Source organism: Myotis myotis, unplaced genomic scaffold (genome assembly GCF_014108235.1).
Source record: "Myotis myotis isolate mMyoMyo1 unplaced genomic scaffold, mMyoMyo1.p scaffold_m19_p_7, whole genome shotgun sequence".
Taxonomy (NCBI): domain Eukaryota; kingdom Metazoa; phylum Chordata; class Mammalia; order Chiroptera; family Vespertilionidae; genus Myotis; species Myotis myotis.
Window position 1 is genome coordinate 15,175,965 of NW_023416379.1, and position 144,179 is coordinate 15,320,143.

At 36.0% G+C, this 144,179-nt stretch overlaps 1 protein-coding gene and 1 long non-coding RNA gene across 2 annotated transcripts; both read right to left on the minus strand.

Moving 5' to 3' along the window:
• Window positions 1–9,713: 9,713 nt before the first annotated feature.
• LOC118660155 (triadin-like) lies at window positions 9,714–99,868 on the minus strand. Its single transcript, XM_036317275.1, has 22 exons — window positions 99,839–99,868; window positions 98,157–98,184; window positions 98,008–98,034; window positions 95,736–95,762; window positions 93,034–93,081; window positions 86,653–86,697; window positions 73,731–73,781; window positions 66,895–66,945; window positions 56,750–56,788; window positions 39,606–39,632; window positions 38,999–39,028; window positions 35,912–35,941; window positions 33,964–34,002; window positions 32,154–32,201; window positions 30,923–30,940; window positions 28,883–28,927; window positions 26,982–27,002; window positions 25,047–25,073; window positions 22,657–22,680; window positions 17,209–17,247; window positions 15,163–15,201; window positions 9,714–12,114 (listed from the first exon to the last, which is right to left on the minus strand). Exons 1-22 carry the CDS (start codon window positions 99,866–99,868, stop codon window positions 11,975–11,977), a joined length of 873 nt encoding a protein of 290 aa, XP_036173168.1. The 3' UTR covers window positions 9,714–11,974.
• A 134-nt stretch (window positions 99,869–100,002) lies between these two features.
• On the minus strand, window positions 100,003–111,462 carry LOC118660041. The gene is made up of 4 exons (XR_004968796.1): window positions 111,399–111,462; window positions 109,390–109,419; window positions 100,748–100,777; window positions 100,003–100,020 (listed from the first exon to the last, which is right to left on the minus strand). It is a non-coding gene; the product is annotated as an uncharacterized LOC118660041 (long non-coding RNA).
• Window positions 111,463–144,179: the final 32,717 nt, after the last annotated feature.

Here is a 144,179-nt window from a genome sequence, read left to right on the forward strand (position 1 = left end):
AATATTCTTTATTTCAGTCAGTGTATGCTTAATTTCTAGTTGGTTCTTTATCACAACATCGAGGGTCTCATTAGATTTCTTGAGGATCTCACTACATTTATCGGCAGTCTCACCAGTCTTTTCGAGGGCCTTACTAAGTTTATCGGCAGCTTCTAGACAGTTCTTGAGAGACCTTAAAAGTGTGGTTTTGAGCTCTATATCTTCCATTTCTGACATTTGCGTCCTGTTTCTTTGTCTCCGCATTTTTATATCTTTTCTTGGTGCACCCCCTAGTGGTCTTTGTGCGCAGTCTTGTAGTTAAGCCTTGATTGTTGTCGGTAATACCAGGGGTGATTTGACCTCCAGGCTAACTGGCTATGAGAGTCAGCTGTGTCTGCAGTGGGAGAGCTTCTGTGCTGGATATCTAGGGCGGTGCTAATCTAGCCTTTGCCTGAGGCTATCCGGCAAATGGCTCTGCGCAGGGCTTGGGCGGGGCAGGTCCCCGGGGATCTACAGGGCCAGCTGGAGCAATCAGTTCGTCCCTAGGGGCTCTGCCTCTCAGAGTCCTGGCAACCGCTGCAAACCTTGGAGAGAAAGCTGCCTTCGAGTTCCGACCGAAGCCAGACAGTCCCGCTTCTCCCGTTTGAGTCTGGGTCCCCAGAGACTCACCCAGATCTGGAGCTCAGAGTCTGAAACTCCCTCCCGATTGAAAACAACAACCTCGCCCTCCGCCGCCAGCCCGCTACGCGCGCGCGCACTCCGCACCTGAGTATTTCACTTCAGCACTGCGCCTCCTCTGAGTCTGGGTATGATATTCTCTTTCCTCCTAGTAGTAGAATTTCCACTCAGCCAGCCTTCCTGTGGTTCTGGATGATGTCCGTTCTGTCCTTTAGTTATATCTCTGAAGTGGTTGTTCGAGGCAGCAATCTCGGGCATTAACCTATGCCGCCATCTTGGTTTCTCTCTGCACTGATTTTTTAAATAGATTACCTCGTTTGCCAGTTAGATAATCTGCAAATATTGATAGTAGTGGTGGTAATAAGTATCTTGCCTTGTGAGAATTACTCTAGTGTTTCCCCACTTTGCAGAATGCTAGCTGTAGTATTATATACATATAGAATCATGTTAAATATAGACTGAGTCCTATTTTAAAGTGTTATTATCAGAAATGTGTGCTAAATTTAAAAAATATATTTTTCAAAGCCTTTTTGAGCATCTGCAGAAGTAATGATATTGTTTTTCTTATTGGATCCATTAATGTAAATTATACAGGGTGGGGCAAAACTCACAACTGTAAACCTACTTTTGCCCCACCCTGTTTTAGTAATATTCCAATATTTAATCATCAAGAATTTCTTGGTATCAGTGATGTTATTTTCAATAGATTCTGTTTCAATGTTATGCTTGAATAATTAAAAATATTAGCTATTCCATTTTTTTCTATGATCTGAAACATTAAAACAATTTCTGCAGCATTGGAATTTCCTGATCTTTAAAGATATGCTTGAATCCCTCCATAATACATCTGACCGTTATGTTCTCACATGGGATAATCTTTGACATATTTCTGTTTCTCTTTTGGACATTGCTCTGGTTAAGTTTTTTTTATTCTATGTATGTATATAGAACTTCAATAGATTTTATTTTATCATTTGCCCTTGGGTATCTTACAATTTAGTCTTTATTTCTAAAATAATTTTTCTTTGTCCTTCAATTTATTTTATGAGTTTAGTACTGTTATTATGTTTTACTTTAAAAATGTATTCTGATATTTGAATTTTCACTTTGAACTCCCCCACCATATTTTTCAATGCCTAGTTAATGGTATTTAATTCAAATTGGAGTGTGCTAATATAGTTTTCATCTACTTTATGATTGTTTTGTGGAAGGAAATTTTCCCCAACAGAAAAATATTTTGACTTTTAGATTATTTTCTTATAGAAACTATGATTGGACTTTCTATGTCATTTTCTGGTCAGTTTGAAATTTCTTATGTTTTCCTGTACTATCTCTAACAGATGGTATACATAGGAGAGACGTGTTTGGTTGGCTTACTGTGTGCCCTAGTTCATGAGTCTACATTTGGTGTGTATACAGAAGTACATGTCTTTAAATGACAGGCTTGTTTGTTTTGTTCTGTTTGGTTTGTTTGCAGAGTGAAGGCTTGGTGTGCTTTCTGATACTGTGATTCTGGTGTTGTGTCTTAAAGTCCACTCTGTTTCCTTTCACTATCACACTGCTGAGGGATGCCTTCGCTTTCTAACTCACATTCGCTTTCTAACACACACCTCTTTCCCCCAAGGCTCTGATTTCTTAAGCAGTGCCTTGTCTTGCCCCATAGACTTTTATTCACTTCCTTTCAATTCTCCAGGAGGCTGGTACTCTGGTCCACCAAGTACCAGATATGTTCTCAATAGATAAGCTGTTAAGGTAGGAGTGTCTCTTTCTGGCTGATTGATCTGTGTTCCATCACCTCTATGGCCTTTTCCTCTGTTTTGTTTTCTCCACAATATTATCCTGACTCCTCGCTCTGATGTGATTATGAAACTGCCTCTGCTACTTTCTGATATTTACTGCTAAACATCCACATAATTTGACTTTGTGCCATTTTCTGTCTCCTAGTCATATCAGTGTGTAAATTAAGCTTGGTTTTATTTCATCTCCTTGTTTGTTTTCTTTTTTAGAGGATGTGTCAAGAACCCACTTAGGCTGTTACCCTTATATTATAAGGTGCTGTTTATGAAATGATATTTCTAACATCTTTATGACTCATGATAACTTTCCCTCACATAAACGAGTCTTAAAACTATAAATCTGGAGAAAGAAAATAAAGCATACAAATGAGATATTTGCATTTTACTCACCTCTTCATTTCTTTAAGTTTCTTGGAGAAAATATTTTTCATTGGGGATATTAAGTTTTTGTGATATGAGAACATCACTACTGTACTGAGGCCATGACCTTCCCCCCCCACCCCCGAGATATCAAAAGCTCCCTGTGTCTTCTTTATTAAACCTCAAATCCTTTTGATACCCTTAGAGTTAAAGGGATTGCAATACAGATGACGAATGGGAAGAGGACAATGTTAATAGAAAACAATTTCTCTACAGCTAATGAAAAGAAGAGGAACAAACAGCAATACTTATTTAGAACTATTGTGGATGGAATTCCATAATTAACCAAGAAGAGGCAAAATGAAATATCTGTCCTGCACTTTGAAAACTTCCCCCACAATTCCATTCATTTTCACTATATTTGTGAGTATAGATACTAAGTATCTGCATACAGCTTGCTGGATGGTGCAAAAACAACATATTTCCATAACTTCTAAGTAACTTAAGAAGGTAGGTGATAGTTGAAATAAAATATGCAAGACAAAAATAACTCTAGATTACAGAGCAAAAATGATAAACAAGAGGTATAGGCTGGACCAAATCAATAAAATCTAAGGTTAAATTTCACATGTTCACTTAAAGAAGCTAAATGGCAATTTAAATGGGTAATAGGTGGTGATAGAACAGGAGAAAAGCTTGGTTGTTAGAATATTAACATCCTCAGTATGCCCAGTGAAAGCAGAAGATAGTGCTAATAGTTTCAAATTATCATAAATAACCTCCTACTCAGCAATTCCTCTCAGACCATTCAAAGATAAATTTTATAAACAAAGATATTATCTATAAACAAGTATGTTGTAGGCGGCGGGAACAACATCAGATGCTAGAGCAGTGGGGTTGGACCAGACCTAGGTTCAGCAACCTCTGTACTTGAGTTCTGGCTAGGAAAGAATTCAGAGCCAAGACCCAAACTATAAGAGAACATTCTGTATATATAAAAGCCTAATATGCAAATTGTCCCCTCAGGAGTTCCACCAGGAGATGGGGAGTCGATCACTCACTATAACATGTGCTGAACACCAGGGGGTGGCACAGAATGAAGGAAGGCCCTGGCCAGCAGCCGGAAGGCCCCGATCAGCCCTGATCACCGGCCAGGCCTAGGAACCCTACCTGTGCAGGAATTTCATGCACTGGGCCTTTAGTTTTTTTTTAATAAAATCACAGAGGTACAATTAATTCCTAGAACAGTGGTTCTCAACCTTCCTAATGCCACGACCCTTTAATACAGTTCCTCATGTTGTGGTGACCCCCAAGCATAAAATTATTTTCGTTGCTACTTCATAACTGTAATTTTGCTACTGTTGTGAATCGTAATGTAAATATCTGATATGCAGGATGTATTTTCAGTTACAAATTGAACATAATTAAAGCATAGTGATTAATCACAAAAACAATATGTAATTATATATGTGTTTTCCGATGGTCTTAGGCGACCCCTGTGAAAGGGTCATTTGACCCATTATGTATCAAACTTAGCCCTTCTTAACTAAAGTAAAAACTAATTCCTGACTTCAGGTTTCTGCCCTAAGATTGTTTTTGGAAATTTTTGCATCAGGAGCTCCTCAAAGCCGTCAACATTTCTTCATTGATCTAGAAAAGCAGCATTACCACTTCAAGATAGAGTTATCCTACGCCACATGTGTCCTATAATATTGACAGAGAGATATTCAGTTATCAAGACTAATCTACTTGACATGATTACAGAAGCAAAGAGGAAACTGCATACAATATCACTAACTGTGCTAAATCCGTATTGGATTTTTAATGGTGGCTGCTTGGGAGTTGGGGTGGAAAGAGGCAGAAGGAAATTCTGCGAGGTTCAGGTTATTGCACTATCTGGACCGTGAGGATTTCACAGATATATATGTTTGTCAACATTTATCAAATTGTGTATTTTATATTGTGAAGTTTATTGTATGTCAATGATACCGCAATGAAGCTGTTAAAATGGTTTTATTTCATTTTAAAAAACGCTTTGGTGATAGGGTTTTTTTAAAAAGAGCAAATTTGAATGGCTAAGGTAGCACTTTTATCTTATGGCAGTCACTCATTTCTTCCAATAAAGGATGAAGAGTTTAATAGCAAATATCGGGTTCCTGGGAGTGATACTAAATAGTCTTTTTCTGAAATTTAGATGGCAATCAATATTTCCTCTATCATGAATTTCTTATCAATCTCCCAAGCAGACACCTTGGCAGCATCTCTGATTGACTAGTCATGCTTTCCATTTCCTCACCACTCACCCTCAACTTCCACACAGTGCTCCTTACTGTTCCTTAAAAATGTCATCGGGAGAACTGAGGTGGCGGCCTAGGTAAACGCCTGTGCTCACCGCCTCCCACAACCACATCAAAATTACAACTACGATGCAGAACAACCATCATTCAGAACTGCCTGAAAGGAAGCCCTGCAGCTGGAGAAGTAAAGAAGACAGCACATTGAGACAGTAGGAGAGCCGGAGGCGAGGAATGGGCTGGGCCAACACCCGCGTTCAGCGTTTTTTTAATCCAGAGGGAGATCCTCTCTGCGGAGGCTGCGTGAGGAGCAAGGGGTCTCAGCCCCACACCCAATCCCCCAGCCCAGGCTTCCAGAGCTGGGAAGAGAAGTCCCTATAAGTTCAGGCCGTAAAAGCCAGCAGGGATTTGTCTGAGTGACAGGGCGCTGCTGGAACCCTAGGTGTTCCTCTCAAAGGGCCGGCGCACAAACTTACCCGGTCCTGTTTCTTCGGATCTCCAACGCCGAGGGACTCAGACACATATGGGGAGGAACTGGATTGTCTGGCATCACAGCAGGAGCTCAGGGGCAGCTTTCTCTCAGACTGGGGTGCTTGCAGGGGTCATTATTCCTGTGCTGGGACCTCCTCTGTCCCAGGGCTGACTGGAAGCCATATCAGTATGGCCCACACTGTTTGCTCTGCCCTGGGGATTCCCTGAGACCTCACCCCATCCAATTTGCAGCCCCACCTAAGCTGTTTGAAGCAGCTTTTCCAAATGAATGGCCTGTCCTGGCTCAGGCTTCAAGTTTCCTAAAATTTCTCAAACAAGCTTCAGCTGGTGACAGCGTTCCCCAAACCTACCAATAAAAGGCCCAAGACCTGGCTCTAGCACCAGGACTTGCTTCACAGCTGGGCCTCATCTACTACACAGCAACTCTCCCACTGTAGTTGCAGCTCGTCCTCACAGCCAATTGGCCTAGAGGTCAACTCTTCCCTGAGACACCAACAGTTATCAAGACTCAACTACAAGACTGTGCACACAGCCGACATTAGGGATGCACCTGGAGTGCCCAGCTCAGGAGACTGGGGAGGCTGAGCCCCTGGGCCCTACAGGACACCTACTACACAAGGCCACTCTACCAATTCCAGGAGACACAGAAGCTCTATGTAATACATAGAAACAAACAGGGAAGCAGCCTAAATGTGGAGATAAAGAAACATGTCACAAATGAGAGAAATGGATGCAAGCAAATTACTGGATACAGAGTTCAAAACCATGGTTATAAGGTTACTCAAGGATTTTCATGAGACTTTCAAGGATCTTAGTGAGAATATCAAAGACATGCAAAAGGACCAGTCAGAAATTAAGCATACACTAACTGGAATAAAGAACAATTTACAGGGATTCCACAATAGAGGATTCTGAGATTCAAATCAGTGATTTGAAATAAGAGGGAGCAAAAAACACCCAAGCAAAAGAGCAAGAAGAAAAAAATATGAAGAAAGTGTAAGGAACCTCTGGGACAACTTCAAGTGTACCAATTATGATGGTGCCAGGAGGGAAAGAGAGAGACCAAGACATCAAAAACCTATTTGAAGAAATAATAACAGAAAACTTCCCCTACCTGGTGAAAGAAATAGACTGACAAGTCCAGAAAGTGCAGAGAGTCCCAAACAAGAGGAACCCAAAGAGGCCCACACCAAGACACATCACAATTAAAACGCCAAGTGCAAAAGACAAAGAGAGAATCTTAAAAGCAGCAAGAGAAAAACAGTTAGTTACCTATAAGGGAGTGCCTGTAGGACTGTCAGCTGATTTCTCAACAGAAACTTTGCAGGCCAGAAGGGAGTGGCAAGAAATATTCAAAGTGATGAATAGCAAGGACCTACAACCAAGATTACTCTACCCAGCAAAGCTCTTATTTAGAATTGAGGGTCAGATAAAGAAACAAGAAAAAGCTAAAGGAGTTCATCACCACCAAACCAGTATTAGATGAAATGTTGAAGGGTATTATTGAAGAAGAAGGAGGAGAAGAAGAGACAAAAAATATGAATAATAAAATGGCAACAAATACATATTTATCAATAATCAAATCTAAAAATAAAAATAAATGAACAAGATATCTAATGAACAAAATAACCTCGTGAATAAAACAGAATCAGAGTAGGTAAGTGCAATAAGGCATCTATTTTGAGACATAATTCTCATAGTTAAAGCCAACAGCCAGGGCTATAACTTTAGAGCCCTCTCATTGAGAACAGGCTGAATCATAAACTCTTTTATTATATTAGCTTTCAATTTAGGAAGGTTGACGTTAACCAGTCAACCATTAATGCCTTTGACAAAGAAAGGTTAAAAAACTCCCACCAATAATAACATACAAAACAAAACAAAAAATAAAACCAAAACACCCTGGCCTTATCTCTTCTGTGCTGGTAATGAATTTTCTGGTTAAGTTCAGAATGCTTGCAAGTAATTGGATGTGTTTGCTAATTTAATTTACGTAAACCACTTATCTGTCTCGTCATTAGCATAATGGAGTTTCCCCGGTAGGTCTGTAGAAATTGAACTAAATGGGGGGGACGTGTTTTTAGGAGGTAGCAGAGGCAATAAATTGCAGGGGAGCTGAAAATTACACATGCTGATTAAGTTACATTTTCTTTAAAAAACATGGGTAGGAAAATGCTTTTCCTTGGCACCTGTTTCTTAGAAAGGGCAGCACAGACAAGAGAATGTAGCATCTGCAAAAGTTAAAAGAAAAAGAAAGTTAAGTTGCAAAACAGAGATGGATGGGAATGGATTGATTCTTTCAGGGAATTCTTGAGCTGACTGGGTTACTGTCTCTAACCTAAACCTAAAAGCGGTTACTCTACACTGGTATAAAAGTTAATGGAAAGAATTAAAGGAATATATCTGGGACTACTTAATCTTTTGAGAAACAATCTTTAAGGCCTAATAAGAATGTGTTTTTGTTGCTCTGTCTCCACACCCCTTTGGTTTTTCACATCAGGAGGCTCTACCTGGCTGCCAAAGCTTAAGCTCTCTTGAGCACTGTTTTGGAAAGGGCTACTAGACTCTGTGACCTGCTTCCTTGCAACAAGGAACACTTTCAAAAGGAACAAGGCCTCTTCAGGAGGAAGCTGAATAAGGACTGCTTGGTTACATTATTACTGGGACGTAGGTAAGTTGCCTTCATTCAAATAATGTATTCTTCCTGGGTTTGATTCTTGGCTGAGTTCTTAATTCCTTAGCTCTGGGGGAAAATACCAATAATCTCTGAGAGAAAATGTCCTTTGCATTTTCTTCACTTAAGTCACACAATGTCAAAGCAGTAATTGTGGAGGCTAGAGCCAAGAAAGAAAGGTGGGCTTTAGGGCATAAAGATGATGCTGTGAGAGCAGAGAAATGCGCAGGCATTGCACTAGCTAGGCCCCAAGCAAACCTGAAAGGTGATACTGGATGGTGGGTGTCTCAGGACCAGTTTAAAGTCAGAGTGCTCATAAGAATCATCTGGCTAAAGACTATCAAAGGGTCAAATAGCAATTGATGGACTTAGACACTGAAAGGACCAATAAGAGGAAATAAAGGATGGGGATGAGGGAAACCAGCCTTTTCTGAATACATATAATGTGCCATACATGCTTTTCTCATTTAATCATCCCCATAACTCAGTGGGGTGTAAATATTATTGACATACTGGTTTTATATACAGAAACTATTTTTCAAAAAGATTAAGTACATTTCCCAAAGTCAAAGGCTAATACGATTCAGAACCATCATTCAAATCTTGAGAAGTGTCTGACTTCAAAGCCAAGTGATTTCTGTTATAAGCTTTTCTGAATAATTGGATATATATTTCCAAGTGGGAAAAACAGCCCATGATGGGACATAGCCCATCTCAGGCCTACAGGTACAAATGGTAACATCTCACTAATGGAGAAGAATGGAGAAAAGGTAGAATTCAACAATACACCTTCCGTGTGAATAAATGATACATCAGATCATCAGATCAAATGCTGGCAGGGGATAGAAAAGCATGAAGACATTGATCAAGTGAGATGGAGGAGACATGAAACACACACACATACACACACACATATGGGGAGCTATGCATTATATAATGTGTTCTGTGACTTCTGGAAGAGTAATTTTATAAAGAAGAAGTTTGTTCAGTGTTGATCAATAGACAGTTGAAGCCAAAACAGTGATAGACCCTGGGAGGGTCCAGCTGGAGGGACCCTCAGTTGCTCTCTCATTGGCTAAGAACCACCACTCTATGTTTATCCCCAGGAAGCCCAGTCTTATGTTGCAGCATAAGTCAGTGTGATGTTAGCTGTTTTCTTCACTACCTGTATCCTGGAAGGGTCAGTATACTTTCATTCACAGCCTTCTTCAGCCTGGAGATGCTGGCCTATCATCATGTTTGGATTCTGGTCCAACAAACACTTGTGAATAGTTGATCAAATCGTCCCCCTCCCCTCCTCCCTGGCACCTTCTGTCTTGATAACTGAATATAACTAATACAATTATTAAATGCTTACATATTAATGAGCAATATGACATAAATTATGAGAGTTTTGACCAACCATATACCTTTTTCTTTTAAAAAATGTAAACCACGAACTTGAAAGAACCAATAATAAGTTTATTGGGTAGAACCATACAAACAGATGAGAATTTAGCGAATATTTTTCAAGTGCTATCATCATTGTAACTCTAAGCAGATAAGCCTGAACAATTATTATTAACAATTAATCCTAATTGGTTTGTCTAAATTCTAGTTATAATAAGTCATCATATTTTGCTTTTATCAAATAGTTCTCATAATGAAAGTGAAAGAAACAATAATATAATGTAGAAAAGCTCATTTCACTCAAAGGGAAAACATCCAAAAGTATTATTTTAGAAATTAATTTTGATGTCATATTCATTATAAGATATTTTGTCAGTGTCCACAGTACATCTGTGTATCAGGTTGGTTGTCTTGAAATCCTTACTTTACATATTGGAAAACAAGAATAGTGTGTTTCACAGATTTTCCAAGGCCACACATTGTGTCAGGATAATACTGGTAATAGAATTTATCTCTGATATTTTTCTTATACAGCCCAGTGCTCGAGAGACTAAGTACTCAATAAAAAAATAGTCATTGAATATAAGAACTAATGAACAAATCATTATGTTCTATAAAATAAAATAAACTATCATGTTTGCTATTTCTTTTACTCGCTAAATCAGAGAAGCTGGAGGAGCAGTTGAGCAGTAAACTCTATGCATTGTCCTACCACAAGTGTTTATTGCTACATGCAGGGGCTTTGTGAGCTGGTACCATCTGGTCAGTCCTGACAGTACACCTTTCCAGGCCCCCATAAGGAGTGTCATTAATCTTGGTTCATGGTAATTAACTTCTGTGGTGTGAGTTAGGTCCACCAGCATGTGGCCAAGACCAACTTCTTTCACAAAAGTCACTGAAAATCCATTATTAATAATGAAGATGTCTTTGATGTCCTAGCCTAATGATATTATAGTAAGACGGTGTTCTAAATCTTGGGATTAAAGAACTTAGTTAGTTGCAGTCCTTGAAAAGAAATCATTTGGCTAGTATCGGCTCTGGCTCCCTCACCATAAGGTAAGTAGAATGCTAGAAAAAAAATAACTCAATTTATTTCCTGAGTTCATTTGCCATAAGTTGAGTTGCAACTGTAAACATGAAAAGATCACAGTAGCATGACTTCTATAATTATTAGAAAAATGTGAGAAAGAACACAACTGTGTATACCACTGGGAGACAAAAGATGGCAAAGCCACAACAGTCATGCCCAATGATGTGTCGTCAAGCAAGTTAAAGATTGTCATTCATTTCATTGGCACGGATAACCAATTCCCTAAAAAACAAGTAAGACATCTCATGAGGCACTTATGTTTAAAATGTATTCCTTCAACTTTGATGACATTCATAGTTTTCCTTTTGGAGAAAGAAAAGCTACTTAACTCCATAGAAGGATCCTTTCAAAGTGCAATGAAAAGACTTTTGCATCTGTCACCCAAATGTAGTGATTGATGTAAAATTTCACCCAGGTGATATTTTCATTAGGGCACAGTCTGGAGAAATCTGAAAATTCTACGTCTCATTTGCTTGTATTTTACACAAATGATTCACCAGACCTGCCTGTATTTCCACTAGAGTGAATGTCCTAAATACAATTCAAGATAAAGAATGTCCTGATTACAATCTTAGAGAAAAAGATTATCAAACATTTCTATTCCTTCTTGTCATGTCTAAACTTCAGAGAGATTTTGAGCTCAAAAATAGCATCACAAGAAACTGATAGTACTCTTTGGTGGAACTGTAACCTGGTCTTGGAGCACAGTTACAACTAAAATAGAAATAGACATAAATACAACGAAACTATTAAACATCAACCTATTGGTAAATTGAGTTTAGATACCCATGATGAAAAGAGTAGCTTTTATATAAGTTCCTGTACTCATTAAACTTAAAGCATAGTCTGTGCTTTCATTTAAAAATACCTATCTAACTGACGTCAGGAATTTCATTTTTAATGGTGTCAATTACATTTAAAAGACCATTGTTAAGTAAACCTTAAATGAATTTGTGAACAACCCTGCGGTGATGGAAGTAGAAACATATAAGCACCCAGGCCAACAAAAAACACGAATGGCCGATGCTTGAGTGCCAGATTTCAACACGTGTGCTGATTATTCAATCCTTTTACCCATTTATTTTTCTACACCAGGCAGAACAGTAGAATAGTTTCAAAGAAATTCCCTGAATTCCTTTATGTCAATCGCCTGTGCCAGTGTGGACAAATGGAAGATGCTATTCTCAAAGTCTTAAAGCACTGATACTGGCAGCGCATGGGCCTACTGTCCTTGTGGCTTCTGTGCTGGAGAACCGGGTGGCGCGGAGCTCTCCGCTGGGCGCTGGGCAGGAGTGACCGGAAACTGAAACCCATAGCCGTTGTAACCATTCAGGTACACACATTGGAAGAAGCTGATGGGGCCTGAGGAAGGGAGCATGATAATTAGTTAAAAGAAGCAGAACGAAGGGGAGCACAGCAAGGCCCTGTACCACAATGTATGTGGACATGGGCTGGATAGCCAGGTAGCCTCGACCATGACTGGCAAGTTACCAAAACTTGGTGTCTTGGATTCCTCATGTGTAGAATTGAGACAGCAACAAAAACCTCAAAAAAATGTGGAAATGAATAGGTAATATACATAGCACTTGAAATACTTCCTGGCACATAATAAGCCCTCACTGAATGGATAATAAACAGTGGTCGGCAAACTGCGGCTCTTTGGCCCCTTGAGTCTGGCTCTTCCACAAAATACCGGCTCTTCCGCCAAATACCAACTTCTGCGCACGGGCCACGAAGTTTCAATCGCACTGTACATGCGCGCCCGCACGTGGTATTTTGTGGAAGAGCCACACTGAAGGGGCCAAAGAGCCGCGGTTTGCCGACCACAGGTCTAGCATAAACGTCCAAGGGCTTACTTCATAGACCTCTACTGATGTGCACAGCATTCAGAAAAATTGTTATGTAGGTTTCAAAACACAAGCTTATCAATATGCAAAGTAACTGACTCTTTAAAAGTGTTTTAATAATGCCACAGAGCCTTGCGGTTCCTATTGTTAGATATTCCACTTGCCTTTACTCATTAGGCAATGCCACCAGGTAGCAGCTCTGTGGTCAGAGCAGAAAGCAACCCAGGAAAGGAGTTAAAGCCGAGTGAGGCGCTGCACACAGCAGACACAAGCCTGAGCTCTGGCCCAGGAGGCGGCGGCTCCCAGGTGGCAGCTTGTTCAGAGATGGCCAGGCTCAGTGTTTTCCATCCTGTCCATTTGCAGGCTGTCACCCAACGACGGGCTTTTTTGCAGATGGCCAGGAAAGAGAATGACAGTGCAAGCTAGTAGTATGGGGAATACCAGGAAGCTGGCCAAATAAAGCAAGTAAAGAATAAAGAAAAGCCTGGGTTGAAAAAAAAGCGGAGGGAAGCAGCAAGAGATTATTCAAGAGATTGCTATTCGGGGATTGGTGTCAACTGGCTTCAATCCTGGGTTTTCAATAATGAAAAGAGTTTGGAGAATTCTTGGAAGGAAAAATAAAATCTGTTCCTTTCCACTTCATCTCATGCAGAATTATTTCCCATTTTGTTCTAGTACCGAACAGGTGCAGTATCAGACCTCCTCCCTCCCCCAAGGTTGTTGCAGCTTGGGAGAGAGACAGGCTTCTGAGAGGGATGGCATGACAGCCAGGCCTGTGTTAAGGAGGAATGGGAATACCATCGCTAAAAGTAGAAGAGTCCATCAAAGACAGTCTACTTTACAGATGAACCTTATCAGAGGTAGGTTCTATTCTAACACATTTTTTTAATCAGTGTTGAATAGGCCATTAATGAAAACATCACTATAGCCCGGCCAGTGTGGCTCAGTGGTTGAGCATCAACCTATGACCAGGAGGTCATGGTTAGATTCCTGGTCAGGGCACATGCCCAGGTTGCGGGCTCAATTCCCAGTGTGGGACTTGTGGGAGGCAGCCAATTGATGATTCTCTCTCACTATTGATGTTTCTGGCTCTCTCTCCCTCTCCCTTCCTCTCTAAAATCAATAAAAATATATTTAAAAAAACACATCACTATAGCTGCAAATTTTAGAGCTTATGTAAGTTGCATGAATATCAGACTACAGGACTACTTCATCATAAGTTGGAAATAGAAAATATTGTTTTGCTATAGTAAGTCTGCCAATTGAATTAAAATATGTAATATCATTTTACTAAAATATTGAATTGTTTATTTTTCATTAAACTTTTTATTTTTAAATAAAAAATAAAAATAAAACAGAGGGATCCCATGTACCCTTCACCCAGTTTCCCCCAATGGTAACATCTTTGAAAAATTATAGTGTAAAATCCCAACCAGGAAATTGACATTGACACCATCCACCTATCCTATTGAATTATGTTTTGAAAATTTATTTATGAAATAAGAGATTTTAAGTGTTTATGTGATATAGCCACAAATTGTTACCAGTAGATAAACAATTAGGAAAGTGTTGCTGTATAAATCAGAAACATGTCCAGATTGACTTTATGGATTTTGCAACAATATCTAAACATATTATTAAGATTGCTTGTTTTCTTGTATTCCTCATGTCCTCATAATTTGAGGGGTTGTAATGAGCATCTCTAATAGCTAAACAGAGTTTGGGACACAGTAGGCACTTAATATTTGTTCAATGAATCACATACTAATACAGAGTAGGAGGCATTTGCTAATGCAGAGGGCATTTTCATAATTTCCTGCAGAAATACATTTAAGAAGCATTGTAGAACCCAGAGAACATTAACATCATTTCCTCAGGTAAATGTCTACTCTTTACTTTAAAAGCATTATGTAGAACAAACTCCAGTTATACCAATTTTAAAAATTGCTTCTTTTATTCTGCTCAGCAACAATTTTATTGCATATATGAATCCAAAATTGCTATTCAGATGGTATTGCTTTAACAACTGAAGAAAAATGTCTAATTTGGAAGTAGAGGAATAATGAGAATCATGGGCATTGAATTTTGTAACTGCATATGAATACTGATTGCATTCTAAAATCAATGATCTCCAAAATTGAATATTAAAAGATTACCATCTAGCTAGAAAAATAAAAAAACTTTCCATCAATGACATACCTACATTTTTTTTTGATATAAAAATGTTCAGCTTATCACTTCAGCTGTCTTTTTTTATAAAGCAGACAGTAACATATCTAAGCATAGATTCAGCTGAAGTGCTCAGATCAGAGCGGCGGAGAATGGTTGGCGACAAATGCCGCTTTAGTCATTATTTTGTAATTCCTCCAAATACGTGCATCTTGCCTGACACAAAAAGTAATGAGCTACTCTTTGAAGTATAAATGATCCACTCTAAAGTTATTCTTCATGTACTAAAAACCTTTTTATTCTCATACTGGTCTTCAGAGAATTTGGTTTTAATGTATATGTACCACCTTTACTACAGATCCACAAAACAGTTTTAATCTAATTATAAACTTACTTTTTTGCTTCTTTGTGGAAGACACATCTTCAGCTTCTTCTAGTGGATAAAAAATAAGAACATAAATCACTTTTTCGTTCACAGCTGTTATACAACAAATAGGTAGGGGTCTGAGAATGTCTAACCAGGTACACGGCATGAAAGGAATGGGAATTACTTGTCCTCCTCACAATACACTCTAGGGCAATGATGGCGAACCTTTTGAGCTCGGCGTGTCAGCATTTTGAAAAACCCTAACTTAACTCTGGTGCCGTGTCACATATAGAAATTTTTTGATATTTGCAACCATAGTGAAACAAAGATTTATATTTTTGATATTTATTTTATATATTTAAATGCCATTTAACAAAGAAAAATCAACCAAAAAAATGAGTTCGCGTGTCACCTCTGACACGCGTGTCACAGGTTCGCCATCACTGCTCTAGGTTCTGATTCAGATTCTGTTCAGTCTTTCACTATAAAACTGAATAGGTAAGAGCCAGCGATAGAAGAGGAGCTGATGAAAGAAAAGAATGTAGCATGCCACAGGCAACTGTTCAAGTAGGACACTTCTTGCCCTAGCCAGTTTGGCTCAGTGGATAGAGCGTTGGCCTGCAGACTGCAGGCTCGCAGGTTCCATTCCAGTCAAGGGCACGTACCTCCTTTGCAGGCTTACTCCCCTGCCCCTGCTCCTGGTCCATCGGTGGGTGGGAGGAGGGAGTGGAGGGAGGACAGATAGGAGGCAACCAATTGATGTGTGTCTCTCACATCAATGTTTCTCTCTCTGTGTATCTTTCCCCCTGCCTTCCACTCTCTCTAAAAATCAATGAAAAAAAAATGTCCTTGGGTGAGGATTAACAACAACAAAAAGACAAATAGGAAACCTCCTGATGTGTTGGATTTTGGTGGGCAAGGGCTAGCAGACATACATTACGTTCTTAAGAGAAAACATTGATGCTCAGTGTTATAATAATATGGTCAAGGTAGAATCTGGCTATAAGATGACAATTTTAGTGAACATAATTCTAAATTTCTTTCTCAAAGTGTTATGTTCTACACTGTTAATTCTGGGCACTGCCTCAGAACTTACATTTTCATGGCAAGAACAACTCTTAGGCAAACTCTTATTGTCCACAGGCAGGTTTAAATAAGTAGAAGAGAAAATAACTGCTCTATAACAAGCCAAATTAAGAAGCCAGGAAACCCTTCAGGGAAAAATAATCCATCAAATTACTTGAAACCCTTGCAATAAAGATGAAATTTAGTCCTGAGAAGACTCGCTCAGGATCATGCATCTCATTGTACCAGATTTTTCTGAGGTTTGAGACCCTTCCTTCTTTCCTTCCTTCCTTCCTCCCTTCCTTCCTTCCTTCCTTCCTTCCTTCCTTCCTTCCTTCCTTCCTTCCTTCCTTCCTTCCTTCTTTTTTCCTTTATGCTATTGCAGCTAGTATAGGCAAGTTATCTTAATTTTTTAAAAAAATATATTTTATTGATTTTTTTACAGAGAGGAAGGGAGAGGGACAGAGAGTTAGAAACATCGATGAGAGAGAAACATTGATCAGCTGCCTCCTGCACATCTCCCCACTGGGTATGTGCCTGCAACCAAGGTACATGCCCTTGACCAGAATTGAACCTGGGACCCTTGAGTCTGCAGGCTGACGCTCTATCCACTGAGCCAAACCAGTCAGGGCGCATCTTAATTTTTCTTAATAAAAATATGTTAAGCTAAGATTTCAACATTTATGTGCTTTTCCTTGCTAACATTCCCTTAATCCTTGGTTATATGATAATTTTGAAATATTGCTCTTGCATCTAATAATTACTTATAAATAAATCAGTGTCCATTAGTAACTTCAATACATAAAGACACACACACACACACACACACACACACACACACTCATACAAATAATAGAAAAAAATGTTTTTTGAAAAAACACATCCACCATATAAACATTGCTTAGGAAAAGTTAAGGGCTAGGACGACAGCAGTTAAATAAAATAGGCAGCTGAAATATTATGGTCTTGAGAAAAAAATCGTAAGTGACCTTAAGATAATAAACTCACCTTCAGCTTTCTTCGGAGCTGGAACATCTTCAGAGTCTTCTAGGGAGTAAACAAAAAGATAGTTTATTTTCCAGATTTCCCAAAGAGAAAGTATTGTATTTAACAGGTTTTAAGAGTCACAGGATCTCTTAACTTATAAACTAAGCATCTAGTGTCTCTGCAAACAAGATCCTCTGAAATAAGGCAACTTCTCCGACTTACAGACATGGGGAGAAATGAATGCCATGATGCCTGGACCATGGGCAGCACAGCGAAGGCTGGCCAAAGCAAGGAGGGCCTGCGGTGACCCTCCCAAATGGGCCCCTCCTCCCCTGACTCCTAAATTGTCTTTCAAAATCACAATCACTTTTAGAATCTAGAGAATTTGAGGTAAATGGATTCTCATACACAATGTAGATCAAGAGGAAAATATCCACCCATATATTTTACTAACAAACTGATGTTTGATACTTGTAAAGGCAATTAAAAGACATTAGATGTTGAACTAAAGCCTAAATATATAAAGAATGCATCTTAAGATGCATTATTTATATTGCTCGGTTTTTGTGTAGTCTACTTAAAAGTACATAGTACAATAACATGGAAATAATTTTGGCAGAGATAATTCTAACACAATATAATTAAATGATCTTTAAATTCTCATAACTTTTAGCACTTGTAATGATCTGAAAGAAGGTCAGTTTTGAATTATTTACTCATGTTTTGCATACCAGCAGTTCACAAATAAATAAAAAAGAGGAAAAATAGGTCATTATGCAAAGTTTCTCAAATGGGAAAGAAAGGCGACCTTTTGGAAGAAATGTTAATATGTAAAAGAAAAAATGGGCAGTAGAAAAATAATTACTAGCCTTTTTCTTCATAGCAAATTAGTAGAGTTTTAACCTGATTAGTTTTCTAAAAGATTTAAATGCAGGCTAAACTCACCTAAACACTGGATTAAATGCCAGTGGTCTTAAACTGTTCAATCAGCAGATTTAAATAAAGGTACAGTATAAATGGCTATAGGGCATTTTGATGTAACTGGTACCCGTATTTAAAGAATGATGTGAGAGTTGTTAGGTAAGTCCAATAATATTTTAATTGTGAATTAAAAATCTGGTAATGTTTATGGAAGATGTTTACAAAATTAAAATGATGCAAGGTCCTTGTACATAAGAAATATACACTCTATTTTGTATATTACAGCACACTTAAAACTAAGACACCTATCCTCTGGATCTATTTGTTACCCCTGGGGAAATAAATGTGGAGAATAAACACCCTAGCTTCTTCTCTATCCCAAATGCTAGTTTTACAGTCAAAGTGAAATTTACCCTGAAGTTTTCCTGTAATTTGTTCATATAAGAAACAGTTACTTTTCAGCTATAATAATTACAATGAGCTTTCTTTCTGGGCCATCTACTCTTTTGAGTATTTTACATATGTTTCCACTTAAGCTTCACCATAGACCTACAAAGCAGGTAGAATAATCTCCATTTTGTGAGAAAACATTGAGGTTAAAATAATTTTCTTTCAAGCAACACATTTTAAAAAGTGGGCTAGAAGATAGGAAGTGAATTTTCCTCAATTTCTAGACTTTTGTGACTTTAACTAGACTATTCTATCTCTACATGCAAAGCACTTTGCTATGTGCCCTGAAAGAACCAAAAAGAAACATAATGCTACCTGGAAGTAACTGGCAGCCAAGTGGAGAAAATGGACATGTACTCAAACAGATATAAGATTCTATGGACTTCGAGGTAGTATGTGACAATTGCCAAAATGCTAGTAAATGAGAGATGTTTTCAAGGGTGGAATGGTCACTTCCTCTCAAGGAGATCAAATAAGTGTTTCTGGAATTTATACCATTGGAGATGAACTTTGAAAGTTCATTTAGTCAGGGGTAGGAAGAATATTCCAGTAAAACAGAATGACAGGACCAAAGTTTCGGATGCAGGAATGTTGAGAACATGGAAATTTATACTGGGTTTAAAGCTGTGATAGTATAGAAAATGATTATAGAAAAAATATTTAAAATCTAGTTTAAGCCTGGATCATAGAGACTCTAGACCAGTGGTTCTCAACCTGTGGGTTGCAACCCCTTTGGTGGTCGAAGGACCCTTTCACAGGGGTCGCCTAAGACCATCCTGCATATCAGATATTTACATTATGATTCATAACAATAGAAACATTACAGTTATGAAGTAGCAACGAAAATAATTTTATGGTTGGTCACAATATGAGTAACTGTATTTAAAGGGCCAGAAGGTTGAGAACCACTGCTCTAAACCCTCAGGTAAGAAATGTAAAATGTATTCTAAATTCACCAAGAATAAATATTGAACATTTATTACATAAATGGTGTAATCAGTTTGAAATATTGGAAAATTTTATCAATAGAAATGAAAAGGAAGGATGAAAGCTATTATTGAGAAGATAGGCTTCAGAACAATTTGAGGTCTTATCCACAAAGGGGTAGATAGCAAGTTTGGATGAGCCCACCGACGAAGTGCAGAAGGGTAGGAAAGAGAGCTGAGAATGGGAGAACTCAGCCTCGGGGAAAAAGTAGCAGAATTCTAATACTGAAAACAACAACAAAAAATGTCCTACATTATGGGAATCAAGAGAAAAAAACAATTCAAAAAGTGTGGGAGACCAGCAATGTTTAGCGCATCTTAGTGATTTCAAATGGAGGAGAAGTGAGAAAAGGTAATGAAATTTTGTGCTTCGGAGGTCTGAGTTGAGTTGGAAGTGCCCTATTGGAGGAAAGTGTCCACATAATGTTCAGGTTGCATAAAATTGAAGCCTGAAGAGGTGGTGAAGGCTGGCGGGAGACTTGTTTCAGAGTTGTGATTACAGGTGAAAGCAGAGCAAAGGCACAATAGCTTCAGGAAGCAAAAAGGGTCAGAGAAATTTTACATGTGAAAGTGATCTGAAGATATTTGTAGGCAAGAAAAGGAGGAGGATTTCTTAGAGTAAGAGCTTAAGGTACGTGATTGAGGAGCAAGGATTAGGGGAGGCAAGAAGGACTGGAGTCAAGATAAACATGATTTTCGAAGCAGCAATGCTTTTTAACATGGGAGGATAATGTTAGGTAAAATAATGGGAAAAATAAAAAGAAATTGTAATGTGGAGAGAAGGAACATTTTAAAGAATCCACACTGAGGGCATAGACTGTTAATTTTATTATTATTTTATTTTTAGGATAAAATGTTCTGTGTAATGCCCAGTCTGCTCTGAATATTCTTAGCAAACATGAGAAATAAATAAAAACTTCTTAAATAATGCATGTGTGTGTACCAGAAGTTGCTCTATATTTACTTCCATTAGCAGCCTATTTGAATTTGTGCAGAGTTTTAAGAAATACTCATAGGTAAATGCAGACAAAAGGGTAACAGCATGAAGTTTGTATTCTCCATCACTCCTCTTTCTTTAATTTTCTGCATCACTTTGTCTTTGCAGAAATACCAACAACTCCAAATTATTTTCTCAACTAATTTGCTGGATTATGTGTAAACAGTATGAGATTTTACATTCTAAGAGTTTACGTGTTTTCTCTTTTCCAAGAAATCCTAAGGATCCACAGTAGTTCAAAGTAGCAGTTGACAGCCAGATTATTTTAGCTATTAGTTATGAAAGTCATCTGGGCATGCTAGCATTTAAAATGATCTTGAGTGTTAAAGAAAATTAACTGGTACACTGAGCAATATCCACCGAATTCTTGAAATGGGCCCCAGGGAATAATAAAGCATGCAGAGACCGTCCACCTTGGGGATGTTGCTCAAAGTGAAGCAATGGTATTCAATAAACGTGTGCAGTCCTTTCTGAGTGTCTGTCCTGTCACTCTGAGGATAAGGCACAGCTGTCTCGAGGGCAATGTCAGAGCAACTGAACATCACCAGGAAATGAATGAGGACACACTGCTGGTGTCCAAAGACTAATAACTACACCAGTCATTTCCACACATCAATACGCCCCCTTCCTGACCCAAATGACCAATTGTTGGTAGAGGACCTAGTCCTTCAAAACAAACAGACAAAACAAAACAAAATAAAACAAAAACCCACAAGAAATGTAGGCACTAGAGTGTCGCTAGAGAATGTGAGTAGAAGGGATCGATGGCTTCAAAGCAGGAGCTATTTCGTAAACTTCCTTTACTAAGAGACAAATAAATGACCAACAAATAAATAAGAAGTCTAATCCCCCAAATTATACATGTATATAATGTTGAAAAGAGGGTTCAGAAAAATAACAATGAGGTCTGGACTTAATTTATCTTTTTCCAGTTAACAACCCTAACCATAGTTCAAGGTACAAATGCTAGAATTACTTCCTTCATAAAGTCTGAACTGACTAATTTGGCTGTAGGGGAAAGGTGTGGTGGAGGGTAGTTTCAGAGGGCTTTACTGAGGATCAACTCTAAGTTTTGCTCTTGCATTAGTGAGGCAAGTTTGTATCCTTTTAATTATTATCCGTTTTAAAATTTCTAAAGCAAGTTCATGTGGATTTTTATTTTTTGCAGAAAAAGAATTTTTAGTGATATACGTAGCTTTGGGGAATTGAAATGTGACCAGTAGAAACTGAAATGTTCTGTAAATATAAAATACACACACGATTTCAAAAAGCTCAATATAAATAATAATGTAAACTGGTCTGTAAATGTAAAATACACACACAATTTAATACATTTCTATATTTATACAAGTGGACTTGGTATTTGTATGTTTAGAGTTAAATAACATTATTAAACTTATTTTTTTTTTTTACTCTTAATGTGTCAACTCGAAAATTTTAGTTGGCTTGCATGATATTTCATTAAATAACACTGATTTAAAATGATTTGTTTTTCTTAATCTGGATACATGGAAATAAAAATGATTATTTACTGAAGTTTTGGGAACTTACAGAAAAATATGCAGTTGTAACCTAAACATTAAGAGCCCCATCTGTATCTAGGTCTTGATATTTTAGAGAGTGTTTTCTGAGAGCTTTGTCTGTTTATGCTATACAAGATTAGATCCATTCCTATGTTATTTGCAGATATGCAATTACACTTAAGTTAATGAAGATTAGGAAACAACAAAACTAAACCATAATTACTTGACCTTCTATGCTGTATAGAAAATTTTTAGTGATTAAAGGTTTAAAACAGAAACAAGATTATTTTGTTTCATTCTACTTCAACCACTGAAAACATTTATATATTTGAATGCAGGTCATTAATCTTCAGACTCAAGAACATGATAAAGTATTTCTGTTACAAGCTATCGTTTCAAATGATGTAGTTTTGTGTGTATTTTTAAGTTTCAGCATAAGTAAGATTAAAAGTTAACAAATTCTTGTCAGAGTTTTCAATATAAAATGACTCAAATTTGAAATACATTAAGCGTATAAATATGTTATGAATTTCAGTTTGAAATTCATACTGTGTACCAAAGAGAATTTTTCATCAATAGAAGCAGTACTTACTTGATACTCTTGCAGGTTTTTCTGCTAAAAAAACAAAATGGAAACAAGTTCTGTTTAATTCAGATAAAATGCAAAGAAATTATATATATCAATGAACTATATGAAAGTTTCTAATATCTTTTTACTTTCTCCTTATTGTTAATGAAGAAATATAACTCTATTGCCTGAGAACATGGATCTGTGAATCTCTTAATTGCTTTTATGTGAGATATTAAAAAAAGCTATTAATCATTGTAGGTGTCACAACATGTTTATGCTTTTTAAACACGCCTCTAAAATCAGCAGGATCTTTTTTAAATTAAGTGTTTTGGCTCGACTATAATTATACCTGATTTGGGAAAATTACTTTGGATGATATAATTAATCTAAATATTTGCTTTTAAGTTTCCAAATTTCATAAAAATATATCATTGAAAATTATTTTCCTTTCAAAGGTGAATAAAGACAAATAACTACCAATTGAACTATAAAATCAAATCTTAAAAACAATATACAAAATCAGTTTAATTTTTCATAGCTATTTACTTATTAGTTTCAATGAGAGATCATAATTCTTCAAAGTAACATGGTTTTCCATTAAACTGTATGTATGTAGGACAAAGATATAAAGTGAGATGATTATCTCAAATACTATAGCAGACATTCCAACTTCTTGAAAAAGAAGAGGACTGGTAACACCTGCATCCTACCAACATTAGTCTAATTTAGAAGAGTAGGCTTAGAAATACTAATTTTTAAAGGAATCTGCATTATAGAATTTACTTTGAGACTTGTAGAGTTTCTTTTTTAAAAAAAATATTTTTATTGATTTCAGAGAGGAAGGGAGAGGGCATGAAAGGTAGAAACATCAATGATGAGAGAGAATCATTGATCAGCTGCCTCCTGCATGCCCCCAAATGGGGATCCAGCTGCAATCTGGGCATGTGCCCTGACTAAGAATTTAATCTTGACGTCCTGGCTCACCCACTGAACCACCCTGGCTGGGCAAGTCTTGTAGAGTTTCTAATATAGACTTAATTCTGAAGTTTCTAAGAATTACAAATTTACAAAAATTAAGTTAATGCCAAGAGAAAATGTTTTTAAAAACATTTCACCTGGGATCCGATGTTTTAAGTGCTATTACAGCAACACACCTCATATATAAATAGGAAAATAAATAAAATAATGCAGGAAAATACTTCTCTAAGGCTAACATGTTATTATATTTTTCTTTAAAAATACTAGGTTTGGCTAGAAAGAAGGTAACTTAGAAAGGAATCAAACATTTTTGAGATATAAAAACTGTTGAATGAAGGAATGAATAGAAAAGTGGCAATACTCTCAACTAGCTGGGCTTGTGCTTTCTTATGTAACAATTCTTTTCTACCGTGTGTATTCATAATATAAAGATCTTAAAATGACGCAGTCAAAGAATGAAATCAGAAAGGAGTATCCACCCAATGTCTGAACCCCTTGCTCAGCCCTCGAATCATAGCTTTAACAGACCACCTCCTTGGGAACAGTGTGAGATCCATTTATCTTTAGGCTGCTCTGGTTGGTACAAAGCTTTCCCTTTTATTGTCACCATGTAATAGGAGAATAAAATATGATTGAGTAGGCTTAACTGTTAAATCTCTGGCATCATACTGACTTAGAACCAATTCCTGAATCTGCCATGTAAACACCCTGAGATATCAGACTTCTTTTCGTCACACTTACATCACCTTTAACCTGGGCATGATAATTGGTCCTGGACTAAGGTTTAAATGAACTGATAATAGAAAAGGATATGGCTATGGTTGTTTTTTTTTTTTAAGTAATTGGTTTCTTCTCATTCTTCTAGTTGATTATCTTAAAAGATATTCACATTTTGGGAAAAATTCCAATATGCAAATTGTGCTCCTATATCTTTCTACAAATGTGTTTTGCTCTCTTGCTCTAAATTTTACCCCTTAATATTACTGATAACTATATGTCTAAATTATTAATAATTTTATATCTAAGTTATATGTCTAGAAATGTGCTGCCATTTCAGGTACACATTCTACAACACCAGCAACAGAGAACCGGTGAAAAATAAGACCCTACCTGCCACCCCATCCCAACACACACACTGGAGATCCATGTTTTACTATGAATGAGAATACTTGTTCAATCAGACAGGCATGAGATGGAAACCGATACTTAAAGAGTGGCAACCAAGTATGTAATGGAAATGTTACATAAGTTATTTCATTTAATACTTACAACAAGCCTTTGGGGAAGGCCTTATGCCTATTCTATAGATGAGGAAACTGGGAATCTGAGCAGCTAAGGAATTTTTCCAAATGTTACACAGTTAGATAGAGACTCAAATTTGCATACTGTTTCCACAGATCTGTGTTACTTCCCATGGATTAGTAAATATTTACCTGCTTTTCTGACTTCTGATGTTTGCTCTTTAGAAAAGAAAAATACAACAGGGAAAAAGGGAAGAAAAAGAAAGGAAAGAATAGTTTTTTTTTTTTTTTAATTTAAGTACCTATTGAGCATCAACTGCAGATATTGCTGATTGAATTCTAATAATAATGGCAATAGAGGCATATACTCAAAATGGCAAAGAAACACACTGATAACTAATATTTCTAGAAACAGTAACTAGAAATCTATTTTGGAAATAGAACCATTTTATGAACAATCTTAAAGAGTCTCTTCACATATGTCAACCGTTAATTATTACAATATTCTTCACATTAGTAGCAATAATACAAACTAAGTAGACTAGAGATTTTATCCAACTCAAAGGCAACATTTAATATTTTACATTGGCATAGAATATATTCAGAAGAAAATTGTAGCTGTATTTGTAAGAATATTTCATAACATTTAAGTTATTATTAGTCCTTGTCATTTAAAAACTTTAGATACAACTTCGAGATACACTCTTATTGAAATGCACATATTTTTACTCCAGGGTAAAGCCTGGGTCACAATTTCATAGTATTAAATAAACATTTCATTTTTATAAGATTGCATGACATTCATACATTTTAAAGATTTCATAAATTGTTGCGTTTTTATTACTGTTTGAAACCAAAATAAAAACAGTAATTCTGAAATATTAAAAACAACTCACCTTTCAGTTTTGAAAAAAATAAGAAAATAAAAGCTAATGTGTTAAAATTAAATAACTGAGGACAGATCATGAGTTCTGAATTTTTCTTAAGCCAGTGGTGACTAGTAGAGGGAACTCCAAACTGTGTTTCCTCAATACATCCTAACAAGCAACTGATGTAACCACGTTTTTGTTTTTTTTTCTGCACAGGTCCTAGTTATCACGGTAAATGTCTTAATTTCACAGGTATTGTTATAGGCACCTCTCACCGACACCAGCCCCCTAAGCCAATGGGAGAGGGCTGTTCCCAACCTCAATCCTCGTTTAATCATATAAATGAATGTATACGAGACACCTTGCTTGCGTTGTGAAAAGCCAATTTATTAAAGCAATGAAAGCATGTATCTTTATTGAAAAAAAGCAAAAACGAAGCAGGCAAACCTCTGCATCTGGCTTATGAAGCACAGACGGGCTCCCAGCTCATCTGAAGAGCAGGTTGGGTGGGGGTCTGAGGCGTTACACACCCTCCTGTTTAAAGGCTTCAAAATTCCTCTGCTGACTATTTGGGCACAGATTCATTCTCAAGGTCCCTTTTTATTTACTTTGTTGTGTCCTTCCCAGAATTCATGAGAGGCACTTGACAACTTCATCTCGCCAAGCCCTGAGACTACGGCTTCTCTGCTTAGGGAGTAAGACGGCCCTATTTTCCTTTTCCCTCCCCCCCTTCCCTTCCTGCATTCTCTCATTAGGGAGGTTTTTAGCTCTTTGCTCAGGTGTCGGTGCCTGGGGAAGATAATGGCCTGTTAGTTACAAGCTGGCTGCAGAGTGCCCACACTGTTTGGCCTTGTTTTAACTGTCCTGTCTCAGTGTCCCTGTTTCTCGGGCCTGGAATCCTGTAACAGTTTTAGCTGGCTCCAACTGTCATGTCCATATTTCCTCCTTCCTCTCACCCCTGACCCTACATGCCTAGCCCTGTTTCTAACTCCTCTCAGTATGAAAACAAACAAAAAAATCTTTTTAGGCATTCTTTATATATCCTGGTATGGTATAATACATCTAATAAGTGCTCAATAAATACATGTTCAAGGGTTAATAAATACAATACATACAATATTATTTCTCAAAATCATTTCTATTGTTAACGTCATAATGGCTATAGCCATTATGTACTTTTTGACTGCATGTACAAGTCAAATAAATTACACATTCAAAATAATAGCAAGTTCTTAAAATTCTAAAATGGTACACTTACTTAAAGTTGGTTTTGGTTTGTCTAAAAAGTAAAAAGAAAAGAAAATTAGTGATAATTTTCTACCTGTAGAAAAAATATCAGCCATTTTTGTTTCCTATTTCTATTTGCTCAAGTTAAAATAGGCAAAGGCTAAACTTATAATTAAAATGAGCAATAAGTAATGCATTTTGAATAATTTGTAAGTCATATTCGCAATGCATTCCCAAACAAGCAGTTGTAAAGCTTCAAAATATAGATTCTTCATGGTATCTTCTTTTTTTCCTTTTAAGTATATTTTTATTGATTTCAGAGAGGAAGAGAGAGGGAGAGGGAGAGATAGAAACATCAATGATGAGAGAGAATCACTGATCCGCTGCCTCCTGCATGCCCCCCACTGGGGATCCAGCCCGCAACCTGGGACTGGAATCGAACCCAGGACCCTTCAGTCTGCAGGCCAATGCTCTAGGGTCATGTTCTCTTCTTTATTCTTGTAAAACCTCATCTTTGGTTTGAGACAAGAGGAATGTTCATGGTAATCTGAATTCCTGATTCTGAATGGCATAAAGTGCATCTTTTATCACTGCCTTTACAGAATACATATTAATTAATGTAAACTATTTAAACTTTCCCAATCTAGTTTTTAAATGAAGGTGCTGACTTTTAAAATCGTAGGAAGAATAAATAAGAGGTAGGTGAAAAATGCAAGGCTTGACCTCTTCCTCCAAGATCGCTTGTCTTCTGAAGTTATTAATCAAAAGCTTTAATTATTCAGTCTTATATCTCAAGATCTATTTATTCATTAAAAAGTAGCTAACATTTGTTCATGATTGTGAAGAATGGGAAGCATTTAAAATTAGGTCAACCAATTAATAGTAGGCAACACAAACTGATACAACTTTTTTAGAGAACAATGAAAAAATCTATATAAATTACATTGAATACACCACTTTACTTAAAAAATGTTACTTTGTGAAATTTTACCCCAAAGATAAATTCACAAGATTAGATACGTAGATGTATTTATTACTGTAAATCATTAAAGAAAGCTTGTTAGACTACTCAATGATATGTCAATCAGAGACTAGTTAAGTAAAGTGTGTACAGCTATACATATAAGATAATAATATTAATGAGATGAATTTTTATCTACTGATATAAAAATATCTTCAAAATACACCCATGAATAGAAAAATCTCAGAAAAAGATAATTTATACTATGCTGTGATTTTTATAAAAAGTGGGAATATGTATTACTTGTAAATATGTATGTGTATGTATATATTGCTAGACAGATACATTAAGAAAAAACAGTGATTACCTATTGGACATCACTAGATATTTTGGGAATGGGAACTGATATATTAGGGGAAAAAAGAAGAGGGAGGGATATTTTCTCAGTCTCCTATTTGCCTCAGTGTTTGAAACATGCCAAATATTATATATATTAAAAATTGATGACTATTCTTAAAATAAGCTATTAAAGAATGGTATAACTTATATTTAAAGAAAATATGTCTTGTTGAAATTCATTACTAGTTTTCAGTGAAGTATGTACAATTTTATAGGATATTTTATAATACTATAGTGAATCAATGTCATCAATACGATAAACTATATTAATATTGACAACAGTCAAGTAATATTGAAAGGATCTTGTGAATACGAAAGAAAATACTATTTCGTTAGTAGTGCTGTATTATAATAGCATGTTTTCCAATCCATATATATTAGTTATAATATTCAGCAAAATGTTTGTCAACAATACCACAGCCCCATGTCAGATAAACTAGGTTTTACCACAAAACTAGAAGACTAAGCACTCTCAGAAAATAAAAATAAAAAAGCATTTTATGCTTTGCGTTCATTTTCAAATTTAATAAAAGTAATGAATTAATACAATGTAAACCAAAAGACAAAATCACCCGTTTTTATATGTGGAGATTCTTTTTCTTGATGTTCAGCTTTTTCTAGAGAGACAGAAATCAAAATTGGTGATCAGTGGATTGTTTGTGTAGCAAGCTTTTCTTTATTTATATATTTGCAGGCTATCGTTGACATGGGAAGCATGCCCCCAAAGTCATTTGCATGTAACTTGGAACACAGAAAGCATATTGCCATAGAAACACATTAAAAACAAGGTCAGGTTCATTCTCAGGGCATCCTGTAAGACAGTTGCAAAGATACTAGCCTTCTTGGGGTCAGGTGGTATAAAAGAAGAAGATAGAATATGACAAAGAGGGGAACAAGAAGAGGATTTTTCTTTCTTTGCTGAAGGTTGAGTCATTCCTTGGGGATATTTTAAAGTCGATGACATTTGCTCTAGGCATATACAAGCTCCCTTTTTACCTCTCTGACTCCTTCTAGTTCCCTTCTCACTGGGTCAGAAGCAATTTGGTGCTGGACATATGTTTCTTGTAGAAAGTTAACCTAGACCTGCCCTATTCCAGAAAGTACCACATTTGTATTTGCATTTTCCTGGACTACGCACACTCTCTTTACAGGTCCAGTTAGAATTCTCACAGATAAATGTGAGCTAAGTCTAGGACATGACAAACTGAATCAAAACGTGTAACTGATATCCCTCTTCGTCTCTGAAAAATATTCGAATAAAAGAAAAAAAGAGGTTTCTCTCTTACATCAAAAGTAGAATTCCAAATGAAGCCATGTAGGGTAGGATATTTAAAATAAAATTGAGAATATTCAAAAATAGAGACCATTGCCAAACATTAATTCTTTTTAATTCTTTCTTTCTAATCACCTCCAGGGCTAGTCTTCATGAGATATTATTGATATTTACCCATTCTTTGATTATCTCACTCCTGAGTTTGGAGACTCCCTAAAAGTACTGCTATTTATCCATGGTTTCACCAACAGTGAAGGAGGTGGGGAGATGTGGGATCCACACTGACATAAGACTAAATTGGATATATGTAAATTAGGGATTGACAGAATTCAAAAATGAACTTCAATGAACTTAGTTTGCATAAATATTAATATTAAATAAGCATGCAAAATAAAAAGGAAATTAAGAAGTTAATATTCAAGACTGTCATACTAATAACAACACAATAGCATAATAGTTATAGTAATAATACTATAAAATGTTCTTTCAAAATGTGAGCGGTTCTAGGATGGGGATAGTTAGCCTCTATGTTTGTAGCGTATCTCCTAAACAATTTATACAGCCTCCTAATGGCCTCACCAAATTCATCTTTGGACCTGGTTGATCCATTTTCATACAGGAGCTAGAGAATATTTGACCAGCTTATGCCTTCATCTAAGCTTCTGTTTCACAAATATATATAATTCAAGAACCATCATCACAATTTGATACAATCTTGGACTTATTTATGATTTTTGTAACAATGGGCAAATGTTCCCACCTTCCTGAGTCAAAGAGTCAGCTTTTAAACTCCCGCAACTTTATTAAGCTCTGTATAACTCCTGAACAATAACATTACTGATCATTGAAGTTCACACTCATGAGAAAATTCCATGATTTTAATAAATCACAAAATGTTTATAATCTTATGAATTTCTAAATACCAATGAATATCTATGATATAATTAATGCTTCTTAAAACATACAAATTAAAACTGTATGTGGTTCATAATGCTAACAATTATATAGCATATCCTATTTTTTGTTATGTATTATGTATGTTTGAAAGGTGCTCATCTATCCTAACTTCTTAGTGTTATTTTATAGCTGATATGGACTCACTATGTTAATATTAATATCAATACAATTTCCAGATATGGCTTCTGAATAATATAGTTAACTATTAATTAGTAGTGAAAGGGAAGGATGTTAAATCAAAGCCATAACAATAACATTAATTTGTCACCTATATGGGTGTTTTAGTCAGAGGCAACACTAAAAATATTTTTTAGAAAAGCACATGGTTAAACTTGAAATGATCAAGCAATACTTTTCAGCTTTTATTCTTTTCATCTCTTACTTGCTGATTTAGGCTTGACTGTGGAGAATGGAAAAAAAATAAATGCCATATTGATGAGTATAAACCATGGAAAATAATTCCTTAGCATTATACTTTCTTAGTTTTTAGATTTTCTTCTTAAACTTAATCTATTCTCTCTGCTAATAAAAAAACAAAGACACACAAAATGTATGTAAAATTTAAAACAATCCATGCATTTGGAACAAATACATTGGGCTACTTTCTTTTTAATCCCCAAATACCATATAACTAAATAAGATACTCAGGAGGCAACAGTAACACCTTAGGGTGAATATTAGGGGCACATTAACTGAAATTATGAGCTTAGGCAATGATTTGAATAGAGTACATTGTCATAAGAGGAATGTGAAGTGGCCTTATGCATTTTTTTCTCATGTGATATTAGCTTGTAATTTCTCTTAATAGTTCTTTCTCGAGTTCTATTATATTTTCTCTGAGAGACTGTATTTAAAACTTTATTATCATAATTATCTCAGTTAAAAGAAATTACTTCACAGATTTTTTCCTTTGGAATTATTTTTAAAAAGAGATGGGACTCTTGATGACCAAGGTGTGGGGGATTTCTGTTTTGGAATCAAATGGAGGAGATTCTGTGTGTCAAGTTGTCAGTAGGACTGAAGACACAGTTTTGTTCATCCTTACAGAAAAGACTTCTAGAACTGCAAGAGTGTGTGCACTTTATTTTTCTCACATGAAACATAAAAGGATGGACTGTCTGTCCTTTAATATTACATATTCTGCTTATCATTGTTTAGGACAGATTTTAAAAGTTATACAACCATGTAGCTCTCTGTGGAGTTCTCATGAGAGGAAATTATTCTATATAGTGCATAAATAACAGAGAATTTAAGTTTTTTGCCTCTTTATATTTTGAGAAAATGTGGTTTCAAGATAAAACACTTACTAATACATGATAATCAATGCATGACATGGATTTCTTCAAGTATTATATGTAAACTTAGGTCAATCACATTTAACAAAATAAAATTATGTTACTCCAGTTTTCCAGTGTTAAGTTTTATTGAGTATAACTTTAGTTATTTACAAGAATTCAGAATCTTAGAATTTATGGCACCAAAAACATACAAACTTCAGTGAAGGTGTGTGTGTGTGTGTGTGTGTGTGTGTGTGTGTGTGTGTGTGCGCGCGTGTGTATACTCATATAACAAAAAAGACTGATATAGAAGAAAAATATAAAATATCTATTTACCTGTTTTTTCTATTGTGGTGGCTTTTACCTGCTTGACACCTTTTTCTTCTGTGATGGGAAAAATTTGAAATGTGTCAGTACAAATAATGACGTACTTCAACCATGATATTGTGTATTCTTTTTGAAATAACACCAATACTGAGAAAAACATAGCTTTTCCTTAACAAAATAGAAAGTGATGTCTTTTATTTAAGTTGGATGAAAGCACAAAGAAAACGTGTCCACCTGCAGACGTCCTTTGCATTTATTTGGCCATAAGAGTTTTCCTACTTAAATCATCCCTCAGCCTGCCCACACACTCCTTATTCCTTGTCTTTACTGTACTTCACCGTGTTTGTCTACAGAAAAGTGTTGTTTTATAAAACATGTATCCCCTTTTCATTATTGAATTGGAATACGAAGAAGCAATCTTTTATCTTGTCAGGCAAGAGGCCTCCCTGGGAATCCAGGATTAGCTTGGAAACTCAAGGTTTTTTATGGTATAAAGCTGGGACCGGACAAAAGTGGTATATTTATAGGATGTCTTCTGTTCTCTCTGTTTTTATCAATTTAGTTAAATATTTGGGTCAAAGTAGAGTGATTATTACAATGATCTTATAAAATTAAACTTTTCAAGTATTTAACATGGGGGTCAATCAGCTGGTTAAATATCCAAAGAGGGAAGCTTTATAGGGAAACAGAATTGAAAGAGTCTCGTTGTTGTTACTGAAATAAAAGAGGGTTGAGTTAGGGGATAATGCATTTGCTCATTCAAAGCCTAAAATCTCCCATTCTCTCCGTAATAACTGACTGTAATAACTCAAAATGACTGACATCAGAAACAGCGAAGAAAATAACAGATTTTCATTATTCTTTAACAATTGTTTCTCTTGTTTTGCTGATGTTGATATACACAGCTATTCTCTCCTTCACACACTCCAGTCTTGCTTTCTTTATTCCCATGGGTTCTGTTGTTGATGTCTCATATTTTCAAAAAACATAAGCAAATAAAAGCATTCTAACTCATACCCATTGTAAATAGATTCTTTAAAGTAAAATTTGAAAAATGTAAGTAAAAGGTTCCCCAAGATATGTTTAGAGAAAGTATGCTTTTAACTTTTAAAAGTTTCTGGACAAACCATATTCATAACATTTGGTAAATATTTTAGCATGGAATGAAGTAAAAAAAAAATTCTACAGAATAACAAGCTTAGGGCTGCCTCAAGATAAAAATTATTACTTAATTAGCTTAAATTAAAACAAAGTTTCTCTTCTTAAGCAAGAACTAATTAATAAACTCATCTTGGTAACTTCTATATTTATCTTTCTGAGCAGAACACTTTCACTCTACTTTGTCCAAAATGTGAGACCAGGAATAAAAAGAAAGAAATGGAGACGAAGATGGAGTAAGGAAGAAAGGAGGGAAGGAAGTAGGGAGAAATGTCAATTTCCTTTTCTTATTTTGGAGTCTGAGATGATCACGTTTGAAAAAGCCAATCTGAATTGCAAACATTTCCTAAGGATGCCTTGCCCCAAACAGAAGAAGATAATGTAATACCTAAAGCCCATTCACCTGAGTGCTGGCTATGGTGTCTTGGTGCTTAGCTAATTCTCTAATGAGAAGGAAGATTAGCTGTGTCATTACTTGGGACTGGTCAAGTCTTCAGTACAAAACACATTGTGATGATGACTAAAATGGAATGTTCCAGAATCTGGATGGCCCAAAACTTGGATCCTATCTAATCACTTTAGATTGACTCTAAGCTCTTCATTCTGCTAGAACGAAAAAAATCCGATACTGCAAATACCACCTGCAAAATACCTGGTTTACCATGAGAAACAGTCTTTTCTGGTTTCACTATGTCTTGTTCTAAAAATAATTAAAAGAAAATATTTTTAGGTGTTGAGCTTTATAAACCAACATACAGTGATTTTTTTCTGTGACTTCAACAACTGTGCCCATGGAGAAAAACCCTTCCTAAATGTTCATGTCATTCTAGTTTACATGAAAACCTTAAAGGTTTTAGCTTTAAAAAACCATATACCAAGAATTATTATTTATACTTAAGCATCTGTAATACCCAAAGATCAGGCCATAATAAAGCATCAGTACTAAAACAGAGAGCTTAGGCAATGTTTGGAATAGAGTACAATGGTCAAGTGAAATAATGTGAAAATATATATTATTAAAAATGTTTTAAAAATATCTTATAAAAGATTCTATAGGAGTATTATAGGTAAAATTCATATGTACACTGTGCATTTAAGCTTTTTCAGATGAAGCTAAAAACCTTTGATTTACAAAAATAAATAATATTAAATAAAATCACTGCAAAACTATATTATTTAACAATAATAAATAAAAATTTTAAATGATATTAGGCATACCTAGAAGTTTCAAATGGCTTTAGGCTTCTGGTTTTAAAAAAGGGAGGGAGGGAGAATATGCAAAGTGTTTCTATCTGGTAATACATATTCATCTGCATAATAAATATAGTCAGAAAAATAAATCAGAAAACAACAGCTAGGCATCTATGAGCCTTGTTACATTGAATATATGTTGTTTATAAGAGCAACTAGATTCAAGCTTATAATCAGTTGCTAAGTAAGAGCTGGTAAGAATTAAATGGGCGGCCGAAACCGGTTTGGCTCAGTGGATAGAGCGTCGGCCTGCGGACTGAAGGGTCCCAGGTTTGATTCCGGTCAAGGGCATGTACCTGGGTTGCGGGCATATCCCCAGTAGGAGATGTGCAGGAGGCAGCTGATCGATGTTTCTCTCTCATCGATGTTTCTAACTCTCTATCTCTCTCCCTTCCTCTCTGTAAAAAATCAATAAAATATATTTTTTTTAAAAAAAGAATTAAATGGGTAATAATAGTATTGTGTGTGTGTGTGTGTGTGTGTGTGTGTGTGTGTGTGTGTGTGTGACAGAGAGAGAGAGAGGGAGAGACTTGGATTCTTGAATTTATTGATAGTAAAGAATCCTGCTGTGTAATTTTTTTTATAATGAAGAAATCACTTCCATAGAGCCTGAGGGTTTATGTAACTTGCCTCAGGTAAATAGCTAGTTGGTATCAGAGTTGGGACATAACACTAAATAGCAATGTAAACTTGGAAAGGTCAATGTTACTTCTAATAAAATGATTGTGAGTCTGAGACAATCTCTTACTGAGAGCACCCAGGATTTTGAGTAAATCAGGCATGGGCAGAATCCTAACTCCAACATTTATTAACTTGAAAATCTGGGAAGAATAACAATTTCTGAACTTGGTCTATTGAATTGTTTCTACAGATAATATGAGCAGTAATTGTCATGTTTCATGTCTCTCACAGTTATATGATGAATGTAAAAATTCTATGCTATTCCTTGACTCGTAGGAGGTATTTAATAATAATAATATATGTAATAATAATATATAATAATAATTCTTGTGCTCTTTCCCTTTAAATCTCAGTAGTCTATAATTTTGCAATTTTATACTGGTGTGTTGTCAGAAAAAGCCCACAAATTATCATACTTAATTTTGAAGAACCCAAAAAAATACTTCGTAAATACTGGAGTCTCTGCTGAAACCCATTTAAAGCCATATTTTTTATATTTTTGCCAATGGGATATCCCCATTCTCAACTAATCCAGTGTTATAAAACCATATTGATCAATGGAGCAGAAATGAGGATCAGGGAGACTGTGAAAATCTCCACTAGTGGGTGATAAGCCTCTTTTAGTTCTAAAATGAAGCCATAGCAACTCTATCAATTAAACAATAAAAAAATGTTACCTGGTTTTGTTTCCTTTTTCACTTGTGGCTCTGAAGGAAAAACAAAATGCAGAAATTAAAAAATTGGAAAAAACAAACTAGAGACCAAATTCATTTTTGGAAAATCATTTTGTTTACCATAATTGAAAAAGCAAAACTGCTCTAAAATTATTCCAGTTTCATGATAGTTTCTCAGTGCTGGACTAGGAAACACACAGAAGTTAGAACCTTGCCCTATACTAAGTTGTTGCTACTGCTAATTGATTTTAACGTGAATTTTGTTTTCTCAAGATGATTGTTGTAAAGAATAGTTCCAATGTCAGCATAAGATAAATAATTAGAGAGTTGGAAGAGTCTTTTTGAAATAGATATAATTGGGTGCTTATGTGATTCAGAAGTTTACACAAATAGTGTTATGGCTTGAATTGTGTCCTATCAAAAGATACGTTGAGGTTCTAACCCTAGCACCCCAGAACATGACCTTATGTGGAAGTAGGATTGTTGCAGATGTGATTGATTTAGGTAAGACAGAGTCATGCTGGTGAAGGATGGACCCTTAACCCAATCTGGCTGATGTCCTTAAGAAGAAAAAAGAAAAGAGCAACAGGATAGAAACACACGGAAAGGAGATGTCTAAGTGCTGAGGGAGGCAGAGCTTGCATGATGCTTCTACAAGCCAGGGAACAGCAAGGATTTCTGGCAAAGATTCTTCTCTATAAGCCTCAAAAGAACTGTGGCTCTGCTGACATTTTAATTTTGGACTTGTGGCCTCTAGAACTATGAGAGAATAAATTTTCAGTGTTTTAGCCTACGCAGTTTGTGGTGCTTTATTCCAGCCTTCCAAAGAAACATCATTTTAGTACCGAGAAGTGAGGTCACAAATACCTATAAATACAGAAGTAGCTTTGGAGTTGGGTAATGGGTTGAGGCTGAAAAATTTTTGAGGCACTTGATATAAAAAGCCAGATGTATTGACATTAAAGTCTATTCTGCTGAGGACTCAGAAGGAGTTGGGGGAAGGGGGCTATAGAGCAAGCTTCTGTTGCTTTGAGAATACATATGTCATCATGAACGGAACATTGTTAGAAATAAGAATGTTGAATGTACTTCTGCTGAGATCTCAGAAGGAAATGAGGAACATGTTAGTGAATACTGGAGGAAGGGTGATGTTGGTTACAAAAAACCTGTCTGAATTGTGTTCTTCTGTTGGCTGGAAGGTAGAATTTGTAAATGAAGAATACGGATATTTAGTTGAGGAAGGTTCCAAGCAAAGTGTGAAACAGTAAGCCTGATTTCTCCTTGCTGCTCAGAATAAAATGTGAAAGGGAAGATAAGTTGAGGAAGGAACTGTTAAGCAAAAAGAACTAGCATTTGAAGATCTGGAATATTTCCAGCCTAGCTAAATAGCTTGCATGGGGGATAGGGCCACGGGTGTGGATGGACAACATTTTGCTGAAATGGGTAAAGAATAATGTGTGACTCATGGATCCAATCCACCATCTCAGCAGAAGGCAGCGATAGCGACGTGGTGATCCAGGAAAGATCTATGGAGGGCCTTCCTGTCCAATGGCTTAGACCCCCCATTACCTGAAAGCAGGACTGGTCATGTTTGCGAGAATATTACACAAGCAGAGAGGCAACATAGCATGGATACAAAGGGACAGAAATGGGGTGGAATAAAGGGTTAACAACTTGAAGGGCAGAGCAATGGATCCAAACTTGGGCGGATGGGACCCCCTCATGTAGAGAGGGCAGGCCTGCCACTTAGATGGTGCAAGAGGGCAGAGCAACACCCTACCTGGCCCAAAGGATACAGCAGTGAGCCAGAGAGGATTTTCTCAGGCTTTGAAATCTAATGGAATTTTTCCTGCTATGTTTTGAATTTACTTGGAACCCGTGACTCCTTTTTTTTCCTTTCCAATTTCTCCCTTTAGAAATGGAAATGTCTATCCTATTCCTGTCCCACTGTTTTATTTTGGAGGCAGTAATTTGTTTTCTGGTTTTATAGGTTCACATACGGAGAGGAATTGTCTGCAGGAAGAATCATACCCCGAGTTTCACGCATAACTGATTTACATAATGAGATTTGGGACTTAGAGTTGATGAAATTTTGGACTTAGAGTTGATGCTAAAATGGATGAGACTTAAGGACTGTGGAATGGGATGCATGCATTTTGCATGTGAAGGGCATACATTTGGGGGAGGGCAATGAGCAGACCTCCCTGCATTGAATTGTGTCTTCCAAAAAACATGCTGGAATCCTAACACCCACTACCTCAGAATGTGACCTTATTTGAAAGTAGGGTCATTGTAAATATAATGAATTAAGAGTTTGTCATATGGGAGTGGGACGTGACTGGTGCCATCAGAAGAGGAGAAAAGGTACAAAGATAGAGACACAAAGAGAGATGATATCCAAGTGGTGACAGAAGCTGAGATAGGAGTGATGCTTCTACAAGCCAAGGAACACCAAGGATTGCTGGCAAACACCAGAAGCCAGAAGATGCAAGGATTGATTCTTCCCTACAGGTTTCAAGAAAAACATGGCCCTGTTGACACCTTGATTTCAGACTTCTAGCTTCTAGAACTATGAGAAAATAAGTTTCCGTTGTTTTAAGCCACCTGGTTTGTGTATTTTATTATAGCAGCCATACAACCCTAATCCAGTTATAAACATGAACCAGAATTTTAACTGTTATGAGGATCTGAATTCCCTTTGTTCATTTAAAATGGTTTCTGCTGCCTGCTACAGCCCTCAGAAATGTTTATCTCACTCAGGAGCCCCCAGGAAGAGGAGAGTGAGAGCAGCTGTGTTTCTGATGAAATATTTATGATGCCTATGTCAGCACATAAAATCAGCAAAAATAGTGGTTGTGTAGGATTGAACCCAATTAGTCAATTGTTTTTTTCTGAACCATGTACATTTCTCAGGAGTTTTTCTTTTTCCCTCTAGGAACAAGTACTATGTTTGTTTTATTTTAAAAAGTTGGTCAAAGATAAAATTTTGATGTAATATTTACACTAGGACACAGCATTTGCAAAAACAAGTTATGCTATTCATTATAAACATAGAATGCAAGTATGAATTTATACATAAAATATACATACCTGGCTTCCCTTCTTTTTTTAGTTGTGGTTCTGAAAATATAGATGTACAGTTGTAATGATGATTATATAAAATATTTATTTCCTGTACTCATGCATACAGGGGCGGGCAAAAGTGGGTTTGTAGTTGTTAGTATGGAAAATAATACAAGAATGAATTAAAAATAATGAATAATACAAGAATAAATTTTTGTGTACTCACAACTGTAAACCTACTTTTGTCCACCCTATTTCATTTACATATTATTCAGTTTTTTAGTATGCCATGTTAATTTTCTTTTTCTTATATAGTAGCAAATTAATACAAACACAAATAAAGGCTCTTCATTAGCTATCACAAGAGGCTTTTTTTGAGACAAAATAAATATAAACTAAAAATTTTAATGAGGTTAATTAGGGTACTGGTTTGTAACTCCAGTGAATAAATGATGAAGGAAAATTTTAGCATAGCATATTCTCAGAAGAACACTTAGGATAATAGGCACATTTTCTTCACAAAATAATTAAGTTTTGGATTTAAGCAAAATATTCAACAATGGAATCAGAAGATGATTAAAAGCATGCATTTAAGATTTATTTATTTATTTATTTAGGCATGCACATAACATACGTGGAGGCTTAGGCTTGACTTCTTTGCCTAGACAAAGTTAAAAAAATATTAAAGACTGAGTCACTCAATTCTTACTGAATCATCACTGAATATGATGGAACACTATAAATTTGAAAATTAAAATTAAAAAAATCAAAATTTAGTTGCCTTTCAAGACCCCAGCTTTTCTTCTTTATTGAAATTTTATAGGCTATGCAATTTAATGTTCATGCCAAGTTACTATTTTAAAAAATCATTCTAAATAATAAAACTCTTAGCTTAATTTCATTTTACCATTAAAATATAATTTGTTCACAAACTCTTATGTGCAATGTTAAATTTTAATTTTATATTAAGGTAAGACAATTTTTGAGACATTATTTTTAACACTTAGTTATGCAAGATGAAAAAAACTAAGACAATTTTTAAAAAATCATATTAATATTATCTATATATTATCTATCCCAGTATAATACATTAAAAAAATTGCTACTGAATTTGAAATTCTTATGACTAGAAATATCATTTGCTGTTATGGCATGAGGAACCCTAGTGCAGGGGTTGGTAAACTTACTGTGAAAAGTCAGACAGTATATATTTTTGGATTTGGGGCCTTATGCTCTCTGTTGCAACTATTCAACTCTGCTGTTGTAGCACGGAAGCAGTCATAGCAATATGTTAATGAATAGGAATGGCTGTGTTACAATAAAACTTTATTTACAGAAACTGGTGGCCATTGCATAGGCCATTGTTTGCCAACCTTTGCACTATCCATAGTCAGTTTTAATTTCCTTTTTAAAAAAAACTCAACAAAGGTTGTGACAGTAAAACACACACACACACACACACACACACACACACACACACACTCCTCCTTTGATTTTGTATTGTTTTATACTTGTTCTCCCATCACTGCTCAATTCAGCTTCTTAAGATTGCCATCTTTACTTGCTTTTTGTTCATCTCTTGACCTCCATTTCATTATCAATTCACTATACTCTAGCTTCTATTCCCACCATTCTATTTATCAGGTCTCTCTGATCACCAATTCTCCCCAACTACCAACATCATATGTAAGCAGAGGGATTAAGATGTTCAAGATATTCAGTTGTCAGTTATAAAAACAGCCATGGTCAATAAGAGTCAATAATATTGTAATAACCATGTATGGTGCCAAGTGGGTACTGCACTTATTGGGGTGATCACTTTATAAGATATATATATACAGTGATCACATCACATATATGTGTATGTGATGAAAGAAAAGAAATGGAGTAAGTTAGATTAAATGATTTCTAAAATCTCATCCAGGTCTAAAATTATATATTTACTAGAGGCCCGATGCATGAAATTCGTGCAAGGGGCTTGGCCCTCGCAGCTGCAGTAGTTTGCCTTGGCCCTTGCAGCCCTGGCTTCGTTTGTAAGGTCATCTGGAAGGACGTCCAGATGGTCGTTCGGCTGTCAGGTCTAATTAGCATTACACTTTTATTATTATAGATGTCAAATATTAATTTAAATCTAAATAGTAAATAATTTATTAGGGAGACGACATTTAAATAGGAATCAACCTGAAATGTTTCAGCATTCTTTTTGGCTTTATTGCTCTTTAGTAATGCTCTTTACCAAACTCTAGATAAATATTCTGCTTTGGGGGCATGTTTAAGTCTAAGGACAGATTAACAAAACCTTGTTTTTATGACCAGTGAGTATGTCCAAATATAATATATCTATTTAGTACAGAGCAGATGTTGGCTGTGCTGTAGCTATACACCTTAGCCAGAAAAAACCAACAGGCACTTTACCTTTTAAATTGACTTGAAGATTAATGTCTAAACTTTGTACTATGTATACTGAATAAGCAAACCATTTGGAGGAGGCAAAAAATATCATAAAGATTTTTATAGGATGCTTGAATCAGTTCCAAAATCTTATTGCATTTTTTTAGATGCCATCATTATTCAGCTACATATTTTATGAGTTTTTCTAATCTTAATTAAAATTAAAATGGAAGAAATAGAAATATATAGAATACATTATAACACTTTAAAAGAAATGCTTTTTGATCTGTATGTGAATTTATGTAAACAAATGTTTCTTTTTCTCCTTTTTTTCTACAGGGGTATTCTTATTTAGGGACAGTCTCATTTATCAAATGTACAGCATAAACTTACTTGTTTAAAACAATAATGTAGTGTTATCTAATGTTCAGAAATATATTTGTAGAGATTTAATAAAAATGATGTGAAGTTTAGCATTATCTATGTAGAGCTGAAAATCAGGGAAAGAAATTACAATTAATGCTTGCAAATTGCCCCTTAGTATTCTGAAAGCCATTTAGTAAGCAAAAAGTGCCTCTGACAATTGGAATTAAATTTCTGGAAACTATGTATTTTGTGTTAAGAGAGAAATGCTGTCCAGTAGATAAGAAGTAAAAGCATTGTTCATGTTTGTCTTTAATTTTAAAAGCAATCGTACTCGGCAGAATGATAAGATCATTTTGGGGATGTTCTTTAAGGTCTATTTGTATTGAGGTCTGTGGCTAATGTGGCCTCCTACAAAGATAAGCCCAGTGAAACTTCTATAGAGAAAGGGATTTTTCATCCTCATTTGGCTTTGTATTGTGCTAAGTTTTCTAGTCACCAAATATTTTGTTACATTTCTTGAAGCGGTACTCTAATAAATTACAATGGAATCATTTTAGTTGTTATTCAAGCATCCTTTGACCATTCTGTTCTGACAATCCCTCTGAGACAATTATTTTATCCACTGTCTCAAATGAATGGTGAGGGGTCTTTTGGGTCCTGTCCTTTGATATTCAAATGGATTACAAGTTATGTAGATGAAACTGTTTAAAGGTAATTGTTTGTTTTCACCATAATCAGGTATGAGATACTGGAAGATTTTATAGATATACTAGAGGCCTGATGCACGAAATTTGTGCAAGGGGCTCGGCTGTCACAGCCCTGGCTTTGTCCAGAAGGTCATCTGGAAGGTCGTTTGGCTGTCTGGTCTAATTAGCATATTACGCTTTTATTATTATAGATATAGATTTCAGAGAGGAAGGGAAAGGGAGAGAGAGATAGAAACATCATGATGAGAGGGAATCATTGACTGGCTGCCTCCTGCACACTCCACACTGGGGATCGAGCCTGAAACCGGGCACGTGGCCTGACCACGTATCAAACTGTGACCTCCTGGTTCATAGGCTGACGCTCAACCACCGAGCCACACCGGCTTGGTGAGACCGGAAGATTTTAATCGTAAACCAACAGAAAAATAGAGGAGGTTAATCTGAACCATTACTTTAAAGCCTTTTTTTATATAGAACTTGATATAGCATTGACATCACACCGTGATTATCAAACTATTCAATTATTTATTCGACAAGCATTTACTCAGCACTTAGTTATGCTAAGCACTTCAGTCCCTCAAAGGTATTTAGCCTATAAGGTTGACCTACTAATTGAAACAATTGCTGTGGACGAGTTTAATTCTGGTAACAGCCATAGAAATGAGTTTTGGTTGAAATGCTGTGCTAGGTGCATCTCCTTCAAAGAGCACCGGAAAGGACCTGAGTTCCAGATATCACACATATCCTTTGAAAAGTTGGGGAAGAATGGAATATGAAGAGATATATGGGTTTACTTCACTATTGACCCACATATCTAACTTCCTATAGAATAATAAATATACCACAGGAAACTTAAACTTCATAAATTCCAACTTCGAACCATGACCTACTACTCTCTCCTCCAAACACGTTCCCTGTGTTGGTAAATGATACCTCAGTCCACCTACGGTTCCAACAAGGAGGCTGGCGTCATCCCACAGTGTTCTCCATGCTCTGCTGTCCCTGGGCAGCTGTTCCAGAGGCCTGCTGATGACAGGGCCCCAATGTGTCTGGAGTACTTCCGCTTTTCCACTTGGACTTCGTTCCCTCCTCAGTGTCTAGCTCCATTATAGCCTCCAATACATAATTTTCATTCCGTTTCCTTTTTAAGCTGATGTCTTTCCCCCCGTCTTGCAAGTTTTCACCATGCCATGCTCATTTATCAAGACTCAGCTCAGCTATTGTCTCCCTCTGGAAGCCATTCCTGAGCTCCTTCCAAGACGGGTTCGATGCCCCTAATCTGTACTCTAGCATCCTAGGTCAGCCCTCATCCCTGCACATTGTAATTATTTGCAATACTTTGTAATTATTTACTCATTTGTCTTCTCCAAATACATTGTGAAATTCATTAGGCAGGGACTGTGACTATTGTCTTAGCATTTGTAGCAGGATGCATTGTCTCAAAGATAGTCAACAATAGTTGTCTTTAATGAACAAGTGGAAACTCTACATAAATGGAGCATTCCTTTGCGGAGAAATGCAAAAACTAAACACACTCCCACTGACAACTCATCAAAGACGCTACACATATACAGTGGGGCCTTGACTTACGAGTTTAATTTGTTCTGTGATGGAGCTCATAACTCAGATTACTCGTATGTCAAATCAAATGTGAATGAGTGAGACACGTGATGCTGGGCTGATGTTGTGGCATTCACTGTGACGTTCGCTGAGCCATCTAGCAGTGGGGTATCTGAAGCTGGCTCATAACCCGAATTTTAGCTCGCAACTCAAAGCAAAAAATTGGCTGAGAGACAGCTCATATCTCAAAAAACTCATTAGTCGGGACACTCGTAAGTCAAGGCCCACTGTACTTGAGAAAGGGTTGCAAAAAAGAGTCATTATTCTGTGGCTCTTTACTGAAATATATCAACATAAATCTTCCTCCCTCCCCCCCACTTAGTAGGTTTTTCAAAATTGTGTATGATCACCTTGCTTTGAGATATGTGAAAGTAAAACGTGCAAATTTGTGCATGGGATTTCTCATTAATGTAGATTATGGTTATTTCATTGAAGAAAAGGAGAAAATTATACCATGTTTAAGTGTGACTACTGAGTAGTTTTGTCTGGAATATAAAATTTTTTGAAGAGCATTTTTAATGGACTAGCACCACCTGGTACAGCATGTTTTAATTATTAACATTTACTGAACTATATTACCCTAAATACTCTTCATTACATCCTGATCCTCTAAGGGGTCTTAGAAAAAAAACGACATGAGAAATGAGCCCTCACTATGATGTAAGTGAAATGAGACTTAACCCTTTTTCCAAGGTCAGAGCAGGGAGCAAGAATGGAGAGTTTGTGAGGAGGAGAGCAAAGAAAACTATCTGAACCTTGATGGGTTTGTCTGAGTGGCCAGCATGGCCCCAAAATTATTTCCTATTTTTCTGCATGTTTCTTTTTTACTTTAATATTCTTTTATTGATATCAGAGAGGAAGGGAGAGGGAGAGAGAGACAGAAATATCAATTATGAGAGAGGATTATTGGTCAGCTGCCTCCTAGATGCCCCACACTGGGGATCAAGCCTGCAACTCGGGCATGTGCCCTGACCAGGAGTTGAACCATGACCTCCAGGTTCATAGGTCGATGCTCAACCACTGAGCCATGCCAGCCAGGCTCTTCTGTTTCTTATTGGTCACATCAATCTCAGTACCTGAGTCTGAGAGTATTTTGTTTTAAAACCAGGGATGTGAGATTAGAAGACATGATAGTTAATGTTTTAATATTGTTTTTCTTTTCTACTGCACTCAAACAGTCCCATTTTCCTTTCTAAAGATGTTTTGTCTTTAGAGCTAAATTTGAACAGCATATGAAAGAAAAAGGAAGATTCCTCGTGTTTGTCCAAAAGAGGTATTTAAAATATTTTCTCTGGAATATGATTCAATTACTACATATAAATCTTGCCCTAAGCATCGCAAGTATGAAACACTTCATCACAGTCTTGCAAAATATTTCCATACATAAATATAATTGAGTTGATCCACTAAATTGAAAAAAAAACACAAAAAACACCCCACAAACTGGAGCTAAGAGCATTGTTTTAAAAACTGGATGATATATTGAGTGTTATAACTAATACAAAAGCATAGTTAGTCACCCAGCCGGAGTGGCTCAGTGGTTGAGCATCGACCTATGAACCAGGAAGTCAGGGTTCAATTCCAGGTCAGGGCACATGCCCAGATTGTAGGCTCAATTCCCAGTGGGGGTGCGGGGGTGCAGGAGGCAGCTGATGGATGATTTTTTTCTCATCATTGATGTTTCTATCTCTCTCTCCCTCTCCCTTCCTCTCTGAAATCAATAAAAAATATTTTTAAAAAGCATATCTAATCTAATAAAAGAGAAACATGCAAATTGACCGCACCTCCGCTATGCCCCAAGCCATGCCCACCAGCCAATCAGAGTGACTATATGCAAATTAACCCAACCAAGATAGCAGCTGGAAGCCACGGAGCTGGAACAAGCAGGAGGCTTGGTTGCCCTGGAGATGGAGGAAGCCAAGCTTCCCGCCTGCTCTGGCCAGCTGTGGCCTCCACTCAAGGCAACAAAGTTTCAATTATAGAAGCTAAATAAATCCCAGATACCTGCTTCCAGCTAGCCTCCACTGGGAGCTTGGGTGGCTGGGGTCGTGGCCAGCCTGCAAACAGCCATCAGCCACTCACCCAGGATGGCCACACCGTCATGGGGTGAGGGTCCCTGCTGGGGGGTTTGGCCAGCCTGCAAACAGCCATCAGCCCTTCACCCAGGCTGGCCAGGCACCCCAGCAGGACCCCCGCCCTGATCCGGGACACCCTTCAGGGCAAACCAGCCAGCCCCCACTCATGCACCAGGCCTCTATCTTATATAATAAAAGGGTAATATGCAAATTGACCCTAACAACAGAATGACTGGGAATGACTGGTCATTATGACACACACTGACCACCAGGGGGCAGACACTCAATGCAGGATCTGTCCTCTGGTGGTCAGTGCTCTCCCACAGGGGGAGCTCTGCTCAGCCACAAGCCAGGCTGATGGCTGCCAGCACAGTGGTAGTGGTGGGAGCCTCTCCCACCTCCTCAGCAGCACTAAGGATGTCCAACTGCAGCTTAGGCCTGCTCCCTGCTGGCAAGTGGACATCCCCTGAGGGCTCCTGGGCTGCCAGAGGGATGTCTGACTGACAGCTTAGACCCAATCCCCCAGGGAGCGGGCCTAAGCCAGCAGGTGGTCATCCCCCAAGGGGTCCCAGACTGTGAGAGGGCACAGGCAGGGCTGAGGGACCCCCCCGAGTGCACAAATTTTTGTGCACTGGGCCTCTAGTTTAGTCATAAGAGAAAGAGAAAATGGAGATTGAAAATAAGTTCAAATAATTAATGAAACTAGTTCATTTTAGAATGGCAAAGAAGATATAAAGTAAGAAATATGTTAACATGGGGAAAACTGGAGTTTTGTAAGTTTTGTGATATTCTATCAGATTAACTAACAAAGTAGCCTAGAAATAGAAACCTCTGCATTGACTTCATTACCTCCAGTGGCTACAAAGCTTCCTCCCTTTTCTCTGACTGAGGAGAACTTCCCTAGGACCCCAGAGCATGTGTCTCTCCTTTCAACCAGCTGAGAAAATCTGTACCTGTTATTGATTGATTCCGCAGCTACTAATGGGACTGCACTCGATTGATTGATTGAATTGGCTAAGAAATATTTCATCTCCCAAATCTCTAGAAGATACATTTTTTTTCACAAAACTTTCAAGGCTACAGTACTGAAGTCACCATTAGAAATAAAAAAGGGGCTTTTAGTACAGAAGTGTTTAACATTCAGAGATTAAGCATAAAAAGGGTGTTTTTTTCTCATAAAATAGAAATTACTTTTATTTCCAAAAGCCAAGTAGCCAATGGAGGTCTCTTTCAGATTATAAAAGACTGTACCACATTTTAATTCTGGAAAGTTATCTCCTATACTTATTAGTATACATTACATCTAACATATTAAATATTAATTTTGTGCCCCAAACCATAATAAGCGTTTTAAATTAAATATTTTAACACTTCTAGTTATCCTCATGAGACCAATTTCCCCATTTAACAGATTAGAAAATAGGCTTCCATGTCCATTTGACTATTTAACTAAATTCTTAATTTGTTTATTCAGAAACATTGACTGAGCTCTTACTATGTAGCAGGAACTGTTTCAGGCACAGAAAATACATGAAATAAACCAACAAAGCCAGGCCAGTGTGGCTCAGTGGTTGAGCATCGACCTATAAACCAGAAGGTCATGGTTCGATTCCTGGTCAGGGCACATGCCCAGGTTGTGGGCTTGATCCCCAGTCTGGGGCATACAGGAGGCAGCCGATTAGTGATTCTCATCATTGATGTTTCTATTTCTCATGCCCTCTCCCTTCTTCTCTGAAATAAATAAAATTATATTTTTAAAAAAGAAATAAACCAATAAAAATCCCTGCCCTAAGGAACATAAAGTCTACAACCCTGCTGTGTTATTCATAGCATCTAGATTTATGATCTAAGGATCACATTAGGTTCCCAATTGCAAATAGGTGTAACATATTTTTCTGTTCTCTGCCAGCACTCCATCTCTATTTTTATTATTCTGAGAATAGAATGGCAATAGCATATTTGAGGTTCTATCTTTTGTAGTAAACTATATCCAGAATATGTTGCAAGAGAAAGGTACACTTTATTTAAGGTTACTTTGAAGTCAGAGAGGAAAATTTGTGACATTGTTAAATTTTCACTCACTGTCTTAGGAATCGAATAGAGTCTGTGAGTGATGTCATTGTTATGTTGGAAGAAGTCAGGTCATCCTATCTATGAACTTTGTAACCTGGGGATCCATTTGATCTTTATTTCAGCTTCCTTGCCTGTAACATGGGTAAAATATTGGAACCTAAATACAAGATCATTATGAGCATATAAATTATGTATATATATATATATGTGAGGAAATCCTCTTGGTTCACAGATAAATTGCTCCACCAATGTTATTTTTTATTTTCCAGGATTTGGATTAATAGGTATTCGACAAATGTCCTTGAACTAACATAGTAAAGATCATTGTTATTTTCTCAATTTATTATAAGTGTCTTTGTGGAAACACACCCTCTTAGCATATTACAATGGCACATTCCTGGTAGTTACTCAGTAAACATTAGTCTGTGATAGAAATGGTGATTGACCTGTGCCTCATAGTTATGCATGGCTGTTTGTAGGGATACTTATGAAGTCTTTACCACCATTGCCACTTGCTAGCAATTAATCAATTTTCCATGTCAGCGTAATTTTAATACTTTCTTTAATCCTGAAAAATAATGAACACCTTCTCCCCTAAGAATTTATAGTAGAATTTTCTAGGGATCTTTTTGTTGTTTCTATGGGGGGAAAAATAAAATGAAATTTTGAGATAGCAATGCCTGCATATAAATTTATGTTAGCATAACTTCATTGTTCTAATTGCAACACAATTGAACATTGTTTCCTGTCATTCTCATTTAGATTTTTTAAATATATGTCACTAGTTTTTTAAAAACTCTATTATCTTTGCTCTACTGCTTCCCAAGATCTTTTAAGTAAATGTAAGGTAATTTCTCTGTGTGTTCAGCTGAACACTGCTATTATATTACAAAAGAAAGAATATATCATGGTTGAATAACTTCAAGAAATATCGAGTAAAAAAATGTTTAGCCGTTTTTTTTTACTATCAAACTTCCCAAATGTGTGCACATATGTGATGAACTTCAAGAGCTTTCCCCAAACTTATATAACCTTAAAATCTTTCATGTAGCGATTATATAACTAGTCTTCTATGCAAAACACTTTGCAAAATACAAGTGTAAGAAATACACTTATACATAGGACATTCCTCCCTTTTATAGTAAGAAATAAAAGCTATATTAATAATGCTGCTATTGATTTATACTCATAGTTGAACTATATAAGATTATATAGTTTTTAAAGGAAGGATTTAGTTCAAGATTGATATTATATGAACCACTGGAGAAATATTACTCAAGTCACTAAAGTAACAAATAAGGAGATCTTTTTTAGAAAGGAAATGGTTTGCTCTCGGTGCTAATTAAACAAACTGAAATAATTTAGGTGTTATCATCATAAATCTCTTATCTCTCATGTCTTTAAAATTGAATTAGTGTATGCCTAAGTTTTTAGCACTTTCCCATGTATTTTTGCCCGTTAGAGATACTGTAACACTGTTAACTTGTAAAGACAATTGCTGTTATGTTTCTGTTTGACAGACTAGAAATCATTTTGAAGCATAGTAACCTCCATCTTGTATAAAAACTGCTGTTTGAAATTCTCTGCTATTGTTAGATAGTCCCTTGTTCTGCAAACTCTGTCATTTTTAGACAGCCTCTTATTCTGTAGAATAACTGTTTTAGTTTGAATAATAGAAAAAGATAAAAACTGTCTGACCTTGCAAGCTAGCCATCTAACATAATGGACTAATACTGATAATTCCCATATTCTTATGCCAAATATTTGTTCTTTATGTATCCAAGATTACAAACTGTCTGTAACAATAACTCACAAGAGCCTTTTGTAAAATCTGCAGACAAAGAAGCTCAAAAGGTATAAATACGAAAAACTTCCTGTATGTGTTTGCTCAGAGATTTGGAAGAGACACCTCCCTCTGGGCCGCGAGCAATAAACGATTCCTAATTAATTGGCTCACTAAGGCGTCTTGTATCTCACTCACTGATTTATGACACAATTTGACCTACAGTTTCATGAGGAGGCCAAGAACTGAGGAATGACACATCTCCCTCTCTTTTTACTCTGCCAAGCTGTTTTCCTAACTAAATGCATTTTCTTTTCCCTTTCAGACAAGATTTAAAATAGTCTTCAGTGTTTATGATGTATATAAGGTTTATTTTCTGGCCCCAATTCCTGAGCTCCAATCAAATACCTCAAACTATAGTAAACATAAAAGTAAATGGGTCTTCCAACCATGAGGCTTCATTAAACTGCTCATAAGATCATCGATGACTCCATATTATACATCCCAATGAATACTTTTCAGTCTTAATCTTTCTGTAAATTTATGCTCAATTTGACACTTTAAACAGCGTCCTCCTCCTTGATATTCTTTTCTTCCTAGTTTCTCTAACTCTAAAAGAACCCCGCCCCCCTTTTTTAGTTTCTGTTTTTGTTTGTTCTTTTTCTGCTTGCTTCTTAATTCCTTCAGGGTCTTCTCCTCTACTCACTCCTTCAACATTAGTGTTCTTGGTTTGCTTCCTCAGTTCTTGGCTTTCTCCTTCATCACACTCCCCTTGGCAGATGTCAATGACTCTCATGTTTAAGCCAGCACACCTTTGCTGGGAACTTCCAAATCTGCTACTGTTTTTTCTCTGGGTGCCTGATAAACATACCTAAATGCATAACCTACAGGTACTTCTAATCCCAAATATCTTTCCCCCATCCCACCCTAACTAGATTATAAACTCTAAGTGGGCTGGAACTTGACTGTGTTCACCAACGTGTTTTGTACTCAGCATATAATAACTGCTCAACAAAAATATGTATTCAATATATAAAAATTTACATAATAGATATACATTTCTTTTTCTAAATGCCACCTTTTTTGAAATTCCAATCCTAATCTATGACACTACTATCCACATACTTACTATTCCAAGACAGAAACCTGGGAGTTATCTGAATTTTTATCATCCTCCCCCAAAATTATGGCAATTTTGCTCCTTAAATACTTCTTTAACAGCTCTCTTCCTTTTCTTCCTACTAATGTTCTATAAAGATCTACTAACTAGAGTTTCAGTGCAATAGTCTCATCCTCCAGAAAACTGATTTCCTGAAGCTATTAGCATCCTTTTCATTTTCAATATCGGTGATTAGCCAAAATGAACAACGTATAATTCTAATGGAAGCTGTTATTTCATTTTGCTTAACGACTTTCAGTTGTTCCCAATTTCCTTTAGGAAAAGGACACAACCCTTACTCAGGAAGCCATGGGTCTCTGTTGCTGTTGCCCTCCAGCCTCACCTACTCCAATCCTCCGCTCATGCTCACACCTTATGCTGCAGTGGCGGTGAAATCCTTGTAGCCTACCAGTGCTCCCCCTGATTTCCCCCTCCAGCTGGGGCTAGTTCTCTCTCTCTCTCTCCAGATGCCCCACCTGGACTTTCTTCATCTGGCTAACCTTTACCCATTCTCTAAGACTACTCCTGTAACTTCCTTGGCATTTTTTTCTCTGAACCAAAAAGCCTGTAGAAATATAACTTTCCTCTGTGTTTGCAAACCACATTCTGTACAACTTTTCTTTTTTGTTGACTAATTCCTTAGCTATTTACTTAATGATATCCACCTTGATACAACGTATTTCTTGAGAGTTTAAGTTCATTATCCTTATACCCCTAAAATCCAATAGAAAGCAATCATTCAAAAACATGTGTCCACTTAATTAACCAAGTTTGTGGTAAGAGAGTAGCTTGATATTTTTCTTTCCTGAAGATAAGGGCTATAGTAGATGTCTGTGAGTTCTATAGTAGTAGTTCTCAAGTTTTAGTGAGCATATTAATAACTGTGATGTTGCCCAGCCGGTCTGGCTCAGGGGTTGAGAGTTCCTATGAACCAGGAGGTCATAGTTCGATTCCCTGTGAGGGCACATATCTGAGTTGTGCTCGATCACCAGTAGGGGGCGTGCAGGAGATATAATATAATATAGGAGTTTAGGCACAAATACAGACACCATATGATACGCTAGAGGAAAAGATCTGCAAAGAGACCACGGCAGGAGAACTCATGGTGTGTGTTTATAATTAAAGAAGAGTAGTTGAAAAAGTAAGTTGCCAAGATTGGAGGCAAGGTAAATAGCTAAGATGTTTTTGTTGTGTACCTACAGTAAAAGGAAAATACTATTAGAAAGACACTGAATAGACAATAAATGCATAGAACTGATGATCTTATTAAAATGTTTATAAAGGGAAGGAGTAATGGTAGAAGATTAGACAATGGGAACCATCTGAAGAAATATGTCAGGGACAGTGAACCTACCACTGTTCCTTATAGACACACATTTAGAAAAAATTACTTTGCAAGAAGCAAGGTAGGTGATTAGGTCATGAGTTCGTATATTTATTCAGGCAAGAGATAATGAGAACTAGAACTGGGATCTTACCAGGAGAGAACAAATTTGGGAAACACATACTAGGCACCTACTTGGCTCCTGGGTTGTGAAAGAGAAGGAAAAGCTGTGAATGACTCAGAAGTTTAAGTCAATGTAACTGAATGGTGAGTCATGAATTCTATTTTTTGAGATGAGGAACAAAAGAAAAAGACAAGGGAAGAGATGTTGAGTTCAATTTTAAACAAAGTGAGGTGTTGGCATTTAACCTTGTGAAGATGTTGAGTAGGCAGTTAGAAAGGCAGGTATAGAACTCTGAAGAGTTTATTTATAATTATTAATTTTTTATAAATAAAAAATTATTGCTTATTACTTACTATGCCTATTTTTGTTTGTAATTATGGTACTGTTTATAATTAAAGTCATTTGCTTCCCAAAAAGAGCACTTAGCTATTCTCCAATTACTTAATGAAATGTATATCCTACTTGTCATCATTTTCTTTGGGGGTTGGGGGTGTAAAAACACACACAAAGGAATTTAGTGGCTAATATGCTATGTCAAAAATAAATAATTATTGTTATGTTGCTCCAGTATTTAAAAACATAGTCATCTTTAGTTGTTTTATTTTTAGCAGTGTGGATTTACATGATTTAGTTTTTACCAAAAAAAAAAAAAAAAAGAATTTTAATTTTGAGAAATACGAGATGGTGAATGTGGTCAAATATGGACTAAAGGTCAGCATAATATGAGCCAAAAAAAAGCATCCCCGGAATCTGGCAACAAACATACTAGTGGTCACCTTTGCAGAAAAGAATTTAGGGGAAAAGACCACTCAGCAGGAGCCTCCTATTACACCACTCAGCTTTAATTTAATCTACCCTCTCATTATGCCTTTAAAGCTCAGGGGAAATTTTTTCTTCATCATAATTAAGCTAATTCCCTCCATCTATAATGTGTATCCCAACACTCATATTTGGGGCAGCTCTCTCCTAATTAATATCTCCCTCTGGATTCCTTGCTCCCCCTCTCCCTGGACAACTCTGCCCTATCACAACCAGGAAAGCAGCAAACATCTCTCATTGGTTCTACTTGCTGGGATATAATATGTTGCCTTCCTTTAACAACAAGCTCCTGAAAAAATTAGTTTCTGCTGATTATGAGTAAACTCTCTTGTTAATTTCTATAAACTGGTTTCTACTTCCTCCACTCTACTGGAAATGCTCCCCTAAAGGGCACAGAAAAACAGATTTTTGTCAAATATAATGGGTTTTTCTCGGTCACCATGTCTCTTGGCCTTTCTGAGACATTGCTACTGCTGACTTTTCCACTTTTTCTCCAAAGCGTTCTGCTTTGGGATGCTGATACACTGTACTTCCTGATCTTCCAGGTGACACACTTTCCTTCTCCTCACCGGTTCTTTAACTTTCCCAAGAAGCTGCCCTTCATTTCCTTCTCTTCCCTTCCATGTTTCTTTTTCTTTAAAAAACAAAACAAAAAACAAACCTGCTTTTTTTGTTTTGTCCTTGGTTTCTATCCCAAACCTCTAAACTCATAGATATAAAACCTCGTCTGAGTATTCCAAGGGAGTGTTCTTCATTTCCAAGGTGTCTCTAGAATAGCTCTATGTGGATGCCCCATTAGCATCCACGCCACCGGTGCTCCCTTTGCAAGTTCTACATTTGATCCCCCGCTCCATTCTCTCATGCTTGAGACCTTGGAGTTGTGTCAATTTAATGCGATCAATGTCTATTCTTTTCCTGTGAAACAGGGTGACAATTACTAGAGCAGTAATAGCACAGTACAGAGAGGATGATGGTGCTTTTAAAACATACATTTATATTACTGAAAGAAGATATAACAAATTGATAATAGCATTTTTTATGACTTGCTAGGCTTTGTCATTGTTAAACACTCAATTCCTAATAATCCCACATTGAATATTAGTTATGACTATGAATAATCTTGAAAGTAAACAGAATTCACTTCCTCATTGTTTCCGCATTTACTGAATTGAACCAAATGGCAGGTATCAACTCTATTTCTTGTAACAACCCCACCTGATGAATATGATGATCTTCATTCAATAAATAAGAAACCTGAAGTTCAGAAATGTTAGTAATTTAAGGAAAGTCACATTCCTACATATAGCAAGGGGAGTCAAATGAATGTCTTTCTAGTCTAAAGCTAGCACTGCTTCCATCACTCTTTATAATGATCTCCCTGACTGAGTTGCTCTTATATATTCCTTAAATCCTTCATCTCCTTGAAGTTTTCACTGATTGCCACAGACTATAGAAATGGCTCCTCTCTAGAGTTCTAATATAATGGATTATCTTGCAGACATCTTTTAGTAGTTTATGTCTATGTCCTTGATTATACTCTCTTGGTTGGAAACAATCCCTTATAACTTGTTTGTAAATTTTGTAATACTAAGCACAATTCTAGACATATAGCAGTGATATTAGCATAATATATGTTTTCAATAAATTGTTGATTGATTATATCTTGTAATAAAATATTTTATTAATGCTGACTTTTCGCTGAGGAAGTTAAAGATAATTATAATCTCAAAATATACATAAATATTTAATGTAAACTAATAGTAGGAAATTTACAGCACATGTATCACTTTTTCCATTGTATACCAGCAGTAAAATAAAGCATACACAATGATATGCTTGCTGTAAGGAGCAACATAACACACTTTTTATCTGATCAGCAAACTTTTACTGAGCTCAGTAAGACTGCCAAGGATGGAGCAAGTTTTTCTGTAGTTTTCCCATTTCTGCAGATATATCTAAAGCTCAATTATAACTTTTGATGTAAAGCCTCAATATGTCATTTTATCTCTATCATGCATTATTTTACAGTTTAAAATTGCTGATTTTCCCATTTAGTTTTCATAAAATGCATGCTTTCAGATGATGTAAAGTCATTTAAAATGATTATTTACTAAAATAAAAAACACACAAACAATTTCCTTTGGTAAGTTGGCAGTACCTTGAAGAGAAGTGATGGTAATAATCTGGGTTAATATTTAACATATATATGGAAAGGTGAAATAAGAATCACTTAAATATAGGTTAAAATTTGCGGAAATGAGTATATGCAAATATTTTAAGACCAATATTAAGAATATCTACATGTATGTAATATCACTTTTACTGTATAGGAAGATAGAGATATAACTTTCTCTTACATATATAGATATAGACACATAAGTATCTTTATCCTATATAATAAAAGACCAATGACCATAATGATGTAACGACTGGAATGACTGATCGACCAGTCACCATGAGGTGCATTGACCACCTCTCGGTCCCTCCCCCCAGTCCACAGGCTCCGATTGCTGGATGGCCAACCAGGAACCACAGGGGGACCTGGGGTGGGTGGCGGCGGGGCAGAACTGGGGACTGGCGAGCGGGTGGATGATGGCCCTGATCGCAGGCTGGGCCTAGGGACCCTACCCGTGCATGATTTCATGTGCTGGGCCTCTAGTAAAGATATAAAATATTTGGAATAGGGTTAACCCTAGAAAGATTTCAATTAATTAAACATTTTCATAATATTTTTAGTCTTCTTTTTCTGCATTTTCCTATTTTTATGATGTTTCTTCTTCTAACTTTTAACACCTGTCTTCAGAGTACCCAGCTAATCTCTTTGACTTCCTCACAAAGCCTGTTTTTAGAAAATTGTTTAAAAAGTATTCCAATTATCAAAGGAATGAACAATAGGCAAGTTATTACCTTTCCAAAAAATCTGCATACTTAATTAATGGAAAAGAAATGGTTGAATCTTTTAGGTTAAACAATGGGAAACTACTGTTTTTGTGGTAAAAAACAGTTGAATACAGGGGTTTGATCAATTCTAAGTTTTAGGCATTTGCCATGATCTGGCTAGAGCCTCTGAAATTTACATTATCCCCAGTAGATAAATAAAGAACAGCATATGCTAAAAGTACCAGCACATTGATAAACTTACCCACAATCTATCAGCAGAAAACAGCATATATTTTAATTTTAGCCTACATGGCAGCTTATTGCTGATTAAATTTAAAATATATACAAGGGTACACCAGTATTTTTTCAATGTTTAAGGCTTATCAAAGCTTTACCCAGCCCTGATTATAAAACCAGCCTTGTTCCTAACCTTGTAAAGCTTACAAAGTGTCCTTACCTGCTTTTGATGGCTTTTCATCTTTTTTAGTTTCAGGTTCTAGGATAAAATATAACATACATACACACATACAAATAAACAAGGAAAAAATAAGCATTCTATAAAAATAGTACTAAGTAGTTTAATAAGTAGATTTCACAGATTTTTCTCATCTGTCCTAAATTTCAATTACATAGTTCCATCAATATAGAATGGAACATGAATTATTAGTAAATTATAAAGTAACTTAAGCAAAAGAGCTTTGATTTTAAAGTAGAGTTTCCCAAAAGTTTCAGACTAATCAAGTAATTTGGCATCTTGTCTTTAATAAGAGTCTGTTCCTTATGATGCATAAGTTATCTAAGTATTTCAATTAAGAAAACTAATAGGAACTACGCAGGAAAAAAGCGTAACTTTTCTTAATTTGATCATTTTTCTATTTTCAGCTGCACGCACTCAATTCATGGAGCTCCACCTGGCGGTTTATTTTATAATTTTAAACTGATATAATTGTTTCTATTAATATTTCTGTTATTATTAATTTTATAAAATAAATTAAATTGGCTTACATTGAATATGATGATATAAATATCAATAAAATGAAGTACTTTTATTGTTCTAAGAATGATTTTTATCTAGAAATTCTGCATTTTAACTTAATTTCAGTATAGGTTAAGTGCATACTTTTATAATATATCCAGATAATGCTCATGACTCCATCCCAACCACTGTGATAGCTGACTACATTTCCATGTTTTCTAATCCTTCCTCTTATTTCACAACTTGCCTGTGCCTTATAATTCTATTTTGACAAAAAAATGTTTTGATTAATGGAAGGGTTCTGGCACGTTATAATAGTTCTCCCCTTCAAATAGCAGAAAAACTGACCTCATGGTTGGGATATTTATTGAGTATAACCGTGTGTCAGGGATTTGGGTTTTAGCCGAATAGAGTCTCATTTTCTGGAGTTACAAAAAAAACCCCCACAACTCTGTAATTAGTTTAACTGCAGAATTTTATGTAATAGAGAATTACATAGCCATTCATACCCTACTTCCTTTAATACTTCAATGTGCACCCTGCAGAAGTGGCATTAGTGCTATTATTGCACTTCAATACTCCCTGGCACATATACCTCTTTTGTTTATATTGTATTATTTTATTTATCTTTTAAAATATATTTTCATTGATTTCAGAGAGGAAGGGAGAGGGAAAGAGAGTAGAAACATCAATGATGAGAGAGAATCATTGATCGGGTGCCTCCTGCACGCCCCACACTGGGGATCGAGCCCGCAGCCTGTGCATGTGCCCTGACATTTCATATGCAGAACTGACTTTTCTGCGCTGTTGACTTTTATCTGAAAAGTAAATTGCTGATGAGCCTCGGGAGGGTGCTTCATTAATGATAGTTCAATGTCATCAACACTCTGTTATCAAATACAACAGGCCGGCCCAAACTTCAGCATGCTTGTGCTTGAGTCAGAGAGGACTATTTAATATCCCTTCCCTTTTTAAACCGTGCCCATGTGTTTTTAAAACTTCATGCATTCTCTATGCTCCCCTTTTTCCTACTTGAGTTTCTAAATCAGTCTCATCTTTATTTATAAATTGAGGGATCCTTCCATGCATACTAAAGGAACAGGCTGATGGTGTTTTTATGTAATTAAGCAACCTCATCCAAATTAAAGAGGTGTGTTGTTTGTTTCTTTGTTTTTGCACTGCAGTTGGAGAAAAGCAGACACAAACCAACCCAACAAAATAGCCCTCAGTTCAAATTTTATTTCCTTTATTTTTTAAGCTAGATGTTCTAATGTGAGCCATTTGAAACTCTAAATTTCAATTTTCCACTTTATGACATGGGAAAAATGATGACTATCTAGTGTAGCTGTGGTTAATATTAGATTAAATAATTTCACAAGTAATTTCTGAACATTCATGTACTGATATATAAATAATCGATAGCCACTTATTGCATAAAAACCCGGCATGCCTGGTCGAAGGCAGTGTGGGGGGCTGCATCGCATTCCTCTTTCCCAGCTCTTTTTCCAAGTCCTGGGAGATTTGGGAAAATAGGGTTTTGTCTTGTTTACCTTTGGAGTCTTAGTACCTAAAATATCCACAGAATATCATGCCAACACTTAAACTCGTTATTGACACAAAACAATTTAAATTGTGGTTTCAAAATGCCAGGAAAATTAAATTTATAAGCTTTATGTTTAGGTGGTTTAGACCAAAACACCAGGTGAAATCCCTGTTCCATTAAGAGTAAAAGCTTACGCAGATGGAAAAGTGCATTAGAACTTACCCACCAGACATTCGACATTGCTGTACATCATCTTCAGATTTTTATATTTATTGGTGGGGCTATCAATATAACTTCAGATACAAATATCCAGAGTAGCTAGGTGAATTAACTAGTTTGTAGCCGGTTATTTTAAAGCGGAACCTAGAGTCTCTAGCTTCTGAGCTCAGTGCTTTTTCCATAACACATGTGCACATGAGCAAACACTCCCCACACGTGTGTTCTGTGTCTGCGTCTGTCTCTTTCTCTTCCCCTCTGATTCCCATTAGATCAACAAGGAAAAATAATTATGCTCTAGGTCTAGAAGCTTCTATAGCTGTAGTTCTAAAATGCCTTTGGTTTGTAATGCAAGAGCTTCATTTGTGACTTGGTGCTTTATGCCTACGTCCTGATTCTGCTTGGCGAGATTCCCGAAGGAGTTTGAGGCTCCCAAAGAAAGTCTGCTGAGTGGACAATAAAAACACCCAATGAGCCAGAGGGCATTCTCTCTTTGCAGCACAGAATAAATGCAGACATACATTTTCCCTGCCCCGTTCTGCCAACATTTTATTTTCGTGATCCTTTGTCTTTTGCATATGCTAAACACAAGGTACCATGGATCTGATAGTGTCACTCGCTTCTACCTACTCTTTCTTTTATCAATCGCTATGTGTGTCTCATTATCCTCCCCTTCCCTGAAGCACCCAACGCGAAGAGCACCCATTGAAATAAGTAAGAAATAATTGGAGGAGGCTGAACATATTCTAGGTCGCACAAAGAATTGTCAGTCAGAACAAGGTCCTGTGATGTTGTTGGAAGACGGCAAGAGAGCTGGTTGGACATATTTCAGGTAATGAGCCAGTTGCCTTTAAACCATTCAACGGGTTCAGAAAGCTGTGCGAAAATCATTTGCCAAGGTTAGTAAGCACACTTTCTTTGTTTTTTCTCCTTATCAAGGGAGAGGCACTCTTTAACCAGATTCTTACTCCTTTCCCTGCATTCATTCATTTTCTTTAACTTGAAGTGAAAATAATCAATTAAATTAATAAAGGATCATAGGTTTAAGTAAAGATAATCCTACATCTGGTTCAAAGATGTAAAAATAATAGATGACTTTATATGACAAATAATACATTTACATTTTTTAAATGAATAGGAACAATAGAAAGGCTTTTTTTTTTTTTAAACAACATTTTTAAAAAAAATTCCCTGCAAGAAGGGAAGCACATGAGAACAGCTGCACAAGGTAGCTTGGAGTGACAAGGAAAGTGAACATCCAGGGAGCCCGTGACTCATTTTCTCACTCTATTCTGTCTTTTTTAAATGAGAGCTTAAATGGAAAGGATACCAAGGAAGGAAGATTGGGGCTTTGTATTTATCACCCTCCATATATTTCAAATACATGTAGTTGTGCATATATTATCATTGTACATTTTTTTTTGAGAAAGGAAATAAAAATCCTCAATGCTTAGGTACATTATTTTTGTAAAGCTAGTAATTATAGAAAAAATTCTGGCAAGCTTAACTACTTTTCTTACCAACACACAACCCCTTTTTATACTGTCAACTTTGCATTTTGGCATGATGGACACACAAAAAAAGTTTTAGGCTATAAGTTGCTGCTTAGAATGAAAGTGCTGCTGTTACTGATATAATTTTCACTTAAACAATTCTTTCAGGAAATAAGTAACCATGGATTTGTAAAGGCACGTACAAACATTGTATGCTTTTGAATACTAATCTTTCTCATCGACAAATTATCTGTAACTTTCCTTCATTCCTACCCAATATAATAAAATTATTATGAAAAAAAATCATTTGATGTTAGGGTAAGTTTTGTTAATATATTCCAGTCCTAAAGAAAAAAGGAAAATAAGATTACTTTTGGGTACTTTTAAATCTGATACTAAGTATCTAATCAAGCATAGAAACCTTGGATAATCATTTCATCTTTGTGCATCAATTTCTTCATTGTTAACATGATAGTCACAATATTTTCTCCTTAAAACACCTCAAAGCAGAATTAAATCATGTCAAATAATTAGAAACAGGGCACACACAAAAAAACTCCAGAAAAATTATACAAAATTAAAAAAAAAACTAATGTTGATTCTTAAATCAAGTATTCTAGATAAAGTATTATATTTTAAAAACAATGTTGTGGCAAATCTGAATATTTCTTAGAGGATGGCAATGTCATAAGCAAAGATGGTATATGTGATTTTCCTTGTTATTAGGAAAATGTAAAATATTCAGAATGGTGAATAAATATATATAAATTAATTGGATTTGATTATGAGAATTCTCAGTTACAAAAGACAAAATAAATCTCTGTAATATTAGTTTAGAAAATTAGAACACCACAGAACATTAAAACTGAAATGTTTTAGAAACCAAAACCTGATGGTGTTCATGTCAACCATTGGACACCAGAATATTTGCAATCAGTAGTTATAGCAGCATAGGAACATTGGTTAAGTTCAGACATCAATTTTTCTCATACGATTTAGAATTTGGGGTTATATTTTAACCTGTGGGTTGTATTACCATGGCTGTTGCTTTTTCTTTTCATGCTTTCTTTTCTTCGAATTATGATTGTGTTGTTCCTTTACTTGATTGACCCCCTTCTCCCTCTTGACCTCTAGTCCAGTTTTTACTTTGGTCACTCAACATGTCTCCCCAGTGTAAGGGGGGCTCTTCCTGAACAAGTCACCCACCCAGCAGGGACTTCTCTCAGGTCCCCGATGAGCAGTTGAGCCTATTTGCTCCAATTCTCCTTGTGTATGCAGTTTCCCAGTTCTCTGTAGCCCAGAGAATTGCCGGCAGTTACTCTTTTTTAGTGTCTTTTCTTGAATGGGAGCTCCACTTCAGTGCGTGATTGATTGCATTGAGACTTGCTTACAATCTCTGCTTATTGGAATGTGCGTTATTGTCTTAACTAAACTCCTCATAAGCTCTGCTGCTTAAATACTTAAAGCCCAGCATCCATGCAGCTTTATTCCGGCTAATTGCTTCCTGTTTTTCATACACACACACACACACACATATGTATGTTCTCTTTGTTTGCACAGCCTATGTCTTTTTAACGTACCCATCTATATTTTTTCTTTCATTCTAAGGATTTGGAGAAAAGATGAGGCATCAAAGCATGAATATATAGTTCTATTTTTCCTGCAAAATGAGACTGTGGAAAGCCATTTCTTTCCCTACCACATCATTACTGAATGAGACTTTTTGGTCATGGGACCTGACTAAAATTTTTTATTTTAACTCCATATGAGATTTTAGTGTATAACCAGATTTAAGAACATAAATTGGAATATGTGTCTACTTTTATTCAATGCACTATAGATATTTGAACCCACAATTTCATACAAAATGGATAAATTTAAGGGTTTTTTTTTTTTAATTGAAAAGACTGATTAAGCAGATCATTTTTTAATGTGGTGAAAAAATACAAGATCCACTCTCATAAAAATGTTTAGATGTATATTATTTGTATCTGTAAGCACAATCATATACAACAAATCTCTATAACTTCATCTTGAATAATAGGACCTTTCTATCAATTGAACAGCTCCATTTACCCCTCTCCTGGCACTTGGCAAGCACCACTACTTTCTTTTTTAATTTATCTTTGCTCAACTGGTGTGGCCCTGTGGTTGAACATTGACCTATAAACCAGAAGGTCACAGTTCGATTCCCAGTCAGGACATATGCCTGGGGTTGCAGGCTCAATCCTCATAGGGGGGCATGCCGAAGAGGAAGGGGGGGAGAAAGAGATAGAAACATCAATGAGGAGAGAGCATCATTGATCGGCCGCCTCCTGCATAGGTTGCTCTGTTGATTGTTTGCTGTGCAGAGGCTTTTCAGGTTCATGTTGCCTCATAAGTCTAGTTTTCTTTTTGTTACCTACACTTTTGGCATTACATTCAAGACATCATTGCTGATATCAGTGTCATGAAGATGTTCTCCTATGTTTTCTCTGGGAATTTTACAGTTTCAGGTCTTATGTTTAAGCTACTGAGTTATGTTTTGTGTGCAGTGCACAATAGGGATCCAATTTTATTCTTTTGCATGTAGACATCCAGTTCTCCCTATCTCATTTGTTAAAGAAACTAGGCCTTATCCATTATGTATTGGTATCCATGTAAATAGTCAGTCAGCCGTATATGTGTGGGCTTATTTCTGGGCTCTCTCTTCTGTTCCATTTGTCTAGCGTCTGTCTTCATGCCAGTACCATACTGTTTTAATTACTACTGTAGCATATACTATGCTTTGAAATCAGCAAGTATGACTCTTCTTTTTTCCTCTTTTTTCCTCGTTTTTTCTTCTTTTTTTCCAGTATTGTTTTGGCTTTTTGGGGTTCTTTGTAGTATATTATGAATTTTATTATTGTCTTATCTCTTTCTGCAAAAACCGCCATTGGAATTTTTATAGGGAATATATTGAAAATGTAAATCACTTAGAGTGGTATGGACATTTTAACAATATTAAGTTTTCCGATCCATTAACATAGGATGTCTTTCTATGTATTTGTGTCTTCTTTAATTTACTTCATCAATGTTTTGTAATTTTCAATTTACTAGTATTTTGTATCCTTAGTTAAGTTTATCCCTAAGTATTTCATTATTTATGATGCTATTGTAAATAAAATTGTTTTAATTTTCTTTCCAGATTGTTCATTGTTAGTGTTTAGAAATTCAACTGATTTTTGTATGTTGATTTTGTATCAATAAACTTTACTGAATTCATGTATTAATTCTAACAATTTTTTTTGTGTGTGGAGTCATTAGGGTTTTTTACATGTGCGGTAATGTCATTTACAAACAGGGATAATTTTACTTCCTGCTTTTTTATTTGGATGTCTTTTATATCCTTTTGTTTTCTAATATGATCTGTTTGTATTGTGACTGTTCTAATGTATATTATGACATTGACCCCCTTAAAGTAAAGGAAGCTTAATGGGACAATATCTCTGATAGGTGAAAGTGAAAGTCATATTATGATTACACTTTTTTGTCAGAATAACCAAGTACTATAATTCTTATTTAGTATCACAGACCTGAATTTGGCTTGCTTGTTTGGGGGAAAAATGATGAGATTCAATTAATAAAATTTTAAGGCACATTACTAAAAGAGGTCACTGTCACTTTAAATTGTAAAAATAAAAAGACTAATTACATATTTTTATTCAATCATTTGAAGCCTCAATTTCTAAGAAAATAATAGGACAAAATTAAAAATAATAGTTCTGGTTGTTGCAATTAATTGAAATTTTATACAAACTCTTGTCCACATATAATTTTCATTAAAAATTAGGGAGAGAATGGTACAATAATGTAAAAATTATGTAATAGTGAAATAAAACATAACTGTTAAAAATATATCTTTCAAAAGTGCTCTCTTCCCCACCACCATTATCTGTGACCATGAACTGACTGATACTAGACTTACCATCTGTTGTGCAATAACAGAAAGATAAAAGAAGAGAGAGGAAAATCTTAGTTTGATATTTTAATGATCAAAGATTAAAATGAACACCAAGTGTTTTTAATGGAAACTTGAATTATTTTTCATTTATATATGTAGTTCATATGCATTTCTGCTGGGGAATTTTTTTTTTTAACTAAACTTCTTTAATGAAAAATGTGGATGTTTATAATATTCCTATCTGTTCCTTATATTTTATACTTCTGTCTTAGATTGGCAAAGGAATTATAACATCACAGTGTGATTAAATTAGTTAATGGCATCAAATGATTTCAATTTAGATTGTTATGTAAACATCCATTCCAATCAACAATTAGATCCTATTAAAGTAATTTAGAGTTTCTTCAAAATAAATTAATGTGTAGTTTTCACCATTAATTAATTCTTTGAATAATACAGCAACATTTCTCTATGTATTGGACATTTAATATAACATGTAATAATCCCTTTGTAAGGCAAAACATCCTAATTCACATAACAGGATAATATAAAATTGCCCATAGCACCAAAAAAAAAAACAACAAACAAAAAAAAACTATCATTGGTGATTATAAAAGTAAAGTTTTAAATATAAAACATTTCTAAAATAAAATATAAGTGCAAATGGGAGATGTAAACAGGAGACATCTGTAATACTATCAATAATAATGTTGATAGTATAAAAATTAAAAAAATGTTTTAATATGTTTGGAGTGCATGTTGCTTTTTAAAAATTCAAGCACATATGTGGGCTGAGAAAAAAATTCATGTTGTGCTCTGTGCTTCATTAAGTGGCACTTTTGTTTAACTCAAAATTAACTGCAAAGTTAGGAAAATATGACTTCAGGGTAGGGCTTTTATACATTGCTACATGAACTAAAGGGGACTCTCCATACATCCTTCATTTCTCTGGCTGATTCCCTGTCAGCTTTCTCATTTCCTTCATATCTCTTGAAACTCCAACATGTTTATACAGGTGTACCAGAAGTCTAATAAAACAATGCCAATAAGTTGCAATTTTTACCACTAAGTCCCTGTACATTAGTGTAGGGAAACGTCATCAAGATGTTACCACTGGTTTGACCCTTGAGCTCCCCCAGGACAACTGGAAGCTCCCCATTCTCTCTCCAGTGCTTAGGAATGTGCTCCCCACTCGCCTCCCCACAGCTAGAAGCTGTCCAAGGACACAGCCTTAGAATAATGATGTAGTGAGGGCACATTCTGAACTGGGTTTCTGATGAAAGCTTACGAAGGCCTGCTATACATGTGACTGAACCCAGTTAAGGCTTCTTGTATACATGACTAAACCTAGTTAAGGCCTCTATATGGACTTTTAATATTCTGGCAGGCTGGTGGGGAAATCTACTCATTCTGTGGCCAGCCAAGACAAGCCTTTTTAGTGAGTTCTCTTCCTTACTAAACCTGCCACCTACTGATCTGGAGTGGTCTGCCTCTCTTCAGCCTCCCAGGCCCCCCAGTGACAGAGGGCCAATTTCATATCTGGTCCAGGAAGCTCCCAGCCAGGCTTGTGAAGCAACAGTAACTCATGCAGATTTCTCTTTAGAGTAAATGTAGAAACAGGCTCTATTTCTGACATTCAATGTGGTGCATTTTATGGTTTCATTGGTTCACGAATATGTTCTCTTTGACAAGGAAAATTAGACAGTTCTGAGTATGATACTATGCCCACAGGATGCACTGGGATTAATTTGAAACCAACTGTATGGCATTGAACTTAGCATATTTACTTATGTTTTAGGGGACATAACTTGATGTATGGCATATCAGATCCACATTACTCAGAGACTAGTATAATGGGGAGACAAGGGATGCAATAAGATTCAAGAGCGCAGTGCTTGATTTAGGAGATCAGAATTCTAATGTTGCCGCTGCTGGAAATTACAATAACTTTAAAAGCTTCTTTACTATTCATTTTATGTATTTATAAGATGAGAATATTGGACTACAGTTTATCCCTAAGTTTTTCCTAGCCATAAAATTTATGATTTTTCTCTATTTGAACTTAAAGAATGGCAAGATATCACTGAGAAATTTTAAGTATTACTTTTTATATTAAACCCTTGGTTTCCATGGCTATTCCTAATAAGAGTCACCTTGGGATTATAAAATGTTGATTTCCCACCAGAGATTGATAAAATCAGATGAGCATATGCATTTTTAAAAGTTTTTCAATATTTCTGACATTGTTACTCTTTCCTTTGTTATTTCGTAGTACAGTTTAGAATTTTATGATAGGAAGTAAGTCTGTTGTTCTTCACTCAGAAACATACACAGGCATATGAATGTTATAGTTTGAGAACATTAAAAATAAATGATATATTACTTTGTTGTAAGTAACTGAATATTCAGTGGGCAGATCAATGTGTTTTCACATTTCATTATACAATATTACCTTTTTCCTTTGGGGAAGCTGCCAACTTCACTTCTTTCCCCTTAATAGGCTCTGGAAAGAAACATTGAGCATTTATTTTCAGCCAAGATAAAAGTAATTGAAGACACATATATGATGAATTCTGTGAGCTATCATTAAAGTGAATTGTATGGCAATAATATAATGTTTTCTTTAAAAAATGATTTTAATCATACAGACACAAAGATACAACAGTATAGAGTACAGCAAGCCACTCCTTGATTATTTTTATTTAAAATAAATGTAAAATTTTGAATGAGTTACAATCTATGTGTTCATTAAGAGTGTAGGCATTTGGATGGATTAGAAGTTATTTCATCTATAATTTTTAAAAGCACATAACTTCAGCATCCAAAATCTCCTCTATCTGTTATAATTAGCACTCAATTAGTATACTTTTATCAGGCTATGTTTGTTTGTGTTTTTTGTTAAAATAAACAATCAAATGAAAAACCCTGCATATATCATGTAAATGTGGTGTTTTAGTCATCAGACTCAAGTCAAATAAATTTCAAGAATAAGACTAAAATAAAATATGAAATAATTTATTCTATAAACTTTCAACATCTTAAAAATGTGGTCCTTGATTAAAGTGAATAAAGCTTCATTTATTCTACCATGTTAAAAAAACAATGTAATTCTGATCATATTATGGGTTCCAGACATATATGTGGGCAATATCTTAAAGAACATTATCCATCCTCAACAACCTATAGAAAAAACATTAGCCCAGTTTTTGCCTCTTCTCAGTATCCATTTTATTAACAAAAGTAGCTTTTAATACAGTGGGAAAGAAAGGAAGAAAAAATCAATATCTTCAGCCCTTTCTTCCATTCTCACCTATGGTTTTGGGTGGGAATTCTGGAATAGGGTGGTGGCACTTGAATGGATATGCCACTCAATCACTTCGAATTAATTGAGTCCAGGTGACCTTGGATGGTGTCAAGAATGAATTTGGGGGTTGTATTGAAAGGGCTGTGTCCCTCAAAGCAAGATTTTCTTGGCAGATAAACTACAGCCTTAAGTATCCTTGTTTGTAGAATTTTTAAAAATGGCTTTGATGGAAAATAAATGTTTGTGTTGCTATTTATTATGCAAAGTATAAATAAGGCTGTTTTCCCCCTATATTTTAGCATACAAAGATGAAATCAAGAGCTATGGATTGGATTAACACAAAAAGAAGCTTCATTAACTTCTAAACCAAAAGAATTAATGTATTGAGAAATGAGAAGTGGTGGTTGGGACAGATTCCCAGTGGGGTGAGAGAGGGCAATCCCTGAAACTTCAGGATTCAATATTAAGCATCTCTATATATAAAAGCCTAGGTTGACTGTTTGATCATTTGACCGGTAGCTATGATGTGCACTGACCACCAGGGGGCAGATTCTCAATGCACAGGCATGGAAACATGGAACAGACTGAATCTCAGAGGGAAGTGGCGGGGGGGGGGGGGGGTGGGAAGAGATTAACCAAAGATCTTATATGCATACTAGAGGTTCAGTGCACGGATTCGTGCACTGGTGGGGTCCCTCGGCCTGGCCTGCGGGGATTGGGTGAAAGCGGCAGTCTGACATCCCCAGAGGGGTCCCAAATTGTGAGAGAGCACAGGCCAGGCCAAGGGACCCTCCCAGTGCACGAATCCGTGCACCAGGCCTCTAGTGTTTATATAAATGAGTGAGTGTTTGTGTTGTGAGATGAACACAGTTATAAAATACAAGACTTATGAAGAGGAAACCCCAAGAAGATTTGATTTTCTGGAGAAAGAAGGAAGGGGTAAAATAACAGCTGTACTTTTACAGGTATTTGAAGGTCATAAACCCATCACCTTAAGCTTGGCAAAAGTTCTCAGAAAATAGAACTGCCGAAACCGGTTTGGCTCAGTGGATAGAGCGTCGGCCTGCGGACTGAAAGGTCCCAGGTTCGATTCCGGTCAAGGGCATGTACCTGGGTTGCAGGTATATCCCCAGTGGGAGATGTGCAGGAGGCAGCTGATCGATGTTTCTCTCTCATCGGTGTTTCTAACTCTCTATCTCTCTCCCTTCCTCTCTGTAAAAAATCAATAAAATATATATATAAAAAAAAAAAAAAAGAAAATAGAAGTGACTTTTATTTCCACATTTGCTAATAGGAAGATGGCATCTGCTCCCAGGCTGGGCCATCTCCTGCATTCACCTTCCTGTAGCTCCTTCTCTCTCAGTCTCCTTTTTGACTTCAAGGGTTTTGACCTGATTTAGCATGTCCACAGGCAGATCTGAGCAGTCTCTAATTAGCCAAGCAAGTGAGTGGATATCAAATCTGACAAAAACTGTGGAGAGAATGTTACATAAAAATTCTGCACTTCTGTATTAGAAAATCTAATGGACACATCATTGGTTTGAGTCATTTTAAAGCACTTTTAAAAATTCATCTGTCTTGTTTGTTAGGAAATAAGTTTTGGAGAACATATTTTTGCATGTGTTGCTTTTACAAATATGATAATTTCTTTGCATTTGTCTAAGAGCCTACAGGAAGTCTTATGAATCTTGATTATCAGGATTTGGAACATATTTATTATTTTTTTAAAAAAATTTTATTGATAGAGAGAGAGAGAGAGAGAGAGAGAGAGAGAGAGACATCGATGAGAGAGAGACATGGATCGGCTGCCTCCTGCATGCCTTCCACTGGGGATCCAGCCTGAAACCCAGGCATGTGCCCTGATGGGGAGTCAAACCTGGGACCTTTTGGTCCATAGGGTGACACTCAATCCACTGAGCCACATCAGCTGGGCTGGAACATATTTAAATGTGCTGTGATAAAAAGAGCAACTCTCAAATAATCTGGGCAAGGAGGTTGTGATGGAGAAATGTTCACAAAGAAATAAAAAGATGGTTTCAGATTTTCCATTTCCCTACACTGCCCCCAGAGACTCAGGGAATAATGAACTAGGGTGAGGTATAGATTGTTGGGGATCAGTTTCAAAGTCCTCAGACAACTTAGCCCATCCTAGTTTTTGTTTGATTAGTAGAAATGGCCAAGAAAAGGCATCTGATTGATGACAATTAGAGGTTGGGGATCATCAGGTGCATGTCTTGAGCATCAGAATGTCACAGGAGATAAGCATTGCTGAGCATCCACTGGTATCAGATCCAGACAGACACAGGCCTGTGTCACAAGACTAGACAATAGTTCCAGTGTCTGTCATATGAATCCAACACCAGAGGAACCTAAGTGTTGTTACTATTGTATTATTAATAAAGAAGGAATTTAATTCATCTCTTTGATGCCTTTTTTGGGTTCGTGTTGCAGTTCCTGGGACAATGGATGATTCTAGGATCCTCTGATAAGTCAGACCAGCTGCAAGAAGCAAGTGGTGATATAGCATAGGGGTGGATACCAGAAGGAACATAACCAATATCAGGGGTGACTAGCAGGATTGTCTGTTTTCTGAGTGGTCACAGCCACATAAACAGGGCTCTGCCCTTGTAGATGTGTTGAGAGGACTTACATGCGTCCCCTCACCCAGGAAAGTCAGTAGCTGAACCAGCAGCAAAAGCCAGCAAGACATCTTTCTCTTGCTTTTTCTCTCTCAAACAATCATTCCTAGACCTTCTCTGCATCACATTAAATAGACACAAACCTAATGATGTTTCTTTAAATGCCTAATTTACTCATGGTTATCACATCCCAGGTACTGGTAAATTCGGTCCCAAATGATTTTTGTGTAATAATCCTGGTTTTATGTAAAACTGGAGCATTGCTTCAACGTGGGCACAAAGTGGAATCTCTGAGAGACCGGCAAACGTAGGCAACAACTCAGCTGCGTAATATAAATAACTCCCAATATATAATGACTCCAATGCAGTAAGTGGCTTTTTAGTGAATGGAATTGCTGATTCTGCCACAGCTCAGCAGCAGACTTCAAAGACTGCTTCAGAAACAAACACTGCAGAGGTTTTTAAAGTCCCTGAAATCTGATAGGTGATTCTGCAATAAAAAATTTTAATTATAAATGATGTTCAGAAAATATAGGAAACAGGAAGTAAATTTATTCTAAAATAACATCCAGCTTAGTTTGAATAAAACAAAGGTGCTCTAAATCAATAATCACACGCAGTAAACATTTATATACATGATTTTCTAGTGACTGTGGAGAAAACTTGCAAATAGTAGAGGATTCAACATTGAGAGGGAAAAAGTGTTCACTAAGAAGTTACCTACATTTACCCATGTTCACTAACAACATAACAACAAGAATAGAAATTATGAAAGCCTACTTAGTGAAGTGGTCAGTGGGGATTTAAATTCCTCAAATAATGTTTTCCAGGACAGAGTTTTACAACTACCATTTCCAACTAGCTTAGGCTTCGGCACAAGTGGAGACTTTAAGTAGCAATTTAGATTTTTGATAATCATTGTTGCCTGAAAGGTAGTTTTGAATTTATGCCCCAACTTCTTTTTAGATGCTTTTATATTGAATAGTAATATGTGATCCAAATATTCTTGTTACGTAAGTGCAGATGAAAGAAAATATATTTTATACTATAGTGGAAAGAGGGGAAGTTTATATTTGAAAACAATAGATAGATAGATAGATAGATAGATAGATAGATAGATAGATGATAGACAGACATGGATTTTTCTGGTAGTATGTTTCAATGACACCTTTAGTTCTCACACAATCAAGGACAATGTTTTTGTTAATTAAACATTGATCTGTTGCCTCCGGTATGCACTTTGACCAGGAATTGAACCCACGACTTAGGTATGTGCCCTGACAGGGAATTGGACCTGTAACCTTTTGGGTGTATGGGATGATATTCAACCAACTGAGCCACCAGCTGGAGAATACATTGGGTTTTTATGCAATGTAAAGCTTATTTCAGGCTTAGTTGAGTCTTAGGAGAGTTGTTAAATCTGAGGAGAGCTAATGCAAAAAACTGCTGGAGGACTTGAGGAGGAGGTTGCTCAATGTGATGAGGCCATCTGACTGCTAAATCTTGCTTATGAAGGTAGGCCCCCTCCTTTCAGAGGAGGAGATTACCTTCAAAAAGGATGGCCTCCCAGGTTCTTGAGAGAGACACTCTTAGGTTGTAAAACTGGCAAGAAACTGAGAGAAGAGGTTATGTTTTCAGGAGGACGGAGAAGAATTCATTAAGTTTCCTAAGAAAATGGGGTTCAAAGGTCTGTATTCAGGAAAAATAAGGTTTGGTTAAGGTGGGAGGGGAAACTTTAAGGCTACAGTATTGGTTAAAAAAGACCAAAACTGTAAATGCAGGGGACTTGCAAATCTAACTATTATATAAAAAAAATATATGATGAAGAGTCTCTTACAAAGTACAGGTAACCACTGCAGAAAAATAAACCAAACTTCTCTGTGGCGATTAACGGGGGTCACCCCAATAGCAAAAGGACTAAGGCTATTTTTTCATACTGCGTAGCCAATGTGTCTATATCAAATAGATTTTCAAAGTTACGTAATGAGTTCTACATTCAAAGCAAAGGTTCTTTGAAGAATAAAAGTACAAGAACCCTGTTCTAGAGAGCAAGCAGTATCTGTGTGAAAATTAAAAGATGGACTTTAAAATCCAACAGACTTGACTTTCATTCTTGCCTTTGCCTCTCACTTCACAGTGTCACTGAGTAACTTACTTGATCTATGCCCCAGCTTCCACATTTATAAAATTTGAAATATCCAGCACAACTTGCTGAAACAAAATGTATAAAGTAGATTTACCATGCCTGGCAAAAAGCAGAGGGCCTGGCTTCTGTACTTTTCCCAAAGAATTCCCATTTTTTTGCCTGGCTAACTCCTCAGCCTCCTCAGTTGACTTTAATATAACTCCTTCAGGAAAGCCTTTTCCGAGTCCCCAGGCCTAATTAGAATCTTGATTAAACTCTTTTATAGCACATTGCATCTCTCCTCTATGATCCTTATAATTTTAATGAATTATGTCATTATAAATATCAAAAGGACACAGACTATGTTTTTCTTATAATTCCAGTATCTAGGGAATATGTATTCTGATTTTTGTGTATTAGATTTACAAAAAATAATTATTGAATGTGGTACTGATTAGTTCACATAAAAAATAAGATGACTAACATAGGTCTTGATGCTTAAATAAGTGGGATTTCAATGAACTAAATAGATAAATAGGTAAGATTTTACATCAGTGTATGAATTCAGAACTTGATGGTTTTTATGGACATTATTCTTAGAAAGTGACCCGAGATTTAGATGGACAGAGAGGAACGTCAGTCCATTCAGAAGAGAAAATCTCAAAATTTAAATGAGAACGTCATGCCTTTTTGTAGCAATAAGGAGCCTGACAAGACTAAAGCAGACAGAACATGACTAAGAGAGACTTTGAAAATAGCACAACTTACAACTCCAATTCCCCAATTCTCCTGCCAATTGCTAGCTTTGTAAACTTCTTTTCTCCAATGGTTAGCAAGTGCTTGAAAGGACTGTGCACTAAATATATATTTTATGAGTGGACAGAAAGGAGAGAACCAGAGAGCGTAAAGGTAAGTCCTTTCTTCTGCAATCTTTACTTCCCTTCTAACCTTTTTGTTAAACCTTTTTATTCTTTAAGAAAAATCCTTTCTCTGTCTTTTTTTCTTAGTTTTTGAAATTATAATCAGAGCACTTTAAGTCATGGTGAACTACAGGAAAGTATTTGCGGGACAGATAAATAAATACAACATTTCAAATATAGAGGGGTGACCTATGGAATTTTGGCCCCCACATCTGCAAAGATGATGACTAATGCACTATGGGCCCATTCAAATATTTTTGCTAATAAATTTCTAGTGTTATGTTACATTGACTCTATTACCTTTATCTTTCAGAACTGAAGAAGTCTTCTCAGATTTTTCTTTTCTAATTTCTGCAAGAAGAATCATGAAAAGAAAATGTTACAAGGAATAATAGAAATAAAATGGTAAGTTTCTTGATGTGTTTTGCTTATTGAGGCCTAAGAAATCAAAGGGGCTCTGAGTTGATATTCAAAATACAGATATATCCTGGGATAGGTTGCCCCTAGAAAATAAGCCCATGACTTATTATCACAAGGGTCAAATTATGATAGACACAAACAAGGTACAAATAAAATGCTATGGGCTTTGGGGAAAGAAGGTAGGGTAACAAGAATAGCTAACATTGTCTATTTCCTATTTGTTATAGGAAATGTTCTCTACTGTTTTGTCATTCAACATTTACAACAACCCTGTAAGGTAGGCAGGTCCGGACATTGCTCTTGCTTTTCACATAAAGGAATTAATAACTTTCCCAAGGTTGGGAAGCTCTTAAATAGGAGACCTGGGATTTAAACTGATGTCTTTCTCATCTCAACCACTTTGATCCTGGTAGCTGACTGATGGGATCTGAAAGGCCTTGGCCGGTGGTACTGAGGCAGACCTTGAAAGATAGAAAGGAATTAGACCAACAGAGATGGAGGGGAAAGGAAGACACATTTTAGAAGGACAGAAGAGAGAATAAGGAGGCCTAGGCTGGGCAGTCTGTGCATTCGGCTTTGTGAGTCACTTGTAGGCAACAGACTGCAAGGGAAGTGATGCTGTGTGACTTCCTAGGCCAACAAGGCAGGAAAGGCCATGCAGCTCCCACCTGCTCCTCTAGGAACACTAGCTCCGGGGAAGCTGGTGCCCTGTAAGTACTCTAACTGACACCATCATGCGGCAAAGGATACATACAGGCAGACCAGTCAACAGCCCAAGCTGAACTCCCAGCTAAGAGCTAGCATCAACTGCCAGCCATTGAGGTGAGCCAACCTGGCCATCCAGAAGTTGGTTGCCTTAGATGACTACAGCTCAAGCCAACATTTGACTGCAATCATGTGAGATTGTGTCTTTGGTGTTGTATCTAAAAAGTCATTGCCAAACCCAAGACCACCTAGATTTTCTGTTATCTTCTAGAACTTTTATAGCTTTAAGTTTAAATTATGTCTATGATCCACTTTGAGTTAATTTTTTGAGAAGAATGCAGGGTCTGAGTCTAGATTCTCTTTTTAAAATTATTATTTTTGCTTGTTGGTGTCCACTTGATTTGGTACCACTTGTTGATAAGACTATTCTTTCTCCATTCGATTGCTTTTGCTCTTCTGTCAAAGATACATTGACTATATTTTGTGGGCCTATTTCTGGGCTATTTGTTCTGTCCCATCAATCTATTTATTTGTCTGTTCTTTTACCAATATACACTGTGCTGATTGTGTTGATTGCCATAGTTTTTTAGTCTTGAAGTCCAGCAGTGTCTGTTTTCGGACTTTATTTTTCTCCTTTAATATTGTCTTGGCTATTTTGAGTCTTTTATTTTTTCATAAAAACTTAAAGTCAGTTTGTTGATATGTTTGTCGATATTTACAATATCAGTTTTCCAATATTCACTGGGATTTTTATTGTGGCTTCATTGAATCTACAAATCAATTTGGGAAGAAATGACATCTTAACAATTTTGAGTCTACCTACCCATGAACATGGAATATTTCTCAATTACTCAATTCTTTTATTTCTTTCACCAGAGTTTTATAGTTTTCCTCATGTAGATTGTATACATATTTTGTTAGGTTTATATATAAATAATTCCTTCTTTTGGTGTTAATGTAAATTGTATTAAAATTTTAATTTTGTTCATTCCAATATTTCATTGCTGGCATAAAGCAAAGCAATTGCTTTTGCATATTAACCTTGTATCTTACAACCTTGCTATAAACACAGATTATTTCTAGGCTTTTCTTGATTCCTTAAGATTTTCTACATAGACAATCACATCATTTGTGAACAAAGACAAAGTTTTATTTCTTCCTTCACAGTTGATATAACTTTTATTTTCTTGTGTTAACTTGTACTTCCAGTACAATGATAAGTAAATGGGATTAGAGGGGATACTCTTGCCTTATTCTTTATCTTAGTAGAGAAGCTTCTAGTTTCTCTTCATTAAGTATGATGTTAGTTGTAGGTTTTATTGTAGATGTTCTTTGTCAAGTTGAGAAAGTTCCTCTCTATTCCTAGTTTGCTAAAAGATTTTATCATGAATGGATGTCGGATTTTGTCAAATGATATTCTGTATGTACTGACATAACTTCCATAGTTTTTCTGTGTTTCTTCTTTAGCTTGTTGATGTGATAGATTACATTAAGTTTTTTTTTTTCAAATGTTGAACTAACCTTGCATAATTTTAATTAACCCCACTTGGTCATGATGTATAATTTTTATACATTGTTTGAGTTGCAAATATTTTAGGTTTCTGTGAACTTTTTTAGCAATCTCTATAACAGTACGTTCAACTTTCTGATGGAAAAGTACATGTAAAAGAAATTTGAAATCTGAGACTCTCAGAAAGGTTTTGACTGGAGTAAAACAAAAGCTAATGCCCTTTCAACAAAATAGACGTAGTTATTGATGCCAAGGAGGCATCAGCTGCACACAGGGCCCGCTACTTCCGGGCGAACCTCCCGGTATGAACAGGCCGTCGGCATCCCCTGTGAACGGTAAGCGGGAGTGTCGGTAGCATGGCAGAACAGCCACGTTCAGCAAAGTGAGGACCATTGCCACGAGGTCGAACTCCATGAAGGAGGGCAAAGACCAGCATTCCCCCGTCTTCATAAATGAGAAAGAAGACATCTTACGTTGCATTGAAACAGAAAGGGTGTTCGACTTCCCTGTCCACTATACCAACGTCTCCAACATGAGCCACCTGGTGAGGCAGAGACTCTGGGCCGGGCAGGTCACCCACCACCTCTTGGCTCTGCTGAAGGAATACTTTACTTGTGTGTAAGGGACATGGGGGCAAACTGAGGTGGTGACACAAAGTTAAACAAACAAACAAACAAACAAAAAATACAACAAAACACAAAGAACATGAGGACGGAGAGAAGAATCGGCACCCAGAAAAGAAACAGGGATTTAAAACAGAAACCAGAGGTGGCAATACCGGAGGGTTTGCCTTGTGAAAGGGTGGACATCATCTCCTCACTTTTCAATGTTAATCTTTAGTCCTGTTTAAAAACAACAAGTTCCCTCTCCCCCGACCCTTTTGTTTTCTACTTTTTTCAGGGGGGCTTTCTCTTTGTTTGGGGTTTTGTTTCTTGCTGTGACTGAAACAAGAGGGTTTATTGCAGCAAAAATCAATTCACAAAACATAGTAACAATACCTTGGAGAAGAAAGATAAGAGAGAAGGAAAAAGGGAAGCCCTATAGAAATCTGCATATTGGTACTGGATTTAAAAAACAACAATTATGTATCTTTTTGTTGTCCCTAGCCTGATCAGATAGGAGCACAAGCAGGGGAGGGAAAGTAGAGAGACACTCAGGAGCGGAAACCCCTCCCGGCCACTGGGCTGTCTTGCCACCACCATTCCTGGTCACACAGTACAGAACCCAGCTAGCAGCGGGGAGACGAGGACACCACACAAGACCATTTTATACAGTATTCCAGGTGCCTACCACACAGGAAACCTTGAAGAAAACCAGTTTCTAGAAGCTGCTGTTACCTCTTGTTTACAGTATATATGATATATGATATATGATATATGATATATGATATATGATATATGATATATTATATATGATATATAATATATAATATATAATATATCATATATCATATATCATATATAATATATCATATATCATATATAATATATAATATATAATATATAATATATAATATATAATATATAATATATAATATATAATATATAATATATAATATATAATATATAATATATAATATATAATATATAATATATAATATATAATATATAATATATATATGAGCTATATTTATAAAAGGTACTGTAAACTACTCTAAAACAAAACAAAAAAACTAAATACTGTTCTTCCTATCTTTTAAAAAGACAAACTCGATCTATTCAACAAATATTCAGTGTTTCCTGTGTGCTTGGAGCTGGAAGAACAAGATGGTTGCATGAAGTTCAGTCTTTGATGGAATGCATCTTGTATCAACAGATTAAGAACAAGGATCAAGACAGATACACAAGGCTCTGGGGCCATAGCAGAAGGATTGACAAACTCTGCCTGTTGGAATGAGAAAAGACCCTACAGAAGCACTAGCATTTGTGTTGTATTCTGAAAATGGATATAAAATTTTCCATCAAAGAAGAATTGAGAAGACATCTCCAATATAAGAAACTATAAAAGCAAACCACAGAGTGTGAAGTTCATGTGGCTGGACTGCTGAGTATACAAAATGGGAGAGGAGCAGTGAGCCACGGCTGTCATGTCACAGTGAGATCAGTGGTGAGGGAACCTGAAGTACCCTCCTAATTTTTAAAAAATTGATTTTAGAGAGAGAGGAGGAGAGAGAGAGAAACATCAATGTAAGAGAGAAACATCGATGGGTTGCCTCTTCTATGTACCCCAATGGGAAATAGAACTAGCCTTTTGGAGTAGGGGAGGACACTCTAACCAACTGAGCCACACAGGCTAGGGCCTAAGTTTTTAAATTTATATCCTTCCAGTCTTTAGACAATAGTCTTTAGACTTTAAAGGTAATTTTCTTTCTGCCATTGTGTTAATTAAGAAAAGTTTGCTCATAAGGGAATGTGATACATACTGAATTGACTGACAATACATAGAAAGTCATTGTCCTTTTGTTTGGAAATAGTCCAAAATTGAAACCACCAGTCCCGCACGGTGGTGTTATCACATTCTCCTGCTTCCAAAAACAATATCTTGTTTTATTTTTTATAGTTTCTTTCCATGTGGGTGTCATGAGTATAAGTTCTATATACTGTGTGTCATTATTACTGATTCTTATAATTAAATTACTATTTAGAGAATTTTCATGTCATTTAAATGGACATCCAATAGTATGCTTTATTCCAGAGATGTGCTTTTTGAAATTTAAGAAAATGCTTTAAATATTATAATTAAGTAGATTTAAATAATATTTAAAAATATTTTTATTTTATGATCTGAATCTTACTTTCCTGCTTATATTTTTGTACAGATTGTACTTGGAATCAGAAAAATAAGTATATTCTTCAGCATTTGGGGCAAAGTAGAGATGTTGCAGGCACGGGAGACATTTATTGCAAATGAGAATCAGACAATATTAAGATTCGAAAGTCCTTTAGAGATTGCTTAGTCAAATAGTCTTGGTTTATAAGAGGCTTTACCAGGCAAGAAACTAGCCTGACTTCACAGAATAAGTTTCTGGAAGGGCTAGACCACACCTAAGTTTTATTTTGAAAAAACTCTATGTTCTATGGTTCAAGCAGGTTAGTATTTCTAATCATCATTGCCTTTCATCAGTTATTCTTTTTTTTTTCAAGGACCAACAATTCAAATGCTAACTGCAAGTTAAAAAGTGTTCACCGGAATTTTCATTGCCAAGACTCTTGATAAGAATATAGATGCTTTGTATAGGTTGTCTGACCCGCTATCTCTTTTTCTCACAAATAAATCAACTGAAATTAAATCCAGACTTTGCAAATTATAATGATCAAGAGTTTTTTAAATCTAAACTTTGCCATTTCATAATTCTAAAAGAAGATATGAATTGAATTTTTATTTTTTTTTAAGAATTGCTTTTCAGTTTGCATATAATACATCATTCTATGAAAAAAATTGGGGAAGTAATAGTCAATAAGGCACAACCAAATTTTATGTATAATGTTGATAAAATTTTCATGTTTATTCCTGAAATTATTTCACCTACAATTTGTAATTTTTTTTTACAACAATAAGAAAACATTTTTTTTTACACCAATAAGAAAGGTGTTTGTTTTTGTTTTTTAACGTAGGGCTGGTGATTTCAATGATTTCTATAATTTGATTTCTGGAGAATGGAGCTCAAACTCCAGTAATTTTCTCCATAATATGACATCAAAATGGATTTTAATTTATTTTAGTCAATATAGTGTATGCCAAATCTTTTTTTTTTTCCTAAACAGGCCTTTAGTAGAAAATCAATTTAAAGGAAAATCAATTTAAAGAAAATCAAGTGAGAGGGAACATCAATAAAAATTTTTCACAAAAAACAATCTATTCTGGCTACTCAGCTTAGTAACCTAGCAGCTTATAATGCACTTTCTATTAAACATTTTTTCATGGTAAAAGAGAATAAACCCAAATGTGGCTTCAGGATAATAACAGGGATGAAAGTAAATAATAGAGCAAAAAGAGGCATAATTAACACCTTACTCTTGAGTTTGTGAGGCGGCGTTTTCTTGTTGAGGTAGATGGGAAACACTAAAATGCATTTCCACAGTCTTTTATATAATGTAGTGTAAAGTTGATTTCTTCTCTAAAGAACATTTTAATATTCAAATATCTATATCATATAATTGAAAATTATATTTACATTTCAAATTCTGGTGATAGTGATCAAAATTTTATAGGATGTAAAGTGGGATTTGTAAGTGTATTTTCATTATGTAGGGATTTCAGTATTACAGATTTCAGTATGTGTTAAAGAGCCATCACCTAATATTAAGATGTAGATAATAATCAAGAATAAATACTTTTCATTGTTTAAAAAGTATTAAATTATTTAAGGTATTGCCAAAGAAGTGTGAAGATCACATGATAACTTTCTTCATATTGACAATTAGATCTGACTGAGCTTTAAGAAGTGGTTTATAGTTGCATTCTATTAGCTTTACGTGGAGAATTTTAGAAGTTAAGTCAAGACGGTTTAAGAATTACAAGACAGGTGAAGCAACAAAGCCCATTTGATGTAAAGAAAGTTTGTTGCTTTTAAGAACCTTAAAGATGGGTACACTTTCCACTAAGAAACCACTTTGATGAGTCACAGAAGTGGTAGGAGGCAGGCAGAGCAGGAGTGACACATTGTTCCTAGGCATGCTGTCTGTTCCAGAAACATAAGGACACTTAAGTTAGCCCATGTGCCAATCAGTTCCTCTGACCTGAGAGTTAGAAAGGTGAATTTAATGGTAAGAAAAGTGATCCCAGTCTGAAGTGCTGGGTGAGGTTCCTGGGGTAATCTGAGAGATTCAGTGTGTTTTTTTTTTTTCCTATAAAATGCCCAGAGTCTCTAAGAAAAGGAAGGAAAAATAGGTCACATTGGACAGAGTAGTTATTCATTTCCATGATAATTGAAAGACAGAATAATTTTATGGAAACAAGGATTTGGGCATTACAGTGATCTCTCCTTGTGACCTGTATTTGCCTAGAGCATATTTTGCATAAAGTAAGAGTGATCAAGTTACATATTAGCTTATTAGAGAAAATGGATCATTAATAACAATGAACTTTTTAAACTTTTGAATCATATTGATCTATAATCAATATGATTATAGATCTCATTGCATTGCTTCCAAATCTTATCAATTGGCAAACATTGCTTCTTTACTGGGCTGAAATTCTCTTTAGCATAGAAGGACAGTCCTACCTACAAATGTTTGAGTCACATGAACCAGATGTTGCATAGCAGGAGGCAGCACACTGCACATCGATCTAACCACACAAACTTTTCTTTACTATGTTGCTCTGCTGTGATAGGTAGGATTTAGACTTGTCTCTGTTGGGGTGAGGGGAAGGGGAGAAACATGGTGAGGAATAAGGGACTAGGAAGACATTTCCTATGCACGAGATAAACTGTGAGAACATTCTAAAAGTGTTACATAAAACAAGAGGAAGAAGAAGTGAAATGTGTTAAGTGAGCAGGTGAGACAGTGGAGCACTGCACAGGTTCTCGTGAAGATAGAGACCCACCAAAGGACGTGTATGCATGCATATAAGCCGAACCAATGGGCACAGACACCAGGGGGGTGAGGGCATGAGTGGGGGCGGCGGGGAGGGAAATGGGGCGATAAGGACACATATGTAATACCTTAATCAATTAAAAAAAAATAAGCATGTAAATAAGCAGAGTACACGCGTGTGTACAGGTGTTGCATGGGCTCCTCATGTAGACCACCTTCTCTCTGAAGCTCGCTCCATGCTCTTCACACCCATTCCCCAGTGCCTCGTCTGTTGTGAGCGCTCAATAAATATTAAACAACTAAAGCGTGAACTATTGTTAAGAAGTTTGGAATTCACAGGAATCAATAGTAAATTGTCATCATTTAACATTTATTGAGAGTCAACAGAATGACTTGTTCATCCACATGTGCAAATAGGTTATTTTATAATCACATATTAAGCAAATAATTTAATACAACTTGTATTAACTAAATGTTCAGTTTTACTCCATAGATATTGATTATAATATTTTTTAAAAAAATAATGTTGACACACGATGAAATAAGAACATTCGGCATTTAAATAAATAACTTTCAGGGAAATCGTTACTCTTAGATATTAACACTCACTTGAAAGTATGAGCTAAAATTGCAATAGGTACACATCACAGATTCTACATAGACCAGTACAGATACAAAGAATAGAAGAATCTAGAAAGGTGGATGAGAACAAATTTACAAATCATAGAATAGCATTTGAGTTTCACCTGCTGCTGTGACAATTTAAAACACTAATACAAGTATATAGGGTACTGTTGCTTACAAAATAGCATCAGAGGTGAAGAAAGACAGAAACTATTCAGATGGACACAAATTAGCAAATTTATGAATTTAGAAACATTTCTTAAGTTAAAGCAAAATTGATGTTTTTATTACAGGAAATCACTGCATTTGATACATTTATGATCCACATTCTCCAATTTTACCCCTTACAAAATGATTACTAATTTGTTTAAATTTATTTTTAGGGGGTGTTAATAGGCACTCAATTCTATTAATGTTTTTTCATAAACATTTTTGTCATGCTTCCACTTAATTGAATTTGAAGTGATTTTTAATTAAGAGTATGGAACTATACTTAATATTTCTGTAATGAAACTTTCAGTTTAGTTTTGGGATAATGAAGTATCGATAAGAATTCAAGTTTAGAAATTGTGTTTTTCCCTAACATCTTAGAAATGAAAGTCTTTCTACATCAGTCTTTCCTCAAAGAAGCAAAAGATTCTATATTCTGCTATAGGAAACATACTACTTAAAACCTTGGTTGACTAGATAATTTTGAGCTTTAGAAGGAGTAAGAGATAATCTAGGCTCAGCTTCATAATTGTAGAAATAACAAAAGCAAGGATAAGGCTTAATGTTTCTATATTTAGACTCATATATTGCCCTCATTGGGCAATTGCTTTATTTTCTCTTCTTCTTTTAGTTTCAAAAATTAGTTTACAATATAATAGTTGTACTTACTAAAATTTAATATTTTCTATATCTTTAATCAGATGATGACTGCATATGCAGTTTTATTTATGTAAGAGTATTATCTACAAAAATAACATTAATAATGTAATTAACAATGCATATATATTAATTTTCTCTACTATTTCCACTTTCAAATGGGAGTAGTTGAAGGATTTCATCATTTATCTTCTGGTTTCTAAAATATTGGAAATCATGTTTTGATTTATTAAAACACTCTAAATGCACAGTATTTATAGGGGCAAAGTTCACTAAAGTCTGGATCACCTAATATTTCTTCCTTCAACAATTCCGCTCTGTTTTCATTCACCCGCAACTATTTATTAAACACTTCTTATACGCCAGCGCTGTTATAAGTTCTTAGAACAGACTCTCATAGAAGTGATGTCATACACAGGCATGAATAAAAGAAAAGGAAAGACGATTTGAGAGTGATTTAATTCATTACTATTTACTTCACCTTTTCACTGTTGAACATAGGTCACTTGGAAGGAAAACATTAAAAGCAAAGAAACTCTGGGATTGCAATCTTTTAAAGTTAATTATCCTGATGGGTCTCCTTTCTTGCCCCAGTAAGTAGCAAGCCACTTCTTAAGAGTGATTATTTTGCTCCTCTGGCTAGTAACTAGCAAATATTATTAAAGAATTTTTTTCCTCAGAAAAAGTGAGATTGAAAAAAAGAGAGGAAAATGGGATTTAGGAGGGCAGGTCAGTTTTTAAAAGGAATATCAAATATACATTAAATGTAAGAAATTAAATATTAACAAATGAATAAACTGAGATTAATAAATGTGATGTACTCTTTGCAGAGATACAAATATATAAAGGTGAATCCTCATACAGTAACATGTGTTGAAATGTTTTATCTTTGGCAGTCCTTAGTTCTTACTAAAAGGATAGTGACATTTATTGTGGAAAACATTTGTTTCTCCTGATGCTTTTGGTAACTGCTTTCCAAACAAGGAGAAACAAGAGGAAACAAGGTGTGTGTGTGTGACTATTTGGGTGTGCACCTCGAAGGTGAAGGAAGTTAGAGTTTCTTAATACTCAATACTCTCTTCTAGTCAATTTATGATCTTTATGAGAAAAGTAACTAAAAAATGATTCATCGTGAGTTAAAGATAAAATAGAGTTCTTTTTTTTGAACTTTTGCAGAAGTTATACTAATCAAATTTCTACTTCTTATATGATATAATGTCTAATTTGCTAAGTTACATTAACATAAAGTTTGTTTCATCTTTCACTACTTGACTTTCCGATAATGTTTAGTTTAATCAATGTTTCACAAGTTTTTCCAATTATAATGCAGACTAAGTCCAGAACTTCAATGTACACAATTTTACATAGATCGCAAAGTATAGATGACAGCCATAAAGAATTATGAAAACCATATAGTTTTTCCCGTGCACAAGTTCATAAGTTCAAACTTAAATGAAGTAAAGTAACTGTTTATAATGAATTTAATAGCACTTCACTGCATTGTGAACTAGTTTGAGATTACGCATACTTAGGAAGATAGCTGAAAACTACATGAGGAAGAAAAGTACACGGCAGTCTGAAAGCACCATCTTATGAATAAATATCAGAATACTATGATGAAATCTATAGAATGTCATTGATTTATTCTCATATAAACTCTCTCCTTCATTAAAATCACAAATATATATGCTTATACTTATTACTAGTCATAGATATTCCATCATAAAGTATGCAAGTTATTCAAATACTCTACTTATGATTTTTATAATTGAAAAATATGAAGCCATTGCTTGACACTATTTAAAACGGAAATGATTTACTAAATCAATATAAAAAGCCATTGAAATAACCTCTTAGACTTTTTATATAAGTCAAGAACTTAAGGTCTTCATAAGATAAAAGGTATTGTTATTTAAAAATATAAATTACAAAATAATATGAGGAAGTAAGTTCATATCTCTAAAAGCCATTTTCAATCTCCTATCAACTTGAGAAAACATGATAGGATTAATGAAAATGACACTAACTTGAAGGTTAGAAGAAATAAACAGTCTGTTTATTTAAATCAGTTGCCTTTCAGGTACTATTATTAGTGTAGCCATTTTTATATTTTAGTCAACCTTCTCTTAATATGCTTTGACTATCAAAGAAACCTATAAAAACCATAAAAGGTAAGTAATCAAAGCCTTTACACTATATAGGTGAAATGTATGCAGCTTAATGAAAGCAATTCGATAGTTGATCTCACCTATATTAAAGCTGATATTATAAGAAAAAATACTTAAGCAAATACTGCATGTTTATCTAGGAATTTATAATTTTTCACATCCTCTTATTTGGGCTCTCCATCTTGCCAGGTAAGCAGGTCAGATATAATGAACATCATTTTTAAAGGGGAAGTTTACGCTCAGAACCCTGTCTAAGTGACCACGTTGAAATTAGGAGTCAGTCCTCCTACTTCTCCACTTTATATTTCAGAGACTAAAATACTCACTTCAAAAAGAAGTTGACAGAAACATTCTCTGACATTGCTGGTAGTTCCCAAAGGCCAAAATTAATTTGAAAACATTTTCAATGTGATTTTTATTTAGAAAAGACCAAAGAAATAAATCCTTGAATAATTGTCTTAACTGAATCCTTAACCTTAGTTTGTCTAAAATGTGAGAAATTGAAGGATATTAGAATATATTTGTATATAAAATACTAAATTTCTGATATTAGAAATTTAACTGCATCTCACGTTTAAGAGGAGAAATTATTTTGACCTTACTCTTGACAAAATTATTGCTAGTTATGATTTTATTTATTAATTATAGTAATCAATAAATAATATGATATTATAACAAATAAAATGTGAAAGGATTGGGGGCAACTATTAAAATTAGTAGAACTCTGATATCTAACAGAAGACCTAACATTATTTTAAATGTTTTAACTCTACTCTGCTATAGAATTTTTCTCAAGCATATTCTGGAGTGACATATGTATTATTTAGCTGCATAAACAAAAATTAAAATGCATTACTTATAGCATTATGACAGATAAAAAATTAAAAATGCCAACCTCTTGGGAGAATCAATAGCTGAAGTCATAATAGAAACTCAAGTGATTTACTTCTGTTGCTGCTTTTTTCTTTGTTTTAACTGTTACATGTTCTTTAAGCAGTAGAAATTGTTTGGGCATAAATGGAATTGTTTCATCTTTATTCTTTTAACTGGTTTTGGTCAGGTGTTGTTAAAACCACACATCAAACTGAACAATGTCTACCAGTTGCCCCGGAGGATCATTTCCTTATTCCCAACAATCTTCAGGGTTTTTTCTGATGTAATTAAGCAGTCTGCAGAGTTTTCCTGTTCTGAACTTATATCCCAAGTTTAATTATACAAAAGAGCAAAACCCAGATCGCTGCCTCACATTCCCCCTGGCCCAGAAAAACATGGGGGACAGCGGCAGCAATCGAGGTAAAGCTTACTGTCTTCCGCCTGTCTGAGTCCAGGGCTCTCCTCACGCTGCTGTCTTTCTAAAGAAGACAGTGTCAACCTCCTTCATTGTTTTTTACCTTGCTCTACTGCCTTGGTTTTCTCTTCCTTCTTTCCAGGTACGCCTGCGAAGCAGAGATAAAGGTTAGATAAAAGTGCCTGATAGAAATGCTACGTCTGCTAAAAAAAAAAAGCATGTTTACCTATTCAGCGCCCGCTATTTCTCCCAAACAAGCTAGTTTTCAAAGCTTTCCCAACATTTCTTATTTCCCAATAGTCCAATTGAAACCTATATTAAATCTAATCTTGTAGAATTAGAGGGGGAAAAAAATCACTTGACTTTATGACTAGCTTTTCCACACTATTTTCTACTTTATTCTTTATCCTCAGCTTTGATAAACATTAAACATGCTCTACAAAGAATTCCACTTGACAGGACAATGAGTAATCCACTTACATTTCAGGTTATTGCAGGAGTTATTTAGCATCTTAAAAATGTCTATGAGATGTTGCTTTAAATTCAAGCGTAATATAGCTGCATCCACTGACAAGACAGTGTAGTCATCCTTGAGATTTATTTAAACCTTAACTGAAGTTGCAAGTAACCAAAAGAGAAAAAAGATTGCCATTTAGGTGCTGTTTCCTCTGAACTATGCTTTCTCTGAGGCTTGTTGGTCTCAGTGGAGTATTCACTACTTACTTATTTATACATCGAAATAGTAAAAATGATTCACACAAAATCAGCGTACCACACTGAAATAATTGATTCAAGGAAAGACCTTCAGAGGATATTACCAACTTTTAGATGAAAGATGAGTGGGGAACTGAATATTGTCATTACAGCCAAGTATCACCACACAGAGTTGCAAAGGGGAAAAATGCAATTTTGAAATAAAGAAATGTGCTTGTCACCAGCCTAACTCGTTGATGAAACTCGGAACCATCTATAATAATAAAAGCGTAATATGCTAATTAGACCGGACAGCCAAACGACCTTCCAGACGTCATTATGGACGTCCTTCTGGATGAAGCTGCAGCGGTGGGGGCTGAGGCAGAGGCCGTTAGGGGCGATCAGGCAGGCAGGCAGAGTGGTTAGGGGTGATCAGGCAGATAGGCAGGCAGGAGAGCGGTTAGGAGCCAGTGGTCTCAGATTGCAAAAGGGATGTCCAACTGCTGGTTTAGGCCTGATCCCATAGGGATCCCTACAATATCAGGCCTAAACCGGCAGTCACACATCCCCCAAGGGGTCCCGGATTGCAAGAGGGTGCAGGCCTGACTGAGGGATACCCCCCACCCCACCCATGTGCATGAATTTCGTGTACTAGGCCTCTAGTTTATTCATAATAGGACATACTATTTGCTTCCTAATGAAATGAACTGTGTTGTATGTAGTATAACCTCTGAAATATTCTTGACAAAACAACTGGAATCCAGCTAAGCCAAAGATTTAGCTTTCTTAATCAAACATAGGATATGCAGAACATTTTAAATGGCATTCTGAAGAAACAATCAGAACAATAAAAGATGTCTACAGTGTAAGTGGCCATGATCTTTTCAGAAATTTAATATGAAGAACCAGATAGGTAGAGAATTGCTTTTTACAGAAAACTTGTTAAAATCACTCATTAATTATAATAGTTCATCTGCACATTCTTTTGAAATTTTCAAGTAGATAATTTCATCTGTGAGTAATGAGTTTTATTCTTACTTTTCTATTCTTGTACCTATTATTTCTTCTTCTCATCTTATTGCACTGCTGCAATAGCCAGTACAATTTGTAACAGTGGTGATAGCATACACCTTTGTCTTGTTCTAATTCTTAGGAGAAAACCTTTCCACTTTTCTCCAGTGGCTATACTATTTGTTAATGTTTTTTAAAAGTATATCTTAACAGATTAAGGAAGTTTCTTTCTACTCTAGCGATGAATTATATCAAATGTATCTATTATGATGCATTTATTTATTCCTGTGATTTTATTATTCTGGTTAATTACATTGATTTACATTGATTTTCTGGTTAATTCTTGAAGCCTGGCCAGCATGGCTCAGCGGTTGAGCATCAACATATGAACAGGAAGGTGATGGTTCAATTCCCAGTCAGGGCACATGCCCGGGTTACAGGCTCAATCCTCAGTGTGGGGCATGAATGAGGCAACCGATCAATGATTCTCATCATTGATGTTTCTCTCTCTCCCTCTACCTTCCTCTCTGAAATCAATAAAAATATATTTTAAAAAATAATAAATAAATAAATTTCATTCCTAAAAAATAAAACAAATTTGTTTACATTTTATTTTGCACATATATTATCAGACTTGATCTGCTCAAGTCTATGCCTTCATATTCACAAGAGAAGTTAGTCTTCATATTTTGTTTCTTTTTCAGCTCCTGTTAGGTTTTGATATTAAGGTTAAAATGAGTAAATGTTCCTTATTTTCTATATTTGGAAGGTTTGGTGCAGATTAATATTTCCTTAAATGTTTGAAAGAATTCACCACTGAAGCCATCTGGTTAAAATTTTCCTTGGAGAAGAATTATCATTATGGATTCAAAATATCAGTTTAATTAAAATTTTTCAAATTTATTGAAAAAATGTTTCTAAAAAAGTAATGGAGAGAACCAAGATGGTGGCATAGGCAAATGCCTGTACTCCTGCCTTCCACAACTACATCAAAATTACAGCTAAAATACAGAACGACCATCAGCCAGAACCACCGGAAAGCTGGCTGAATGGAAGTCCTACAACTAGAGAGGCAAAGAAGAAAGCACACGGAGACTGGTAGGAGGTGTGGAGGCGCAGAACGGGCTGGCCCGGCACCCACATGGCTGCTTTTTTAATCAGGAGGGAGATGGTTTTAGCAGAGGCCACCTGGGAGGAGCAACACACCCAGCTCTACACCAGACCTCCAGCCTAGGGTCCCAGAGTTGGGAAAAGAAGTCCCTACAGCAGTAAGAACTACGGGCTGTTAAAACCAGTACGGATTGGGGCTCGGTGATACACAGGCTGCTGGAGACCCAGCTGCTCCTCTTAAAAGGCTGGCACCACGAACTGAACTTACAAGCTCCCGCTTCTTCTGAACTCCAGCACCAGGGTGAGGCTCTGTCTGGCATGGGGGCAGGAACTTGGGGGTGGCTTTCTTCCAGACAGAGGTGCTAGCAGCAGGCATTATTCTCATGCTGGGACCTCCTCAATGCAGGGCTGACTGGCAGCCATTGCTGTTTGCTCCACCCTGGTGATTCCCTGAGACCCCGCCCCACCCAATTTACAACCTCACCCAAGCTGTGTACAGCAGCTTTTGCATATGAATGGTGTGTCCTTGCTCAGGCTAAAATCCTGTCAAACAAGCTGCAGCTGGGCCAGGGAGCCCCAAACCTATCAATAAAATGCCCAAGACATGCACCAGCACCAGCCTGCCTTGCTTCACAGCTGGTCCTAGTCTGGGCACTTCCAAACCTGATACAAAGAGGAGGAATCTGCAGATCTCTTTGTAGCCCCTGCTGGGTGGCCCCAGGCAGTGGCTGACTTTACACCTCCCTAGCGCCCCAAGAGCCAGTGTTCCCAGTGATCAGTGTCAGACCATACCAGATTACAACTCTTCACATCCATAAGTGATGCACTCAAGGGGCAGACTCAGTGAGCACTAAAGCCCCACTGAAGCAAACTCCATAAGATGAAGTTTGAAAGTGATATAAGAACCAGATCTTGGGAGACTTTTACGTCGTTTTAACAAGCTTGGACTTAATTTTATGGACAATTGGGGAAAAGAGAGTTTTTGTTGTTTATGTTTTTATTTCTCTCTCTTTTTAAAATATTTTTTTATTGATTTGGGAGAGAAAGGGAGAGGGAGAGAGAGATAGAAACATCAATGAAGAGAGAGAATCATTGATTGGCTGCCTCCTGCATGCCTCCTACTGGGGATCGAGCCTGCAACACGGGCATGTGCCCTTGAATGGAATCAAACCTGGAACCCTTCAGTCTGTATACCAATGCTCTATCTACTGAGCCAAACCAGCTAGGGAGAGAGTTTTAAATTAAGAGTGGTTTATTCTGTTTTAAGACTTTGATAATTTATTTTTACTGTACTGGGAGTTCTGGTAAGATGAATATTACTGAAATAAAAATAAGGAGATGAGGAAAGTGGTGAGATTGTTATAATGGTTAAACATAAAACAATGAAGATTTGAATTCAGATTAAAGGCATGGCTATGAATAGGAGGAAATATATTCAAGAAATATTTAGGGAATAAAATCAGCAGAACTTGAAGATTCTTTGAATATTAAGTGAAGGGGAAAAAAAGAAAACTCAGTCGCCCCCAGATTTCTAGTAAGGTGGAGAATGGATTGTGGTTTCACCAGTGGTAATGAGTTGCAAATTGAGAAGAGAAAATTAGTTTATCCACTCATTTACTGGAGAGCATTATGCTAAGTGAAATTAGCCAGTCAAAGACAAGTACCATATGTTTTCACTCATATGTGGAATTGAATGAACTAACTGAACTACCAAGCAAAATAGAGATAGATTCATAGATAGAGAGAAGGCAGGCAATGAAGGGATTGAGGGGGGAAAGAAAGAAAGAAAGAAAGAAAGAAAGAAAGAAAGAAAGAAAGAAAGAAAGAAAGAAAGAAAGAAGAAAGAAGGAAGGAAGGAAGGAAGGAAGGAAGGAAGGAAGGAAGGAAGGAGGAAGGAAGAAGGAAGGAAGGAGAAGGAAGGAAGGAAGGAGGAAGGAGGAAGGAAAGGAAGGAAGGAAGGAAGGAAGGAAGGAAGGAAGGAGGAAGGAAGGAAGGAAGGAAGAAGGAAGGAAGGAAGGAAGAAGGAAGGGAAGGAAAGGAAAGGGAAGGAAGGAAGGAAGGAAGGAAGGGAAGGAAAGGAAGGAAGAAAGGAAGGAAGGAAGGAAGGAAGGAAAGGAAGGAAAGGAAAGAAGGAAGGAAAGAAAGAAAGAAAGAAAAGGAAGGAAGGAAGGGAGAAGGAAGGAAGAAAGAAGAAGAAAAGAAAGAGAAAAGGGGAAAGGAAAGGAAAGGAAAGGAAAGGAAGGAAAGGAAAGGAAAGGAAAGGAAGAAAGGAAAGGAAAGGAAAGGAAAGGAAAGGAAAGGAAAAGGAAAGGAAAGGAAAAGGGGAAAGAAAAGAGAGAGAGAGCTCGTGGACATGGACAGCAGATTAAGGGAGGAGGAGGGGATTGGTGGAAGTGAACAGGGCATAGAGGGGATTAATGGTGATGGAAAAATAAAATGAGGAGTTTAGGTTAAGAAAGGTTGAATTTTCCCGGTTGGTGTTGCTCAGTGGTTGAGCATTGGCCTATGAACCAGGACGTCATGGTTCGATTCTTGGTCAGGGCACATGCCCTGGTTGGGAGCTCGGTCCCTAGTGGGAGGGGGGCATGAGGGTGGTGGCTGATCAGTGATTCTCTCTCATCGTTGATGTTTTTATCTGTCTCTCCCTCTCTAAAATCAATAAAATATATTTTTTAAAAGGTTGAATTTAAAGCTGTTTATTGGGCATTTGAACATACAAGGCTGAAATTTTCTGGGAAAAGCATTTTCATGAAGTCTTGAAATGACAACATAGAATTGGGAACAGAGTTTCAACCTTGAGAGTGGACATATTTCACAAAGAGAGGTTGTAGAATGAGAAATTCAGAGGTTTAATAATGGAATCTGGGAGCATCAATGAATAAGGTGTAGAAAAAGACAAAACAGAAAGAAGTCAGAAAGAAATATCAGAGAATATTAGGAGAACTCAGAAACTATGTTGGCATGATAACCCAAAAGTGAGAGAAGAAACAAAATGGTAAGTGCAACTGAAAAATCTAGTCATGTGAGAACTAGAATGGTCTTATTGGTTTAGTAATGATAATGTCATCCCCATTAGTAAAAGCATTAATGACACAGTAGGGACAGAAGTCTCAACCTAATGGGAAATGAGAAGGGACGTTGGCAAGAAAAATAACTTTGAAAACTTAAATTCCAAACTTTCCAATGTGTTTCTTAAAGCAAAGTGTTTCCAAGTGAGCATTCCAAGGAACACATTTTAAAATCTGATATTATTCTTCCCCCAAAGGTCCATTGTTCATGTAAGTTCTCTTAGTCAAAGTTTCATTTGTTTGAGCTCTAACCACCTCGGGCAGTATTTTGTAGTTGAATGCTCTCTCCAGGCGATTGGGAACCCACTGAACTTGAACAGCTATATTTCTTCAATTTTTCAGAAACGAACTTGAAATTGAACTGCAATTACTAGTTTTAGTTTATGGCCCCAAGGAATGAAACTATTGGCATCAGAACACTGAAGGCAAGACCTTGTTAATATAGACACTATAAATCTTATGCAAAGTGAATTTGTTTCCATATAAAAAAAAATAGTGAAATCAATAAATAGAACTCTTTAATAGGCACTACATGAAACATTTAGAAACCTGTGCAGAAATAAGCTTTAGTCATGACACCTTTTTCTTTAAGTTGCATTTACCTTTTTTAGTGGAGGCAGCTCCAGCCTCTTCCTTGGCTCGATCAATTTCTGCAAAATTCAGATGGTAAAGAATGAGAAATGAGAAATAAGTATCAGAGATGCCAGGTGGGTATCGATAGTATTGTAAGTCAGACAAGACTAAACTTTTATCCAAAAGATAAAATGTATGTGGCACCTAAGAGCAAATCAAGCAGCAGAGAAAGTCTAACTATAAGGCACGTGTATTTTTATAAACTACGGTGGTGAACTTCTTTAAGTAGCAATACAGACACTCTCTTCCAGGATTTCACAATGCAATATCAAAATGTTAGCTTATATAAGTAGTGACCATAAAAGCAGGTAGCTTATTCCAGAAAATACACTGGAATACTAATTTATTAGTTTATAATTAAATCTAAAATGATATGAGTTATAGGAAAGAGGACTTAAAAGGCCTTCTCTGTTTGGCCTTTAATTATGGTATATCAAGAAGTATTTGACATCAATCAATTAGCTTTGCATTATAAGAGATTAGCCATAATATAACACAAATTTTATTTGAATATTGATTGCTTTGAGAGAGAAAAAATATAGAATCAAAAAGGCCAAAATACTTTCTTGGAGGTTCTCTGACTATCTAGTGTGGAAGATAGGAGAGCTGCCTTTAAGCATAATCTAAAATGCTGGTCCCAGTACAAAATGTTGGACCTCAAATCAAGACTAATTAAAGTTGAAGTTTTCTGTCATCCACAGGAAACTAAGATATAGATCTCCAGCTTGTCTGTGCCCTTCAGTATTTTCCCTATACTGATTTTTGGCTTCCTTAGGACCTAAACAATTTCACACCACAAACTCAATCACCATTCTAGCTATTCCATTCAAGTGAGTGCCAATAATATGTCACCTCTTACTCTTTCCATGGGCTTGCTCTAACCCAGTCAATCTTACCTACCTTTTAAAATTCAATACCATGGAATCACATCACATACACACTTCATCTTCACTAAACTAGGTATCGTACTTTCTCAATTGTCTCATAATTTAAGGTGATGTGAATTAATATCCCAAACGTTAGTTATATATGCAAAACTATGTACACCATAATATATGGGTGATTTAAGGAATTTTAAAAGTATTTGTAATGATACACAATTTTTACCTTAGGCATTAACTTTACACACAACCTATTGCATATAGTACCATGTAAAAATAAAAATTACATAGTATGGTTTTAAGGCCAAATAAATGTTTTTCCCAGAGGGGAAATGGCTGATTCCATTGTTAGCAGAGAATTTAAACAATTATGAATTATCCCTAATGAATTTTTATCTTGAGAGATATACCTATATAAAGTCCAAATCTCTCAACAATATAAGGAATTGAATTCTTTTGCACCTTTTATATTGGGTTGAAAATGATTTGGCAACTTAATTTTGTGGAAACGATGCTGATCTCTTCAAAAGTTGATTTGATAATGTGTCTCGTAGATAGCAGGACTTATAAGGGTTTTTTTATTGCAAATGAATATTTTTATCTACATGTTATTTTTTTATGAAGAAAATGTTCATTTCAGAGTAATCATCAATCTAAATTTTTCTACTAATATTGCAAAGTTATCAGTTTTGTTTTATATATATTTCTGGTAATGCATTTCTACAGACCAAGTATTAGCATCCTAAAGACTTCATAATATAAAGTTCCAATCAGATTTATATTAACTAAATTTTTTTATGGAATATAAATGGAATTTGAAATTCATGTAAACTTTCTCTTTTAAAGTCTACTATGACTATATGAACACTTCCATGTGTAATTTTTAAAAGACATTTTCAATAAGTTACTCAACATTATATTTTCAATTTTTTTCTGATAGATTCATAAATTATATACTATCTCAAAAACCCAGAACTAAATAGAAAAATGAATTTGTTTTATGTATCAGTACTTTTTTAATACTGAAGGAGCTCTAACTGAAAAGAAAAAAATATTAACACATTATGCATACAATACAGTTTTAGCCATAAATCCCTATACAAAAAGCTTAGAGAATCTAAAAGTATATTTTTCTAAAATTAAATACATGCAATTATGCCAAAATAATTTTTATTAATGACAGTCTGTTAGGTACTGTATTGAATTAAGAAATACTGACAAAATAATTAGCATTTCTCTCTAAGAGTATTTGCTACGATTGAAGCAGATGCCACAGTATATTATAGTTATCAGTCAATATTTACAATGTGAGGATACAGACGTTAAAAGGAAAACTATGACATTACAACAGTAGTAATTAATAAAATTTGGGGGGCCTCATTTTATTAAAGACAAAATGACTTCACTAGTAGACAAATTATGTTGCCTACTGGTTTGACAAAGTGATTAATCGTTAGAAATATTAAGTCTGATGTGTTTAAGAAGCTGAAGAAATCAATTAACATTCTGCAGAAGGGGAAACTAAAATACAAAAAACTCAAAAAGGGATTATGATCTGGAAAAATTAACATTTACAAATGAAAATCTATAGAGAAATTTTAATAAGAATGAGCTCACAGAAAATATAAGGTTAACTATTTATGCATGTTATTGCAACAAATTAAATGCACATAGCAAAATATATTTGGTAAGCCAGCTTTAAAAATCAGCATTAGCATTGTCTAGAACAGAAAACTTAAGTGAGTAAGCTGCTGAAATAAGCTTATTTTTTAATGTTTTATTCAACATACTTGCTTTTACTTCTTTTTCACTTGGAGCTGATAAAGACAAGAAATAATGTCTAAATTAATTACACATCTACTTGTCTCTAACATATCTTTAAGGTTATTTTCATTTTTTAAATGGAAACTAATAAAAATAGATTTGAGGAGGAGAAAATGCAACACTGTGCCATTTCTTTTGATGTACTTTATTTAAATATATGCCATAGACCATAATTCTTTTTTCATATTCGTATACCTTCTCCCAACATAGAATGCTCATTCATAACTTATTCATTCTGTTTTCCATTCTAAAATATCTAAGAATCTTATTGTTTTCATATACAAGCCAATTCATTTTTCTTGAAGTATATAAAATGGTATAAAAAGTGAAGTGAATTCATAAATTATCCAATGGTTTAAAATTTTAAAATAAAGTTAATTATTGGTAAGCTTCTATATTATCATGAATCCCTAGACTGAGCAGATAATGATTTTAAGGAATTTAAATTATTGTATTTTGTCAGGTTCAGTACTAGACAATAATGTTTAGTTATTAAAACTCTTGAAACTGATTACACTCATAGTCATTCTGTTGCTTCTCTATGTGTCTGTGTTGTTGCTTTGTTTTAGCTTTCTGCGTATATAAGTGAGAATATGTGTAATGCCCACTTGTGGAAATGTTACCCATGACCAAATAGTCTGTTTTCTGTGAGATAAACAACAAAATTCCTTTTGAAAGGATAAGTAACAGCAATGTTAACATGAAGTGGTTAAATGTGCGATTATTTTATATGGTAAATTATTTGAAAGTCACTCATATTTAAATGCTTTAAATAAATGTTCTTATCCTACTTGATATTTCTCTTTCCATTCAATCAACCATTATCAAGTGCACACTATATGCTGACTTCAGAATGAGCACTCTGGGAATTGAGATATAAAAGGCAATCCTTAACCTCTAAATTATGGTTATTTAAAGTGAAAAAAAGAAAAGGTAATATGATTATATCAGTATATTAAGTGTCTTTATAAAAGAAAGAAAATGACACTGTGAGAACTAGTTGGAGAGACACATAAATGGATTTGGGTTGTCTGAGGAATATTATAAAGTTGGAAGAAGATTTAGAAATATGATTTCATACCTGTGGCAGTTTGTGGTCTATGGAACAGGTAAGAATATGGTAAAGCTATATTTGCATGGTTATTTACATAATATTAAGTAAATGCTATTTTAATAGAAATACAATAAAATAGCAGGAGTGACTAGTAGATATACAAGAAAAATCAATGCAGTTCCTTGAGTAGAAGTGTGCCAGGCAAAATCAACAGATTATGTTATAAAATGAGGTCAATAAAAAATTTCAGAAATTTGCATTTATTTTTATCTGAAACCACGAGTAGGGCAAGTTCAATGCTAGAACTTTTAAGAAAACCATTTAATATATATACTATGCATTTTTAGTTTTTGTGTTTTTTTATGTTTATTTTTTTGGTTGTCTGATTCCCAATTCAATTTTTCACTATTAGACTATAAATACATTGAGGGGAAAATCTACTCTACTCTCATTGAAATGCCAGAGTACTTAAGCATTTGGAACAGGGAGAGAATATTTGCTTAAATGAAATATTTCATATATTTTTTAAAAAATATTTTTATTTATTTCAGAAAGGAAGGGAGAAGGATATAGAAACATCAATGATGAGAGAGTGTCATTGATCAGCTGCCTCCTGCATGCCCTACACTGGGGATCGAGACTGCAACCCGGGCATGTGCCCTGACTCGGAATTGAACTGTGACCTCCTGGTTCATAGGTCGATGCTCAACTACTGAGCTACACCGGTTGGGCTCAGTATTCCATATTTTAAAAGGAAAGCAATACCAGACACAATTACAGACAGCATTTGATCTTATTTTGTTTTGTTTTTTCTTTTTTTTTTTACACTAAACTGTAAAACAGTGCTTCTCAGAGGGGATCTTAGGAGGTCACAGATTCTAATTCAGTAGCCTGGCGTGGGACCAGAGATTCCGCTTTGCTTGCAAGGTTCCAGTCCAGATGGTTCTGATGCTGCTGGTCCACAGCATACATTGAGTAGCAGGAGTGTCACGTAATATTTGTCTTTCAATGTCTAAAACTTTAGTAGTGTTAACTCTATGTGAAGAAGTTGGGATGGGGTGAGGAGGAGTGAGAGAAGAATTTCCTGCCCGTTCCTGTCATGGCCCTCACTGCCCTTTGAGCTGCAGCATTAATAAACACTGGGCATCTGGTAGAAAGAACCCAGAATCACTGGCCTGACTCACCTGAATGTTCCTTCTTTGGTGGTTTTGCTGTATCAAACAAGACAAGAAAAAAGTCAACATTTCATGTTATTAGATCACAATTCCGTATGTAACGGCAAATTAAGTAGTATCTTGAAATTAAGAAGATAGAGGCAATTAAAAATGGTTACCTGGTTCTGTATGTTTTTCTTTCTTTTCCTGTTCTGAAACATATTATTAACATTATTATTATTATTCCAATTTTGTGCATCCAAACTTAATTGTCTTAACACAAAGAAACATGTGTGTGCTAATGCAGGACTGTGGCAAGTAATAACTGCTCTAAAAAGACTAATATTGTATATTCAGAACAAGTATTTCCTTCTACTTCCCTTCACAGAGTTCTGTCACAGAACAGCATGGAACTATTTTTGAGTTTTTTCTTTTTTTTGTTTTTTGAAAAAATTTTAAGTCACAGGAATTTACAAAAATATGTACAGGAAGGTCTCATGTGCTCTTCACCCTGTGCCCCCTACCATGACATGATTTATTTTTAAGCTAAGACAAAATACAGCCTCTTACGCTGTGTTAACTAGAAAAGTAGGAACAAAATAAGAATATTGGGTTGGAGATGTATAATTGAATGAAGTGATCTTAAAGACAAAAAAACAACACCCTAAATCAAACAAATTTAAAAATGCAACAATAACAATAAAAACATGTTTTGATGATAAACCAGAACAAAATATATTAATTTGAAAAGAATCAATAGTTGTTTAGAGGACAAATCTTTTTCTTTTCCTTACTGCTGCCCAATTCAAAATCCACAGATCTTTCCAAAGAGGAAAGCAGTTGAGATGTAAATGGACTTCTAAGAAGGCTTTTCTATTTATTAACTACATCAATGTCCTGAATGAAGATGGCCAAGGATCCTCAGAAAATCTGCGGGAAATTTTAAATCATATAGACTGCGAAGAAGTGAGGACTTTAAGAATATATATAACCCTACATATATTTTGCATATATAAAAATATATACGCACAATTTAATACCATTTTTTAAATCTCCAGCTATTTCTCATTTTCCTCTTGGTGCGATGGTTTATAGAGTGGTTTCTGTATTCCTGTGCCAGCGCTCCTCAGCCGCTTTGCACACACATAAATCACAACCTTCTTTATAGACCGATTGCTCCCCCTGGCTGAGCTGTAGTATAATTTCATGATTCTCTCCACAGGATATTTTAGAGCATTTTCATGACAGAGACTTCCTCAGCATCCTGACCTTTTTGCAGGACCAAGTCATGCATACATAGTTTTTAAATTTGGTGTGCATTTTAAAACATGATTTTAATATTATTGGGATCTTTAAAACCTCTGGTTTCTAATGCTAATTGAATATGGCTAAGGTAAGGATCTTTATTTCTATTTCTTAATTATGACCTATTTTCTTTAGAGGAGAGTATATGTTTGCAAAGGACATGACCTCAAGGATTTACTGAATTGTTAGCAAATAGCTTCAGTACTGTGTGTCAAAGCAACTGCAGGTGCTGCCTAAGATATGGATCCCAAGCAATGGAGGAAAATTCATGTATGGACAAAATGTTAGATATCATGGGAACATGCCAAGGTATTTTGGATTTTAAGAAAGAAAGAAATAGAAGAGAAGTTGTAAAACTGGTCTGTATAAGAATTACTATTCAGTCTTTGCTAAGGACAGAACTAACCAGATTATCAAGATTAAATTACACCCACAGTTTTGGTTAGTGGATACAGCTGTATTTTAGGTTAGGAGGCTCTGGATAATATTATTAGATGATTACGTGAGTTTCAAAAAGGACTCTAAGAATATAACATGCCTTGCAGTTCACACTGACCCTCCCCACTCCCAGGTTGTGTTTTTTCATCTTGATAAAAAACAACAACAAATAATTCACGTGCATAAAATGTAGAAAAGGGAGACTGGAAACTGCAAGTCCACATGTGCCAGTAGTAGTAGTATAGAGAAAACACACACACATTTTTTCATGCATTTCCTTACTTTTCCCCTTGGGTTGTTCTGTTGAAAGAAAACCATTGCTCTTAAAAACATTAAAGATAAAATTTACTTCTCCAACATACTGGTTAGACTATACTTTTGTCAACCCCTCCCTCATCCTCTTCCCTGAAGTTTCACAGTGAGTGCTGCTCTGAGGTATTGCTGCTTATTATAGGTGTTTCCTTAATTTGATTGTAATATACTCTTTGACAATGAATTAACCTAGGACCAAATGTCTAACCACTTTAAATAATTTATACCTTGCAGTCTTCATAAATACATGTGAACACAAAAACACATACAAATAAATACAGAAGAAACGGGTATACTTGCTATGACTTATGATTCTATTCAACACAAAGAAACTATTTAGTTTCCTATTTAATGCTGATGTATCAAAGATTAATTGAATTTATACTTTCCAGTGAAATAAATGCTTGGTAGTAAGCATTGTCCAATTTTTTTTGTCAAGCAAATATGTCTTTGAAAACAATTACTGTGAAAGGTAATTTTTATTTATTATTTATTATACAGTTTTTATTTTTTATTACTGACAAATATTTCTCAGAGCAGTATTATCAGAATAGACTCAACTCTTGTTTTTTTTTCTTTCTCTCTTTCAACCTCAGTATTTTTTCCTCTCTCCTCTTTCCCATATGTATAGTTTTTTTCTATGTTAATCCTTTAAAAAGTAATGCTAATTGGGGTTCATCAAATATAAAACAGAATCAGAAAATATATCCAATACCTTCTGCAGATGTTTTTGTTTTCTTGGAATCTGAAAACACAAAGATATAAAGCAGATAAGTTCAATCAACAACTGATTAGCTCACAACAAAATGTTCATTCACCTTGAAATCATTTTCAACAAAATGGATTGATTACATATTTTTAGAATTTAGGGCTTAAAGAGAATTTTTTTAAGAGGGTGAGTCTGAGAATGAGATAGGAAGTGAGAAACTTTTTGAAGTACAAAATATGAAAAAGTAAGAAAAAATAACCATATATAATTTGCATAGAGATTACATTGTATCTATAAAAGAAGTTAATAATATTTTCATAGAAAGACAATCTGAACAATATATGATCTGTTTCTATAAAAATTAGCTGGAGTCCATGATTTTAGTTTGCAACATTTTTCATTTGTTCAATCTCAAGCAGTCCAGGTGAAATATGTTGTACTCTCTTTGAATAATCAATACATTTTCAATATAAACATTCAATTATTCCAATTGTAATGGAAAAGAAACTGGTGGATTTTGGCTTATGGGTTACTAATGAACACATCATTATGCTTAGTAACTGCTATTTAGTGAAGTGTATTCAGTGGTCAGCAGACATCTATTTTATTTTTAGTCTTTTGGTTATTCAACTTAGATCTGAGAAATATGTTATTTCCAAAATATAGGCCATGAAACTACCATTCCTATCGCTTTAAAATAAAGAGGCCTTTGAGCTCATTTAATTTAGGATGGAGGCAAGTTAACTTAGATTTTTGCTTAGAATATTTTATTTCTTATACTCTGTGTTCTTTCTTTTACCTCTTCTGTAACTGTATTTTGAAATTCTCCAATATTAGTGAAATTAGAATCATAACAATGAACCACAAATTGCTACTTGCAAAAGGTAAATAAACTCTTTTCTGGTTAACAATTGTATGGCTTAGAACCTAGAACAGTAGACATCCACTAACAGTTTGCAAGTTAATGGATCTGTGTGCCTTATGGTGAGATGGGTTCATAGCATGATTTTACTTCCACAAAGAACTAACGGACCTAAAATGTTTGAAGAGGACAATGAGCAGGAACCTGTTCACAAGAACTGTTAGATGGTCAACTGAGTTGTTATGTAAGAACATGTGGCAGTGCAATGAGAGTATCAACCTTCTCCCATAGAATTGTAAGCTGAAAGCACATTTCAGGAAAACAACTTGGGAAGAATCCAGAAAGCCACAAAAATGAGCATGCTTTTCATGTAATAATTATAGTTCTGTATTTCCCCCTAAAAGCGCTCAAGCTCGCTCGCTCTCTCTCTCTCTCTCTCTCTCTCTATATATATATATATATATATATAATGTATACATACACACATATGTAATATATATATTATTGATTTCGGAGAGGGAGGGAGAGGGACAGAGAGACAGAAACATCAATGATGAGAATCATTGACAGGCTGCCTCCTGCACGCCCCCTACTGGGGATTGAGCCCGCAATCTGGTTACATGCTCCAATCAGGAATCCAACTGACCTCCTGATTCATAGGTTGGTACTCAACCACTGAGCTACACCATGCTTTTTTAACGTCACTGTTTTACACCTCTAAATGTTTGGAATATTAAACAGTAGGGGGACTATAAAGAATACACTGTCATTAAAACGATGTTTCTTCAACTTCTTTCTGAATTTATAATTTTTCTGTAATAAGGATATGTTTCACATAGGAAAAAAACAAACAAGCCTTATTTTTCAAAATGATAGGTGCATGGAACACAACATTTATTTATTCAGTAAACATTTCTAAAGATTATTATGTCTAAAAGTAAACGAATTTTAGACTAGACTTTATTAATATTCACCACCTTCCCCACAAAGAAATCAATCTTTTTCTCGTTATTGTTTCTCATCCGAAACTATAATGGATTGGGTTAAATCTGCTATCTAAAACACAAGTGCTTTGCAAGCACTTTCACATTCATTTCCTTCATGAATAATTATCCTAATCAAGTGAGTACTTTAAATATATAGAAAAATAACCTATTAAATAATTTTATATAATGACATAATAAATATCATCTTTGTCATTTACCTGACTATATATTAACAGTATATAGTGCCTACTTCTGTTTAAAGACATGGATTTCTATAGTCCAGCAGCTGAAAGTCTGAAGTGGATAGTTCAATGGCCATCATGACTTTTCAATGTGTTTGGCCCAGTATAGTGGAGCGGGATTTCTGCCTGCCCAAGAAATCCAGTGATCTTCACTGAGTATCTTTTGAGCCCAGAATGCTGCCAACGTGGAAAACAGAGCATGATGAGCCCATAGTTATTCAGGAATACAATTGAAATAAAGCTTGGGAATAATGTTGAAACAGACTGAGGATAAATGTGGCAGACTAGGGCAAGGTTATTGCCAAATGCCCCATTCTGCAGCTAGATGCTGGCATGAGATAGGTGTGGAAAGCTAAATACAATATGCATGTCTGTAAAATGTCTGTTGTTTTAAATTTGTTTTCTTTCTTCCTACTAATAAGAATTGATAATATATTGTACTAAATAGCAATTGTACTAAAATGAAAGAAAAAATAATATGCAGTTCAGGATCAGGTAGAGTATAACACTTATTGAGATTAAAAAAATATTTCATGAAGTTGAAATGTAAAAAATAACAAGCCACGGTCTATTGAACTAGACCTTTAAAAAGTTCACTATATTTGCGTGTAAGAACAGGAAAGCATAGTTAAATTAACTTAAAATGATGTCATTAAAAATCATCTTTTGGAGCCAACAGAGCAGCAGACTTACACAAGTAAAATACTCAAGTAACCGAAAAATATAATGCTTGCAATTGAAAGATCACATTCTGACTCTTAAGAGCTATTAAGTACCAGCCTTTAATACTCATGCTATTAAACTTCATTATGCCCTCTCAGCACTCTGCCAAAACAGCTTAAAAATATCATAAAGGCTTATGTGGCGACTACACTTCCCTAAAAACCATCTGCCCAATAATCTGAATGAGCCTTTTATTAAGAACATTGAGGCCTGTAGCAGCTGTTATTCAAAAGTAGTGATGTGTTTGCAATCTGTTCAATTCCATCACTCACTCAACTTTAGTAATGTACCAGGTATGGTCTATTATGTTTCATAAGAGATGCCAGAAGGAAATGAAATACCAATTGACATTGAAGGGAAAAGATAACTCTCTGGTAGTCTAATAATGTTGGTAATGAAGTACCCATCTACTCTGTGAAACTGACCCAACTGACATATGTGTTCAATTACAAAACCAGATATTTTGCGTTGTTTTTCAGCACGATTTCTCCAGTTCTGAAGCCCTGGAACTTGAGACTAATTCTTACATGAAGTTTTGCATTTTATTTTACTTCCTCTTGTTCCGGTTACAAGAAACAATAAATCTAATCCGGCTAGTTCTCAATGGAGCTCTATCTTTCAGAAGATAACCTGTGTGGGAATTCATCAAGAAGCAGAATAGGATCTACTGAGATCTGCTGTGCAACCCAAATAGCAGCTAGTGATTAATTACATCAGAGATGAAATTGCCAACAATTGACTATAATTTTCCAGCCCTAAAATGCTCACTGGATAATAACTCCCAATAATAAAAAGGAATTTTCTTTGCCTGGATATGAAAAATTAAGTGCCTACTCATAATCCTCTGGCTATTATATTTATCTTGAGTCTTACATTATTGCTTCATTCACAGAATGAATATTTGTTGAGTGATGTGTGAAGTGAGGAAATATTTTAGTCCCTGTAGGGGATAAAAGTGAATTAAACATGGCCCCTTTACTCAAAAGTCTTAAAGTCAATCAGAATAGAAAGAAAATGAATACAAGTAATATGATGTACAGGGTGGCAAACCATGAGTGATGGTAGGAGTTATAGATAAACTCTGATGAGAGATTATAAATGAAAGAGAAAGTATATGTAATTGGGAGGGTCAGACAGAAGTCTTAGAAGAAGGAGAATTTGTTTTGGACCCTGAAAACATTGCATATTTATAGAAGAAAAAGAAAGGGTAAGCTCTGTTATGATAATAGCAGAAACAAAGGCAAGCTAGCACATTTTATGTGTAAAATTGAGAGTGGCTTAGAATAGATGAAGTATCCATATATATAAAAGACTAAATGACTGTCTGACCGTCCAACCGGTAGCTATGATGCACAATGACTACCAGGGGGCAGACGCTCCAACCAGTAGCTATGAAGCGCACTGACCACCAGGGGGCAGACAGTGCAGGAGCTGCCGAGCTGCAGTGACTTGGCAGCAGCAGTTCTCTGGTGATGCACCCCAGAACCAGAGAGCAGGGGGCCCGATTCCAGTGTGTGTCACCCAAGAACCGCCCTCTTGCAATCCAGGACCCCTCGAGAGATGTTGGAGAGCTGGTATAACCCAGATCCCCGCAGGCCAGGCCGAGGGTCCCCACCAGCCAGAGGGACCCCTGCTTACTCTGCAGATGCTCTTTGAGCTGCAGCACCACCCCAGGTGCTGCTGGCTGGGGAGCAACCACGGAAGGTTGGCTCCCGGGTTTGTCTGGCCCATCTCACCCAGTCCCGCCCTGCCGGCCACCTTCTAATTAATATCCTTTCAATGTGCATGAATCCATGCATCGGGGCACTAGTATGATACATAAAGGAAGAAATTGGATGGGAATATAGGGTAAAAGGCTCCTCATGGTGCTGTGATGGTCTTGTACATAATCCATATAGGACAAGCAGGCAAAGGTTGAATCACAGCTAAATTGAGTCTTGACAGGTAGCTTGTGATCCTTCTGGAACATAAGAGGATTGGGAGATGGGGAGGATGCTGTGAGGAGCTGCTGTGAGGCCATCCCCCACATGCCTCCCTATCTCTCCTAGGGGGCTTTCATGAGAGTTTTCTTCTCATTGCCTCCTGGGTTCTCCTTCCTAGATCTTTTTGTAACAGAGCTGTAGACCCTAAAACCACTTGGCTGTAGTATGGAACTGCCTCCTCACCAGTGAAGGGTTCCTGATTTGTGTGGCATTATCTAACCTCTCTTCTTTAGGTATCAGCCTTTGTGGTGTGTGGAACAAGGACTATGAAGATCTGGCACCTTTGGCTACTCTCGCTTTGGCTGAGCATGATTTTCTCAGTCTCAGAAGGGCTCACTGCATCTTTACATGTGGAACTATTCAGGCCTTAGCTTTGCCTTTGCCTAGGAGTGTGCATGAGAGGAGGTCAAGAAGCAGACTATAGGGATTTGAATTGCAGGTTAAAACCTTTAGACTATCTTCTGTGGTTAGTGTGAAGTCACTGAATATTTTAAGTAGATAGTGACAAAAAAAAGAAGCCAATTTAATATTTTGGAAGAAGCTATTATAGGCAGGATAATTATTTAGGTCAGATATTCCAAATTTTTCATCTCAGGACTCCTTTGACTTCTTAACAATTTTAGAACCCCAAACAGCTTTTATTCACATAGGTTCTATCACTTTATGTTTATAATTTTAAAACTTAAAGATTAAAAAAATAGATATTTATTTATTTAAAAAATAATACACTCGTTACATGTTAACATCAATATTATTTTTAGGACAAATATACTTTCAAATATAAAAGAAATAATGAGATGAGTGACTTTGCTTCACAATTTTGTGACTCTCATTAATATGTGGCTTACTGGGAAGTCAGTTGGATTTACATAACTTCTTTTATATTGAATCTGTTGCAATATCACACATTATATAATCTCTGGCAAACTCCAGTGCACACTCATGGGAGGATGAAATGTAAAAGGGAAATGATGACTTCATGATTTTATAAAAATAATTTTAACTTTGCAGAACCACCGAAAGGGTCTCCGTGACCCTCAGAAGTCCTTGACCACATATTGGGAACCTCTGATTTCAGGCATCATTTCCTTGGTTCACATGAGAAGTCTAATATCAGTGAGAGGTCACAATTAGAGGGCTGGAGGTTGTGAGTGAAGATTAGCTTTCCTAATTATTTCTAGGAAGGATTAAACAAAGGAGAGGTCAGGTAATTTAAAAATTCTGGAGAACTAATTGTCAGAGGCAAAGGTAAAACAGAGGTTAAAGCTTATGCCAGAATTTGAGTCTCGGTGTCTATAAGGACAGCAAGACCATTACATAAGAGGTGATAGAGAATAAGCACATTTTTTAGAGAGAAAATGCAATTTTATCGGGGCAGATGTTGAGAACCTAACGGAGAGTAAGAGAGAAGGTTTGCTAATCGATCATGAGGAAAGTGTCTGAGTGGGGAGAAGGAGTGGTATACAGGGGAAACCTCGGTAGAAACAGGCTTGTCAAAGCAGGGCCTCGGTTGAACATTTATTCAATAATGCCATTCCACTCAGGCTAAGATATGGTTGTTCTGAGGCCAAAATTCCCAAGAACAGAAACATAGATGGGCAAAGCTCATGGAGCCAAGGATCGCTCTTGTTCAGGTTTCTGAAAGAGACTTGATGAGCCAGGCTTGGGATAAAATCTGCACATGAAATTCTAATTCTTAGAGTTCACTCATGCAAGAAATCCTTTGCGGCCCGATGCGCAAATCGTCTTTGATATTAAGAAAGTTGTTATGCACGTTTGCGTCTGTATTTTAAAATTCACCAGCAAAAGAACTTCTCGAGAGCATTCTAGTTAAATTCCTAAAATCCTTCTCGTTTTTTCTTTCTCTAGGAAAGTTGTCAGTAATTAGTATCTTTGAACGATATCCAAAAAGTCTGAATGTGAATAGAAATAAACTTTGTGTAAAATAAACTTTGTGTAATGTTGAAAATCCAAATTGTATCTGGTACTTGTTATAAATTTGCCTCACTTGAATAAACATATGTTCCCTGTCCCGGTGGGAAAGAGACCTGTGATCTTTACTGAGATGATGGAAAGTAAGAAAGAGGAGCTGAGAAGCTGTTGTCTATATACATTTCTGCTCTGCTTAACAGGAGACACATAAAGAGAAATAGGAACCCATGAAACAAATTCAAATGACTGCCTAGAGTAGCTGAACATTAAGCCTATTCTCCTATTATATACTGGGAACAATACAAATTATTGTAGATAGCTATTTTTTCTTAAATATAATCATTTCTTGAATGATAATATTAAATACTCAGGGGCATATGCTTTATATGTTTCACTGGATCACATGAATCTCTATAGGCAAATATTCCCAAGCTCTTCCAAATATTGCATATTGAACATGGACAATTTAAAAAAAAGATGTATAAAATCCAGGAAAAACAAGAAACGCTGAGCATAGCAATGAGAAATATATATATAAAAAGATTAAAACTATGCAATTTTACTTTGACTATCATTATATATACCCGAAAGTTTTTTAATATATGTTTGAATGCCAATGAATAACAAAATGACTGTTAATATTACTCCTTTAGCTCAATCAAAAGGTAAATTCTTTTTTATTCCTAAGAAGAAGTGATGGAGGAAAGATGAACATTTTTGAGGACTTCCTGTCTGTCCAAAACTGTGGCAGGAACTGATTCCTTCTTTTTTCTTGTAATGTCTCTGAACACTCACCACAACCGTCATCATATAAATTATATCATTGCCAAAATACACTGAAATATTTGCTATGTGTTTATGGGAACATTAATACTGATTTCAATCTCTTGATAATAAACATGTTAAGGTGTCTCAGTTAACCTTATGGTATTACTAGAGGCCCGATGCGAAATTTGTTCCCTTTCTTCCCCTGGCCGCCGGCACTGGCTTCCCTCCGGCACCCAGGACCCAGGCTTCCTTCAGGCGCCGGCAGGCAACAGGGACGCAGGCTTCCCTCACAGCCCCTGCTTCGTCTGGAAGGTCGTCCGGAAGGACGTCCGGTCTAATTAGCATATTACACTTTTATTATTATAAATGGTTTTGTTCTCTTTAAACAAACGATGACCAACTAAAATATTTTCTCCATCCTATGACTATTGACTCATAGATCCATGTTTAAAAGAAGCAGAATGTGACTCCCAAGCCATTATGATTATATAAAACTCTAATGTCACTAAATATAAATATAACACTTGCTTTCTTATTTTTTTCCAGATCATACAAACACTAACTAGAACATAATTGTCATTTTCAAAGTTAGAAGCGATTGCTTATATCTACAGGTTATTTTTACTGAGAAAATAAGCTTAGATTTATAAACAGTGGTGATAACTATAGACCTTGTCTAAGTGCTGTCAGGGCGCATTAGAAACATCTCTCCAAGCAGAATCCCAGTGGTGGAGATGACCTTAACATTCCCATCAGCTTGACTAAACTTAAATGGGCTTCTTCTTGACTATAGGCCCCAGACCTCCCTTTTGTGAGCACATTTACTTTAGAAAGCTTGCATTATAAATTCTTTCTCCATCCCTTTGAAATATAAATCTTCTACAACCAGAAATATCTTGCTCAAGACCTATGAGACATCCCCTTGAAATGTAATCATCAAAAGAGATAGTGCCCCTTCATCCCCGTCTCTGTGGGAGGGTAAGAAACTTAACTTCAATAAGCAACAATCAGCAGACACAGGCTGCCTAATCACATTGGCCACCCACCCCCTACCTCACCAGTGGCCTCCAGTACCTTTATACTAGCTCACCCCAGAGCTTAAACTGTTTAACTGTTCACACAAAGGCATAGTGGAAATTTTCATAAAACATACCTTCCTTCTTCTCATCTTTTTTAGCTGCTCCTGAAATAATAGAAAGAAAATAGTGTTAAACATATTAAATGAGCATTCCTCAGAGTATTCCTGGGAATAAGAGAATCTATTCCACGAATTCATAAATTCAGTGGATTTAACCCATACAAATCTGAAATAAGAAAATAACCTTAAAATATTATTTTATAAGATGGTGTTTTTTAATTGAGATAAAAACATAAAGCAAAAATGAATATAAAATATGCTGTTACATAGATAAGTCAAATTAATAAGTATGTGTTTAGCCCTACCTCTTGCCTGTACACTGTGCTTAATCAACACTTTCATCTAATTTTCTTAAAAGGACTATTCTAATAAGCTTTTGAAACTCTAGGTTACTATTCATTCAACAATAAATCATTCATTCTGAAAAAAAAAAAATAAGTTGAGCCTGCCTTGTCCGATGTAGTTGAAATATGAAAGTGAAGAGCCTATGGTCCAAATTCAAATTTGAAATCATTTTCCAGATTATCTCTTCAACTTCTTCCCCTTGAGCTCCTCTATTATGATGCTGAAATAACACTAACTTCCTGCGTCAAGTTATAGTTCCATTTCCACCATGACCTTCAGAAGCCTTAGTGCAAACAGGTGGTTGTGCTTTTTATAAGAACTATATACCTTAATTTCAATGATTCCTGGAACTAGTGGTCATTTGCTTGAGGAATGCACTCTGAGCTGCATTTGCAGGAATATAAAACACAAAAGTGATAATATTTGTCCTGCCTTTCTACTTCTCATAACATTTGCTACATTCTCTATCAGAACTCCTGTAAAGAAGAATCAGTTTTCTTGAACAACTTGATTTTCAAAAGAAAACTAAAATCCCACATCTTAGCTCTTAACCATTTTATCAAATATTGCTTATAAAAACATTGTGTCAAGTGGCAGTTAGCCAACCCATTTTGACAACATTTAGAAGGGCGATTTTGCATGTAGTTGGTTCCAGGATTAAATATAACAGCAAAATTTTGTCAGATGCAATCACATCATCTGCTAAGAAGTCTGCTACAAGGGTCTTCTGCCCAGAAATGAATGTGCCATCACCTAAATGTATCTCCTTAAATGTTCGATGTTGTATAATGTAGCAAAGGAGAGAAAAATAAAGACTTTTCTCCAATAAATATTTTACTTATTTTCCCTAGGTGTGTTCTGTAAAGTTTTCAATGATGACAAAGGCAGACACTTGTACCCATTCCTTGTACTTGCATAATATTACTACTCTTGGTTTGAGCATAAGGTTGCATAATTCATTGTATTCCAGTCTCCTGAGTTGGGACACTGGAGTTAGAACAACTTTCTCAAAGAATGTGATTATAGATGATAGCTAAAAAATACAACAAAACTATTTTAAAGAACCACTTTTCCCAAACTGCTGACTTGAAGAATTAATATTTTCTTGAAGGTCTCTTTTAAAACATCACTCTTATACCCCAAATATATTTGTAAGTAGATTTTCTCAGATGGCTCATAAAAACTAGGGTGATTTCTTTGTAATCATATCTGGAATCTAATTTTGCAGTCTTGGTATACAGATGAAGTAATACTAATTTTTTAAAAATTCTGACAGATTTTTTCTAATATGACACAAATTAGAAGGTATATTTGAAAACACTGGACACTTGTATATAATTTATAATCTCTATGTATCATATATCTGTCTACCCATCTATCAATCAATCTATGGTTTATTTTTGAAAATATAAGTAAAAACTCAATGACTGAAACTTGGAGTCAAGATACTAATTCCTGGGTCCTTCAGTGGTTCCCCTGCAAATTTGGCATTTGTCTTAGTCATGCTTTCTCCAGATGCTAAATAAATACTTGAAATGTGTACCTTCATGCAACGATGCAATGTTTTCTATAAGAACCCAGCAGATGGTGCTGTTCTGCAATAAACAGCTTTTGCTTCTGTCAATAAAAAGGTATGTAAGTGGAAAAAAATAAGAATTTTAAAGTGTTCTATTGCTTACCTTGTGCTGCAACTTTTATAGTCCCTTGTTTAGTTTCAGGGGATTTTCCTGGGTCTTATAAAGAGAAAGGGTAAAGAAATTAACATGAAGTATTGTCAGAAATATATACAACAAAATTTTTGTAAAGGAAAAATTACAAAAACAAAATAAAAAATTGAAAATATCTCCCTTAGCACTCAGAATTATTAAGAATTAAACACAATTATTAGTAAGATGGCTGAGACTTAAGCTTACTGAGACAAAAATAAAATTACTGAACCAAAGAAAAGCATAAAATAAAGTTTCCCCAAACTTTTTTATTTCCCTGTTAACTCACCATAGAACACTTAGCATTTGTTTAGCTCCTAAATTTGAAATCTTAGAATTCTTTGTAAATTATTTGTGTATTATAAGCCCTTGAAATGCATGAAACATTTAGGCATAAAGTGGCTTTTTGAAGGTTCCTGAGTGACTACTAAGAGAATAAAGCACAGTACAACCAATTTCAAGCTTGAGTCTTTGACTTAAGATGCCATTCCCTCTACTGCTCTGTGGTCAGGGGCAACAAAATGTAATGTGAGAGAATGGGCAAGTTCATTTTTAATCTTTCTTCCCTCTTGTCTTAGCTTTTTTCATTTCCCCCCCTTTGTTAAAAATTTTCTCTTTAAAGAAACAGAATACAAAAACAGATGACAAGCATTTAAATATGTTATTTACTTCGCACAAATGAAAAAATGGGAAATAAAGATTTCAAAAAGCAATGGTTTATATTTCACATTTCACATTTCACATTTCATTAAGTAGTGTTCCTGATTGTCTCTCTTATATTTTAATAATTGAATTATTACTTAATATGGGAAAGAAGATTTGGTCACTTGTCTTAGATATTGACCTTGACTCATTCATTCATCACATATATATTTAGGAGCTATTATGTGTATGGACTGGCTAGGTATAAATGTAGCAGTTGATACACATATATTCAATCGTATTTATCATCAAATATTAATTTCAGTTAGTTTAATACAGGGTAGGGCAAATAGGTTTATAGTTCTTTGTATGGAAAAACAAAATAATAATAAATAATAATACAAAAATAAACTCTGTGTTTCACATACAACTGTAAATCTACTTTTGCCAAATCCTGTATTATAATTCTAATTAAAGTTCTAAAATAACAAGAGCTCATCAGAATAACTTGGCAAGAATTATAAGCAAAGATTCCATGTTCTTTTTGTCCTAAGAAGAGGTTCCATTTGAAATTTATTCTTTCTTGTTTGTTGGTGAGAGAATCCTTCATTTGAGCCTTAACTATGATTATGAAAATCTAATTTTTATTTTGTTTTTATATAAAAAGTATCATTTGATTCACATATATGATTTCCACTATTAGTATGTTTGTTTTCCAGATAAAATGTATTTTGCCAAAATTAAGTTTAGAATCCATTTTATCTATGATCTTTTTATTACTATTTTTTTTCTGAGGAAAATTTCATGCCAACTATCATTCTAGTGTTTCCTTTGTCACATCTAATAGATGGTCTCAATAATTAATCAATGTTTATCTATAGATATTGAATTCATAACTAATCTATTTCTAAGCATTGCTTTAACCCTATAGGTACATGACTAGCTCTTAGTAGGCACTTAATAAATAATTGGTGAATAAAAAAGTGGATGAAAGGATTAAAGAACAGATCTAAAATATCACCAAAACTGCCTTAACCTACTCAGGTGTTTTACTTTTTAAGATTTCAATATGTCAGAGAAATGTAGGATACTTCCTTATTTAAAAAAAGATTTTACAATTAAAATCAATAAAGTGTCATAGAATTTTTACTCTTGATTTTCCTCCTATCTTCTCTTTTTCCTTAATGTGTTTTTGGATTACTTATCCTAACTGATTCCTCCACACCTAAGATTCTATTGGACCACCCGGTACACACAATTGTGAATTATGGAGAGCTTTTCTTAAGGTCTTCTTACATCAATCATTTGGTTTCTCTGTCAGTTGCTTTCTCCCTCAGTGATCAGGATTCAGATCGTGCCCTTGACTGATCAGCATCCCTATTTTAGTATCTGGACAGATGACAGATGAGTCATCTCTCAGCAGAGTCATAACCTCACTACTCTCATTTGTATTGGTTTAGCTGTGTGCACACTGAGTGGATATGTGGACTCCTCTATCTACTATGGCTTAGATTCCGGCCCTCCAAACAAAAACAACAAAAACAAACAAACAAACAAAAAAAACAAAACCCCCCCACCAATCCACTAATGCACACTGTGCCAGGTAAATGGTGCTATTTTAAAGGGTTGGTTCTATAGACAATGTCCGCACACAAAGGAATGAATTTAATGGAGATTAATCTCAGGATCATAGCAGTAAGATGTTGTTTGTCCCTCAAAATTTCATTTATTCTTTCTCTGAACTCAAGCTTTTAAGTCAGTTTATATTAATTCACAATGGCATCTTATGTGGCATATTATATGAACAATATCTCACTAGAAACGAACAATTTAAAACCAAATGCTTTTTTTAAAAAATTCTTTATTGTTTAAAGTATTACATATATTATTACATAAGTCTCCTTTGTCCCTCCACTGACCTCTCCCCGGCCACCCCCACCCCCCAGCACATGCCCTCACCCCCCTAGTGTCTGTGTCCATTGGTTATGCTTTTATGCACGCATACAAGTCCTTTGGTTGGTCTCTCCCCCTTACCTGCAACCTCCCCCACCTTCCCTCTGAATTTTGATAGACTATTTGATGCTTCTCTGTCTCTGTATCTATTTTTGTTCATCAGTTTATGTTGTTCATTATATTTCACAAATGAGTGAGATTATGTGATATCTTTCTCTGACTGGCTTATTTTGCTTAGCATAATGTTTTTCATGTCCATTCATGCTGATGCAAATGGTAAGAGTTCTTTCTTTTTTACTGCAGTGTAGTATTCCATTGTGTAGATGTACCTCAGTTTTTTAATCCATTCATCTGCCAAAGGGCACTTAGTCTGTTTCCAAATCTTAGCTATTATAAATTGTGCTGCTATGAACATCGGGGTGCATATATCCTTTCTGATTGGTGTTTCTGATTTCTTGGGATATATTCCTAGAAGTGGGATTACTGGGTCAAATGGGAGTTCCATTTTTCACTTTTAGAGGAAACTCCATACTGTTTTCCATAGTGGCTGTACCAGTCTGCATTCCCACTAGCAGTGCACGAAGGTACCTTTTTCTACACATCCTCGCCAGCACTTGTTGTTTGTTGATTTCTTGATGATAGCCATTCTGACAGGTGTGAGATGGGACCTCATTGTTGTTTTGATTTGCATCTCTCAGATGATTAGTGACTTTGACCACATTTTCATATGTCTCTTGGCCTTCTGTATGTCCACTTTCGAAAAGTGTCTGTTTAAGTCCTTTGCCCATTTTAAGATTGGATTGTTTATCTTCCTTTTGTTAAGTTGTATGAGTTCCCTATAGATTTTTGAGATAAGGCCCTTATTGGATATAACATTGGCAAATATGTTCTCCCATGCAGTGGGCTTTCTGGTTATTTTGTTGATGGTTTCTTTTGCTGTGCAGAAAATTTTTATTTTGATGTAGTCCCATTTGTTTATTTTATCTTTAATTTCCATTGTCCAAGGGGCTGTATTGGTAAAGATATTGCTACGACATATGTCTGATATTTTGCTGCCTATGGAGTCTTCTAAGATTTTTATGGTTTCCCATCTTACATTTAAGTACTTTATCCATTTTGAGTTTGTTTTTGTGTATGGTGTAAGTTGGTGATCTAGTTTCATTTTTTTACATGTATCTGTTCAATATTCCCAACACCATTTATTGAAGAGATTGTCTTGATTCGATTGTATGCTACTGCCTCTTGGTCAAATATTAATTGAGCATAGTGGTTTCGGTCGATTTCAGGGTTCTCTGTTCTGTTCCATTGGTCTATCTGCCTGCTCTTGTGCCAGTACCAGGCAGTTTTGAGAACAGTGGCTTTGTAATATAGCTTGATATCTGGTATTGTGATCCCTCTAACTTTGTTTTTCTTTCTCAGGTTCTTTCCGGTTCTTTTTTTATTTCATATGAATTTTTTTGGAGAGTTTGTTCAGTGAAATATGCCATTAGTATTTTAATGGCAGTTGCATTAAATCTATAGATTGCTTTGGGTAGTATGGACATTTAAATGATGATGATTCTACCAATCCATGAACATAGTATATTCTTCCTTTTGTTTATGTCTTCCTCTATCTCTTTTTTCAATGTTTTGTAGTTTTCCAAGTACAGGTCTTTTACCTCCTTAGTTAATTTTACTCCTAGATATCTTAATTTTTTTTTTTTTGCAGTGGTAAATGGGATTGCTTTTTTTGTTTAACTTTCTGTGAGTTCATTATTAGTGTATAAAAAAAGTCATAGATTTCTGGGTGTTAATTTTGTATCCTTCTACATTACCAAACTCATTTATTAAATCTAGTAGTTTTTTTATGGACTCTTTAGGGTTTACAATGTACAATAGAAAAATGCGAATAATGACACTTTTACTTCTTTTCCAATTTGGATGCCTTTTCTTTCTTTTTCTTGTCTGATCGCTATGGCTAGCATTTTCAGTACTATGTCGAACAGGAGTGATGAAAGTGGGCATCCCTGTCTTGCTCCTTTTCTTAGGGGAAATGGTTTTAGTTTTTGCCCATTGAGTATGATTATGGCTGTACGTTTGCCATATAAGGCTTTTATTATGTTAAAGTATAATACCTCTATTTCCACTTTGCTGAGTTTTTATCAAGAAAGGGTGTTGGATTTTGTCAAATGCTTTTTCTGCATCAATTGATATGATTATCAGATATTTTTGCTCAATTTGTTTATGTGATGTATCATGTTTATTGATTTGTGGATGTTGTACCATCCTTGCATCCCCGGAATAAATCCCACTTGGTCATGGTGTATGATCTTTCTAATATAATGCTGGGTCTTATTTTCTAGAATTCTGTTAAGGATTTTAGTATCTATGTTCATCAGAGATATTGGTCCGCAATTCTCGTTCTTTGTAGTGTCTTTATCTGGTTTTGGGATTAGGGTAATGCTGGCTTCATAAAAAGAGCTTGGAAGTGTTCTTTTATCTTGAATTTTTTGGCATAGTCTGAGGAGGATAGGTTTTAGTTCTTCTTTGAATGTTTGGTAAAACTCCTATGTGAAGCTTTCTGGTCCAGGGCTTTTGTTGCTGGAAGTATTTTAATTACTGCTTCAATTTCCTCCATAGCTATCAGCAAATTCAGATTTTTTTATCCTTCTTGATTGGCTTTTGGAAAGTTACATTTTTCTAGGAATATGTCCACTTCAGCTAGGTTGACCAGTTTGTTGAATAGAGTTGTTCGTAGTATTTTTTTAGAATCCTTTCTATTTCTGTGGAGTCTGTTATTTCAACTCTTTCATTTCTGATTTTAGTTGGGTCTTCTTTCTTTGCTTCTTGGTGAGCCTGGCTAGAGGTTCATTAATCTTGTTAACCCTTTCAAAGACCAAGCTCTTGGTTTTATTAATGTTTTGGGTGTTTTTTTTTTTTTTTTTTTGGGGGGGGGGGTCTCTATGTCATTTATTTCCACTCTGATCTTTATTATTTTCTTCCTTCAGCTCACTCTGGGCTTTTCTTGTTGCTCTCTTTCTAATTCTTTAAGTTGTAGAGTTAGATAATTTATTATCAGTTTTTCTTGTTTATTGAGGTAGGCCTGTAATGCTATGAACTTCCCTCTCAGGACTGCTTTCACTGTGTCCAATAGATTTTGGATTTTTGTGTTTTCCAGGATGTCATTTGTTTCCAGGATTGTCATTTGTTTCCAGGTTGTTTTTTATTTCTTCTTTGATCTCTTTGATAAACCAATCATTGTTTAATAACATGCTATTTAGCCTCCAAGTGTTTGAATTATTCTTTGTTTTTATTGTAGTTTATTTCTAATATGGTACCATTGTGATCTGAGAAGATGATTGATATGATTTCAATCTTTCTGAATTTGAAGAGATTTTGCCTGTGTCCCAATATGTGGTCTATATTTGAAAATGTCCCATGTGCATGTGAGAAGAATGTATATTCTGTAGCTTTGGGGTGAAATGTTCTGATGATGTCGATTAAGTCCATCTGAACTAGTGAGTCATTTAGGATTGTGGTTTCTTTGGTGGTTTTACCCAGTGATGTCAATGGGCTATTAAATCCCCTACTATGATTTTATTGTGGTCTATCTCTCCCTTGATACCTTCCAGAAGATTTTTATGTGTTTAGGTGCTCCTGAATAGGGTGTGTATATGTTTACCAGAGTTATATCCTTTTGTTGTATCAATCCCTTTAATATTATGAAGTGGCCTTCCTTACCTCTTGTTATGGCCTTCACTTTGAGGTTTATTTTGTCAGATATAGGAATTGCTACCTCAGCTTTTTTTTTTTCATTTCCATTTGCCTAAAAGATATTTTTCCATCCCTTCACTTTCAGTCTGTGTGAGTCCCTTGTTCTGAGGTGCGTCTCTTGTAGACAACATATATATGAGTCGTGTTTCCTTATCCACTCATCCATTTGATGCTTTTGATTAGAGCATTTAGTCCATTTATGCTTAAGGTTATTATTGATAGGTATACTTGTTTGTAGCCATTTTTATTCTTTATGCCTGTGTTCCTTCTTCCCTTTCTATTACTTCTTTTTAAAACAGTCCCTTTAGCTTTTCTTGCATTGCTAGCTTGGTAGTCATAAACTCCCTTAGCCATTTTTAGTCTACAAAGCTCCTGATTTCCCCTTCAATTTTGAATGATAGTCTTGCTGGATAGAGTATTCTTGGATTCAGTCCCTTGCTTTGCATCCCTTCATTCCATTCCCTTCTGGCCTGATATGTTTCTGTTGAGAAATCATTTGATAATCTGATGGGAGGTCCTTTGTAGGTGACCCTCTGTCTACTCTTGCAGCCTTTAAGACTCTCTTTTTTGTTAAGATTTGCCATTGTAATTACGACGTGTCTTGGTGTGGGTCTTTTTTTGGGTTCATCTTGTTTGGGACTCTCTGTGCTTGTGTGACTTTTCTTCTCCAAATCAGGAACATTTTCTGTCATTATTTCTTCAAATAGGTTTTCTAATTCTTGTTCCTCTTTTGATCCTTCTGGAACCCCTATTATATGTATGTTACTTCGTTTTAAGTTGTGCCAAAGCTCCCATAGGCTCTCCTCCTGCTTTCTAATTTTTTTCTCCAATTGCTGTTCAGATTGGGTGTGTTTCTTTGTTCTGTTTTCTAACTCACTAACTTGGTCCTCCACTTCCTCTAGTCTACTGTTGAAACCTTTCATCGTATTTTTTTTATTGTAGCTATATAATATTTTATTTCTTCTTGATCCTTACATAAGTTGTTGATTTTTTTCCCTCCATCCTGTTTATGAACTGTATGGTCCTTACTCCAAATTTTTTTGACATACTGCATGCCTCCATTTCATTTAGTACCTTTTCTGGAAAAGCCACCTTTTTTTACCCTTTGGGGGTTGTTTCTTTGTCTCCCCATTTTTCGCTCTCACCAAAGGATCCAGGCTCCAAGTCACACAGGGCCTGTGGCCGAAATAGAGGGCTTGGCGGGAGGGTCGTGCACCCCAGAAGCACTGGAGGGCACAGATTCCTGGATGCACAGAGCCTGTGGCTGCAGCAGTTGGTTGGCAGTAGGGTTGCGAACCCCAAGAGTCTGCAGCTGGGGAGACTGGAGGCCCAATGTCTGTGAGCCTGCAGCTGAAGTAGCAGGTCTTTGGCCAGAGTGGCTGTAGGGTCCTGGGTGGTGTCTGAGACCAGTCTTAGTGGTGGTGAGGCTGGATTCCTAGTCACAGCAGCTCTCCCCTTCAAGAAGCCGTGGTTTCTGTGCCAGCGCCAGCCACTCAGGAGTGCCTGCATTGGTAGCAGGGGCTCCCCATCTAAGAGAGCCCAGTCCACCAGCCCCTAATGTCCTGCAGGATCTAACTCTCTCTCTCTCTCTCTCTCTCTCTCACACACACACACACACACACACACACACACCACACATCCACACACTCCCCTTTAGCTCCCTCACTCACTCACACTCTCTCCCTCACTGCTGTCCTGCCAGTCACCATCTTGATTCCTTGCCAAAAACCAAATGCTTTTCAACAAGTCTGCCAACTTGAATCATCCAACAAAAATATTGACTTCAAATCTATTGAGGATTCATACATAGGTGATCAGATGTGACATCTGTTTGTGTATAGCATTTCAGTTTTATTCATTTACTAAGTATATTTTTATAGATTTCAGAAAGGAAAGGAGAGGGTGAGAGAGATAGAAACATCAATGATGATAGAGAATCACTGATTGGCTGCCTCCGGCATGACCCACACTAGGGATTGAATTGTGACCTCCTGGTTCATTGGTTGATGCTTAACCAATGAACTATGCCAGCCCAGCTAGCATTTCCCTTTTATAAACCACATGACTTTAAGGAGGGAGTCAACCCTGAAACCAGAAATGTACAGCATTAAGAAAGCCACACCTAACATTTCATAAGAGCGAAAACACATCAAATCAATACAGACAGGGTAGAAAAGGAGAAGGGATTAAGGACTACAAATTGGTCATCACAAAACAGTGCCAGGGATGTAAAATACAGCATGGTAATATTGTAGTAACTATGTATGGTGCCAGGTAGGTTCTTAAAATATCAGAGGGAACACTTTATAAAATATGTATATGATTGTTTAACCGCTATGCTGTAAACCTGAAACTAATATGAAATAATATTGAATGTAAACTATAATTAAAAAATAAGTTTTTGAAAAATAATCCATGCAAATTTTCATTATAAGTATTTTTCTACATCCTTTTGATTACTGTCAATTGGAAAATAAACTAAATTTTATTAGAAAAAAATTCAAATATATATATATACACATATATATATGAAAGTATAATGAGCTCCATGCTCTCAATACCCATTCAACATGTATCAAGTGACGACTAGTCTTATTTACTCTGCATTACTCACAACCTACACTGCATGCATCCCAAATGAAAATGTTATTATATCAAATGATTTATCTTTTTCCAAGTTTTCATTTGCTAATCTTTATAGTTATATTTTCAATAAAATAAAGCGATTTAAATAAAAACATAGAATGACAAATAAATTCAACCAAACTATAATAATCCTGAAATTGATACATAATATTTTCACCTGCAAAATTAGAAACAGGATGGACCTAGATTAAAATGTCAGCATAATTCATTCAGTAATGTTTAAGCAGGAAATTATCAGAGAAATAAGAATTTCTAGTTTCTTGAAATGTGTTGTATTTATATAAACAAACTGTGATGAATCATATAAACCAAATGGTTCAGTCTCTTCTGATTTCATAAGCATGGAACAGTTTCATTTAAAAAATTGAGTCTGTAAATATTTTGTTCTGGAAAAGATTTTTGCATAGAGCTTTAAATATTAATTTACTATCATAACTTTTCATCTATAAGATTCTGTTTATACTTTTCATGTGAAGTCTAAATTGTTTGTTTTCAAATGTAGATTTCAAATAACTTCAACAGCAAATGGACTGCTACACTGCGAGTACAGTATTGGTCTTGGGCAAATGGACAGCAGATGAATATAGTATTGTAGAGAATCATACTTGTATTTTAAGTATTTTCTAAGTAATCCCCTACTTCTTCCAAAAGTAAATTTCTGCATTTATTTATTTTTATTTTTTAGTAAGTTTGGAAAGATCATTTGCAAAAGTAACAATGAATAATCGCTGAATAACATTAGTATCTTTCCTTCAGCAGATAACAGCAAAATAAATAAGAATGATGCCCCGCAGCTAAAGGAATCCATTAGAGAGAAAAATCTGACAGAGGTAGGTGCATGAAAACTAGCAGGTGGTCAAGTAGGTGACGGGTTCTAATGAAACAATATCCATTATCATTTCACAATACCCAGCACACTGGACTCAGCAGAACTGATTTCTATTTCAATATATAATCATATTTTAATTATTTACTTATGCTACTATATCTTCTACTAATTTATAAATTCCCTGGGATTATTGACTGTTATTTATTTAACTTTATAACACTAGTATCTAGCAAAATGCTGGGGAAATTCTTTCTGATAAACATGTAAGAAACTTATTGCCATAAAAACCTAATTATAAAAGTGATAATAAAGTCAAATGACCAGTTTGAAATGAGACATTAAATTTAGGAATCTGTTTCATTTTTAGGATAATACAAAACTAACTCAAACTCTCCTTTTCTCTTTGATCACTGATCATGTATTATGCAGAAAGAGTTTTAATCTTGAATATCATAACTCGATTTTCACTAGAATACCCTGTGACCCTAATTGCATTTGAGAATTTTTGAAGAATTTCATATTTCAAACAAATTTCCAATGAATTTGTATTGATTAGGAAATACAGAAATTCTATTGAAGGGTGGGATATAGACTAATCTAGTTTTTAATCATTTTTCAATTAAAAAACAGAAACATTTTTTAAAAGCCATCTCTTACTAATTCTGCAATAGTACAAGGTTGTTAGACTGTTCTTAGATCAGAAATCTAAATATAGAAAAGATGGATGAGTTTTCAAAATCTAGAAGAGAACTTAATATTTATTGGTTCAGCAGCTAAACTTGGAGCCAGCAATAAAAACCTCCTTGATCACTCAAAATGTATACAACCTCGCAATCCAAAGAGCTGCTAAATCAAGCTCTAAATGATTGTTTTCTAGTTTTATAAAATCCAATATTATTTTTAGATGTAGATACTCCAAAAATAGAGAAAGGTTAACATTTAAGCTAAGAGTTACTATATGCTTAAAAGCTCTTAGACTAAGCCTCTTGTACTTGTAGTTCCAGGAAAGCATATCTCAGGGGCATTGCTTCATTTCAGTATGATAATTACCCTATTGAGATGAAATTAATCATGAAGCAGCCTTGGGCCATCTTGTCTGACCAAGGGGACTGAGCTTGAAAGGAGGGCCTATTTGCTGCCAGATATGCAAATTGCCTAAGGTGCACAATGCAGAAATATGAATAATTTATCAAAATAATCTGTTATTGCTAGAGGTTAAAAATCTAAATAAACTAGAAGCATCATTTACAATAGGTAGCATAATATAGCTAGAATTACCCCCCCACACACACACAAAATCTTCATCCCTTAAAAATGTATTTGTTTTAGAATCTAAGTAGCCTTTACCTTAATTAATATTTTATCATCATAGAGTTTAATTCAGAAAAAATATTATTTAATGTTTGCTAAAATAGTCCTTGATTTTTTCTTAATCTTTAATAACATAGACTATTCTTTCCATTAAAACAATTCCAAGCATTCCTTAATTTGAAAAAAAAATTGATGTTTTAATTAAATCTAAGAAACTAGTACAGCTTCTACACATGGAATCAGCTTTTTAAATATTATTCAGAGAGAATTAAGCATAAGAAAAAAATATGACTGGGAAAACTCAGTGAGAATATTAAAATTATAGTAAAGTACATTTCCCCTTCATGGCCTCATCAAGCTGTCTGGATAGAACGTGTAACAATGCCATATAGGCATTTAGCAATTTAAAATTTAGAGTTGAAAACCAAGACTAATGTATTTCAATCATTTAAACTTGTTTAAAAGAAGAAAACTTGAAGAAAAAGGAAAGTTATGAATGAGACAGAAATAATTTGGCCTTTCACTCTATATTCCTTTCTTTTAATTTTGGTAGCTTACCTTGATAGTCTTCCCCTAGCATAAAATAACTGCTAGCTTTTATTTGATAATATATTTAAAGCAAGCATTCTGACCACCAAACTAGACTGATTCTCATAGGAGAAGAGTACATTTTCTTAGACTAACTAGGACTCAAGTAGAAAAATGACACTTTCAATGAAATAAATGTTATAATTTGGGAAAAGTTACTGACTTCCCAATATGGGTGATTTATTTTCTTAGTTAGAACTGATTTGGGCTCTTAAAGCAAAATTTAAAGAAGTTTTTTTAAAGAATCAAAGGATTATTTGAGAAAAATAAGCTGTTTCTTTTTTATATAAGAAAACAGAATCTGACTAGTTAGCCATATTTTCCAGTTAAAATTTCAATCTTAAAAATTGCGGTATTGTTGGTAGGCCCCTTCACTCACACATGACACATGGAGTGGTTTCCTCATTAAATTTGGTACATCATGACCTAAAACTAGACCTTGAAAACACCAGCCCAAATGTTCTAACAATTTTTTTGTTGTTGTTATTAATCCTCACCTGAGGATATTTTTCCCTGGAAGAGGGAGAGACAGAGAGCAACATCGATGTGAGAAAGACACATCAATTGGTTGCCTCCTGTACATACCCTGACCAGGGCCCAGGAACCTACAACCAAGGTACACGCCCTTGACCAGAATCAAACCTGGGACTCTTCAGTCCACAGCCTGACCTCTATCCACTGAGCCAAACCCCCTTAGGGCTGTTCTAGCAATTAGAACACTGTCTGTGAATATTACCATTCTGTTTTTCACTTTCTAAACAATAAGAAACACACCCCCCCTTTGTATCTCATTACTCAATTTGGACATGCTATAAGCAAATTGTAAGTGTAAGTAGAAAATAATAAGAATAGTGGAAGGAAAAACTGAGAGCAGAGACTAGTTCATTCATATGTATATTCTCAGTCTCTGATACAGTTCTTGGCTCTGAGAAGGTGGCCAGTGAATGGCTTTTTTTGCATGAATAATGAATAATAATTAGGAGAAATGGTGACTGAAAAATCACTGCTATATTCCAGAAAATTTTTAAACAAAGTGGGTAGTACGTCTCATAAAACTGTTCAGACTCACTAATACTTTTTTGTTCCATCATATTGCAGATGTTAAAACTGAAAGAGAATATAAATTTCTTATAAATATAGCAATGTTTATAAAATGCAGACTTATTTCAATGATAAATGAGAACCATTTCAAAAAAGACTGGGGCAGAAGAGTCTCACTGATGCTAATGAGAACTAAGAATAAATTTTTAAAACTTTTTTAGAGTAACTTATGGTCAAAATAATTACCCTTGAAATCTGAGCAAATGGAATGTGCTTTTTTCATAGAACATTGAAAGCCATTGCATTTTTGAGCAGGAAGTTACACAGCAATGTTTTAAAGAGATAAAACTGTCCGTGACTGTCAGGAGAAAGAGTGTATCTTGGTAGCATAGAAGCCAGGCAAATTATCACTGAAATATTCTAGTTGTAAGATGATAATGTCTTATAGTTGGCAAGAGTTTATGGAAATGGAAAGAAAATAATCAGTTAGACATTTAAAGAAAGATATTAATAGAATTTTTAGATTTGTGTGACATGTACAAAGGAGGAAAAAGAAGGTGTTTATTTAATTATGACAGGCTGAGGACCTAATAAACAAAATTGATTTTAATATAACTTAAAGTTTATAATATACATTGAGTTTGAGACAATGGTGGAACCTCAAGTAAAATATTGACTAGATATTGGGGGGGAAATATGGCCCCTGAAGGAATATGCAAATTCTAAAGTCATCCACATGGAGGTATAAATTAAAATTCTGAGTGTGAGAGGTAACATTTTTTTTTTTTCCAAGGGACAAACAGAAGGCCTCATGTTGCTATCCTACCAGAAAAATATTAATAGGTATAAGAAAAACCCCATTTAAAGCCTCCGTTTAAATTTTTGAGATTTGGTGGGTGGTTATGCAAGACTAATCATCCTGCAAGTTGCCCAAGAGAAGACTCATGTAAAATCCTTTGCTCATTAAACCTGACACCTACCAATCTTCGAGCGTCTGCCTTTTTCCTTGGTCTCTCTCTGCCTTCCTCCTATGGAAGTCTGTTTCAGATTACACCCAGAAGCACCTTGGGAGGTTGTGACCCAACATATGCAATTCACTGATTATCTAAACATACAGAGGATTGTATTTGCTGTTTATTTTCCCTGGGATGTGTGGGGAATTATGCACTACACATTTAAGATGAAATGTCACTGAATGTCTGAGGTATAGGTAACAGTCCATATTTATTCCTAATTTCAGAAATTGATGAACTATTCTTTTTTTTTTTAAATATATTTTATTGATTTTTTACAGAGAGGAAGGGAGAGAGACAGAGAGTTAGAAACATCGATGAGAGAGAAACATCGATCAGCTGCCTCCTGCACATCTCCTACTGGGGATATGCCCGCAACCCAGGTACATGCCCTTGACTGGAATCGAACCTGGGACCTTTCAGTCCGCAGGCTGACGCTCTATCCACTGAGCCAAACCGGTTTCGGCAGATGAACTATTCTTTAGCACATATTTGAGTCTTAGCTCTTAAGAGTTCAAATAATTTAACGATCAGTTCACACACTAATGATCTGAATAAATAAATTTGCTTCACAATGTTGACTTCCCAATAAGGGTATTTTACTTCTTCATTCTCTCCTTTCCATCAATATTAAAGGAACTCATGTACACATTTTAGGAAAAGTCTCCAATGTCAGGCATGCAGATTTAAACTTAAACTGGTCTTTAACAGGAAGCTTAGATGTTCACTTAATAGCATAATTACGTAGTGAGGTTGTTGAGGGTTGACATTGCTTCTGGAGCCCACATTTTCACAGATTGCAGCAAATGTACCCCTTTCCTTAGAGGACCATCCAATGAAGCATAATGGGTTACTTTAGCAGATGGCCCCTCACTGTGAATATTCAAAACCAACACTGATGTGCACAAATAAGGGAGTTAATATTCAATTACTCGAGCAATGTGCACAAAAGCATTACAAAAGGAGTGAGTAAATGCTAATACATGAAATAATTTCCCACACACTTCGGTAAAAGGCAAGGTGCTAGTCTTCTAACAAATGGCTTAAGTGAAATTTACTCTCAGAGCTATAAAGCTTCCAACTAGTCCATCCCCAGCATCCCATAGATGGTCCGAATTCCAAAGAACCAATTTGAAGGCAATGAAAATTTTACAAATAGGAACTATATATATATATCTTATAAAATAAAACCCTAATATGCAAATCAACCAAATGGCAGAACGACCGGTCGCTATGACGCTCACTGACCACCAGGGGGCAGACGCTCAGTGCAGGAGCTGCCCTTTGGTGGTCAGTGCGCTCCCACAGAGGGAACGCGCTCAGCCAGAAGCCGGGCTCACACTGGCAAGTGCAGCGGCGGTGGCGGGAGCCTCTCCTGCGAGGGGGGAGCAGGCCAAAGCCAGCAGGTGGACATCCCAGTGGGGAGTGGGCCTAAGCAGGCAGGCAGACATCTCCTGAGGGGTCCTGGACTGTGAGAGGGTGCAAGCCAAGCTGAGGGACCCCCCTCCCCAGTGCATGATTTTCATGCACCAGGCCTCTAGAAACCAAAGAAGAGTTTGGAAAAATCTATGTTATGAAAAGATTACAAATAATTATTTATGGAACATGAAACATTGGACAAACCTGTCTTCAAGGGCTTCTAGCTGTTTTTAGTTTTCTGCCTTGTAACTCCAGGCAGTCAGTTTTGTCCTCATGGTGGTGAGGTAATTGCAGCAATTCCAGTGACATCATCAAACATAGAAAAAGTCAGAGAAAAGCATGGGACTACCTGTTTCTTGGCTCTCTGCTTTAGTAGTGAGAAAAATTTCCCAGAAGCCCTCCAACAGAATGTTGGAGGGACAACCATCTAGATCACACAATTATTCATATTTTACAAATGAAGGAGAAAGAGAAAAAAAGGATTTAAATAACTTATGCAAAGTCACATGGCTTGTAAGTAGTGGCGTGAGTCCAGAATCTGAATTCTCCACTATTATCCATGCTGATCTCTTCTTATCCTTCTAGTCCAGCCATGGGCAAACTACGGCCCACTGGCCAGATCCAGCCCATTTGAAATGAATAAAACTAAAAAAAAAAAACCGTACCCTTTTATGTAATGATGTTTACTTTGAATTTATATTAGTTCAGACAAACACTCCATCCATGCTTTTGTTCCGGTCCTCCGGCCCAGTTTAAGAACCCATTGTGGCCCCCGAGTCAAAAAGTTTGCCCACCCCTGTCTAGTCGCTGGTAATAAAATGATGAAGTCACTTTCTATTGGTATCAGTTTGGATGTCAGCACTTTCCAGGATCTCCAGGTCTGAGATAGGTGTCCTTTTCTGCATTTATCTAACTTATTCGGTCTTCTCCACAAATATTTCACTACCAGTCACCAGTTAGAAATGGCAATGTCTTATCACATAGGGGTGAAGAACAGAGGATCTAGAGCAGTGGTTCTCAACCTTCTGGCCCTTTAAATACAGTTCCTCATGTTGTGACCCAACCAGAAAATTATTTTCGTTGCTACTTCATAACTGTCATGTTGCTACTGTTATGAATCGTAGTGTAAATATCTGATATGCAGGATGGTCTTAGGCGACCCCTGTGAAAGGGTCATTCAACTGCCAAAGGGGTTGCGACCCACAGGTTGAGAACCGCTGATCTAGAGATACCTGGCTTAGGTTCAAATCCCATTCACCAATTTCTACTTATGTGACACTGACAAATAATTCAAGAGCTCTGTTTCTTTATTTCACCATATTTAAAATGTATTAACGACACCTGGTTTAATACTGTTAATACATCACTTAATATACTGAAAATGCTTAAAGAGGCCCTGGCAGATAGTAAGTGTTTAAGACCCATGTACCCAGTGCTATTCATCTTGTTCATCATAGTACCATATGCGCAAAGTCTCTAAATTTAATTGAAAGATTTCAGTATGCGTAATATAAATAAGCACTTGAATAAGAAGTTATATTTTATATCCTATAATATAAAACTCTCAAATCTGTGTCTTAGAGGAGTAACATAATATTAATAAGTTATTTTGTAACATATATATATATATATATATATATATATAAATTCATTTCCATACTTTACAATCTCAGAAGTAGCCATCCACACTTCTTATTTGAATTTACATGGTAGAACACATTTTTAAGAGCAATATTCTCTGATGAGAAAAATAATTTTACAGGTGATTTATCACACGTTAAAATGGGATCCATAGAATATTAGCTTTGAAATATGCCCTTCTCCACAAAAAGAGTTCAAGGTTCAAAGAACTCTGGGAAAAAGTATATACAAGATGTTATTTTTCTAGGATTTTACAATGACTTAACATATTCCAGACTAAAATTCACTATTAAGAAAACTGATCTAAGCTAGCTCATTGTTTTCTAAACATATTTGATGATAGAATTCTTGTTTAATATAACATCCATTAATGAGGAATATTCGTTGGGTGATACTGTTATTCCTGGGAATGAAAAGAATAAATATTTCTTGCTTTTTTCTAACACTGATTACAATAACAATACTACATAGTCACTTAGTTATTCATTCAATAAATATGTATTGAATACCTATAGCTCACTGTACCTTTATAGAATATTTATAGTTCACAAATCTCTCTAATATATATTCTTTAATTCAGCCAGTAAGATGGAGAGTAGTCAGCATTTCAAAAGCAATGTGTATTGGTTAAAAGACCATAAATATTGTATTGAAAAAGGTTAAGCTTTGAATCCCAGTTTTGTCATTGACTATTTTATATCCTTGAGCATGCTTAGGTTTACAAAGGCTCACATTGCTGTGAGGATTAAATGAGGTGACATATGTAAAGTACCGAGTACAATTCTTTGAACATAATAGGCACTTGCAAATGTATGCTTTCTTCCTAGTCACTTTTGAATGCCAGCAGAGAAACAAATTATTCTAGTTATAGTCGGCATTTATTAATTCACCTTAATTTGAACAGAGGCATAATATTCCGTTTGCATTGTATCTAGCTCTGTCAATTAAAACAGAAAAATAATTAAACAAACAAAAGAAAACAAAACTGAGATCTGGTGAGAGACAATGAAATACCCAGTATTGTGTGTTATATTCCATCATAGGGGGTGAAAGCTTTATTATGGGAACTCATAGAACAGAACAGCTATCTATCCAGAGGGGCAGGAACGGGTGAGATTTTATGGAAATAATAACTTGATACTTTATATCAGCGGTTCTCAACCTGTGGGTCGAGACACCTTTGGGGTCAAATGACTCTTTCACAGGGGTCGCCTAAGACCATCGGAAAACACATATTGAATAATTACATATTGTTTTTGTGATTAATCACTATGCTTTAATTATGTTCAATTTATAACAATGAAAATACATCCTGAATATCAGATATTTACATTATGATTCATAACAGTAGCAAAATTACAGTTATGAAGTAGCAACGAAAATAATTTTATGGTTGGGGGTCACCACAACATGAGGAACTGTATTAAAGGGTCACGGCATTAGGAAGGTTGAGAACCACTGTTTTAAATGAATGAAAGCCGAACTTGGGTTCAGTATCAGCCTGAACTAGAACAGAGGTGGTGGAGACCAAGAGCCGTGGACAGGGGTGAGGGATAGACTTGGTAAGACAAGCCTCTATGCCCACATTATGCAGTAAAGCAGAACACTACACATTCCCTCTGTATCAAGCACCTAGCATCTGGGCAATAACCTATTGCTTGATATACTCACAAAAATTACTAAGTAATTTTATAGTAAAACCTAAAAGAGTGACCAAAAAAAGACACAAAATGAGCCAAAACACATTATTAGCATAACTACAACACATTGTAATTTTCACTTATTGAAGTTTTCCACGGAAATCAAGGATTTTCACTACATATTTACCATGTACCCACAATATGCTGCTAGGGAATTTATAACAGCAGCAACAACAAATAAATAACAGGGCAATGGGAAAATATGTTCTATTTATTAAAATAACAGTGATTTATGTATAACTTTGCTAAAATAATAGTGGATTACATTATTATTTCTACATATGTGAGGATCATAAATATCATTATTAAAAAAGTATCTTTGAAGGTGGATTAGGATGAGTAATTACGAGGAATAGATAAAAAATAAAATGCCTGATCTTTCTGAAGACCACATTCTTTATTTCTTTCCCTTAATGATTCTAAATTTTGCTTTGAATATATATAATTAAATGACATCCATTGACTGCCCACCTGCTTCAGCATTGTCCTAGACATCTTGAGAATTATTATACTCAATGCTAATGTAATAGAGGGCCAAATTTGATATTTATAACCAGTGGAGTGCCTGCCATGTCATTGGTACTCAGTAGATATTGATGAATTTATAAATAACTCTTTATCAGGAACACTGATTTGGGTAAATAAAGTGCTCTTCAAACAACATGAGTTTGGATATTAAAAGGAGAGTCTGGGAGTGGAGACTGGAGAGAACTGAATCGCTGTTAATGACTTAGTGAGAAATGCTGAAGTCCGGGGGCAATATGAAATGAGGGGGTGAGGGCAGGTGATGGGAGGAGCAAGACAGAGAGGAGCCAGAGAGATAACTGCTGGAGGCTCAGAATTTTGTGAGACTGTGGCTGAACCCTCCTAAAAACTGTTCAGTTTGTTGGTAAGGGTTATAGTCAATAATGCGCAGATATAAATATTAAGAGATGAAGAAAGGTATTAACAATCAAACCAGGCAACTATACCGCAATAAGTGTGGGATTCTGAAATGTAGAAAGAAAGATGTGACATTTCTCAAATTGGTAGCTCTGTCCAATTAAGCTCTTTATGTTGATGGAAATGTTCCATATCTGTCCTCTTTAAAACGCTAGCCAGTAGCCACATGAGCTTGTATCTAGGAAAGGGCAATGGAGAATAGCCAAAGGATGCTAAATGGAGAAAGATAGTCAATACTGTACTTAATCTGTATTTGTTACCATTGTTGATGTGGTGATCTCTGCCCCTCACACCTATACACGCTACTATCCATAAATGGCTTTTTAAAATTCCACTCTTTACATAAATAGTGTGTGAATGGATTTTGCAGATATTCAAGAAATGTGCTGGTGAGATAAAAGGACAGGATCAAGAGGATTCACAAGCTGACGTACTAACTGCACCTATTCAGAAAGAGCAGGGCTCCCAGCCAGATGAGATGTTGAGCACATAAAGCGCTGGGATTTTGAGGAAAAAGAGGGCGTGCTTTGGACTTTCATGGGGTCTAGGTTCCTTAGAGCCTGTTCGTACCAGCTTATGAGAGCTGCTGGTTAACTTTTCAGAAATGTCTCCAGCAGGTCGGTTTCCTGTTGGTATCTTCAAATGGGCCACCGGGGGATTATTTACACCATGAAAATGAGCAAATGCTAACCCAGGACTATACCTTCCTCCCCGAGGGCCAGATTACCAGCACACCATAGGACTTTACCCACCGTCTAGGAAGCCCAGGAATCCTAACAAAGGAGGGGGGTAGAAGCAAAGGGAGGACACAGTGGTTTAAAGAATGGGCCGTGGTGGCCAGTATGGCACCACTAGCCACACCTGGCTTTTCACACCTAATCTTAACCAAAAGGCTGAGAAGCAATACATACATCTTTCTATTCAAATAAAAAATTAAACATTCAGCTTCTTGTTAGCACTAGTCATATTTCCATACTTAAAAACAAGCTCATGTGGCTACTGGCTAGCTTTTAAAGAGTTCCATCAACATAAAGAGCTTAATTGGACAGAGCTACCAATTTGAGAAATGTCACATTTTTTCTTTCTAGGTTTCAGAATTCCCCATTTATTGTGATTAGTTGCTTGGTTTTGTTGTTAATAACTTTCTTCATCTCTTAATATTTATATCTGCTCATTATAGACTATATCCCTTACCTACAAACTGAACAGTTTTTAGGAGGGTTCAGCCATAGTCTTACAAAATTCTTGCGTGTAGCTTTTAATAACTTTCATGAATGGATATTTTGTAGTAAGAATTTTAGAATCTTAAGTTGAATAATATCAGTATTTTTAAAATAAATAATAAGGAAAAAAAGAAGAAAACTATTTTTATAATGTAGAAAAATCATAAAAAAACTAAAGAAACAATATAATTGGGATATTAGTAACTAGCTCATTTAAAATTTGACAGATTCCAGTGGGTTGGAATGCAAAAAAAAATCTAAAATGTTCAATAGTTGAGTTTGAAAATAGCACAATATCAATTCACTTGTTATATAAGTAATATATAAAAATATAAAAATATGAGCGGCGGGGTTGGGGAATGAAAAATCACATTACATAGAAAACAGCATAGGAAAAAAGGGTTTAAAAAAGCAATATAAAAATCAAGAGATAATAAAGAGTATTTCATGGTAGAACTTGACTTAAAGAATAAAAATCTTTAGAAAGTTTAGAACTCGAGTACTGAGAGTCTGTCCGACAGTGCTCAGCAAATTCTCAGTGCTGAGGACAATGGTGGAGGTAATGGCAACCGGATAAGCATCCCAGGCTGCAGTGGCAGAGGGCGTAGGGTCAGACCGGCTGAAGCGGGGAGCAGCATGCTGAGCTGAAGCCTGGACACACCATCCTATATTTGTTCACAAAGGGTTTTTCAAAAATGTTTCAAGTGCAGAGACCTGTCTGCACCTGTACTTTCTGACATCATACCATCCAATTATGTGCACCACTTAGTTGGAACCATGTCTGAAGTAATAACTTGGTGAAGAACCAGACACTATTGATTATAAAATCATCAAGAGAGCTTACTTTTTGAGTATGTGCCTGATCCAAAATGACTTAGGAGTAACTATAACACTCAGGGGAAGCATTAATTCTTTTTGGTGAGATTAAATTCATGACTTCACAGCATAAAGAATAAGTAAATTCTGCAAGAATAAAGAGGGCATCAGAAGGAAAGCACTCAACACCAGAGTGGTGCTTGATCTAGCCAGCTGGCAAGGAAACAGAGAACCCGGCAAGCATTCTTAAATGTGTTTCTATGTAAAATAGCTATAAATATTCCTGACTTTGAAGACCCGCTGGTTCATCATGATAGTAAATGTGTCACAAACCATTGATGAATCATGAATGGGCTTTCTAAAGATAAAGAAATATTCAACAGTCCCACAATTCAATTATTTTCTTCAAGGAGGACTTAATCTAGAGATTCTCAGAAAATGGCTCGGCCCTCTTCACATTAGACATCTCTGCCCCGTTGAGAGTTGCGCATTATTAAGTGTTGGTAAATGGAGGTCCAAGGGATTAACTACTTGTCCTTTGTCTTCAGTCCATTCCCTTCCCTTGAATCACATATCACAACGCACCTTTAAAGATGCTTTACTACACACGCACCCAGTGGACATAATTCTCTAATCTTCCCACTTTCTATCGGATGAAGAATTCAGGTTAATTTCACATACCTGATTTGACTTGGGTGAACCCATGCTGGGTCTTTGTGACTGGCACTTCCCCTAAGACCCATAAATAATCCTTTACTAATACTTTCTGAAATATTGACTAAGTTAGTATTAAGATTTCTAGTTCTTTGTATTCAGAATGTTAAACATTTTAGAAACCTATTAAACATAATTAAAACACAGAATAAGTATATAAGAAATTATCATATAGGATTAATAGGACTACTTGGAAAAATATGTGAGTAGACAGTAAGAATTTTTATATTGCCATGGTTTTCCTGAGGATCATTGAGGGAGGACTTCCATGGGCATATATTGAATATTAGCAAGCAGCTTTATTTATTAGCTGAGCACTCTGTAAAAGTCAGTGTGCCAGTCAAACAACCACATTTCCACAATAACTGTTACAATAAATAGAATATAATGTGGTCCTTTTCTGGATTCAGGGAGATTGAAGTCATACACTTAAAAAGGGTAGATGGTACCTCACTGAGGAGTATACATTAGATTTACTTCAATTGAACAAGAATTGATCTAATACCCACTCTCTGAATGGAATTATGTATTTAGATAAAAATAACTATTTGTTGGACTAAAAGAAAGATTGTACAAAACAGAATAGAATCAATCAGTATTTTAGCAAAGTTTCTAAATATATTCTAGGTGTATATGTATTCAATAGATACATTTACCTAGGACAGTGGTTGGCAAACTGTGGCTGGCGAGCCACATGCAGCTCTTTGGCCCCTTGAGTGTGGCTCTTCCACAAAATACCGACTCCTGCGCATGGGCCACGAAGTTTCAATCGCACTGTCCCTGCGCGCCCGCACGTGGTATTTTGTGGAAGAGCCACATCAAGGGGCCAAAGAGCCGCATGTGGCTCGCGAGCCGCAGTTTGCCGACCACTGATAGGACGATGAATGTTACTGAAAGGTCCATTACCTTTAAGGCTACCTGCTTTCAGTTTTGGAAATAACACTCAGGTATAAAGTGGTGTTCATAAGTGTGGCCAGCAGATGGCAGTAGCCTTTTCCTTTTCTGAAGAGAAGAATTTTATATGCAAAATTCAGTGACTACAGTGCCACTAAAGGTAAAGGGACAGAGCAAGAGGCAAGTCAAACAACTTTTCTAGCCAATAGAGGGCATGGAAATGTTTTTATCATTTCTCTTAGCAATCTCTTAAACTGATCTTACTCAGCCCTCTGGAAAGCTCCCCACCTGACTGTGGGCAAAACCCTTTAGGAGATGGACCTCAGATCTTACCACTCCCTCTCCATCATGCCATTCCAGCCACAGCTTCTTTCACTGTCCCTGGACCTCGGGGGTATTCTCATTTCCTCTCCCCTGAGAACAGCTGTGAACAGAACTCTTTCCACTGGTGTGTGCACAGCTCACGCCCTCACTTCATTCAAATCTCTGCTCAGATAGACACACTGCCGAGGCCTTCCCAGGCCACCATACATGAAATAGTAACGCCCTTACCCTCCATTCCCTTACCCTCATAATTCTTCATAGCAGCACTTTTCACTCCCAGATAGCATATTACATACTCTTTGTTGTCTGTTTTCTTCACTAGACTCTGAAGTTCCTTAAGGGCCAGGACTTGGTGTTTTTGCAATTATGCCTTAGCACTTAGAAGAGATACTCTTGTAGTAGGACTCAATAAGTTAACTAAAAATAAATGAATGAATAAATGATTGACTATATGAACCGGCATCTAGGGAGAACTAGAGAATCAATAAATCAACATAAATCATTGGTCAAGAATGCAGGTTTGCATAGCACCAATGTCATTTTCATTCTGTTTTGCATTTCCTTTTGGACCTGTTTCATAAAATTATTACATTATGATCTCTTAAAATTTGAAATTCCCTAAATTAACTGGAGGCAAGCATGTTAGTCATATCTTTCAGATTCGAGTGTTATTGGACTAAACTTCTATATGTGAAATTATTATTTTATTTTTACACATTTCACTGATATTAATTTTTCTGACACCTATCATCAAACTCACAGAATGCAATTTGATTTTACTTTCAGCTGAGATAGGAATGACTTTTGAAGTTCAGGCCCCGGGATGCAAATTATTCTTTATATTTTAATGCAGGCAGGCTAGGAGCAGTGTATATAAATAACATTGTATGAGAAGTTATTTTTGTGATTGTTTTGAAGATCAGGAATATGGTCATAGGGGCTCCTTTAATGTCTATATAAAGCAGAAGCAGAAAGGTCAACCAATGAGAAGGAGAATTTTTTTTTCTCATTCCCCCATGTATCTTTGCCCTTTTATACTGTAAATTGCATGGGATGGCATTTAAATGCACAATGTCAAAGGCAAAGAAAGCACTTGGCATTCAACCTGTGCTAAAAGACAGCTGGCAAGGGGCACAAAGAAAAAATACTGCCCTCCTGCTTTCAATGCCAAGCTGCCTATTGCACCGCTCCAGTTCCCCACATTACAGGTTTTGCCCTCTGGACAAAGGAGAACTAGCCAGAGGGTCACTTTCCCTCCAACGGAGCAATAGCTCGAGTTCACCTGGGAGACCCATGACCCGTCTAGCTGCCTGTGTTAAGCAAAGACACCGGGGATGATGATCTGAACCACGTCAGCCCTGAAATCACGTTTCTAAGCGGCTATTTCTGTCCAAGGCTAATTCCACACATTGCTCATGTAGCTCTCACAAGTAAAATTACTCATCCAGGCCTGGGTAGGTGCAACGCACACATGGAAGCGGGATTCAGACACTAATAAGGACGTGCTGTAGTAATTCCAACCAGAGGCCGTGCGTCATCGTGGGGCGGCTAAGTGTGACAGTTCTTTCCCTGCTTAGGAATACAAGCCAGCTGGCAGGGAAGGGTGGAGGCTCACACTATTGTTCCCAGCAACTCAGTCAACTAGGAGGAGACCAAAAAACAGCAGTTTGTGCTCACATCATCGAATATGCCTTCAGCTGTTGTTTTACATTGTGTGTGTGTGTGTGTGTGTGTGTGTGTGTGTGTGTAGTTAAACTAAGCACCTGACAGACATGTTATTTAATCAAGACGTTGCTAAATGCAGTCATAAAGTTTATGGGTTTTTTTTTAATTTTGAAATTTAGAGAGAGAAATGAAGGATCATCTACCCAAATTTTCAACGTTTCTTTTTCCCTGCTCCACCCTCAGGGATGGTGACGACATTCCTCCGTCACCGACACTGCCACCCTAACAGCAGAGCTCATCAAAGAGAACCCCTCTTCACACACGTCCACTCCCGCGGAGGTGCTGCTGGACTCTCATGGGGTTTGACACAGTCTCCTCTCCCCAGGCCTGAACCCGGACTTCCACAGAGAGCCACGGAGGCTACTGCAACTCCTTGGTTTATAAAGGAAAAGCCGGAGCCTGGGGGCTGAGGGACCTGCTCAGTCACTGAGCCAGTGGCAGCGTTAGGCCTCACTCTCAGGCTTCCCACTCCCGGCAGAGGAATCAGTTTCACGGCTCACGGCTACCTCCCTTATAAGCCTCTTGGAGTACTTTCCATGCACCGAAAGTTTGTGTCCTGCCCCCTTACCCAGTTCATCGTTTGAAGGCCCAACTCCCAGTGTGTTGGTACTTGGAGACGGGCCTTTGTGAGGTGATCAGGGTTTGAGGAGGCATGAAGGTGGAGGCCTGGTCTGATGGCACGAGGGCTTTTGTAAGATGAGGCACAGAGAGTGTTCTCCCTCTGTGCACACACACTAAGGAGAGGCCATGTGAGCTCATGGTAAGGTGATGGCCACCGACAAGCCGGAAGGCGAAGCCTCAGAATGACACCTCCGTGCTGGGCACTTGGTCTTGCATCCAACAGCCCACAGAACTGTGAGAAATCACTTTCTATTGTTAAACCACTCATGCTTTGGTAATTTGTGGAGGCAGTGTAGTTTGAGTAATATACCTGGCAGCACAGAACCACCCAAGGACCATTAAAATTTTTTTTAAATTGATTTCAGAGAGGAAGGGAGAGGGAGAGAGAGAGATAGAAACATCAATGATGGGAGAGAATCATTGATCAGCTGCCTCCTGCACACCCCACACTGGGGATCAAGCCTACAACCTGCGCATGTGCCCTGACCGGGAATCAAACCGTGACTTCCTGGTTCATAGGTCAACACTCAACCACTGAGCCAAGCCGGCCTGGCGCCCACCCAAGACCATTTTTAAAATGCAGGTCTGTGGGTCACATACCAAGCCAGATGAATCATAATCTCTGAGTAGTGATAGAATCTAAATCTCTGGAAAAGCATACGTATCAAAGCTGGTGAGATGGGGTGCAATTGTCTATGCTGGCTACTTTTGAGAATGAATGGAAGTGCAATCAGTAATTATACCAGCACAACAGAAGCAAACTGATATGTATATCACCTTGACCTTGGGTGAGCATGAAGCAGCCCCCACCTCTCAGTTGCCAATAACCACTGAAGCTTTGAGCCTGGTTTTGGGATCAGAGATAACAGATTTCAAGTAAGAATTCCTTCTTGTATAAACATCGGGACGTTTCCTCTTGAAAATAAGTGAATATGTGAACCTGTTTGCTCCTCTGTGAAATGTGGGTGGTCATTTTCATCAGTTTATCTTGGGTACCTGACTGAGTGATGGAAACATTGTAAGCAGAAATGAATATTGACACGAATGGTCACATTTCATTTAAAGGGGAATCCTGAAGTTTTAAGAATACCAAAGCAAAGAGGTTGGCATATGATAGGTAGATTATTTATGTTAGTTCCTTACCCCTATGCTTTTAATGTATAAAATTACAACTATCTCAGGGGACCTAATCTCACCTGTGATGATTTTGGTTAGCAGAATTTTTTTTTAAAGAGTAGTATTATGGTTACAATAAAACAAATGGTTTCCATAAAGCTTGGAGGTGACTCTCCTATCGTGTAATCATGGTAAAGGATGACAGCTCAGAACAAGCATCCGCTCAAGTCCTTGTCCTGGTTCTACTGTTTTTGGAAGAGATGCCAGGAATTTTCTAATAGCAAAACTGTCTATTATTCTCTCAAAACAATTAACACAGAAACTTCTGAATTCAGTGAAGGTCAGAGGATTAATAGGTTTTATCTGCAATGTGTTTGAAAAGCTAATTAAGACTCCACATACAGCAGAGTAGACTGGGAATACAATATTTAGTTTTTCTCAGCGTGACCACAGTGAGCGAAAGTGAAGAGAGCAAGGCAACCTGACGGTGGAGAACTCACTGACGGGAGGCAAACCCTTTTTAAAGGAAACAAAACTGAAAATACTTCTCTTTTGACTGAAAATACTTCCTTTATTAAATGAATATATTCAGCATCTGCTTTATACTGGCATTATTTCAGTGCTAGATATTGTGGGGACGAGGAAAATTTCCTCTTTCCCTCCACTGGTTCTTTTTGGCTGGCCAAACAAATCTACAGGAGGCAGACTGACAAGAGAAGATCTAATTAAATCTCTTACACGTGGGAGCCCCTCATACATGAGAGGGTCAGAGACCTTGTATACAGGAGAGCCCAGAGGTAGACAGAGGGATATAAGACCTCCTGATGTAGGGATAAGGTACGGTGCATAGGGGCCTTCAAAAGGCCCTTGCAGGATGATAGAAAGAGCAGACCTTCAGTAAAGAGACGTTTGCCCTGTTCTATACGTAGGTCAAAAGAAGTTATCCATGGTAATCTCTTATCAGAAAGTCCTCTAATTCAAATGTTATTAGGTGGTTAAAGGAAGGGGTTGGCAGAAGTTTCTCTTGAGGATGAAGCTAAGATTCCTTAAGCTCAAACTATTCTGTACATCATTGAGGCACATCTTTGGGTAACTCGTTCTGGATTCCCATAATATTAAGTGTTGAACAGAACACTTGTTTGTTTGTTTCTTCATGTGTTTTGTTGTTGTTGTTTGCCTAGAGACAAGCTGATTAACAAAGAAAAACCATTCAAATTAATAAAAAAAATAATAGGAAAAGGGAAATTGTATTTAGGTTTCCCAAACATTAAACATTATTTAACAGCATCAACTTAAATACTAATATGGAAACATTTTTCAAAAATCATCGCGACAGAAAGAAAGCCATTTTCCCTTTATTCTTTTACATTCATTTACTAACAATATTCTTCTTGTAGGTAAAAGTGAGAAAACGGCTGAAATCTCAAAATTCTCTGAGGAACTTTCTCTCTTAAAAAAAGCCATTGAGCCCAGCAGGTGTAGCTCAGTGATTGTGTCCACCTATGAACCAGGAGGTCATAGTTCAATTCCAGGTCAGAGCACACGCCCGGGTTGTGGACTCCATCCCCAGTAGGGGTGTGCAGGAGGCAGCAGACTGATGATTCTCTCATCATTGATGTTTCTATCTCTCTCTTTCCCTTCCTCTCTGAAATCAATAAAAATATATTTTATTTTTTATTTGTTTTTTAAATATATTTCAAATATGTAAACAAAAACCCCTTTAAATAAATACTTATATATTTTTCTCCCTTGCTCTGAATCTTGGTTTTCAGACACTGTCAGTTTCCTCTATAATGCTTTGAATGACTATCTTTTCCTGATACTCCACGTTGGATCAGGCCTCCTAAGCTCTCATAAGAACTATTTTAATAGATTTAAACTCTATAATATTTATTAAAATAGCTTGCTAATCAGTATCAGTATTTCTCTTTGTGTTTCTCTGCTGACAAAAATATGGACAGGTTAATTTTTTAAGCATATATAGCTATAATAATAAAAGCATAATATGCTAATTAGACCAGCAGTTTTCAACCTGTGAGTCGCGACCCCTTTGGTGGTCGAATGACCCTTTCACAGGGGTCATCTAAGACCATCCTGCATATCAGATATTTACATTACAATTCATAACAGTAGCAACATTACAATTATGAAGTAACAACGAAAATAATTTTATGGTTGGGTCACAACATGAGGAACTGTATTTAAAGGGCCAGAAGGTTGAGAACCACTGAATTAGACTGAACGACCTTCCAGACAACCGTCCAGATGACCTTCTGGATGACCACGCTATGACAACCACTGGCGCCAGGCCAGTCGAGGCGGATGTGATGCAATTGGTCGGAGGCCCGGCCATCGCCCCATGATCACCCCGCAGATGGAGGTCCAGGCCACTGACCAGCGGGCTGCAGCAGGTAGGCAGGGCCTCCTTTTGGGAGTCCCGGCTGCCAGAGGGAAGCCGGTGCCGGCAGCCAGGGGAAGGCCTACTCTTGCATGAATTTCATTCATCAGGCCTCTAGTATATACATATTCATGTCAGTCCATCGCTTTTACACCTTCAGTGGTTGCCCACTATGGAATGAAATGAATTAAGTGTAAATTACCTAGTTGTGCCCTCAAGGCTAATCATGAGCAGCTACCTTTCTGATCAAGACCTGGCTTCCCCATTCCTCCCTCACTATTCCTCATGCCCCTGTCCAGGTTTTTCTGCATCCTCTTTCCACCTAAAATATGTTGTTCCTCTCAGTTCAGGAACAAAGCCACAGGAGTGAACAACTTACTCAGTTCAACCTAAGATGACCTATCAGAATATTCCCTGGGAATTTTGAGCTACATATTATTCCTTAGGATTCAGTATTTAAAGACAATGTAAGATTGAGGCTTATAAAAGTAATCTGGCTACAAGGTATATAGAGATTACACAAGATTAATAACAAGCAGTGAACTGATGAGAGATTGAAAAAGAGAAGTTAAGAAAGAAAGTCATGATAACATCTTTTATTTCACCCCTTGAATTCACAGGGAAAGTAATCCAATACTAAATCTACTTTTTTAAAAAACTAGTTTTAATGAATTCATTATGATAAATCAAAGACCTAAAATGTTCCTCACACCATACTGGGCTTTCCAAATATTTATAAAATAATCCACAAAGTCTCTATGATCTTTACATGAGGATTGTATTGGCAAATCCCTGTTGTTCACAATATATAACAAGTAGTGATTTAAGGTAAAAATACTTGAATAAAATTGTGCAAGTTTATGTAATAAGACTTAAACCTAAAAAAAAGAAGCATTTGATGTCTTCAGTACTTACTACCTAAGGCTAAGTTCTAGATTACAAACCTTTCTAATTATCCTCTGTTTATCTTAATAATGCCCATTATTATAGGTTCTTAAACCTCCTGGATCTCTAATAGATACTGCAGATTATAGTAAAGAAGATATGTGATTGCAAGGGGCTGTTAAGAAAAAAAAAGCAAAAAGGTGTAACAGGAATAAATTATAGATTAGCATATAACAAAGGATACTGGGCTTTTTCTAACTATAATTACTAGAGAAGCTAATAAATGCAACAGCATTATGGGATGTTGTGTTATCTCTAATTTGTCTTGGGCTGACTCACTGTGTTTATTAATAGTTTGGAGAGATAAGCATGTTGTTAATTTTATACTCCAGCTATAAAATGCCATCTTTTCAAATTGAAAATTTAAAGAAAAAGGAAAGTTTAAACAGAATAAAATTAAAAGGGTCATTTTGGTTTTGTTTTTTATTTTACTTATAAAATATAACAAATGAGAGTCAACCCTGCATTTAGTCATAACTTTAAAAATTACATAAGCATAATGTTTTTTTCTGTCAAGTAAGTGCTGAAATGACAAAGATACTTCCCTTTCTAAGTCTGAATATGTGTGTGTGTGTGTGTGTGTGTGTGTAAGTGTGTATATATTTCACTCTCAAAAGCGGGCTACCATATAACAAGCATCTATGAACAAATATGAGATAAAAATTATCTTCTTCTTAAAAGATTTCATGCAGCAAGATGAGATCCATCAAACACAAAATTCTTGAAGATTTATCTACCTCCATGATTTAATTGTTTTTAAATTGCTATAACTATTCTAAACCTGGGTGGAGGTTTCATTTGGTGATGAACATTTAGGTTGCAAATGACATAATCCAAGAAGCATAAACTAATTTTGACAAACAGAGGAATTAACTAAATGATGTACCTAATGGCAGGAGGTCGGAGGGATGGTGGTTTCCAGGGGTACCTGGATCCTAGGCTTGAAATACCATTAAAATTCTACCTTCATCCTTTTATCTGCCTCCCTGTGTCAAGTATTTAAAGATTGGTGGTCACAGGAGAGTGTAAATATAACCAATAGCATTTCCTGGACTCACAGTATCTAGTTTACCACCTAAGAAGAAAAAGAGATCATTTTCCTTTTTTAAAAAGTCTACGGGGTAACATTGTTAATAGGATCATATAGGTTTCAGGTGTAGATTTCTAAGACACAAAATCTGTATATTGCACTGAGTGTTCACCACCCAAAGGAAAATCACCATATATTTGGCCAAGAAATTTTATTAAAAAGCAGTTAATGATGAAAAAAACTCTTTCTGATATTTATACATTCTTTATAAATTAAGGTCTCAATAAACTTTGCAACACTATCTCTTTTATTCCAAAATACATGTAATTTACCAGATATAGATGGTAATAGGAAAGGAAAACTATCAATACGTGTATAAATATTGACAGGAAATAGGTACAACCTTCAAGAAATGAGAAAGTATAACAGGAAGTAGATAATGACTACATGTGAGATGTAACTCAAGATATGTATTTGGGGATAATTTTTTGTCAACTGATTTTTATAGCATTCCTATTGATCATAAAAGATAATCAGGAATTATAGTGATCCTTATGGAAAAAAAGAAAAAAAAGCCCAAGACTCCAGTTCAACTCTGGTCATGTGCCCATACTCTTGAGTGGAGTGGCGGGTGGACCAGTGATGATGATTTGAACCTTCATTTGACCATGTGCTTAGTGTTAAAGGGGAAAGCCATTCACCAAATGAGCAGGATGGGAAGAAAAGAGAAGTACAGGAGGAAAAGGTTTTAACTGCCTATGGACAGTACAACTGTTTATCAGGCAAGACTATCTGAGTTTTTAATTCATTATATTTATATAATCTACCTAACTGGATTCAATAGTACACAAGGATACTATATTCTTAGTACTACCAAAATATCAAACTGAATGAAATTTGTTTTCCAACTTAGTCTTTAACTCTTTCCTGCCTCATTTCCCCTTTCCATCCCTAAATAGTTATTGTGGCCTGTTTCTTTCCTGCTGACGTCCACACAGTCATGCCTTCTTACCAAGGCTAGATCCTTTCACAGGAACCATTTCATAACAAATTTGAAATTGTGCCTTTTAAAATATATGCATTATATTTTTACAGGCTCTCTACACAAGAAAGAATAACCCATACATTAATTAGCTTTCTGTCTATGATTTTACTAAAACCACTTGCTATCTAAAGACCTCACACACTGATTATAGTTGTCATTTCAATACAATTTTAGTGAGGCTAAAATTCAGTTGAAAGAGTAAATTAAAAATTGCACGTACTTGCAAAACTCAAATGCTGAAACTATAGGTTTTATTGGAAATGGAAGTAATTTATTTCAAAAAACAAGTGATTAGAAGTGTCAAGGATGTGTGGTTCGAACCTCAGTTAAAGACCTCGCCGTTATCGCAGTTATATTATGGCCTTACTTGTGGACAAAGAGATAATGGTGCCCAACCTGGGGTAGCTCTTGAAGATAGTGAGAAA

What these genes read in the sequence shown, in the direction of transcription:
- LOC118660155 (XM_036317275.1), bottom strand. Translation starts at nt 99,868, where the DNA reads ATGAAAAAACACAACCTGGGAGTGGGGAGG. An exon ending in TTCAGTTCTGAAAGATAAAG is followed by an intron (nt 66,946 to 73,730) that starts GTAATAGAGTCA and finishes GTTTCTTTCCAG; the next exon opens with AGCCTATTAAGGGGAAAGAA. An exon ending in ATCAGAAGTCAGAAAAGCAG is followed by an intron (nt 22,681 to 25,046) that starts GTAAATATTTAC and finishes TTGTTTTTTTAG; the next exon opens with CAGAAAAACCTGCAAGAGTA.